Raw genomic sequence first — 144179 nt, 5'->3', positions numbered from 1 at the left:
GTGTCTTTGTCTGTGTGTTATAACAAAAAAGAAAATAGAAAATATGTAGTGGCTTGGTGGGGAGAAAAAAAGAACAAAAGGGTTAAGTGTGTTGTGTCTGTATCCGAAGTTTAAAAAACAAAGGGCAGATATTTCTGATATATTTAAGATGTGTCATATTTTGACCTAAACTTTTACATTCAGAATCCTTGATGCAGTTTTTCTAAGAGTGCAGGTGTTATGATTAAAATAAAAAAAGAAAAGATGAAAAAAGAAGGGAAAACAAGAAAAAGGAAAGAACAAAAAGAGGAATGCTTGCATATTTATTTGCCTGGGTAAATCAGGCTGGCCAGGCTTTCAATCAGGTCTCAGCTCCTGGTCTAGGCTGCCATATTTATAGGAGTTGGGACTTGGCCTCTCTGCCCTACTTTGTCAACGAGTCTTCAAATCACAGTCCCCTGAGCCTTGGGACAGCAGAGAAAGCAGCTGAGCTGCATGCTCTGCTTGTGATGTGAAAAAATAAACCCTTGACCAAAGGCACTGGCAGCAAATTCATTAGTCCCTCCCCTAGCTCTGCGGAGCTGCTGTCAGCTTTGATTAGCTTTTCTGACTGCGAGATTCTCCCGCTCTGTAAACTGTTCCGTCCCCTCAGCCCTCCTTGCTACTACTACAGTTGGCTCCCTTTATTGTTTGATGAGCTGTCACAGCTGGCTGATCAGACTGCCACCCAATCATCTTCCCTTTTACTCAGGCCCCTGACTGACCTTGTTCTGTCTTTGCCTTTCCTGTCCCTCTGATCTTCTGGCAGTTGAATCGCCTGCCCCCGCTGGTTGATCCCACTGCTTGTCTAATCAGCCCATTAGACAGTTTGATTAGCTGCTCCTACCTCTCATCCTGCCAGCTCTTCCTGTGGCTACCAGCTGTGCTCAGGGCCTGCTAGTAACTCACCATCAATTCCTTCTGACCCTCCATTAGTGCTGCTGGGTGATCGACTTAATACTTGTTCTCAATAACTCTCTGATCTACTGTTGCCTCTCTCCACCTTAGTCTTCTGATTAGCCTCTGATGTCTTTCTGTGTTCTATGAAAATTTCTTGCTATTAATTGAACCACTCTGGTATCCTGTGCCGGGCACTTTTTAACCTTTGAGGTTAGATGGCTGTCTTTGGCAAGGGACGTCATTTCAGCGCAGTCAAAGTTCAAGTGCCCACTTCACGGCTCCCCCAAGATGTCAACAGCTGCTGTTGCATCTGACTTAATATCGTGAGCTGTATCCGTGATTCCATCACTCTTCCTGGGGTAGCCTGAATCCTAGCATTTTTTAACTAGGTGTTGAAGTATTTCCTGAGCATAATCTTCCTCCTGACCTTCCCTCTGAGTAATAATTATTTATGGTAGTCCCAGGCCCAGAGTGAAAACCTATTTGAATTCAAAGTCCATAGGTTCACCGTTTACCTGTGCGACCTTAGGCAAGTGACTTAACCTCCCTTTGGGCCTTAATTTCTAAATTATTTCATGTATTCATTCAACTAATGGCTATTGAGTAACTACTACAGATAGTCATTGAGCTTAGAGTCTTCTGTAAACAAGACATTCGAGTTCCCTGAATACCTAGGGTTTACATACAAGAATGAAAGCACTAAACATATGAGAACACAGACAACAGAACTCCAAACGTGGCAAATGTTGTAAGAAAATACAGTACGGTAATGGAATTGAAAAGGATGAGATGGAAGGGTTAATTTAGATGGACTAATTGAAAAAGGGATCTTTGAGAAGACAATATTTGAGCTAGTATCTAAAAGATTAGAGGAAGACAGCCACGTGGGTTACCTAGGGAAAGGATGTAATGGGCAGATATAAACAAATGCAAAGGTCTCAACAAAGTTTTCTGTATCAGAGGGGCACAGAAAAGCCACTGTGTCCAAAACATAGTGAACAACAGAGATTGCTATGAAGTAAAGTCAAAGAAGTAGGCAAGGGCCAGAACATATCAGCCCAGGAATGCTACAGTAAGGAGGCTGGGTTTCATTCTAATTGTAATGGAAGTGTTAGTGGGGATCTAGTCTAAATAAGCACTGTCCAATAAAACTTTATGTTATGATGAAAATGTTCTATATCTGTGCTATCTGATATAGATTCCATTTGACATTCAAAATAGAGACAGTGGGACTTAGGAACTACATATTTTATTATTTGTAATTTTAATAAAAATTAAATTAGTTTTAAATTAAAATTTCTAATCTAATAAATTTTTTTGTTTTGATAATTGAATTTAACCTATTTAATTAAAATCCATAATTTAATAACAATTAAAAATTAATTAAATGGCCAGGTGCAGTGGCTCACACCGGTAACCCCAGAGCTTTAGGAGGCTGAGGTGGGCGGATCACTTCAGGTCAGGAGTTTGGGACCAGCCTGGCCAACACGGTGAAACCCTGTCTCCACTAAAAATACAAAAAGTAGCTGTGCGTGATGGCAGGTGCCTATAATCCCAGCTACTTGGGAGGCTGAGGCAGGAGAATCGCTTGAACCAGGGAGGCAGAGGTTGCTGTGAGCCGAGTTTGTACCACTGTACTACAGCCTGGGAGACTGAGTGAGACTCTGTCTCAAAAAAAAAAATTATAATAAACGGTTAAATATAAATCATACTATGTGCTAGAGATGAGGACTACTCTAGAGAGTTAAGGGTTGCCTTAGGTAAATAATTTTCAATATGTACCTCAGAATACTCTTTGTCCACGGAGGGTCCACCTCAAGGAAGCAATGCGTCAAAGAGAGTTGGATTTATGGCCCCCTGATTTTTTGTTAAACTATAGAAGTTCTACTTTTCTCCTCTTTATTTATTGGGTTTTACAAGAGATTTCATTTAGAAAAGTATAGGCTGCTTAAAAACATTGGAAAGCACTCAACACTGGATTGACAACAGCGGTGCTGTCAGAGTGATATAAATTTAATTAAGAGCTTGATCACTTGCTAACTTACAGAACATAAACAAAATATTTTACTTTATTTTTATTATCTGTAAAAAGAGATACAAATAGTAATACCAATGTTATGGGTCACCTGTGTTGATTAGATGATGTCATCCAGGCAGAGTGCTTAGCAGAATGTGAGACCTATATCATGTGCTCAGCAGATATTAACCTCTACAGTTACTGTTATTCCGAGGTTAATCAGTCCAGAGGGTTTTTGCCCCTAGTCATATATAACTGGAAAGTCAGTTAGCTTGATAATCTACCTATAATATATAATATAATATAATATAGCTAAACCTTACTATTACCTTATTCAAGGTCATACAACTATGAAGGGTGTGAGTTGAGATTTGAATTTACTTTACTGTGATTCTAGCATTAGTGATACTAACCACTGAGCATTCATCTGTAAAATATAACTTCAGAGTTATACCGTAAACATATTCTTTAAATCAATAATTTTTTTTGTTTCTGAGACGGAATTGTTGCCCAGGCTGGAGTGCAATGGCATGATCTCAGCTCACCACAGCCTCTGCCTTCCGGGTTCAAGTGATTCTCCTGCCTCAGCCTCCCGAGTAGCTGGGATTACTGGCATGCAACATCATGCACAGCTAATTTTGTATTTTTAGTTGAGATGGGATTTCACCATGTTGGCCAGGCTTGTCTTGAGCTCCTGACCTCAGATGATCCACCTGCCTCAGCCTCCCAAACTGCTGGGATTACAGGCGTGAGTCACCATGCCTGGCCAAATCAATAAATATTTAATCCAGTAAAGGCAAATTGCAAAGGAAGCATGGTGAATAGTTATGAGAGGATCCTAATAATAATGAGAGGCTACTGCTATTTTAGTAATTTAAGCTCCTTTCAAATGATTGCAAAGAAAAAACTACTCTATGTTATATTCTAGAATTTAGTGCAAAAATGCTCAGCTGGGGCTATGACAGTTGTCTTCAGACAATTCTGATGTTTACCTCCCACTAAGAATCCCTGCTACTCTTGTTGACTGGATAGGTAGCTTACAGGAGCATTCATTTGTTCAATCATACTGTAACTCTATCACATGAATACTATTATTATTTCTATTTTATGTTAAATAAAGATAATACCTTAAAAGGTTAAGCAACCCATTTAAGGTCACATAGCTAGGAAGTATTTGACCTAGCATTTGAATGCAGTGACTGTGTGAGAGAACAAACTCTGGAGCTAAAGAGAGGAGTCAGTGTCTTAACTTATACAATGCAAACATGTATTATCATATGGATTTTAAATAAATTAGTCAAATTCAATTATCAAAAAAAATCTTAACCTGTTAAGTGATTGCAATAATTAAATAGGATCATGTGGTAAAACCCTTTCTGGTATTTTTGAACTGAAATTTCAAATTGCATAGAAGTTACCCTTTCTCTAGAAATAACCAGTTAGTTGGAAAGTGTGCAAAGCAGAGAGTGACAGAATTGATGTATCTCTAAAGCTGATGGAATAGGCAAGCTATTCAATTGGGTCCCTTGTCCTGGACTCTGCTTCTTGGTTTGTAAAGGGCTGATACACTCAGGAGAGAAAACGTCTTACGTATGACCACCCTCAATTGCCAACATAAGCCAAGTTGAGCTTTTATGACTTAAGCAGTTGCATCAATACTATTAATCCCAACAAAAATCTTAACAAATCCAGATTATATAATATACAAAACTCCCCAGCCTTTAACTGGGTTTCTGTTAAGCCCTGACAATTTAGAACACAGAGCACTTAACAAAAAAGGTAATTCATAATAGCTCAAGCTTAAAGACAAAAACTGACACCCTTAAACAAAGCGTTCTTTTTTGATATTTATTTCATGAATATTTGTTGAAGCCCCCAGGTATCAAATAGTTCTGTTAGGTGCTTGAGATACAGAACACAGCAGACGAAGTTCCTATATTCATGAAATGTACATTCCCACAGGTCAGATGAACAGTAAACAAAAAAGTAAAAGTATTACTAATACGTAGTAATGATTAATTCTAGGAAGAAAACTACAGCATTGTAAGTGGTTATATGGTAAGGGTATTTTGGACAGGGGAGTCAGAGAAAGCTGCTCTTAGGAAGTGGCCTTTGCCTGAGGATTTGATGAAGTGAGGAAATTGCCGTATGTACTTCTGGGAGAGGATCTTTCAAGGTATAGGATAGAAAGAGGGTGAAGGAGTTTTAAGGAGGAATGAACTTGGGCATTTGACTGAAAATAAAGAAGCCAGTGTGCCTGGAGCCCAGTGAGCTGGGTGAAGAATAGCAAGAGGACAGCATTGGGGAAAAAGGTGTCCTTCTAAACCATGATGAGGGCTTTAGATTACTGTCTTCTTGGAGGGCTTTGAGTAAGAGGAATGACATGATTAGATTTACATGATGAAAACATTTTGTTGCTAGATGAAAAATAACTGCAAGGAGGCAAATGTGGGAGCAAGGAAATTAGTTAGAAGGTTATTATATTAGGCTTGTCTAAAAAAGAAGATGGTTTGGACTAGAAGGGAGCTGTGACAGTGATGAAAAGTGGTCAGATTTCAGATATATTTTGAAAGTAGTGAACACAGAACTTACTGATGGATTACAAGTGGTTGTGAAAAAAGGGGGAATCTAGAAATAGTTCACTGAATGAATATAGCAAATGAAAACTTACTGAAGAGGCCATTCCAGGGATTACTTTAAACACTTTGCACAGAACATGGAGTTGAACAAATAAAAATTCCTAATAAGTGGTAGGAGTGATTTTTATTTTTATTAGCATTACTTCACAAGTATGTATTAAAACCCAAATAGGTGAATGTGTCAAGTGCTAATCTCTTTCCTATAATAAACACAAATATCAAAAACCAGCTTACCTCATGATGTTCATACAGTGGTTAGCAGCTCTTCTCGTGCTTCTGTGAGTCTTTCTTAACAGTTTACTTTTTGTAGCAAACATCTTACATATTATACCTGTTCCTCTTTAATCTTATTTTTATCCTAGGCTTGTTTCTAAATCCACCATATTCATTATTTCTACTATATTCAAACACTTTTGTTGTTTATGGAAGCTTTGATTTATATAAAGTTATCCTCTGCTCCATTTAATATTCTTTCAACCAATTTGACATATCAATCATGTTACATTAATTCAATAAAATATTATGCATCCATTAAAAAGAATAAAGTAGATTAATATGAGCTAACATCCGTAGATATTTTAAGTTAAAGAAGAGCAAGAGGAAACATAAAATAATAAAATATAAATATGAATACTGTAAAATAAAGAATAAGGCCGGATGAGGTGGCTCATGCCTGAAATCACAGCACTTTGGGAGGCAAAGGTGGGAGGATAGCTTGAGGCCAGGAGATTAAGACCAACCTGGACAACATAGTGAGATCCAATATCCACAAAAAATTATTTTAAATTAGCTGGGTGTGGTGGGCACACTGGTAGTCCCAGATACTCAAGAAGCTGAGGTAGGAGGATCACTTGAGCCCGGGAGTTGGAGACTACAGTGAGCTATGATTGGGCCAGTGCTCTCTAGCCTGTATGACAGAGTGAGACCCTGCCTCAAAAAATTATTTTAAATAATAAAATAAATAAAGAATAATTAATCTAACTTCTATATCTATCAGAAAAGGCTGGATTATGCTTTGGAAATCAACAACCTCAAAATCTCAGTACATTGAAACAATAGTCTAGTTCTTTCTCATGCCTCATATCCATCACAGAGTGCTAGGGAATGCTACACTTTGTTGTACTCACTACAAGGACTAGGGCCTATGGGGCAGGGGATTAAAGAAAACATCCCATTTATTTTCAACTATGTATTTCTCTTTAATTTGACATATACCAAGGAAAACAACATTCAGGAAGTATTTTGCTATTGAAAAATATTTTTCTGGTGTTTTAGACATGAAGTCCTTGCCTATGCCTATGTCCTGAATGGTATTGCCCACGTTTTCTTCTAGGGTTTTTATGGTTTTAGGTCTAATATTTAAGTCTTTAATCCATCTTGACTTAATTTTTGTATAAGGTGTAAGGAAGGGATGCAGTTTCAGCTTTCTACATATGGCTAGCCAGTTTTCCCAGCACCATTTCTTATATAGGGAATCCTTTCCCCATTTCTTGTTTTTGTCACGTTTGTCAAAGATCAGATAGTTGTAGATACGTGGCATTATTTCTGAGAGCTCTGTTCTGTTCCATTGGTCTATATCTCTGTTTTGGTACCAGTACCATGCTGTTTTGGTTACTGTAGCCTTGTAGTATAGTTTGAAGTCAGGTAGCATGATGCCTCCAGCTTTGTTCTTTTGCTTAGGATTGACTTGGCAATGCGGGCTCTTTTTTGGTTCCATATGAAATTTAAAGTAGTTTTTTTCCCAATTCTCTGAAGAAAGTCATTGGTAGTTTGATGGGGATGGCATTGAATCTATAAATTACCTTGGGCAGTATGGCCATTTTCACGATATTGATTCTTCCTACCCATGAGCATGGAATGTTCTTCCATTTGTTTGTATCCTCTTTTATTTCATTGAGCAGTGGTTTGTAGTTCTCCTTGAAGAGGTCCTTCACATCCCTTGTAAGCTGGATTCCTAGGTATTTTATTCTCTTTGAAGCAATTGTGAATGGGAGTTCACTCATAATTTGGCTCTCTGTTTGTCTGTTATTGGTGTATAAGAATGCTTGTGATTTTTGCACATTGATTTTGTATCCTGAGACTTTGCTGAAGTTGCTTATCAGCTTAAGGAGATTTTGGGCTGAGACGATGGGGTTTTCTAGATATACAATCATGTCATCTGCAAACAGGGACAATTTGACTTCCTCTTTTCCTAACTGAATACCCTTTATTTCCTTCTCCTGCCTGATTGCCCTCCCCAGAACTTCCAACACTATGTGGAATAGGAGTGGTGAGAGAGGGCATCCCTGTCTTGTGCCAGTTTTCAAAGGGAATGCTTCCAGTTTTCGCCCATTCAGTATGATATTGCCTGTGGGTTTGTCATAGATAGCTCTTATTATTTTGAGATACGTCCCATCAATACCTAATTTATTGAGAGTTTTTAGCATGAAGGGTTGTTGAATTTTGTCAAAGGCCTTTTCTGCATCTATTGAGATAATCATGTGGTTTTTGTCTTTGGTTCTGTTTATATGCTGGATTATGTTTATTGATTTTCGTATGTTGATCCAGCCTTGCATCCCAGGGATGAAGCCCACTTGATCATGGTGGATAAGCTTTTTGATGTGCTGCTGGATTCGGTTTGCCGGTATTTTATTGAGGATTTTTGCGTCGATGTTCATCAGGGATATTGGTCTAAAATTCTCTTTGTTGGTTGTGTCTCTGCCAGGCTTTGGTATCAGGATGATGTTGGCCTCATAAAATGAGTTAGGGAGGATTCCCTCTTTTTCTGTTGATTGGAATAGTTTCAGAAGGAATGGTACCAGCTGCTCCTTGGACCTCTGGTAGAATTCAGCTGTGAATCCATCTGGTCCTGACTTTTCTTGGTTGATAAGCTATTAATTATTGCCTCAATTTCAGAGCCTGTTAAAAATATGGAACTCTTCACGAATTTGCATGTCATCCTTGCTCAGGGGCCATGCTAATCTTCTCTGTATCGTTCCAAAACAATGGCAACAAAAACCAAAATTGACAAATGGGATCTAATTAAACTAAAGAGCTTCTACACAGCAAAAGAAACCACCATCACAGTGAACAGGCAACCTACAGAATGGGAGAGAATTTTTGCAATCTACTCATCTGACAAAAGGCTGATATCCAGAATCTACAATGAACTCAAACAAACCTACAAGAAAAAAACAAACAACCCCATCAAAAAGTGGGCAAAGGATATGAACAGACACTTCTCAAAAGAAGACATTTATGCAGCCAAAAGACAAATGAAAAAATGCTCATCATCACTGGCCATCAGATAAATGCGAATCAAAACCACAATGAGATACCATCTCACACCAGTTAGAATGGCAATCATTAAAAAGTCAGGAAACAACAGGTGCTGGAGAGGATGTGGAGAAATAGGAACACTTTTACACTGTTGGTGGGACTGTAATCTAGTTCAACCATTGTGGAAGTCAGTGTGGTGATTCCTCAGGGATCTAGAACTAGAAATACCATTTGACCCAGCCATCCCATTACTGGGTATATACCCAAAGGACTATAAATCATGCTGCTATAAAGACACATGCACACATATGTTTACTGCGGCACTATTCACAATAGCAAAGACTTGGAAACAACCCAAATGTCCAACAATGATAGACTGGATTAAGAAAATGTGGCACAAATACACCATGGAATACTATGCAGCTATAAAAATGATGAGTTCATGTCCTTTGTCAGGACATGGATGAAGCTGGAAACCATCATTCTCAGCAAACTACTGCAAGGAGAAAAAACCAAACACCACATGTTCTCACTCATAGGTGGGAATCGAACAATGAGAACACATGGACACAGGAAGGGGAACATCACACACTGGGGCCTGTTGTGGGGTGGGGCAAGGCGGGAGGGATAGTGTTAGGAGATATACCTAATGTTAAATGATGAGTTAATGAGTGCAGCACACCAGCATGGCACACGTATACATAAGTAGCAAACCTGCACGTTGTGCACATGCACCCTAAAACTTAAAGTATAATTAAAAAAAGAAAAATATTTTTCTAAGCATTTAGCAAAGATTATATCTAAAAGTTATATAAAATAAGCTTTTTAAATTACATTTTTGTCTTCTTTACATTTATTTTCTTTATTAAAAATAATAAGGCTAGGCGTGGTGGCTCACGTCTGTAATCCTAGCACTTTGGGAGCTTGGAGCCCAGGAGTTCAAGACCAGCCTGGGCAATATGGCAAAAATAAAAAATACAAAAATTAGCCAGGTGTGGTGGCACACACCTGTAGTCCCAGCTACTCAGCAGGCTGAGGTGGGAGGATCGCTTGAGCTTCGTAGTCAGAGGTTACAGTGGGCCAAGATAGTGACACTGCACTCCATTCTGGACAACTGAGTGAGATCATGTTTCATCTTCATCATCATCATCATCATCATCATCATCATCATCAATCTTTATATTATTTAAAGAGTAATTCAATGGTTTAACATTATGATGAATGTTTGTGGCACATGGGATGTGTATAAGGGCCAAGCCAATTTTTTTTTTTCCCCTATACAAGCTTTACTTTCCCATTGAGTTTTTGAGAAAAAAAGATCGATTGCCTTAATTTTCAAGCAAGCGTCCCTCAAAAAGAAGTTAGAACTTAAAAATAATATTTCTTTTATGGCATCTAACAAAATACTCTTCTCTTCTTCCTCAGCTGCAAAAGGGTCCTAATGTGGCTAATGCTAATATTCATGAAGATGAAAGATACGTTTTTCTAGTCCTTTCTGTTAGTAAAGGATGTATATATTCCATTTCCTGAATATGAGAAGAAAGTTTAGAGATAATAACGTAGTTATTAGCCCTCCTCTCTTAAAGAGTTAATAGAAAAGGAGAGTCAACATATGTAGTGGAATAAATGAATAATAAATCCAATTATTTTTATATATATACATATATGCCATATATGTATATATATAATGATAATTGGATATTTATATTGTATATGTATATATTATATATACATATATGGCATATAGGTATAAATAATAATAATTTGATTTATTAATTCTTTCAGTTCTGTTAGAAAAGGTTCATTTTTAACTCCAGAACACTGCACCCTGCCTATCAGAGAAAGTAGGTCAAATATTCACTTTTGAGGCTATATAGAGATAAAACTGCTAAATATGTAAAACACAGATGGAAAGCTCTCCATGATGCTTTTTCCTTATGATGTTTGGGAGTTGCTGATGACCAAACTCTTTAGAGAAATTACTGGATGCCCAAAGACCTCTGACAAACGCAGGAACCTTGAGAGGAACAGAGTTTGTTGTCTGGGGAATTCTGAAAGCTCTATTAAAATAGGCCTAAAACTGCCATTGGCATAAACAAGGTGTCGCTGGGATTTTCAGTCTTTATTCCTTTTTTTTTTTTCCTGAGTCATCTCAGGTAGACTGGCAAAGGGGTAAAATTTTATCTTTTCAGTACTTTTGACTCTCTCCCTACCTTCCATTTTTTCTTGTTGACTGACTACATATATTGGCTCTCCTTTCTATTAACTTTTTAAGAGAGGAGGGCTAATAACTACATTATTACCTCTAAACTTTCTTCTCATACTCAGAAAATATTGTATATTGCTTATTTTTAAAAAATGTTGAGAATATATTTAACTTACCAAATAAAAGGTGGTTTGATTCCAAATTTACAAATTGAAATTGTTTTGTTATTTTAACATGCCATTCTTCTTAATATAACCCATAAATTGGATTTATTATTCATTTTCAGCAAAATTAAATGACTGGATTCACCCTAGACTACTTAATGTTTCAGGGAAACTGCATTGAGCTCTATGTGCTGCATATTGTTGAACTCAATGCTTGGGGTACAAGGACCAGTAAGATGTAGTTTTACACTTAGAAGAATAATGTTTGAGTAGGGAAGTATAGATAAAGAAGCCAAATGTAAAAAAAAGTGCTACATTGGAAAACAAAGTAGAGTATAATCTTGAAAGTTCAGGGAAAACTTCCTACATATATGAACCTGGAACTGACTGGGTTTTAGAGAACAAAAAGATTTCAGACAAAAAGTATCATCCAGAATTACTGACCATAAATCTTGACATCTAATTATCTCTCCCACACCCACTCGCAGGCATAAATGAATAATCTACATTGAATACCTTTTCAGACATTTTGTCATAATACTTATCATCAATCTTTTCAAAACTTTATTGTTTTCTTTAACTCCTTCTGAATTACATGAGAAACTTTTCAAGGAGAACTACAAACCACTGCTCAATGAAATAAAAGAGGATACAAACAAATGGAACAACATTCCATGCTCATGGGTAGGAAGAATCAATATCGTGAAAATGGCCATACAGCCCAAGATAATTTATAGATTCGATGCCATCCCCATCAAGCTACCAATGACTTTCTTCACAGAATTGGAAAAAACTACTTTAAAGTTCATATGGAACCAAAGAAGAGCCTGCATCGCCAAGTCAATCCTAAGCCAAAAGAACAAAGCTGGAGGCATCATGCTACCTGACTTCAAACTATACTACAAGGCTACAGTAACCAAAACAGCATGGTACTGGTAACAAAACAGAGATATAGATCAATGGAACAGAACAGAGCCCTCAGAAATAATGTCGCATATCTACAACTATCTGATCTTTGACAAACCTGAGAAAAACAAGCAATGGGGAAAGGATTCCCTATTTAATAAATGGTGCTGGGAAAACTGGCTAGCCATATGTAGAAAGCTGAAACTGGATCCCTTCCTTACACCTTATACAAAAATTAAGTCAAGATGGATTAAAGACTTAAATGTTAGACCTAAAACCATAAAAACCCTAGAAGAAAACCTAGGCATTACCATTCAGGACATAGGCATGGGCAAGGACTTCATGTCTAAAACACTAAAAGCAATGGCAACAAAAGCCAAAATTGACAAATGGGATCTAATTAAACTAAAGAGCTCTGCACAGCAAAAGAAACTACCATCAGAGTGAACAGGCAACCTACAAAATGGGAGAAAATTTTCACAACCTACTCATCTGACAAAGGGCTAATATCCAGAATCTACAATGAACTCAAACAAATTTACAAGAAAAAAACAACCCCATCAAAAAGTGGGCAAAGGACATGAACAGACACTTCTCAAAAGAAGACATTTAGGCAGCCAAAAAACACATGAAGAAATGCTCACCATCACTGGCCATCAGATAAATGCGAATCAAAACCACAGTGAGATACCATCTCACACCAGTTAGAATGGCGATCATTAAAAAAGTCAGGAAACAACAGGTGCTGGAGAGGATGTGGAGAAATAGGAACACTTTTACACTGTTGGTGGGACTGTAAACTAGTTCAACCATTGTGGAAGTCAGTGTGGCAATTCCTCAGGGATCTAGAACTAGAAATACCATTTGACCCAGCCATCCCATTACTGGGTATATACCCAAAGGACTATAAATCATGCTGCTATAAAGACACATGCACACGTATGTTTATTGCGGCACTATTCACAATAGCAAAGACTTGGAACCAACCCAAATGTCCAACAATGATAGACTGGATTAAGAAAATGTGGCACATATACACCATGGAATACTATGCAGCCATAAAAAAGGACGAGTTCATGTCCTTTGTAGGGACATGGATGAAATTGGAAATCATCATTCTCAGTAAACTATCGCAAGAACAAAAAACCAAACACCGCATATTCTCCCTCATAGGTGGGAATTGAACAATGAGAACACATGGACACAGGAAGGGGAACATCACATTCTGGGGACTGTTGTGGTGTGGGGGGAGGGGGGAGGGATAGCTTTAGGAGATATACCTAATGCTAAATGACGAGTTAATGGGTGCAGCACACCAGCATGGCACATGTATACATATGTAACTAACCTGCACATTGTACACATGTACCCTAAAACTTAAAGTATAATAATAATAAAATTAAAAAAAGAAACTTTTCAGTACAAAAGCTCTTCAATAAGCCCAGTTTACATTTTTCATTCATATTCCACTGGTGTTTACAAAATGTCTTTTAGAAGCTTGAAACACTTTCAAAGGGACCAGTGGGAAATAGCTGTTTCACATTTGATTTATCATCACCACAAGTTCATTATTAACTCCATAACACTGCACTCTGCCTATTAAAGTAGGTCAAAGATTCACTTTCTACAAGGATATGTAGGGATAAAACTGCTAAATATGTAAAACATAGACTGAAAGCTCTCCATCTTCCCTTTAGTCAAGGCTTCTATGTGATAATGATTATTTGAGGTTGCAAACAGGACACAAGGTTGTGGCAGAAGTAATTCATAGGGATTGGATGGGGCAAATAAATTGGAGGAGTATTTTTTACATATTAGTGTTCTTTTATTTGTCATTCGATCTATTCAACAAATGTTTTTTGATTATCTGTGTGCATATTACCAATATCCAGTCTAGGTGATAGAAATAAAGCATTGAACAAGACAGACAAATTTGTCTTCTTGTGGGATTTGTATTTTAGCCATTTAAAAATTACAGCAAATTAAATTTAAAAAGTAACATGACTTCAGAAGATTAGTATAAAATGATATACATGTAGAGTGGAGAAATTTTTTTTACTGTAATGGCTAGGTAGAATAAATATTTGCTTAAAATTCTGTACAGTATTCACCCCCTTCCTCCTATAGAGGAGCAATTCTGCATTTCATGTGGTTTTAGTGAGAGATTGTACTCCACATTCTAGTCTGGAAGCTAAAAGGATCAGATCCTCTCTTACTTCAGTTTGACAGAGCCAGGGCTCAAAAATGTGAATTAGCTTAGTTAATTAGATATTCCGGTTTGCAATTTTTAATCTTGATCAAAGGATGCAAAGATGTGGTAGGATACCTTTAGGAGTCATTCACTACATCAACTACAGCAATGATGCCCAAACTTTTCCTCTTAGGAAGAAACAGACTGTGTTTTCTGTTCCAAAGCTATTTGACCCAACTTACATCTTTGTTTTCTAAGCCTGCATCTCCAAATTCCCACTAGCTCTGTGAATTCATAGTATTGCTCAAATAGATATCCATCTGTGAAGCAGGTCCACTGTGTACTGGTTACTAACTTGTCTGATTTGGTGAGACAGAACACCCACACACAAAACAAGTTACATGAGGCAGATTTATTATCTAACTGAGAGGCAACAAGTGACAATAAAAGCCTAGGATTCAGGGCATGCCAGTCCCCCAAGGCTCAGGAAAGCTGCCCAGGTTGGATGGAGTCTTGTTTGAATGTACCGCACTTGCACTGCAGCTACAGGACCCTTGAAAGCATCCCACCCTAGGTTTTATACGAGGGGAAGGAAAACATGACCCACTGGACTAAAACATTGAAGAGCAACTTGTTTCTAGGAGGAACTGGAACAGAGCCCTGGCTGTTCTAGTAAGTTTCTCCCTATCTTAGTGTGTCCAGAATTTAATCCTTCTGTTGGGTTCCTGGTCTCCCTGACTTCAAGAATGAAGCTGTGGACCTCGCGGTGAGTTGTTACAGCTCTTAAAGGTGGTGCGTCCAGAGTTATTTGTTCCTCCCAGTGGGTTTGTGATCTCGCTGACTTCAGGAATGAAGCTGCAGACCCCCGTGGTGACTGTTACCGCTCTTAAAGTTGGTAGAGATCCAAAGAGTGAGCAGCAGCAAGATTTATTGTGAAGAGGGAAAGAACAAACCTTCCAAAGCAGGGAAGGGGACCTAAGCGGGTTGCTGCTGCTGGCTGGGGTGGCCAGCTGTTATTCCCTTATTTGTCCCTGCTCATGTCCTGCTGATTGGTCCATTTCACAGAGTGCTGATTGGTGTGTTTACAGTCGTTTAGCTAGACATAGAGCACTGATTGGTGCATTTTTACAGAGTGCTGATTGGTGCATTTACAATCCTATAGTGAGACACAGAGCGCTCATTGGTGCGTTTTTACGGAGTGCTGATTGGTGCATTTACAATCCTTTAGCTAGACACAGAGCACTGATTGGTGCATTTACAATCCTCTAGCTAGACAGAAAAGTTCTCCAAGTCCCCACTTGACCCAGGAAGTCCAGCTGGCCTCACCTCTCATTAAGATGTTACATCCTCAGAACATTCTACAGTTGTACTTAAGAACTACAAACAGGAAAGGGGGAGAAACTGGGTGAGTCTAAGGTCACCCAGAAAACTGTTCTGCAGTTTACCACTGATCCAGATGGCCCCCCTTAGCAAAGCTTGTCCATTTCCTATGCCCAATGACTTCCCCAGATTTGGAGTTGGAGATTGGTCTTGTCAGATTGATGTAACACCTGCACTGACACAATCTCTTTGCAACATCATTGAGCCATCGGCAGTATACATTTCACTAGGCCCAGGAGTATATTTGACTACTATCCATAAGCAAGGTGCTCAGGCCTGCCCAGAGCAGTGACCTAACAGAGGATCCCAGTGATACAGGTAAGAGGTTACTAAAGTTGTCAAAAAAAAGATCCTTCCAGTGATCCCACTGTCTGCAGCCAGTGCACCTGCTTCTGTACCTCCTCTACTTGTGCTTCTACAATAACTGAAGTTTATCTAGGTACAGCAGAAGGTGTTGGCAATTGCATATACTCCTCCAAGTTGGGCTAAATAGATCTAGATCCATTCTGTTGCCTAAAACAATCTTCCCAAGGAAGTTGGGGATGTCTGTTGGGCTGGCAAGGCAGTGGCTGTGGAAGAAGCAATATTTACTATGGTCAGAAATAGGTTTTGCATAATTTTTTCATGAGCACGGACTCCTGTATCTGGTATCAAAGAGCTCACAAAGGGCATAAACCCAGAGCCAGTTAGTAAGCCTGCCAGGCCAGTGGTGCATTTCATTTTCAGGGGTGATATCTAGGAGCACTTCCAGCATGCAGGATCCCACCATTCATCAGGCATGACATTGCTCATCCTATATTTGAGTCACCACTGAACCACTGAACCACCTGCAGAGAAAGATGTAACTTTCAGGTGTACACAGCAACCCTTCTCTCACTTTATTGTTCAGTGACACATTCATGGGTACGAAGGCATTGGAATTCACCAGCCAAGTCTTGAGTTAGTTACATGAACTCGGTTTTCTTAAAATATTGTCCATGAAGCCCCTACGCAGAGGGCTAACAACAGTTCAGTCCTTGTTTTCATTTTCACCACTGGGACACTTCTTGTTCAGGTGATCAAAGGAGCATAAAGTGTCAAAGTGCAAGCCTACCAAAGTTTTCTGTTATAGTTGTGACATTTTGGCATTGAGTCAGTTAAGTTAAAACAGAGCACCTCTGATTCTCTTCCATGTGGTGGGCGCCAAATCCACACTGAAGTGTGTGCTGTGGCATTAGGAATGTGTGTGTAGTTTACCACTGACAGGATGAGAAGTTGCTGCTGTCTGTAACAGAGTAAGGTCTAAGATGGCAAATCTAACCCTTAGTCAGGCTACCCAAGGTGGCTGCTGCCTGGGAGAGCCTAATGAAAGTGTTGTGCTTCCAGGCCTCTGCTGCCACATCGTTGTAAAATAAAACAGATTTATAGATGAGTGCCCTACACTTCACCCCTCTTGGGGTTTTAGGTGTTTCTACTTATTGGATAGGGTTTGGGCTGGGTAGACATAGTATCCAATTTTGTCTGTCCCAGTCCCCAGGTTACCACATCTGCAGGTACTAATTGTCCTTCTTGCTTGAGCCAGAACATTAAAACAGCTCTCCAGTTCAGAAAGGAAAGTCACATCCTGTACCAACAAGACATGTTTGGTAATGCTGCCCACTTGACTGAAGGGTTTAGATTTCCCCAGTGTCCCTAGAGAGTCCTGGCATTCTGGTATTCCTTGGTTCCATCCAATAATCCTGTGGGATCCCATAGAGAGCAGTGACCCAGGAGAGGCATCGTTTTCAGGTTAGACTTAGGGGTCCTGTCTGGGGTATTATGGTGGCCTGAACTGCAAACTGCCCCCCAGGACATGTACTCCAAAGGAAAAAGAAAGAAATAAATGGTTGGGAACACTGAGATTGGGATTTGCAGATGTAGCCTAATCAAGCATCTGACTGGTTACCTCCACCCCGACTGAGGCCATTGTTTCTCAATGGGTGCTGCAGTGTCATGTTTCCCTCACATCACAGTGCAGAGTTTAGTGTCCATGCTGCTCTAGTCAGATGGGGAACCACCCCACTAGCAGGACATCCTAATGCTCTTTCTTCAGTTGCTTTGCAAGTCGGATCACAAGCTCTCTTCCAGGGAGGACATGGTAGGCCTAGCATCCATATGAGTGATACACATTTGTCCTTTCCAGGCAGCAAGTTATTGTCATGGTCCTTGTCCCCATATAGGGGATCCTTTGATAGTCCAATCACTCAGTTGCTGTTCTCTTGACTACATGGCTAGGTTGTAGATAAAGGCCCATACATTGGTGAAAATGTAGCAAGATAGGCTGGTAAGTGGTGGCCTGCGTGGCCATCATTGGTGCATGTAGTTTGACCCTTGGGGCAGAATGTTCATGTTCAGCCTCAGTAAAAATATGGCCATTCACTCACCAGATGGGGGCTGCAGTCCAGTGGACCCTGTCTGCTTTTAGTTTTGTAGGGGCATCAGTGAATCATGCCATACCATCAGTAGGCACAGGAGGAGCCAAAGCATCCCCTGAGGGTCACTTGGTCCATTCTAGAAAGCTAGCCATTTATTCATGGAGCCCACTGCTTCCCTGGAAATCTGGCTGAAGCCAACCTTAAATGTATGCTTTCCATTTGATAAGTGGGCTCTGCTAAGCCTGTCCAATTTTATTGGTGAGGTTTGTAGGCAAACACATAAAAATAGGCAGTTCCTATTGCAGCAATCACATGTGGCATTCTGGCCATAAAACATTCTATTTTTATCAGTGCCCAATAGTAAGCAAGGAGTTGCCATTCAAAAAGGGAGTATATCTGTTGGCTATATCAGGAAACTTATAAAGTGCTAGGGCAGCCCAATGGCAGTTTTCTGTTGCCCCAGATGACAATCAGTGTGCATACAAGTTGCACACTTCTGTAATTGCAATGGGCTAGCAGGCTCTGAAAGTTGCAAAGGCAGTACCTGGGCCACAGCTTTTTGAATGGTTTCTCAGTCCTGCTGTTTCAAAGCCTTTCAGAGTTGATGGCTTTGTTGGCCACTTTGATTATGATGGCCAAAAGAACACTAAGGTGGGGTATGCTGTCTTCAGTACCCAGAGGCCTCTTGGCTGCTGGGCCTCCATGTTACTTAGCTGGTGCCACCAAGACCAATAGTATTTTCTTAACTGTATCTGAATATTCACTTGGCTTCCCATCTAACTGGCCCTGGCATTCAGCCTGTAACAGTCTTAATGTTCTAGAGGTCTTTTTGAGCAGCCCAACTGTAGTGTTACTTTGTGACATGGTGGTTTGTAATATTTTTGTTTATAGCAATTCCTCAGTTAACCAGGTAATGTGCTACTCTCTACTTAGTATGGAATACTACTTTAGCTGAATAACTCATTTGGACTTGGGTAGTTTAGGTGGCAAGCAGGAGTAGATATGCCCCATTGTTATGGCATGAATTTTTAGCTATGAGGGGTCATACCTCTGCAGGTGGCAGTGATGTTCTGCACCACAAATGATCAAAATGTCAATGTCTATAATGCACTGAGTGGGGGAACCATGGTCATTGGTACCTGAAATGCCCCAAAAGGCCTGACCCATAAGCAGATAAGCAACATGGGTGACCTCATTTGTCTCAAAACCTCCTAATGTCATCAGCTTAATGTTTTTCTCTTTTCCCCTTTAATCCTGACAGGAGTAAAGGCCACTGGCCTCCAGTGGGGACCCTATTTCTAACTGCACTATTTGGCCCTATCACTAATTACACCATTAAATTTGAGAAATTTGGGCCTGCAATGTCCTTTTATCAAACAAACACACCAACCAAGCTGCCTAAGACTTGCCTGGCTTTTCCTCATATTTGTCCTTTAGATCACAAGTCTCCATTTCTGTAAAGGCTCAAATTGCACATGTTGGTTCCCTCTCAAATGCCTCAGGGTCCTTATGAGCATTTACTTTTTGAGCCCTCTGGTCCCAGGAATGAGTGACCACATACATGTCTGACAACCAGAGAATTGTATTCTGTGCTTCCCCGTTTCCATATTCCTTTTTCTTTGCCTCAATCCATGCAGCCAATTCATTCACATCCATTGGGAGTGACCTATGTCCCATTTATTGCGCTTCCTTTCCCATAACGCATCCAGCTGCATGTCCAGTCCCTACATCCCCAGGCTGACATTTTTTCTTGGGTCAGGTCCTGGGGGTTATTGTCTTCTCAGCTTCACCAGGAAGCCATGATTCTATCAAGGAGGACACTGCTCACTGCACCATCTTTGTGAAGCAAGGTCACTGTGCACTAGGTACTAACTTGTCTAAGTCTAGTGAGACAGAACACACCCACACATAACAAGTTAATGAAGTTGATTGGACTTATTACAAACAGATTGGCAGCAAGGAACAACAGAGGTTTAGGATTCAGAGCCAGCCAGTCTTCCAAGGCCAAGGGAGGCTGCCATGGTGGATGGCATTTCCTCAGTGTATGTCTCACTTGCACCAGAGCTGAGGAACCTCAGAAACCATCCCAGCCCACGTTTTATAACAGAGAGCAACATGCCATCCTGGGCTAACATGCGAAAGCAGACCCTTTTTCTAGTAGGGACTGGAACAGAGCCTGAGCTGTTCTGGCCAGTTCTTCTCTATTTTAGGATATTGCATTCCCAGCACATTCCACAGTTACTCTTGATATCTACAAATGTGAAAAAGGAGAAAACTGGGTCCATTCAAGATCACTTAGAGAACTGTCCAGCACCACCCTTTTGCATGGAGCTGCCAGAGCTGGTTTCTGTTGCTTGCTGTGCTCATATCTTAACTGTACAGTAGATTTGAGTACTTCAGTGATTAAAAATACATTTCAGCACATTGATTCCTGGTGACTGGAATTACCTACTATTAGTTCTGCTATATTTTCAAATACCTGTATCTCCCTCAAAAACCCTGATATTTAATCCAAATAACTTACTTTTTATCTCTAAGAAGTTATATACCGAGAAAGATAATTTAGATAACAAGAGGTTTTGACATGAAAACTTGAAAATATGTTTTCATTTCCATAGAAGGTCATGATGTAATAATGCCTTTGCTCTTATTTCTATAATCCATAGTTTCAAAAATAGACATTGTGTAGATTTGTCTGAGAATTAACTAGGTTGGTTCTACACCTTCAGCAGTTTTTTAAACTGTTTATGAAGAAAGTGTACATATACATAAACATAAATTTATTTAGGCAACTTGTTGGTATTATATCAGTGGTAAAAACTTTGGAACTTATACTATATCTTATGTAGTATAGTATACATATTTATAATATAGTACATAATGTATTATTATATTATTATATTCTAGATATAATTTATTTACTATAATTATATTATGCTATGTACATTAATATTAAAGTATAAGTTTGTTAAGAACTGTAACTACTAAGTAGCTTATACTCTATAGATAATGGATTAGTTAATTTTCCTTTAATCATATGTAGGTAGCCAGCAATTTTGGTACAACTTTCTGGTAGTCGTTGCTGACAATATGTGCTCTAGAAAATATGCAAAAAATGAAAGACTTGTGCAATGTCTTTGAGGAATTTAAGTGTTTTCCAGTTTTTTCAAAGTCATGGCAAGGGATGTTTCAGAATGAAAGATTACCTTGTATGTGTGTATATGTATATTTAAACAGTATAATTAAAAATATATGTATGTTGCCTTCTGGACTAGCAATCTTTATATTGGAAAATGTTTTTTGACCTTTTATAAAGCAATTGACATATTATGATGTATGATTTAGTTTGAAATAATGCAAAGGGCATTTTCTTGTTCATATTTGACGGAAGAGGGGGGAGTTTTAGAAACAAAGGCATTTTGTGGCATTAAGCAGAAAATCAATATAGTAATTATTCTTTTAGCCAGAATGTTTACCTTATATTTCCTAATTCTTGCTCACTTCCTTTGTGCACTAAGGGAATACAATCACAAACTGAAGATGTGTGGTTCATCTGTAAGGAAATGTGGTCTTACGGTTGTTGATAAATAAGAAAGAAAAAATAACTCAGAGTTACTTATCTGCTAGGTTGGAACAATTATTATCGGGAATACAATGGAAGGGAAGATTGTGGAATTGGGATATTAATGGTGTACCCCATTGGGTTCATTTTGATTAAATCTCAAAGTACTTGATAATTGTTTATCCTTGACTTGTTTGTAATTTAGAAACAATAATGACAGATGAAGAATGCTTATGAGTAACTGATTAAGCAGTGATGGCAGTTGCCAAATCCAGTGAATGTCAAATACGATTCTGTTCTGCTCCATCAAGGGCCTATCATGGATGAAACAAAGTGTTTATTCTGGGAATCGACAATTTGAGTCACCAGTTGGCTGATATAAGATTATCTGTTGACTTTGGCAAATAGGAAAGTTGAATGTTACAATTTGTTATTGATGTTCTTGTTGCAGGAGAACTGTGATCCTCATTGTGTTTTTCTTTAATCAATCTTGGCCCAGTGGTTTGTGCTTTCAGGCACTAAACAAATATTTGTTAAATAAAATCATGAATGTTTAAGGAAATCAATTTCTATTTCCTGAGGACATATCAAGAGGATCTAAGGTAAAAAGAAGACAGATATGTTGGGCAGATGTGAATATAGGAAAATAACCTGGGTATAATGAGATGACAAAAAATAGTATGCAGTTTTATGAGTGTATCCTTGAGTTCTTGAATTGATTAACAGATGAAAACACAGGTTTTTTTGTTGTTGTTGTTTTACTGGTATAGTCTGTCCTACAGCAGACATATGCTTACATGTTTTAGAGAACTAGTGGTAAGAAAAGATGGGTTTGCATAATGGTAAAGGGATCAATTCAACATGAAGAGCTAACTATCCTAAATATATATGCACCCAATACAGGAGCACCCAGATTCATAAAGCAAGTCCTTAGTGACCTACAAAGAGACTTAGACTCCCACACAAAAATAATGGGAGACTTTAACATCTCACTGTCAACATTAGACAGATCAACGAGACAGAAAGTTAACAAGGATATCCAGGAATTGAACTCAGCTCTGCACCAAGCAGACCTAATAGACATCTACAGAACTCTCCACCCCAAATCAACAAAATAGACATTCTTTTCAGCACCACACCACACCTATTCCAAAATTGACCACATAGTTGGAAGTAAACCTCTCCTTAGCAAATGTAAAAGAAAAGAAATTATAACAAACTGTCTCTCAGACCACAGTGCAATCAAACTAGAACTCAGGATTAAGAAACTCACTCAAAACCGCTCAACTATGTGGAAACTGAACAACCTGCTCCTGAATGACTACTGGGTAAATAATGAAATGAAGGCAGAAATAAAGATGTTCTTTGAAACCAACAAGAACAAAGACACAACATACCAGAATCTCTGGGACACATTCAAAGCGGTGTGTAGAGGGAAATTTACAGCACTAAATGCCCACAAGAGAAAGCAGGAAAGATCTAAAATTGACACCCTAACATCACAATTAAAAGAACTAGAAAAGCAAGAGCAAACACATTCAAAAGCTAGCATATTCTCACTCATAGGTGAGAATTGAACAATGAGAACACATGGACACAGGAAGGGGAACATCACACTTCGGGGACTGTTGTGGGGTGGGGGGAGGGGGGAGGGATAGCACTGAGAGATATACCTAATGCTAGATGACGAGTTGGTGGGTGCAGCGCACCAGCATGGCACATGTATACATATGTAACTTACCTGCACATTGCGCACATGTACCATAAAACCTAAAGTATAATAATAATAATAATAATAAAAGAAAAAAAGAAAAAAAAAAAAAAGAAATAACTAAGATCAGAGCAGAACTGAAGGAAATAGAGACACAAAAAAACCTTCAAAAAATTAATGAATCCAAGAGTTGGTTTTCTGAAAAGATCAACAAAATTGATAGACCGCTAGCAAGACTAACAAAGAGGAAAAGAGAGAAGAATCAAATAGACGCAATAAAAAATGATAAAGGGGATATCACCACCGATCCCACAGAAATACAAACTACCATCAGAGAAAACTATAAACACCTCTATGCAAATAAACTAGAAAATCTAGAAGAAATGGATAAATTCTTCGACACGTACATCCTCCCAAGACTAAACCAGGAAGAAGTTGAATCTCTGTATAGACCAATAACGGGCTCTGAAATTGAGGAAATAATCAATAGCTTACCAACCAAAAAAAGTCCAGGACCAGATGGATTGACAGCCGAATTCTACCAGAGGTACAAAGAGGAACTGGTACCATTCCTTCTGAAACTATTCCAATCAATAGAAAAAGAGGGAATCCTCCCTAACTCATTTTATGAGGCCAGCATCATCCTGATACCAAAGCCTGGCAGAGACACAACCAAAAAAGAGAATTTTAGACCAATATCCTTGATGAACATCGATGCAAAAATCCTCAATAAAATACTGGCAAACCGAATCCAGCAGCACATCAAAAAGCTTATCCACCATGATCAAGTGGGCTTCATCCCTGGGATGCAAGGCTGGATCAACATATGAAAATCGATAAATGTAATCCAGCATATAAACAGAACCAAAGACAAAAACCACATGATTATCTCAATAGATGCAGAAAAGGCCTTTGACAAAATTCAACAACCCTTCATGCTAAAAACTCTCAATAAATTAGGTATTGATGGGACGTATCTCAAAATAATAAGAGCTATCTATGACAAACCCACAGGCAATATCATACTGAATGGGCAACAACTGGAAGCATTCCCTTTGAAAATGGGCACAAGACAGGGATGCCCTCTCTCATCCCTCCTATTCAACATAGTGTTGGAAGTTCTGGCCAGGGTAATCAGGCAGGAGAAGGAAATAAAGGGTATTCAAATAGGAAAAGAAGAAGTCAAATTGCCCCGGTTTGCAGATGACATGATTGTATATCTAGAAAACCCCATCGTCTCAGCCCAAAATCTCCTTAAGCTGATAAGCAACTTCAGCAAACTCTCAGGATACAAAATCAGTGTACGAAAATCACAAGCATTCTTATACACCAATAACAGACAAACAGAGAGCCAAATTATGAGTGGACTCCCATTCACAATTGCTTCAAAGAGAATAAAATACCTAGAAATCCAAATTACAAGGGAGGTGAAGGACCTCTTCAAGGAGAACTACAAACCACTGCTCAATGAAATAAAAGAGGATACAAACAAATGGAAGAACATTCCATGCTCATGGGTAGGAAGAATCAATATCGTGAAAATGGCCATACTACCCAAGGTAATTTATAGATTCAATGCCATCCCCATCAAGCTACCAATGACTTTCTTCACAGAATTGGAAAAAACTACTTTAAAGTTCATATGGAACCAAAAAAGAGCTCACATCGCCAAGTCAATCCTAAGCCAAAAGAACAAAGCTGGAGGCATCACGCTACCTGACTTCAAACTGTACTACAAGGCTACAGTAACCAAAACAGCATGGTACTGGTAACAAAACAGAGATATAGATCAATGGAACAGAATAGAGCCCTCAGAAATAACGCCGCATATCTACAACTATCTGATCTTCGACAAACCTGACAAAAACAAGAAATGAGGAAAGGATTCCCTATTTAATAAATGGTGCTGGGAAAACTGGCTAGCCATATGTAGAAAGCTGAAACTGGATCCCTTCCTTACACCTTATACAAAAATTAAGTCAAAATGGATTAAAGACTTAAATGTTAGACCTAAATCCATAAAAACCCTAGAAGAAAACGTGGGCAATACCATTCAGGACATAGGCATGGGCAAGGACTTCATGTTTAAAACACCAAAAGCAATGGCAACAAATGCCAAAATTGACAAATGGGATCTAATGAAACTAAAGAGCTTCTGCACAGCAAAAGAAACTACCATCACAGTGAACAGGGAACCTACAGAATGGGAGAAAATTTTCGCAACCTACTCATCTGACAAAGGGCTAAGATCCAGAATCCACAATGAACTCAAACAAATTTACAAGAAGAAAACAAACAACCCCATCAAAAAGTGGGCAAAGGATATGAACAGACACTTCTCAAAAGAAGACATTTAGGCAGCCAAAAGACACATGAAAAAATGCTCATCATCACTGGCCATCAGAGAATGCAAATCAAAACCACAATGAGATACCATCTCACACCAGTTAGAACAGCGATCATTAAAAAGTCAGGAAACAACAGGTGTTGGAGAGGATGTGGAGAAATAGGAACACTTTTACACCGTTGGTGGGACTGTAAACTAGTTCAACCACTGTGGAAGTCAGTGTGGCGATTCCTCAGGGATCTAGAACTAGAAATACCATTTGACCCAGCCATCCCATTACTGGGTATATACCCAAAGGATTATAAATCATGCTGCTATAAAGATACATGCACACGTATGTTTATAGCAGCACTATTCACAATAGCAAAGACTTGGAACCAACCTAAATGTCCAACAATGATAGACTGGATTAAGAAAATGTGGCACATATACACCATGGAATACTATACAGCCATAAAAAATGATGAGTTCATGTCCTTTATAGGGACATGGATGAAACTGGAAACCATCATTCTTAGCAAACTATCACAAGGAGAAAAAACCAAACAACGCATGTTCTCACTCACAGGTGGGAATTGAACAATGAGAACACATGGACACAGGAAGGGGAACATCACACACCGGGGCCTGTTGTCGGGTGGGGGGAGGGGGGAGGGATAGCATTAGGAGATATACCTAATGCTAAATGATGAGTTAATGGGTGCAGCACACCAACATGGCAAATGTATACATATGTAACAAACCTGCATGTTGTGCACATGTACCCTAAAACTTAAAGTATAATAATAATAAAATTAAAAAAATAAAAATAAAAATATAAAAGAAAGATGGGTTTGTATTCTAGCTCTACTTTGCCCTTTCTGTGGGACATAGAGCCAGTCCTTAAACTCTGTGGTTCTCAGTAATAGTCAATCTTTGGCTTAGTGGATGAAGGAATACATTAAATATTGTATTTATCAAAGGGGTCATGATGCATAAAGAATAGTAAAATCACACAGCTCATGTTGAGGGAGTCTTCAAACAGATTACTTCTGTGAAGTGTCATGCATATACCTAGCATACAGTCTCAAAACATCCTCTTAGCAGCAGAACTATAGAGCACACGCAAGGGACTTCTTGTAATATAGACCAGTCAGGGGGATGTCAAGTCATGATTCTTTTCTCAGAAGTACAAGTCTCTATAAAGAGTCATGTAATCAAGGAAATGTATTCTGGTAACTTTTATTTATTTTTTGGTTTTTTATTTATTTTTTGAGATGGAGTCTTGCTCTGCCACCCAGGCTGTAGTGCAGTAGTGAGACTTTGGCTCACTGCAACCTCCACCTCCTAGGTTCAAGTGATTCTCCTGCCTCAGCCTCTGGAGTAGCTGGGACTACAGGTGTGTGCCACCATGCCCTGCTAATTTATTGTATTTTTAGTAGAGATGAGGTTTCACCATGTTGTCCAGGCTGGTCTCAAACTCCTGATCTCAAGTGATCCTCCCACCTCAGCCTCCCAAAATGCTGGGATTACAGGTACAAGCCACCATGCCTGCCCAAATTTATTTTTCATAAAACAATAACTAGTGGGGAGCATCACCCCATGTATGCTCCTCTGAAAGTAAAATTAAAGATAGTTCAATTTTAGAGAACTGTGTGAGTTCTACACTGTATATATTTTATATAACTGTATATATTGTATATAAGGAATAATTTACATATAATTTGCATGTTAATATTTGCTTTCTCATTTATTCTAGTTCGTATTCAGTAGATATGTACACAAGCAGTACTATACTGGTTGCTTCTGACTGTACAGTGTCTGTTGCTGGTGCATGTACCATACCAGTTGTTAATTTAAAAAATTTTTACACACTTGGGAGTACAAGTACAGGTTTCTTACATGCATATATTGCATAGTGGTGAAGTCTGGGCTTTTGGTGTACTCATCACTCAAATAATGAACCTTGTACCCAATAGATAGTCCTTCTACATTCACCCACTTCTTACTCTGCCATGTTTTATGGTCTCCAAGTGCCCATTATTACATTCTGTATGTCCATCTGTACCCATTGTTTGGCTCCCACTTATAAGTGAGAACATGTGGTATTTGATTTCTGTTTCTGAGTGGTTTCACTTAGGATAATGGCCACCAGTTCCATCTAGGTTGCTGCAAAGGGCATGATCTCATTCTTTTTTATGTCTTAGTAGTATTTCATATATATATCATTATCCAATGACATTCTTTGTCTTTTTCTTGACTGTTCTTGTTTAAAGTCTATTTTATCTGGTACAAGTATATCTACTCCTGCTTGCTTTTGGTTTTCATTTGCATGGAATACATTTTTCCACTTCTTTACTTTCAATCTATATGTTTCTGTGGGTCAGGTGATTTTTCTTGTAAGCAGCATATAGTTGGATCATGGTTTTCTGAAATACATTCTGCCTAACTGTGTCTCTTAAGTGGAGCATTTAGTCCATGTACATTCACAGTTAATATCGATATGTGAGACTTTGTTCCTGTTACATTGTTTATTGTTTTCATGTTGTTTTACATATTATTTTTTCTTTTTCTCTGTCTTTTTGTCTTTGTGCTTTGATGAAATTCTAACATGTTGCCATTTGATTTCTTTGTCTTCTTTCTTTGTGTGATTCTTTTATATGAACTGTGCATTTTGTATTTCAATGTGTTTTGTGATAGTGAATATTGAACTGTGTTTCCATGGTAAAGACCCCTTTGAACATTTCCTATAGGCCTGGCCTAGTGGTGACAAATTCTCTCTGCATTTGTTTGTCCAGGAAATACTTTATGTCTCTTTCATTTATCAACCTTGTTCTGAAAGGATACATAATTATTGGCTGGCAGTTTTTGTTTGTTTGTTTGCTTCTTCTTTTCAACACTATGAATATGCCATCCCATTCTCCTCCGGCCTGTAAAGTTTCTGCTGAAAAGTCTGCTGTTAATCTGATGGATGACTACAGGTTTATAGGTGACTACATGTTTCTCTCTTGGTATTTTTAAAATTATTTCACTTTGACTTTAGACATTCTAAATATAATATGCTGTGGTGAAGTCCTTTTTGCAGTGTATTTTCCTGGGGCTCACTGGGGCTTTTTCTATTGGTGTCTAACTTTCTTGATAGACTTGGGAAGTTTTCATCAATTATTTTCTTACATATGTTTTCTAAAATTTTTGATCTTTTTTTCCCCTCAGGAATACCAATAATTTGTAAGTTTTGTCACTTTATTAATCCCAGATGGCTCAAATACTTTGTTTATTCTTTTTAATTATTTTCTTATTTTTATCTGACTACATTGTTTCAGAAGACCTGTCTTTAAGTTCTGAGATTTTTTTCTTCTGCTTGGTCTAGTCTACTATGGAAGCTTTCAAATGTATTTTGTGTTTCCCTCAATAAACTTTTTATTTCCAGAACTTTTGCTTAATTTGTTAAAGATATCCATCTCTTTGGTAAATATCTCATTCCCATATACTTAATTGATTTTCTCATTTCTTTGTGTTGGTTTTCAGATTTCTCTTGCATCTCATTGAGCTTCTTTAAAAATCAATATTTTGAATTATTTATCTGGTATTTCAAGGAATACTTTTGGGTTGGAATCTGTCGCTGGACAGTTGTTGTGGTCCTTTGGTGGCATCATATTTTTCATGTTTCCTGTGTCCTTCCATTGATATCTGTGCATCTGGCATAGCAGTTGCATGTTCCAGTTGTTTGAAATTGCTTTTGTAGGGGACATTTTTTTTCCTAAGGATATATGTATGTTGTTGATTAAGATATTTGGCTTTGATTTTGAGTGCCTGCATAGTGTGATGTTCATATGACTTCCTCAGTAATACACAGAGTGAGTAATTGCTGTGATATCATCAGTGACTTAGGGTACAGTTATTATTTGTGGCTTTGATGAAGCATAACTGAGAACTTGGGATGCAAACTGAACCAGTCTTTGGGATCCAGTGGTAGCAGCAATGGGGTGAATGTGACTGTTTTTAGGCCCCAGAGCACCTTACACTGACTTCAGTGTTAACAGGTCCTGGAGGGCTGATTTTTGGGTCTCCTGATGGCTTGCTTAGAGTAGACGGAATAGTGAACAAAGCATGTAGGTAGGTTCTAAGGCCCTTGGACAGCTGGAGTGGTGTGGGTGATGGCAGTAGTGGTATTGGAACAACTACTGGGACCCAAGTGGTTTGTGTTGGTGCTGCTGGAGGCTGTGATGGGTTAAGCTAGCTCTCAGTCTTATACTGCCTATCACAGGGTGGTGAGTATTGTCCTAAGAGTGCATAAGAGAATTTAGTCTTCCCTATTCCTCCCCAAGCTGGATGGTGGGTCCAGCTGCAGCTCCTCAAACTTGGCCTGAGGATGGCACATAGTCCAGCATTAAATTCAAAATGGTTCCAACCATGGACTTGTTACCTGGGAAAATGGGGCCCCTGCCAGGCAAGCAGGATTATCAAAAAGCTGTGGGAGCGCAGTGCACTCACATCTCAATCTTACAGTATCCCATTACAGGGCAGTGGGTATTGTCCTAGATATGCATAAAATAGCCTGATTTCCCTATCCCTTCTTGGCCGGAGCAGCTACAGCCGAATCAGCCTGAACTCAGACCAAAGGTGAAGCACAGTCTAGTGTTAAACTCTTAAAATGGCACCTTGGGCCTGGGACCAGATAGTAAATGGCACATTCCAAGCAAACAACATGGTCAAGAAGCTGTAAGAGGTGTAGGCTCTCACATCTCAGTCTCAATAGAAGCTTGCAGCAGGGTGGCAGGAACCCTCCCAGGGGTGTGTGGCAGTGCCTGGTTTCTTTTTGGAGCATCACAGTGGCCACAGCTGTGTCTGAAGATCCCTATACCCAGCCTTTCAAAATGGCTCCCAACTGAGGCTACATACCAGGCTTGAATGCTTGAGGGATTCTATGTGGGTTCCCTTTTTGGAGCAATGTCTCTGTGCAATCTTTAGGCAACTCTATATGTGAGGTTCAGGGGCCTAGTAAGTCAAGGGTTTCTCCCATAGCCAAGACAGTAAAAGCCCATGTCTCAGGCCTCGGGGTTTCTCTCTTTCTGTTTCCCCATGTCCAGGAGCCTCTCTCAGATCTCAGTCAGCTCCTGTGTGGGCAAGCTGCCTCAAACTCTCTCCTTACTTACTTCTTGTGCTTCCCATCTCTTCTCTGGGGAATCCTAATATTATCTCCTAGACATTCTGTTTAAAATATGAGTATCTACTTACTACTCTGGTTTCTCTCCATATAGAAGGCATATGCTACCTGTGTCTAGTCAGCCATCTTGTTGTTAAATATTTTGAATATTATGCCTACTTTCTTCAATCTATTCATTCAACCAGCGTTTATTTGTTAACAACTTACTATGAATAAAGTATAGTTGGCACTAGAATTTTAGTGGTTCCACAAATGAATACCAGACATAGCTGCAGGCCTTACTGAGATAATAATACCATGTGCCAAGATCTTTGCAAAATGTTTATTAGGTTCCTTAACCCTCACAGCCCTTCTGTATGGTACATACAGGGTTTTATTTCAGTTTAATATTGAGAAAACTGAGGCAATAAAATTTAAGAAATTCACCAATGGTAACCCCAGTTTCTGGTTTTCAAAGATTTCCCTATTGCTGAAAATGCCTTCAGTAGGTTATTACTATTACTTCCTATATTATAATAACCTGTCAGTAAATGTTGCATTTTGGAAACTTCTGAATTTAAAATCCAAAAGTTTTACTCCAATTAATTTCTTTCTGGATGTCCTGATAATAGAGGTGTAGGTCTGGGTCCTAGGCTAGGCTGGAGAAAAGTTCCCACTCCCATATGATGGTTCAGGACCTTACTTCTCTCTTGAACTCAGCTCTCTTCACTTTACTGACCTGACCCATTCCCAGAGAGGACCTCTCCCTATTGTCACACAATGGCAGACAGAGGTACCGGGGGAAAATCTTTCCAACTTTAGCTCCAGAGCAAAAAAGGTGGGTACCTTTTCTCGTATTCTTAACAAAGACCCTAGGACTTATCCTGTTGTTGTTTAAACTGTCCTGATTTAAACCCGCATGTGTCCATCCTGATTCACATAAACTGAGACTGTTTGCATGGGGGAGGAGCATCCTCTAATAAAAACTGAGGGGTTTTCTAGAAGCCAGATACCTCCACGTAGGCAAACACAAATGAATGCTACCCAAGGGAACTTGAGGTTCATCTGCCCCCCAGGCTGGCCTCAGAGGATTCCTCCTTTTCCAGAAGATTTCTGTCTGGAAGTCCTGAGTAGCCTCAACACTCAGGAGTGTCTGGATGAGGGAAGTAGAGAGAGAAACACAATCAAAACCTCTGAAACACAAGCGAAGACCACAGGAAGTAATGATGGAACACACAGCACTCTGAGTACATGTCAGAGTACTTGAAGCTGATTTGAAGCTTCCTGCCCAGACTCACTCAGGCATTATGACTGTTGTGCACAACTGGCTTTTCACTCCCTGAGGATTCTCTCTGGCTGCCGGAACCTTCTCTCCCCAGGTCCCTTGAAGGGCCAGAGAGTTAACATCTTGTAGGAGCAGCCCCCAGCCAGTGATCTCTCCTGTTGGATGGCCCTGAGTCACATGTGCCACACTGACTCCCAGCTTTATCCCAGTGGGAACTACTGCTCCTCTACCAGTGCCTCTGGGGTCACCTCCCAAATAAACCACCTGTACTTGAACCCTTTCCTCAGGGTCCTCAAATGCTCACGTGGGCCATGATTGCATAGAATCCAGGCTTATTTTTGCAAAATACTTATCGTTCATTGTCAAATGCTTCTTACATAAGCATAAAAAGTAAGGGAGAAGAAAATGCATGATTACCCTTCTAGAAGTACACAAACCACACGTGTGCACCTACATACATGCACACATATACACACTTAATAATCACAATTATAATTTTTAAAGTTTGCTTATTTTAAATTGAGATATAAAATTGTATGTATTTGTTGTCTGCAACATGAATTTTTTTTTTTTTTTTTTTTTTGAGATGGAATTTCACTCTTGTTGCCCAGGCTGGAGTGCAATGGCGCGATCTTGGCTCTGCTCACTGCAACCTCTGCCTCCTGGGTTCAAATGATTCTCCTGCCTCAGCCTCCCAAGTAGCTGGGATTACAGGCATGTGCGAACACACCCAACTAATTTTGTATTTTTTGTTTTTAATAGAGACAGGGTTTCTCCATGTTGGTCAGGCTGGTCTCGAACTCCCGACCTCAGGTGATCTGCCCTCTTCGGCCTCCCAAAGTGCTGGGATTACAGGTGTGAGCCACCGAGCCCAGCCACAACATGATGTTTTAAGGTGTATATGTACTGTAGAATTGTTAAATCTAGCTAACTAATAAACGTTACTACGTTATGTAGAATCATTTTTTTTGTGTGGTGAGAACACTTAACATGCATTCTCTTAGCACTTTTTAAGAAAATAATATATTGTCATTCACTGTAGTCACAATGCTGTACAACATATCTCATTTCTCATATTTAACTATAAGTATACATCCTTTGACAAACATACCTTCAATCCCTCCTCTTTCCAAACCACTTCAGCCTCTGGCAAACCACCAATGTACTCTCTGCTTCTATGATACCAACTTTTTTAGATTTCACATTGGCATGAGATTATACAGTAATTGTCTTTTTGTATCTGGCATATTTCACTTAACATATTGTAATTCAGGTTCATCCATCTTGTTGCAAATGACAGGATTCTGTTCTTTTCATGGCTAAATAGTATTCCATTGTGTATATACACCACATTTTCTTTATCCTTTCATCCATCAATAGATACTTAGGTTGATTTCGTATCTTGACTATTGTGAATAGTGCTGTGATAAACATGAGAGTGCAGATTTATTTTCAACATAATGATTTTATTTCCTTTGGATAGATACCCAGTAGTGGGGTTGCTGGATCATAAGGTAATTTTATTTTTACTCTTTTGAGGAACTCCATATTGTTTTCCATAATGACTATACTTATTTTCATTTCCACCAGCAGTGTTTTAGAGTTCCCTTTTTTCACATTCTTGTCAACTTTTGCTAGTTTTTGTCTTTTTGATGACAGCCATTATAACGGGAGGTAAGGTAATATTTAATTGCGGTTTTGATTTCCATTTCACCAATGATTAGTGATGTTGAGTATTGTTTTACATACATGTTGGCTATTCGTATATCTTCTTTTGAGAAATATCTATTTAGGTCTTTTGTCCATTTTTAAAACTTGGTTATCTATTTTTGTGCTATTGAAGTGTTTGAGTTTCTTAGATATTTTGGATATTTACCTTTTATGAAATGTAGAGTTTCAAACATTTGATCTCATTCTATAGGTTGTCTCTTCACTCTGCTGATTGTTTTCTTTGCTGTGCAAAGGTTTTTAACTTGATATAATCTCATCTGTCTATTTTTGCTTTTGTTGCCTGTGCTTTTGGGGTAATATCCAGAAAATCATTGCCTAGACCAACATTATAAAGCTTATCCCCTAAGTTTTCTTCTAGCAGTTTCACAGTTTTGGATCTTACATTTAAGTCTTTAACCTATTTTTAGTTAGTTTTTTTTACATGGTGAGAGATAAGGGTTAAATTTTATTTTTCTGCATGTGGATATCCAGTTTTATTTAATGAAGAGTCTGTCCTTTCTCCATTGTGTGTTCTTAGCATGTTTGTTGCAAATCAGTTGGCTGTAAATGCAGTGGCTTATTTCTGGGTTTTCTACTCTGCTCCATTGGTCTATGTATCCACGGGGTGTGCTAGCACCTCCCTCCTGCACGGGGTGTGCTAGCACCTCCCTCCTGCTGTGTCACTCTTATGGTATATTCAATACAGGATATTTTTCTCATTCATGTTTTTTGGGAAGGTGGATTATGTTGGATAAAATTCAAGTTGGGACTGAGCTCTACATCTGGGTTGATCCAAGGCAAGACCAGATTATATGGAGAAGCTGGAGTGCAGAACAGAAAACTTCCTAAGAATGTGAAGATTTAGAAATAAGTAAAAAATTCTTCGAAGACTCCAGTCTTTGAAGACCTTGAAAATTGTGAAGTAAAAGCCAAAAACTCCCAGGAGTAAAGCTAGAACCAGTTAATGTATGACTGTAGGTAGAAGAAATAGAAAGACTTATCAAAGTTTTTAAATTTATATAATTGTATCAGATGAGAGACATTGAGTCATAGCCACTTTCCCAGGTCAACTTTCCCTTCTCAGACACCCTTGGTTCAGGAGTAGACTCCATAGCCAAAGTTCCCAGTTCCTTGGAACAAACCATTAAGGTCACAGAGAACAGGTGATTGCAAAAGATGGTGCTACCCACCCTGGATAGTGTTCTTGCTAAACCACACATGGGGGTGGGGAAGGCCAGACAGCCTTGAGATGTTCTCACTGTGATCCTGGCCATGGGCATGCAGAGGCACATCGCACTGAAAAGAAAGCAAACAACATTTCCAACTTCACACCCAGTGTCAAAGACCAAATCTGGCATAGGGTGACTGAACTGGAGATCTGGAGGGCAGAGGGGGCACACTGAAGCGAAAGGAGAAGGGATCTCCTGAATTTCCATTTCTAGGAAAGAGCCAGCACCCAAATTTAAGCCAAAAAAGTAGAAAAAGAAGACTTCAAATCAGGAGAGCCTCCAGAAGGAGGTGCAGGTTTGGGAACCTCCCTCACCAGAGTGAAGGCAAGCCATCTTCCCAGAACTGAGACCCTGTTGAGAAAGACGTCTCAGTTCCCGCTCCAGAAGGGACAGACTCTTTGAAAATGTAAATCCAGACAAAGGATCAGGCATCTGTTACCACAGAACTGTCGGAGGAGAACAGGGAAATGTCAGCAAGTTCCCCTGAAACAAAGCAGTGTCAGCCTCTGAGCAGAGCCCAGGCCCGATCCAACCAGACTGGACTTGGGATAGTAGGAACACTGAAGGTCACATACTCACAAAAGAGAAAATTAGAAGTCAGGGTAGGCTAGGACCTGTGTTCTGAATTAGTGGGAGGAAAATCTTTGTTCCTGCTTCTCTAGGTGGGAATAGCTGACATAGCACTCAAGGCTTCTTTTCCTTCCTGAAGAATTATTCTGCACTACTATCAGTTATTTATAATTTACAAAACTCTATGATAGCTCTCATAAAAATGGAATTAGATAATCAGAAAGATTTGCTTCAGGCAGTATATAGTTTTCACTGCAGCTCGGATTTTTTCTTGTAGTCTCTCCTCTTATAATAAAAACAAAAGAAAACAAACAAACAAACAAAACCCTCATAGAGCGATGTTTTTATTTGGTCACAAAATAAGGCTACCAGTCTTAGTAGTTTTGACCTGATTATTTACATAAGAGCAGAAAGACTGTAACTTTCTATACAGGCCTTCTTAAGTTGCCTCCCTGGATGTTTTCATAAGGAATCTCAGATTGGACTTTTTATTCCTCTATTGCTGTCCTGAAGCTAGGAAGAACAAGCCCAAGAAATTACCTCCACTAGATTTCACCTGCAAATAGTATAAATTTTGGCAAGTTCTTCTCTTTTCAAGGCCCCCAAAATATGCCATTTCCTGGACTCTCTGGGAAGTGACTTGTGTTACCACCTGTAAGTCTGGATCCTGTAAGCGAGATACCAGGCTACTGTTCCTGGGACAGCTTTGTAAGAAAGGGCTCCATAAATTATCTTAGAAGTGGCCTGGTCAAACCTGAAAAAAAGAGCATCATTTTTGAAGATGACATTCTGGCAAGTCTTGGGTTGCATAACCAACTTTCCAATTGTATCCTGAAAAGAAAGAAGACAAATTTTTCATGAATGTATGCAAATAACTGCACTGCTATGAATAGGAAGGAGACTCAATTAGAGTTTCTGGATTTCTGGATGTCAGAGAAAATTTATCATTTAAAAGTTTTCCCTTAGCTTACCAGTGCAGAGTCTATTAAATGATTAAATTGTTATGATTTACACACAGCACAGTAACAAAGTTTGTATGTTTGTATGTGTGTCTAACAAATAATAAAGGATATTTGAATATATGTCCTATATATATTTACATATATTTTCTTTATATATAAATATATATATTTCCTTTATATATATGTATATTTATATATATATATATAGAGAGAGAATATAGATATGTAATATATATTAAAATGTCAGCAATATGAAAAATAAAGCTATAGTCATCCATCATCAATTTATTCAGTCCCATATAATTAATTCTGGTTCCACTGGGTCTTGGGTTAGTAGTCTCATGAACCTCTCTGCTTTTCAACTGCAGAAAATTCTTACTCAGTACCCCTATATGGTATTAAAGTTGTCTAAGGGATGCCATCAGATATTGGAAGCCTATACTCAAAAATCTAGTTTTCAATGAAACAGTTGTTGGAAATACCTGTTATACCACTTTTTCACAGGGATCTGAGACAGTCCTTCTTTGAGTACCAGAAAAACTCTGGCCTGTAGCTGATTATAGAACATTTGGGGAAAGATTAGAATAAAACAAAACCGATCTGTAGAAGACAGAGATACAAAATGGCTGTAGTGAATTTATTACTGATAATTTTCAAAAGTGAAAAGTCTGATGAGAGTTCATGAAAAGAATAATGCAACTGACAAGGAAATTAGGTTGATGCTGTGTCTTGTGAAATAAAGAAGAAAATAAGGTTAAACCAAAAAAGGTTTTGACAAAATGCCTGTAAGCATAATGATTAAAGATATTTTCCAGGAATACAGTGAATATTTTATTTCATAAAAATGAATAAATAATTTTTATGAAGAAAAATATTTTGAGATGTAACTATAATAATCTTAAAACAATATATTACCATATCCCAAGAATATACCAAGCCCTTAGTAAGAATATATATCAAGCATACATGATACTATCAAGAAGTTTAGTAAGTTTGATGTAAATTCTAATTATCTGCATTTTCAACAAAAGACAAAACAAAACCATCTCCATTGTTAATAATGATGTGCATCATCAAATGTAAAGTATTGGCCTAGATGATGCTAGATCCAAATTAAAGAAATGAGGTTATTCACACCTGTAATCCCAGCACTCTGGGAGGCCAAGGCAGGTGGATCACCTGAGGTCAGGAGTTTGAGACCAGCCTGGCCAATATGGAAAAACCCCAACTCTACCAAAAATACAAAAATTAGTCAGGGATGGAGACAGGCAGGCGCCTGTAATCCCAGCTACTCGGAAGGCTGAGGCATGAGAATCTCTTGAACCCGGGAGGCGGAGGTTGCAGTGAGCCGAGATTGCGCCACTGCATTCCAGCCTAGGGGATAGAATGACACTCTGTCTAAAAAAAAAAGAAAAAGAAAAGAAAAAAGAAATGAGGTTATGGTCATATGAACATTTTAAATAATAACTGAATTTATGACTGATAACACTTTACTGTTGTTGCCTAATATGGTCAGGCCAATCACATGTATATACCCATATATAAATATAGGAAAACTTGGCAGAACTATTGCTTGCTATTTATTTCAGGGTTTCTGAGGTTATGACATATGGAAAGTAAAGGCATTGACTAATAACTGTAGACTTCCCATAAAACATGCCATCTCTGAAGTAGTCATGCTTTGTTTAATGAAAAGGATACACTCTGATATATATATTGTTAGGCAATTTCCTTATTGTGTGAACATCACAGAGTGTACTTACATAGACCTAAATGGTATGTCCTACCACACACGTACATTGTATAGTATATAGTCTATTGCTCGTAAGCTACAAACCTGGATGGTATGTTACTATACTGAGTACTGCAGGCAATTGTAACACATGGTAAGTATTTGTGTTTCTAAACATATCTAGACATGGAAAAGGTATGGTAAAAGTACAGTATTTTATTTTTTTATTTTATTTTATTTTATTTATTTTATTTTTATTTTATTTTATTTTATTTTATTTATTTTATTTTATTTTATTTTATATTTTATTTTATTTTATTTATTTTATTGAGACAGAGTCTCACTCTGTCACCCAGGCTGGAGTGCAGTGGCACAATCTCAGATAACTGCAGCCTCCACCTCCCAGGTTCGAGTGATTCTCCTGCCTCAGCCTCCTGAGTAGCTGGGATTACAGGTGCCCACCACCACACTTGGCTAAGTTTTGTATTTTTAGTAGAGACGGGGTTTCACCATGTTGGCAAGGCTGGTCTCGAACTCCCGACCTCAAGTGATCCAGTCGCCTCAGTGTCCCAAAGCGCTGGGATTACAGGCATGAGCCACTGCGCCCGGCCAAAAGTACAGTATTTTAACCTTATGGAACCACTGTCAAATATGTGGTTCATAATTGACTGAAACGTCATTATGGGGTGCATGACTATAGTTATTTTAATGATAAAAATTTAACCATTGGAAGGCTGAGCAATGTGTTTATTTGACAATTCTTTCAATGAAACTCATAAATCATAATATATCAAATACACTAATTATGCCTAGAGCTTTTCTTTTTATAAGGTGAAAAAATTAAACTGTATGATGTTTCAAGGTACCATAGGGAAATCTCAAAGACAGTTTTAGGTGTAAGAGATATTCTGAAAATTTTATTTTATTCCATTTTATATTAAAGATTTGAACTGGAAAGCCAAAATCAAATCTGTTAGGAAACTTGAAAATTTAGCTCAGAACCATAAATACCTGATAAATGATAATTGACAACACATTTGAAAGGGACAATAAAGTACTTTAAAATAGAAGGTAATGTAATCGTAAATAATCTTAGCTCTTTCATAATTGAAGAGCCAATTATTCTATAATAGATCCAAAGATGCTTCTTTGTAGCATATAAAAATTGGAGAAGGCTGGGCGCGGTGGCTCACGCCTGTAATCCCAACACTTTGGGAGGGCTGAGGCAGGCGGATCACGAGGTCAGGAGTTCAAGACCAGCCTGGCCAACATAGTGAAACCTTGTGTCTACTAAAAATACAAAAAAATTAGCCGGGCGTGGTGGCAGGCACCTGTAATACCAGCTACTCAGGAGGCTGAGGCAGGAGAATCGCTTGCACCCGAGAAGCGGAGGTTGCAGTGAGCAGAGATCGTGCCACTGCACTCCAGCCTGGGCAAGAGTGTGAGACTCCGGCTCAAAAATAAATAAATAAATAAATAAATAATAAATGGAGGAAAAAGTATATAAACCTAAAATGATGCTTAACAATTAATGTCTTAGTATTCTAGTCTTACTAAGAAGTAATAAACATCTAATGATTTTCAATTAATTTAATATTTGTTCAAGGTTTTAACTTACTTAAAGGCTTTAGAAATTATGTTCAAGCTAACGTACTATAAAATATAGTTACTACTGAAATAGTTTGTCAAAATTTATTTAGTTAAAAACAAACTTACATGTTTTATGATCTTAAAACATTAGGAATTATTTAACTCATTTTTATCAGAAAGCATATATACATTTAGAAAAACATACCCATGGATCTGTCTCAAAAAATTAAAAATGGAACTACCACATAATCCAGCACTCTCACTACTGGGTGTGAATTCAGTATGGCAAAGTGAGGTCACTCCCACGTTTATTGCATCACTATTTACAATAGCCAAGATACATAATCAACCCAAGTACCCAAAAATGAATGAATGGATAAAGAAAATGTGGTATATATACACAATTGAATTCCATTTAGCCATAAAACTCATAAAATCTTGTCATTTGAGGCAAACATGGATGGACTTGCAAAATATTATGTTAAATAAGCCAGATGCAGAAAGACAAATGTCTCATGATCTCACTCATACGTGGAATCCCAAAAAAAAAAGTTAATATACTAGAAGCAGAGAATGGAACAGTGGTTTCCAGAGACTGAAGAGAGGAGGGAAGAGGAGAGCATGGGGAGAGTTTAGTCCACAGGCACAAAGTTACAATTAGATACGAGGAATAAATTCTGGTGTTATTTTGCATAGTAGAGTGATGATGGATTAACTGTAAGGTATTGTATATTACCAAGTAGCTACAAGACAGACTTTTGAATGTCTTTAACACAAAGAAATGATAAATGTGTGAGGAGATGGTCATGCTAAATACCTTGAATTGATTATTATACAACATATATATGTATCAAAATATCAACTTGAACTCCATAAATACATAAAATTGTAATGTATCAATTTTTTAAAAAAATGTGTTCAAGAAGTGGTTCCCAAACTAAAGAAAAAAAACAGAATGGTAAAAAAAGCTTGTATTATATTTGACACTGATAGAACTGAGAAGATATGGTTGTTTTATTGAACCAAATTTGTTAACGAATTTGCCAAAGATTTACTTAAATTATGTGAATTTGGATTTTTAAAAAGCTTCTGAATTGGTTTCTTTAAAAATACTTGCTTAATTCAGCACATTTAAAGCATTAGAAATCAAACTTTTTTATTTTCTTAGGAATTTAAAAATATTCCATTTACACAAGTCCTTATGACTCCTATAGAATGAGAATGAGGACACGCTGAAGGGTGTGCTATAATTAGTGTATGTTTTCCATTGAAACATGGATTGCTTTCCTATATTATATTCAGGTAGCACTCAGGTCACTCTCTAGGCATGAGATCAGTTTGACTCAAAGGTAAGTACAAGAAAATTGAGCCCTGGCTAGGGCTAGATCTCTGAATCTCTCGCTCATCACAAGGCAGTTCTTGTTTTAAGTGATTCATGAAAAGAGGTACTTTTTTAAAAACCTGAAAACAGTTGCTTTTCTGAATTTTAGAAAAAGTAGCCAGAATCCATGGATTCAGAGCTAAGTGATCTTTGGGTGAGTTGAAGTCTTTGGAAGGGATTCCTTTGGTAGATACAGTAATGGCTGGAGTAAAGATTAAAAGAAGATTTTTAATAACTGCGGTCTTAATCTGTCTGAGAGGAAACTTTGAACTGAACCATGTCTCCTTTCCCACAGAGCCTCTGCCTCATACCTGGCTTTATGGCATAATTGCAAGCCAAAGAGAAAAATATCCAAAAATAGTGCAGTCAGAAAAGCCCCTAAAGCCCCCTGTTATGCCACTGCCAGTCTTCACATCTAGAGGGGTGGGTAAGGTGGTGTGTCTCATGCTGGCTTCATCCAATAGCTTCATATTGCCTTAGCTCCTGAATGCTGGACCTAGCAAAGAACATTGATTCTAGTAATTAAGTTTCTGCTTAATTCTGGTCTCCGAAATCTTTCCTGTAGCTTAGTTAAGTAATGTTGATGCTCGTCTTCTGTGTTTGAGGCCCTACCATGGTTCCCTGTCTTCTGCTCCAAATCTCTGTGAACTGTATATCTGATTCATCCCATTTCTAATTCCTTTAAAAGCTCAACTTCTTTTTTTTTTTCATTTTTTTAATTATACTTTAAGTTCTAGGGTACATGTGCACAATGTGCAGGTTTGTTACATATGTATACATGTGCCATGCTGGTGTGCTGCACCCATTAACTCCTCATTTACATTAGGTATATCTCCTAATGCTCGACTTCTTTTTATAAACAACAATCATAATGATTGGCTTACCATTATGTTTTCAGGCTTTTCTAATGTATTGTGCTAACAAGTGGTGTTGCTGGGATTCCAGAGTCTGGATTGTTATTATTTTCAGAGACAAGGTCTCTGTCGCCCAGGTTGGAGTGCAGTGGCATGATCATGGCTCACTGCAGCCTCAACTTCCTGGGCTCAAGGGATCTTCCCAACTCAGCCTCCTGAGTAGCTGAGACTACAGGTGCACACCACCACATCCAGCTAATTTTTTTGTAGAGAAGGGTTCTTTCTATATTGGTCAAACTGTTTTAGAATTCCTGGTTTCAAGTGATCCTCCTGCCTTAGCCTCTCAAAACACAGGCATTACAGGCATGAGCCACCATGCCCAATCCCTGAATTCTTAAACACAAAAGTCTGACTATGATATTTTCATTTCCATATTGCCTATTTTATGGGTCAATGAGAGGAAACGCTAGCACATAATGAATTTCTGCTCTGTAGATATTAAATTTTGATAAATCTTTTTCTAGTATATAAATAGTCTTACGACTGTTGACATTTCTATGTTAAAATCCAAAATATTATGAATTAACTGTGAGAAATTATATAACTTTTAATAATTAAGGAATAAGCTAAAGCATGCATGAACATTAGTCTAGCCAAAAAGCACCCTTCAGACAGTCAGAAATTATGTGTGCTTTTGCCTTAACCAGTGAGATATGTTATTTTAGTCACTATGTCAGTTTATTATTAATAATAGTTACCCCAACCAAAATAGATTGGCTAAAAGAATAATGCATTTAATAATTGTACGCAAACAACTTTCCAGATCTCACCTCTAAGTTGTCATAGTGCTGCTTTGCTTTCAAATTGCTATCAACAAATTATGCTTAATGTAATAACTCAAGTTATTAACAATTAACTTGGTTGCTACCTCTTAATGCAATTGCAAGTAAAATTTTCATTCTGTGGGCAAACTGAGTAGGAGACTAATCACTTATTATACTGATAGGTTAGCATTTTCAGTGTTAAATAGTGGCCCACGGGGCTGTGTAATTGTCAAAATAAAAGTAAAACACTGGAAATGAAGGATTGGATTTTTTCCATTAGGGATAAATATTGAAATTTGTAACAACTTAAATGAATAATCAACTGCATACATTTCTATACCTATCTTTCCCAAATTGATAATACAGTATATTATTACTGTTACTGAAAGGGGAAAAGTTCCCTTGTCCCCATCGCAGGGCATTCAATGAGAGTGTGGCTCACTTCTTCAGTGCCCCACTGCTCAAACTTCTAAGAGGGCATACAGACGGGCAGGCTGTGGGGCTCTGACACCACAACAGTGTCTAGGGGTGAATGTTTACAGCTCCTGAAGCCCCAGTGGGCGTGTGTTACAGGGTGCTCTTTTAGTTTGCTGTCTGTAGGCAGCTTGTGTTAACCAGCTCGATTAGACCCTCTACCTTGTCAAAAAGACAGAGGTTTTCTGTATCCTTGGTTCCTGCCCTTGGTGTACCAGAAGAATCAGACCACACTTGGGCTTAGAGAATGAGTGCAAGGTTTTATTGGGTGGAGGTAGCTCCGGGGAAGTCAGAAGGGATGGAATGGGAAGGTGTCCCCCTGGAGTTGGGGTGCTCAGTGGCCTGGGCTCTCCTCCGACTGCCCTAGCCAAACTCTGCTCATTCTGCTTCTGTCAGCCAGTCGGTGGCCTGCCATGGTGCAGGTGCCTATTGGTGCATTGCTCTCAACATTGAGCCACCTGTGTGTCTGCCTGCTAGGATCTCCACGGGTTTTAGAGGCACAGGATGGGGGCGTGGCAGGCCAGGGTGTTCTTGGGAAATGCAACATTTGAGTGCTAAGGCAGGACTGCCTGTTCTCACCTAGGTCCATCAGCACAGGCCCAGGGGGTGGAGCCCTCGCCAGGGACCTGCCCTTCCCTTCCCAGCACCTCCCTGCCCCACTTCTGTATCATTACTGTGGGCTTAAAAAATGGAAAGGTGAGAGTCATAAGAGTTTTGAGTCAGCGTCATTGTGTTATAACTCAGAATAGTAAGTGTGGTTCAAAGTTTCTGTATATAAAGGCCAAGCCAATATTGTAAAAACAAGAAAGATTTAGAAATCTATCACTGACTGTTCAGCTCTATCACAGCCACGCATGAAGCCCAAGCTTATAAACAGAACAGGATTTAGGAGAATATATTAAAAAAACCCATTCTTCTGAGGAAGACAAGCCACAGACAGAGACCCATGGGGGCAAAGTGGTCCAGAATGACTTCGTGACAGGTCATGATAAGATCAGGGATGAGTTCTCTGATGATGAGAGGCACGCTAAGCAAGGGGCACCTCACTGGAAAAAACAATGAGGCAGGACTGAAGGCAACACTTTCTGGAACAAGCAGAAAGCAAGATATACCTAATTCAGATAATATTAGCTTCATAAAACTGAAAAGATTACAGCTTCTGGAGCCAGCAGGCATTGGTTCGGGCTTCTGTTCTGTGTCTTACTAGATCTGAAGAGTTGTGCCAGTGGCCTACCCTAACTGAGCCTCAGTTTTTTCATCTGTAAAATGGTGATATTTATTTGTATGCTTTTCACAGCATTGTTCTCATATTCAATTTAAACATAGCCCTCAATTATTATTATTATTATTTATTTGTAGAGATTTAGAGGGCATAAGGGCAGTTTTGTTACCTGGATATATTGCATAGCGGTGAAGTCTGGGCTTTTGGTGTAGCTATAACCTTAATGGTTTACATTGTACACATTAAAGAATTTCTCACTCCTCATCCCGCTCCCAACTTCCCACCCTTCCGAGTCTCCAATGTCTATTATTTTATACCTTATGTCCATGTGTAGACATTATTCACCTACACGGAGAAGAACTAAGACAGTTATACTCAGAATAAATTTGAACACAGAGAGGCTGGAGGCAAGGAAAATAGGAAAGAATTTATGTTGGTGTGAGGGCAGTGAGAATAGATAGGAATAGGCAGCTATATGAGATGTGGCAAAGAACAGATTATATCTTATCTTCAAGTACTATATACCATAGATAACTTACCATTTGCCATGAGCAATTGGAACAGAAAATAAAAGTTCCATTAATAGTATAATGAATAATAAAATGGTCGTGTAAACATACAAATGAATATTATATAATAGTGAGAATTAAAAAACCCCAGCTATCACTACTTGGAACAACAGGAGCATGTATCACAAGCATCATGGTCAATGAAAGAAGCCAGACACAAAACAGCATATGATCTACAAGCCATTCCTATAAATTACAACAACAGATATGGCAATACCAGCAAGGATAAAATATTAAAGAATGTCTTCTGTGAAAATCCATCAAGCTTACATGTATATTTTTGTACATATCTCCATTTTTGCTATACTTCAATGGTTAATTTTTCCTTTGGAAAAACTACCATTTATGGAATTCTTTCTTTATGACAGATGTCCTCACTACTTCAAATACATGATCTTTTGAATGCCTTCAACAAACTTCAGATTAGGTTCAGGTATTAACCCCATTTTTTATTGAAACAACTGACAACTTAACTTAATGATCCTAAACAAAATAATACAGCTGTTTTGCAACAGATCTGTGATTCCAGTTTCAGTTTGTATGACTGTGAATCCTATGTGCTTAGCCACTGTACTGCATTGCTACAGTTCAAAATGCCTCTGAAGAGTACTGCAAAAATTTAGATTAATTGTTAATGCCCTCCAAAGGTGTTTTGTGTTTGAAATAATGGAAGGGTATGAATCAATAAATATCCCCATAGTGAGACCCCTAAGAACTTCAGTAAAACAAAGACCAAGTGTGTTGTCCTTGGCTCTGTGATTGCAAGCAGAACCTATAGTTAAGTCTTCAGGATGCCTGAATCCTGGGTTGGAAGATTAAAGAATAATCACCTTAACTAACCCAAGTAAAAACAGAAAAATAATTTTACTGTGTGAGTTTTCTAAAATATGATTTTAATAAATATTGCATGAATATCTATGATCTGTATGCATAGCTTTCAAGAAACATACTGTGGGATCTACTTTTAAGATAAATTTACAGCAAGTTCATGTGCACTGACAAATTATATTTTTCTTTAGAGATGCACTTTTATTTTGCAAGTTTCCAGCAATTTCATATTATAATGAAACCTTTACTTTCTTGGCTGATGGCATTCTCATTAATCATTGTTTATCCTCCTAACCTATTCTTCTTTTCATATGATTGAAATAAATGCTTGAATGATTAGTTCTTTCCTTCAATTTACATACACAAAGGGAAGAAAAGCTTTGTATATAAACCTTTTGCTAATCTTTTCCTTGGCACTGTGGTTAGCACCCCATGAATGTCTTATCAAATACAATTTAGGAAAATAAAAAAGGACAAAGAGAGACCCTCTTGCCCCAAGAGAGGTTTTTACTATATTGTCTGTTACAACATGGTAAACGAATGTAGCATCTTTTTATTTCTAAGTCCGATTTATAGGGCTGTCAATGACTAAGAGTGATTTTGCTTTTGAGGACAGATATTCTAAAGACTAAACAGTTTAGCATTGTATTTGGTAAATATTTTGAGCCTTGTAATTCTCCCACAGTAGCATGTAAGCTTATAATTCTCTCGTTTTTTTAAGGAAAACATTTTTCACTTCATCAGTATTCTTTTCTCTCTACCTTCTTTTGTATGCCAAAAATGTAAGTGTTTATATATGTAAATTTGATGTTATGCCTTAAATTTACTGTTATATTTCATAAAGAAGTAGCAATTGGTAATTAGCAAAAACAATACAGTGTTAATGAGTTATAATTTAATTTTGAAAGTCAGCTGTGGGATATCTAAATTCTATTTTAGCATAAGTCTTTGAACCTCCCCACAAAGGCCCAAAAAACATTTATGCACAAAAAAGGGCAAAGAAAAATAAAGCTGCCTTATATTTTTAGCTGGATATTTGCTAGGTTTAAGGAAAAATAAATTGTATGGATGATTATATTTACCTGAAACTTTCCTCCATTATGCAGATCCATTGTGATACGCTTTTCAGGTTAAGCCTACTAGAATTAGAGTAAAGGGACTCAAAAAGATATAAAGCAAGGCCAAATATTTTCTCTTGTATGAAACTTGTTAATTTTTCCAAAAAAAAATTATTGAACAAGTATTATGTGCCTGGCACCTTCCTAAGTATGGGGATTCACTAGGGAATAGAATAGATGTGCTCCTTCCCCACAAGGATTCATGTTTTATTGGTGAAGGAGAGGACCTTAAATAGACCAAGAAATACATAAATATAATCATCTCAGATTGTGAGAGCAGTCATGTAGAAGATGATAGTAAGATAGAGAATGATGGAATGAGAGAGAGGACAACTAAGGTTTTAATTAGGTTGTTTCTTAGGTAATTTGTTCAGAGAAAAGTACTCTGAAGAGGTGACATTTAAAATAAGTGCTGAACATTAAGAGGGAGCAGAATATTCCAGGAAGAGCTGATCAACTGAGGATCAAGATTTCAAAGGAAAGAAAGGCCAGTGTGGATATTCAATAGAACAGAATCTGCTCAGTGGTGCCCTTTAGGGAGTTTGGTTGCATTCTGAATATAATGTAAGGTTTCTGATATAAAAATGATTGGATCTGATTTATGTTTTTGAAAAGGTGCTGGGTGCTGTATGGAGAATATATCTGTTAAGTGGGTGGAATGGTGATAAAACAAAATTAGAAAAAGTTGCAGAAATCATCCTTATGAGATATAAATGAAATAGGTGGAATTGCACTCTCTCTTAACATAATTTGGAAAATATTCCAATTAATTGATATTTTGATTAATTGGGAAATTACATGTATTTTAAATAAAGTTATTTCTCTTTTAGTAAAATCCACAAGAGCAAAATTGTACTTAACATTATACAGCTATATCTCAAAGATATTATGGACTCAGTTCCAGACTATCAGAGTAAACTGAATACTGGAATAAGCAAGTCACATGAACTCTTTGGTTTTCCAGTGCATGTAGAAGAAATGCTTACACTATACTGCAGTCTGTTAAGTGTGCAATAGCGTTACATATATGTGTGTATATATATTTAAAGTATATACCTTAATTTAAAAGATCTTTGCTGTTGAAGATTACTATTTATCATCTGAGCCTTCAGGGAGTTGTAATTGTTTTGCTGGTGGATGGTCTTGCCTCCATGAGTGCTCACTGATCAGGGTGGTAGCTGCTGAAGGCTGGGGTGGCTGTGGCAATTTCTTAAAATAGGACAACAGTAAGGCTTGCCACATCTCTTGACTCCTCCTTTCATGAAAGATTTCTCTGTAGTATGCAATGCTGTTTGGTAGCATTTTACCCACAGTATAACTTCTTTCAAAATTGGAGTCACTCCTCTCAAACCATGTCGCTGCTCTATTAACTAAGTTTATGGCATATTCTAATTCCTTTGTTATCATTTCAACCATATTGACGGCATCTTCACCGGGAGTAGATTCCATCTCAAGAAACCACTTTCTTTGTTCATCCATGAGAAATACCTCCTTATCTATTAAGGTTTTATAACGAGATTGCAATTCCATCACATCTTCAAGCCACACTTCTAATTTTAGTTCTCCTCCTATTTCCACCACATCTGCAGTGACTTTCCCCCCACTAAAGTCTTGAACTCCTCTAAGTCATTCATGACAGTTGGTATCAACTTCTTCCAAACTTCTGTTAATGTTGATATTTTGACCTCCTCCCCTGAATCATGAATGTTCTTAATGACATCTAGAATGATGAATCTTTTCCAGAAGGTTTTCAATTTATTTTACCCAGATCCATTACAGAATGTGTTACTTAAATCATAAGACTCAAAAACCAAAATTACTACTTGATTCATGGGCTGCAGATTGGATGATGTTCTAGGAGCACCACCCCCCGAAAAAAAAAAAACACCATAAACCTTCTTGTACATCTCCGTCAGATATTTTTGGTTACCCTTTTCATTATCAATCACCAGTAATATTTTGAAACAAGTCATTTGTTCTGAGCAGTAGGCTTTGACAGTGAGCATAAAAGATATGGTAGTGCCTGCTGTAAACACATGTGCTATTATTCAGGCTTTGTTGTGCTATTTATAAAGCACAGTTGGAGTAATGTCAGCATAATTCTTAAGGGCCCTAATATTTTCAGAGTGTTATATGAGTAGTATATTGGCTTCAATTTAAAGTAACCAGCCACATTAGCTTCTAACAAGAGAGTTAGCCTGTCCTTAGAATCTTTGAAACCAGGAATTGACTTCTCCTCTTTAGCTATGAAAGTCCTAGATGGCATCTTCTTCTAATAGAAGGCAATTTTGTCACCATTTTAAGTCTGTTGTTTAGTGTAGTCACCTTCGTCAATTATTTCAGCAAAATATTCTCGGTAATTTGCTGTAGCTTCTTTCTACATCAGTATTTGTTGCTTCATCTTGCACTTTTATGTTATGGAGATGGCACCTTTCCTTAAACCTCTTTAACGAGGCTCTGCTAACTTCAAATTATTCTTCTCCAGTTTTCTTGCCTCTCTCAGCCTTCACAGAATTGAAGAGAGTTAGGCTCTTGCTCTAGATTAGCTGTAGTTTTTAAGGAAATGTGTCTGGTTTAATCTTCTATCCAGTCCACTCAAACTTTCTCCGTATCAGATATAAGGCCGTTTCACTTTCTTATCATTTGTATGTTCATTGGAGTAGCATCTTTAATTTTCTTCAATAACGTTTCATTGCACTCACAACTTGACTAACTGTTGGGCTGATGAGGTCTAGCCTTCAGCCTGTCTCAGTTTTCCACATGCCTTCCTCACTAAGCTTAATCATTTTCTAGCTTTTGATTTAGAGAACGGGACATGCAACTCTTTCTTTTACTTGAATACTTAAAGGCGATTGTGTGGTTACTAATTGGCCTGTTTTCAATATTGTTGTGTCTCAGGGAACAGGGACACCCAAAGAAAGGGACAGAGATGGGAGAACAGCCTTAGTGGACGAGTCAGAACACACACAATATGTATTGATTCAGTTTGTCTTCTGGCCAAGCATGGTTGCTCATTCCAGTAATCTCAGCTATTCTGGGGGCTGAGGCAGGAGGATGGCTTGAGCCCAGGAGTTTGAGGCTGTAGTGCTCTGCGATCATGCCAGTGAATAGCCACTGTATTCCAGCCTGGGCAACATAGTTAAAGACCATACTGAAAAAAAAAAAAAAAAAAAAAAGAAAAAGAAAAAAGAGAGAGAATTGTTTGCCTTTTTATATGGGCATGGTCAGTTGCACCCTCAATTACAACGGTAATATCAAAGATCACTGAGCACAGATTATCACAACAGATATAATGGTAATGTAAAAGTATGAAATATTGCAAAATTGCAAGAATTACTAAAATATGAAGCAGAGACACAAAGTCAGCACAAGCTGTTGGGAAAATTGTAATGATAGACTTTCTCAATGCAGGGTCACCACAAACCTTGAATTTGGAAAAAAAACACAGTATCTGTGAAGTACAGTAAAGTGAGGTATAATAAACTGAGGTATTCCTGTAAGCAGCTGTTGATGGGTCAAAAGTTACCTTAAAATCTTATGTAGTTAAATTGCTTGTATAAATCAGGAAGAAAAAAATCAGTGTTAAAAAAATGTGAGTAGTTTGAATGAGAGTAAAATTATGTTAAAGAAAGCCAGTGAGGCCTTGCTATTTGAGCACAGGGATACTTTGAATAAAATGTTTTCTGTTTATCAGATATGCAAACTAAATAACTTTATAATATCCTTTCTGCATCTCATAGTAAATGAAAAAGTCAAAGCAAATGCTTATGTTATCTAGTTGATGAAAAATGCCTGTTAAACAAGGATGTTTATTTGTGTATAGTAAGCTCTTATAATGTGCCAGGCCCTGTACTAAGTATATCAGCATGACCTCATGAAATTTTCTGAACAATTTTATGAAAAAAATATTATTTCTGGCCGGACGTGGTGCACTCCAGCCTGGCAACAGAGTGAGACTCCATCTTAAAAAAAAAAAAGAAAAAAATATATTATTTCTTCATTTTAGGAATGAGGAAGCTAAAACTTAGAAATTCAAAATAAGTTGCCTACATTCACATAATGTGCAGGTGGCAGACATAACTTTCATCCCAGACAAAACAATTGAAGACAACAAATTCTATTAAAAGAAAGCTTTAAATTAAAATGATATCAATAATCATCAGTAATTGAATGTCTTTTCTGGAATTCATACCTTGCTATCAAAATGTTGTAATTCTAGTAATTTCTTTTGCTAGCTTGAAGGAAAATAAAACAAGAATTGATTGGGATTATAATCCAGTGACTATGAAAGTAATGGGGCTGGCCATGGTGGCTCACACCTGTAATCTTGGCACTTGGGGAGGCTGAGGCAGGAGGATTGCTTGAGCCCAGGAGTTTGAGACCAGCCTGGACAACATACCAAGACCTCATCTCTAGAAAAAAAATAAAAAATAAAAATAAATGAAAAGCAAAAAGAGCCATTAGAAGAGTAAACAGTAAAGATAGAGATAAAATATAAGATTTTATTCCAAGTGTTTCCATCTTGGGAAGTAAATTCAAATGTGCTAGAGCTGTACTGCTCAGTTTGGTAGCCACCAGCCACATGTGGGCACTGGACACTCGAAATTTAATTAATCCAAATTGACATATACTGAAAGCTTAAAACACACACTGGATTTCAAAGACTTCATACCAAAAATGCAAATATCTTATTAATAAATGATATTGATTATATATTGAAATGATAATATGTTGATTACTGGACCAGATAAAAGATATTACCAAATTAATTTTACCTACTTTGGTTTACTTTATTTAATGTGTCTACTAAAAATTGATCAATGACATACGTTGCACACATTTGTGGTTGGCATTATGTTGCTGTAGGATGGTGCTTGTCTAGGGGATTTTCTCTGTTCCGTCCGGAGCCTGAGTACCTGATAATATCAACAGAAAATTGTTTTCTGTTATCTTTTCGCAGAAGAGATATTTAATAGATGAGCTTAAAAAGAAAAGAGTTTTATGAGTTCCAAGGGATTGATTCTTATTTCCTGTATTTCCCACGGGCCTAAGTAAATTGTGTTTAAGTAATATCACGAGTTAAAAGTGAATTGTATAAACATGAGTTTTACGGTGTTTAAAGGTGAATGAATAGCTTCCATTTTCACTTCAGTGTCCAAGATCACACAATAAAAAGCATAATTCTAAGGTAAGAAGAGTTTTTAAGCTTAAAATTCATTTTGCTGAGAAGGATAGAATTGAGAGCTTGAAACGCTAAGGGGGTGGGGGAACAAAAACAAAAAATGATAGATTGCCTTTCTCAGAACATTGCCAAATTAGAAATTTGATCTCATTTCTCTTAGCAATTGTACGCAAACTTGATGAAACAGTGTTCATTCTACTACGTGACATCTACATGACGTAACATATTATTTATTATTCATTGATCAAATCGACACATTGGTGCCATTACCTTTCTTAGTGAACCTACACATAAGAAAAAAAATGAGGTAAGGTTTTAGTTCCTGTCTCTGCTTCAGGAACTTGATGTTTAATTTCCAACAGTGAGGATTACTGAGTTTCAGTCACATTAAAATTTAACAGTGCTTATTCAACATGCCTCATTTCTTCTCCAGATCAGTTTAGGGTAGGTTTGCCTTGGAGAACAACATGCGGAGTTTTTGGAAGTGACAAATACACTGTTGAGGGACATTAATCACATGGAATTTAAAAGACATTTGCTTCTGGCCTTAAAGTCTTTGGTCTGGAACAAATGGCAGTCAAAATCATTCAGTCTGAAGTGTTGGAAAATGATCAGAAGTTTGAGTGAGTGACCAAGCATCTGTTGTATGTGAATCTGTCTGTGCATGTCATTAAGAAAAAGAGCCTTTAAAAAATTTCTGTCAGACTTACACTTGAATACAGTCTACCATTTCAAAGGGGGGTTTTTAATCAGTGAGAATGAAACACTTTGAAGGAATTAGACAATTCGTAAACCTTAATGAATAAAGTTTAACTTTCCTTTCCCAGTTCCCTTGACTACACAGACCCCAGTTTTAGATCTGTAGTCCATATTTGGTAATATAAATCTCAGAAATAAAAATGACAATTACAGAACTGGTTCATTCCAGCTCCTTTAAACTTTTAGATCATCAGAAAGTTAATCAAATGCTAACCATGAAATAAGAGGTATCCTACTCTTGGAACTTGGTAGGAATAGGTACTTTCAAGGTATTTCATTAGTAAAAAGAACACAGTTGGGGTTGGCACAGAGAAACACACACATTTGATATGTTTTTGTAATTATTCATGCCAAAACCCTGTTGCTATAACCTATTATGACTCAGTCTGATTATGACTCTTACAGAGTGTAAGATAGGATTTTTATTCATTATTAATATGTGGAATATTTAAAAGAAAAGAGAAAGAAATCATAATTTGGAGATTAGCAAAGATTTTTTTCTTTAGACAAAAGTGCTATCTCAAAAAATTTTAAAACAAAAAATTAGACCAGGTTGTCTTTATAAATATTATTAAGAAACACCATTAACAATAGCTCAAGATTTGAAAACAACCCAAGTGTCCATTAATAGACAAATGGATAAAGAACATGTGGTATAGATACACAACTGAGTACTATTCAGCCATAAAATAATGAGATTCTGGCATTTACAACATGGATGAAACTGGAGGTAATTATGTTAAATGAAATAAGCCAGGCACAGAAAGACAAATTTTTCATGTTCTCACTTATTTGTGGAAGCTGAAAATTAAAACAGTTGAACTCATCGAGATAGAAAGTGGAACAATAGTTATCAGAGGCTGGAAAGGTTAGTGAGGTTGGGGGTAGTAGAGATGGTTAATGGATACAAAAATATACCTAGGCAGAATGAACACGATCTAGTATTTGACAGCACAACAGGCTGTCTACAGTCAATGATAATTTATTGTCCATTTAAAAATAACTAAGAGTTTAATTGGATTATTTGTAATACAAAGAAAGGATAAATACCTGAGGAGACAGATACCCCCATTTACCCTGATGTTAGTTATTATTATGCAAGCCTGTATCAAAATATATCATGTACCCCATAAATATGAACACTTACTATGCACCCACACAAAAAAATTGTAACATAAAATTTACAATAAGAAAAAAAGAAATACCATTACAGAGGGAAAAAGGCCAAACTGTTGGCTGAGAGAATATGGTTACAACCCATGCATTACACAAAGGACTTGCATACAGAATATATTTTTAAAATCTTAAAAATAAAAAAACCTAAAAATCAATATGAAAAAGGGAAATAATCTCATAGAATTATCTCCCTTCAATTATTTTGGAGATAATAATTCAAAGTAATCTTCCATTTTTTAAATTATTTTGAATAGGGATTTCACAAAAGAGTATATTCAAATGACCAGTAAATATACAGGAAATTATTTAACTATACTAGCTTTCTGATCAGAGAAACACAAATTACAATGACAAGAAATATCACAACATAGCACTAGAAGAACAAAAATGTAAAAGAAAGAACAAATACCAACTGATTGGATGAATTAGAAAACTCAAATATTCATATATTGCTATTTGGGTCATAAAATTATAAACTATTTGAGAAATGCTTCTTCAGTACTACTAAATCTAAACATGTGCCTAACATCTAACCCATAAATTTGACTCCTAGATATATGCTCAATGAGATACACACATATGTGCACCAACAGAAAAGAGTGATCACAACACTAATATTTATAACAACTGGATAACTAAAAGTGATCTAGATATATTACTAAGCAAAATGCATAAGTAAATGATAGGGTGTAGATATACTGTGGTATTATACAGCTATGAGAAAAATACACTATTACTAGATAAAGCAACATGATTTAATCTTATAAGAAATAGATGAAGTGGAAAATATCAATCACAAAAGAAAACATAAAATGTGGTTTCAGTCATATAAGGGTATAGATTAAATTTGATACACATATGGGAAAAATAGGTATTGGTACAAAAAATCAATTGTAGATGGATTCTGAATCAAATTATAAAATGTTTCTCAAAGGAAACACAGCAGAATATTTTTATTACCTGGAGGTAGACAAATATTTCTTAAATAGTATGCCAAAAGTCACTAATTATAAAGCTAAAAATGTAATTTAATTATATTAAATAAAAAAATTCTGCTAATTGAGAGACATAATTAAGAGAGTGAAAAATTATGACACACAGTGGGAGAAAATATGTGCAATACTTGTGTGCAAGGAAGGACATACTTGGAATGAATGTCTATATATATATATTTTTTTCTATAATCAATAACAAGGAGGTAAACAATCTAATAGAATATCTGGACAGACTTGACAGACATTTCATAAAAGAGGCTATCCAAATAGACAATAAACATATGAAAATGTGCTCAACAGCATTAGTCACCAGGAAATGCAAATAAAACCACAAGGAGATACCGCTATATATTCACCAGAATTGCTAAAATAAAAAAAGACTAGCAACACGAAGCACTGGTAGGAATGTGGAGCAATAGGAATTCTCACTCACTGATGGTGGGAGTGTAAATTAGTAAAATTAATACAACTATTCTGAAATATTTTCTTAAATGCAGCATATATGCAGTTTATGACACCACAGTTCTACTCCTAGCTATGTTCCCAGCAGCAATAATTTTTCATAGTGTTGGAAACAACCCTAATATCCATCGAGAGTATTATGTATGTAAATTGTGATAAATACATACAGAAAATCTTGTATAATAATGAGAATTAATGAAATGTATCTATACAGTATAGTATGATGAAAATCATAGCACAGTTTGTTGGGTGTGATTCCATTAACTCAACATTTCAAATCAGGCAAACTTAACCTATGATGTTAGAAGTCAGGTAAGCTATTATTTTTGGGATAGGCTTTGTGATTAGGATGGCATGGAGGGGACAGCTGGGCTGTGGTAATATTTAATTTTTCAATCTAGATACTTGCTTCACAGATGTGTTCTCTTTGTGAAAATTCATCAGCCTGTGCACTTTTATTATAGTCCATGTTTTATTACGCATGTCACGCTTCAATAAAAATGTACTTGAAATGTATAAAACATTCAGTAATTGAAGGCAACTTTTAAATATAAGAAGTGATGGATCAAATATGAATTTATGTTTCAAAATGCAAAATAAAGAAAATAATGTTCATGATGAGAGAGACTATGGATGTGTGGGAACATGAGTTACATGGAAATCTGTACCTTCTGCTCAATTTTGCTAAACCTTCTCTAAAAAATAAGGCCTATTACAAATAACAAATGAAGTGATAAATGTGGGAATACAAGCACATTTAAAAATTATGGCTAAGATTAGTGTCACTAGGGTTTTATGACCTCATTTACCCACAGAAAGTCATTTCTGTAATTATGGCTTGCTTGCATTTCCTTCTGTGATTCCATCAATATCAATACTGATTTAATAAGGACTTTATTTGTCCCAGACGCAGATTATAAAATGAGGTTAACTTATACATTCCAGTTGTCTACCCTCCCCAAAACAGCAATTGCCTGCTGGTCAGTTATATATGGGTGTCCAGGAGCCTCAGTTCCTCTCAGCACGGAACTCTTAAGGTGGCTTCCTCTTCTTAGGATGGGTGAGGTACAAGGGTGAGCACCCTGAAAGAGAACCTACTAGAAAATATATCACTTTGTTTTAAAATGTACAGAATGTCACTTCTTCATTACTCTATTGCTCAAGGTAGTCATAAAGACCCATCTAGGCTCCAGCAAAGGGGATTTGGTGCCATTTACTGATGGGAGAAGTGGCAGGGTTTTGGAAGAGCCTGTGAGGCAGGCGGTTTACTGCAGTGGTTTTTGGAAAATACCATTTGCCACAGGTTTGCCTATAAGGCTCTCTACTATCACCTCCTGCCCATTTCCTCAACTCTTCATCAACTCCGTAGCCATAATGCCCTTCCTTCTGTTTCTATAACTTGTCAAAATCAGTTTAATCTCAGGGCCTTTGTAGATGCTGATTGTAATACTTTTTTCAGAGAGGAAAGAGTAGAATGCTTTGTCCCAGATCTTGGACATTCTTTATGTCATCCGTCTTATTTTCTTAATAGATCTTTCAAACTGCAATACAAAATATCGATTCCCTTGTGTAATAGCTGCTTAACTGTGAGAAAACTACCCTGCTTTTTGTATCATTATTATAACACAAAATATTATGTTATGCATTATTATTTCCTCAGTGCTTAGAATGGTACCTATATATAGTTGGTATCTAATAAGCATTGTTTTAAAATGAAAACTAAATGACCAATAAATGAGAAATAGTGCTCACCCACAAGAAACTCGAAGCATGATGAACACGGCAGTTCCATAAATAAACACTTGTAATAGAATGAGTCCTATAATGTATTTATGAACTAAAATCTAGGAAGTCATAGAGAATAGGTAAAATGATTCTTCAGAGGGTAAGTAGAAGAGCTGGTGAGAATTCCCACAAAAATAAATATTTGGGTCTTCAAGGGCGAATAGGCTGAGATAGGAAAACAAATATTTATCATTTTTAGATCCACTGATAAAATCATGATAAATTTTAACATCCCTGTTGTTTCTTAAAATTATTCATTTATTTCAGTTGTATTCTTTAGAAAAGTCTTTAAATACTAACTTTGATCCAGATGTATGTGAGTACGATGAGGTGTAATGTAATAATAGGCTCAACTAAAACAAGTCTGGATTCATATGATAAATCAGATGTAGGCCAACCATAGCCTGAAGACAAAATCATGGTTCCTGCCTGTTTTTAAAAAAGTTTTATTAAGACATAATTGCACCCATTCATTTACATATTGTTTAAGACTGCTTTGTTGTTACAACTGCGGAGCTCAGTAGTTGTGGCAAAGACTGGATGGCCCATAAATTCTGAAATATTTATTATCTGGCACTTTAAGGAAAAGTTGCCAACCCCACTGTCAAATGAATGATTGCATGGGCTTATAGTGAATAGGTTCTGGAGAACTGACTTTCAGTAGAGAAAATACTCCATTTAACCAACTATGCCATTACACCCAGTATCTCCTGAATATCCATGTGTCTTAGTCCTGTTCTGTACACACAATGCCATAGAATAAAAAAGCTTACAGAACAATCTCAGACCAAACTTATGATCTTAGCATCACATAAGATAAACTAATTTAATAAGTTGATACCAGATACTGTATTTAGCAATAATGAATTAGAATTTTCAATCATGATTCCTCTCTATTGCCAGTTTCTCATCTCATTGCTACCACCCTAGAGCCTAGACCAAGGCACTATCAATTCTTACTTTTTTAGGACAATACAAAGTTTTTGGATCTCCTAACTACCCTTCCAATCCAATCTCCATATAGCAACCCCCAGAATACTCTTTTTAGTACACAAATTTCATCACATTAGGCCTTCAACTAAAGCCTGCCAAAGCTTCCTAAAATTTTGAATAAATCTAATTTTTACTCTCAAAGTTATGAACAATCCAACTAATCTTTAGCCCTCTGTTCCATCTTGACTCCTCTTCCCTACTACTGTCTTGTAACCACATTAACTCTTTCTCCATTCCTTGAAAAACATATGTGTGGGAATTAAAAAAGTCGATCTCATGGAAGTAGAGAGTAGCATGGTGGCTACTGGAGCATGGAAAAGTTGGGGGATATGGTGGACGAAGAAAAGTTGGTTAATGGTTACAAATATTATACTCATTATAGTATGCAGGTATCAAAATATCGCATATATACCCAAAATATGCACAACTATATCAATAAAGTACCAAAAAAAGAAAAGTTAAATTTTTTAATGATGCAACAAAGTTTAGATGTAACCTATTTCTTCTGCCTGGAATATTCTTTGAACACAACTGCCACAGTTGCTGGCTCCACCTCACCCTTTCTGTCTTCCCTTAAATGTTACTTCCTCACAGAAAACTTTCCAATCTCCTTTAATATCTCTGATTTCTATCTTCTGTTACACTGAAATGTTCATTTCTTACAAAACCCTACTCATAATATATATTTGTCTCTTTAATTTTATTGTCTGTCTACTAAATGATTAGCTTTATAAGGAAAGTGGCTGTCTGCTTTACTTATCATTGTATTCTCAAAGTGTAGTACAGATTATGGAATATAATACTCATTCAGTGGATGATTGAGTAAATAAATAAATATATATATATATAGATGGGGTAAATATCTACATGACAGCTATTAAAGATAACATATCTAGGAATATGGAAATGCTCAAATACACATTCACCACCTATTTATAATAGTAAAATAAATTAGTGACTTTTTCATTTAGGGCATATTATTAAACAAATGGGAGTCAGAGTAAATTAAAGCAGTTTTTTTTAGTTAAGTAGTTTCTTTCTTGATTTTTATTTTATTTTTTGCATTGGCACATAAAATTGTATGTATTTACCATGTACAACATGATGTTTTGAAGTATATATACATTGTGGAATGACTAAATCTAGCTAATTAACATATGTATTACCTCACATAGTTAATATCTTTGTGGGAAGAACACTTTACATTCCATTTAACGAATAAAATAGTGATTTAACTGTATCAGTCACTTCATAAAAAGAGACTTTCATAATTTTAGGTTATTCCTATTACTATCTTTTATACATATCCATTAAAGAAATACTAATTTTACAACTATTGTCTCTAGGATTTGTGCTAGACTTTGGAGATATGAAGATGATTGAATCAAGGTCTTTAACTGAGATGTTCATAATAATATCACAGAAAAGAAGACATAAAAAGATCATATACAAATAAATACAATACAATGTGGTAACAGGTATGTACAATTAGAGTACTACTATAACTTATTGACAAATGCTGCCAATTATGCCATAAATAATCAGAAAAGTCATACCCATGCATGCTACATTTAAGAAGGAACTTAAAATATGAGTCAGAGTTTGGTGGATTAAGTAGGAGGTGGGTAGAGAAAACAATACATGCAAAACCAAGATGGCCGTAAAGAAAATGTTATGGGCAGCTAAATAATAGTGTACCCTGAGTTCATCCAAGATATTGAGTAAGGCTAATTTAAGTTTACAGCTACACTAGGAAGAGCTTTATACAAGATACAAAGAAGTTTGGGTAACTTTCTCAACCTCTCAGAAAGAAGTTTAGGAGACAGATCTATGTTTTCACACATCATGAAGACTAAGGATGAATTGATTATGGAGAGGCTACTGGGGAACAGTTAATTCAGATAGATATTATATTATAAGGAACTGAATTAGGTTTGTAGCAGAGATAACAGGAAAGAGGAAATAAAATAAATTTGTTCATTTAGGAGGTAGTATTGACAAGATTTATTCATTAATAAGAATGTGGATTGCAGCATAATAAACAGTCAAGACCCAAGATGAGCATACTTTCTGTAAAGGGTCAAATGGTAAATATTTTAGGCTTTATGGACTTCCTGTTGCATCTACACACCTCTGCCATTGTAACACCAAAGAAGTCATAGACAGCAAGCACAGAAATGAATGTGGCTGTGTACTAATACAAACTTCCAAAAAAAAAAAAAAAAAAAAAAGACAGCAAGCTGGATTTAACTTGTGGGAGTGCTTGCAGACTCCTGGTCTAAACCATGTTTCAGGTTTTGATCTTCAGTAATTTACTGGACAATAATTATTAACTTATGAATTTCATTGATTTACTAGTCTTGTGGATATTTGTGTAGAATTCTTGAGGTTCAAAATTTCAAGATTCAAAGAAGATAATTTTGGAAAACATCATTTTCTGGATCCCTAATGTGGTTAATTTTGTACATTATGTGCATGTGCCCTGACAATTACTCTTATGAAAATAAATCTATTTCTATTTTTATTATCTACAAGTAGTACTTTACAAGAAGCAGATGAGTAATATTTATGTGCCTTAATAAAATTAAGAAATTTGCAATTAAAGAGATATACTATGAAGCACAACACATTTACAGTTATTTATATCTTCCTGAAAGTGGGCTCCAAGGGCATTACTTTCACACAGATCATCTAGCAATATATTAAGAAAAATGTGTACAACTATGAATGTCATATAGTTCCAGGGACCCAAACACATGGTATCTATATAGTCAATTAATTTTTAAGTAGCCCACCTTGGTCCATAAATTACTAGAAAAATCTTGCGAAGGAGAAAGATTTTGCAAGATCACTATTTCAAATAAATTTAAAATCTCTCTCTTCCAAAGTATAAAGACCAAAGACTCCGAAAAGAGATGTCTGTTCTGGTTCTTCTGAAACAGAATTGAAATTTCTGTCAGAGTCTCATATAGTTTAATTTTTATCTTAAGTCTAAGAAAAATAAAGAGGACATTATAAGCATTAGCCATCTTTACTTTTCTCTCAATAAAGTAACAGATGATATCACATTCAAACTAAATTCATGGTAAAGGCAAAACCAATAAGCTATTGATCTTATTTTGTACCTCAAAAATTAACAGAGATTAATACCTGCATATTACACTGAGGTGCATTTTTTCACATGGTATATTTTTTCTGTTTAACTAAATGAAAAGTTGTAGGTTTTAGCAAGAGCCAGTGCTAGATTCTATACCCATTAGCTCAATTGAGTAGAACCTAGTGCGATGGTTCAGTACCTAGGGCTTTACTCAGCTGTAGAGTCATTTTCTATTTCACTGCTCTTAGCAATTTATTGCACCAACAAATAAACCTTGTTCTCAATCTGAGATGCCACAGCAAGCACCTGTATTACCTTTTAGTAAAAGCCAAATTTGTAATGGTGTCTCTATGACAAAGTTGGTACCAAATTTTTTATGTATACAAAGTCTCTCTCTTTTTTTTTTTTTTTTTTTTTTTACTTCCATAGGGATTTTACAAAAGTCTCTGTGTTTATGAGCTTTAAGATGTCTAACACAGGTTCTGGCACCTAATATGTGCTCAATAAATAGTTTCGGAATAAATGAATGAATGAATAAAATTGTCATCTTTCATTTTTTTCCATTTTATGATCAGTTATCCTATATTTTAGTTTGTAGATGTAGATACCCCAATCATGGATCTTCTTTACTTTGGGTGCTTAATTAGAGTCCTCAACTATGGTTTAAACTCTCATAGATTTTAATCTAAACTATTTATTATTGATAGTTTTGTGCACCATTGTTCTTTTTTTCCCTTTCTTGTAGATCTCAGTGTCCATAACTTTAAAAATGGTATAAATTATATTGTTTAAAAATTGCAAGAAGAAAACTGTTGCAAACATTTGCAGTCACATGACCTGAAAGGACCTTTGAAGATACAATTTTGGAATCTTAGTCTCCATTTTGAATATATACTTTTGCTGTTATAACCAGTAGAAGAGAATTTCCAGCAACTTATAAATTATTATTTTTCCAGGTGACTGAGCATTGAAAGAACTTTACTCATAAATGGGTTGTCAACACTAGCATGGAGTGTTTTAGGCAGCAGTAAGTTCACCATTCTTGGGTATTTAAACAGAAGATGGATGAACATCTGAAAGGGATCCCGTAATGAGGTTTTGGCATTGCTCAACAGATTAACTTTTAAAACTCTTCCATCTTTGATCTTTTTTACATTCCAACTTCAACGTAAAACTTTCTTGAAGCCAAGAAGTATTAATTTTAAAATGGAAAAAACACCATATTTATTTGTGTTACTTATTTATATCACATGAATATACTTTCAGATATGTGGATATTCAATACTGTCTACAGTTTGTAACATAGTAAAAAAGTATCATCTTTAATAAGTCAAATATTTTGCTTAAAAGTATATGTAATTTTTTCTATGAAATGTTGGTAAACTGTTGATCTCACAATAGTTTTAATATTCTAATGTCAGGTTTCAAATGAATTTGATTTTTAAGAAATGTATTTTCACCTTTACTTTAATATAGTTATTTTCTTCTTTTATGTAATTAGAAGTAGAACTATCAAAGAACATTTAAAATTAAATTAGAGAGTTTTTCAACTTGACTGTTAAATATTACTGCTACCTCTCCACTGTACTTAGACCTGCACTTTGTGTTAAGAAAAACATTTTAACAAATTTAAAAAATAAACAAGTGATCTTGTGGACTTCACCATACATCTTTATGTTTCATGATATATGTATGAGTACAGGAACCACTCATTTTTTTTTCAATGAGGCATTATTTTCAATGAAATCTCTAAGAGCAAATGGCTATTACTGTCATTAAGAAGAGAAATATACAGGAAGGGGAACATCGCACACCGGGGCCTGTTGTGGGGTGGGGGGAGGGGGGAGGGATAGCATTAGGAGATACACCTAATGTTAAATGACGAGTTAATGGGTGCAGCACACCAACATGGCACATGTATACATATGTAACTAACCTGCACATTGTGCACATGTACCCTAAAACTTCAAGTATAATAAAAAAAAAAAGAATTTAAAAAAATAAAAAATAAAGAAGAGAAATACAGGAAAACCAATATAAATTTAACTTTTTCTGGAGTAAAGCTCTTAGACTGTTATTTTAAGATTTAGGCTTTTTTTTTTATTCTGACCTATTGGATTTAGTATGTCAATACTCTATTGCTTCTTTATTATAATTTCCACATTGGAAACAGGCTGTGTAAAGAAAACATGAGCCACATTTTAATTAGTAAATATTACTAAATCTTTCTCTTCCTACTATCTTAAAAAAGGTATTTCAGCCAAGTGACAATACATCAAGATATAATCCTATATCTCACATTTCACATATAGTTTGATATTGTTTTTACAGTCTCTACCTTTGGCTACAAAGGAGGAGCATTGCCTACCTACTGAAGAGTCAGAGTCTAGAGATGTTTCTGTCATCTTGACTTCAGAATATCAGTGTCTTTAATATTCAGTGGAGTGCTTAACAATTACCAGGTGCTATTCTAGGCACTGAGGACACAGCAATAAACAACCCTGACCAGATTCTCTGCTCCTTGTAGTTTTTATTATAGTGTGGGGTTGGGGGTGAGAGGTAGCATTGATGGCAGCAAACAGATAATAAACACACACACAATCAATCATACTGACACAGATACAGATCAAGTAGCTATAATTACTTAACGTTTGATAAGAAAGTGGTGGAGTAGGGGGATCTCTGATCTAAGGCAGGGTAATCAAAAAAGATTTCTCTGCAAAGAAAATTTATATGGAGATCTTGTGGTAGATTGAGTTATTGGCTGGCACAGTTCTTTAACCCTCTATGTATCCACATCCTTTTTCACATAACGGTGCTGTTTCTACCACAAGGGAGGGGTATACCACCCCCTGCTTTTTGACTTTGGGCTCAGTGATATGACTTGCTTTGGACAATGGAATGTTTGCAGAGGTGGAGAAAACAAAGTCTTGAAACTTACATGTGCAGAGCGGTATATCGATTTGTGCCTCTATCATCTGCAGAAGAAGCACTCCTTATGAGAAGTTGTAGCCCCTTACCAGGAGCCAGAGAATACAAATATAGGAACAACTCACAGTAAGAAGCCCAGTCCTTCAGGATCACAGCTTGGAACACAGACCCCCAGCTAAGCCCAGTCTAGCTCATCAGTCTGTCAGCTAATACATACAATTATGAATAACAATAAAATAATGTTGTTTAAGCCTCTGAGTAGTTTGTTATTCACCACATATTTTTGTATTGATCTGAAGGAAATGGGAGAGAAGCTTGCAGATATTTAGTGAGTAATGCCCCAGGCAGAATTAGCAGCAACAGCAAACATCCTAAGGAGTATGTGTTGTGTTCTTCTAGCAAGAGGATTGTGGCTGTAGTAAAGTGAGCAGCGGGTTATTATTATTGTTTTGGTTATTATTACGATTGTCAATGTCCTCCAGTCAAAGATAGTCAAGAACACACCTGAATAGGCTGGGTCTGTTATTCATTGCATGAAGAACAAATACACACCATGGGGAACCATGGAGAACCATGGAGTATTTCAGTAAGAGGGTGTTTAAATGAAACTATTGAAGGATTTGAGCTTCGGTTGGGTTACTGGGGGAAAGTCTAAAGAAGTGGGGTTCTCTCTAGATTACATGCATCTAGAAAGTGAGGGCAATTCTGTGGTTGGCTATCTCAATAAATATTAACTATAACAACAGGAGATTAGAATAAAAGCACAATTCCAATGATTAAAGAAGTAGCAGTCATTTATTTATCTGTGGGTTCCACATGGACATAGTTTTTGACTGTGCTTAGACAAAATTATAAAATGGATTTATTTTATCTAATCTTATCACAACCTCAGAGTAATCTCATCTGAGGTTGTTATTCTGTGAGATGGCTTATGTCTATCAAGAGAATAACATGGTCTAACATGAGTCTCAGGTCGATTTCTGAATGTCTGTAGATGGTCATTTTTCTCTCCTTCAAGACACTGTCGTGATCAGCGATATCCTCGGGATCTCAACTCCAGTCACGTAGGACACTTTTCCATAACATTTTTTAATGTAGCAATAGTTGTGTACTATCCCCATGGTTAAATACGAAGGGATCTAGCAGTTACACACACACACACACACACACACACACACACACACAAGCTATAAGATGGCCTTATCAGTTTTATAGTTATTTAAAATATCCATGTATCAAAGAAAGAACATAGCTGACAACAAAAGTTATATTTCATTGTGTCCTGTAAACTTTCACTAAAATCAAGGTGTAGGCAATCTACTCTGTTCCAGGTACTGAGTATTTAGTGAGTAAAATCAGTCCCCCGCCCTTATGGGATCCAGAATCTGTGTATACATGTAAGCAAATTATTTACTGCCCTGTAAATGCAAAACAAGTATCAATGTTGTTTCAAAGTAAATCAATTTACAAAGAACATGATACATAAAAATAATGCATCACTACCATTTTTAAAAATTTATGTTATTAAAAGAGCATCAAATATGGATTGACTGAGCAATGTAAACCAAAAATTAGTCAGACAAATAACAGTAAAAATCAATTTTTCAGTATCACAGTAGTCAGTAGCTGTGGAAAAAACATACAATCCAAAATGCAGTCTGATTTTTAAATTAAACTGAATGATCAGAATCAAGCCTATAGGTGGAAATACATGGGCTGTTTTGCTAAAGTGCTAATTGAAATCTGACTGTTTCTTTCCGAGTAGCCATCCAATTGTTCCCTTTAACTCTTATAAATTTAGAGAACACAATGTTCTTCCAGTCACAAAAGTATTCTTATGCAAAATTCATCAATTTGGATTTTATTGTGCCCCAATTTTAGTTAGCTGTAACAAAACTAATAAAAGCTAGGACTTATTAAATGATTTATAATAACAAGAATATCAGTATGTTGGGTAAATGTGATTTCCAGGAGCTAAAACACTAGATTGCTTCAGATTTCAAACACAATTATCTGTTTAAAAACCACTAGCTTCTCTCTTCGGCTTCATCCAGTAAATAATACATTTCAATAACATACCCTCTTCTCTATAGAAAGGCAATGCAAATATTGCTCCAGTTTATATTTATTTCCACTAAGAAGTGAAAGACTTAATCAGATGGGCTGTGACAGGAATAATAATTAGGACTCAGCTTTTAAATAATTTGCTTTGGAAAACTATATGTCATCAGAAAACGGAAAGTAAATTTCTATGTATTTTCCACTTGCCAGCTTGACTATATGATAGAGATGGTATTATCAAAGTTTAGAAAAGGGCATAAAGTAAGATATTCCCCTGCCGTGTTGTAAGTCTATGAAGAGATGCTAAAATCCAATGGCTGGAAGCTTCTTTAAAGGATTCATTACGCCTAGAGGTCAAAAAAAGGAGTCTGTGGACTGGGTCCATGCTATATGACCTTCCCCCATCTCCCTCTCTCCTGTTCTTCCTTCCTTCCTTCAATAACTGTCAAACATTTCAAATTAACCTTTTGACATGAAACTCTAGATTCTTGGCTACTCTTGAAGAATGGAAATGTCTCTTGCACCTGGACTGTGTTTCTGCATGGCTGCTGTCAGCAAAGATAGACTGGGAGCAGGTCTTTCTAGGCTTGATATCTTTGCTCATTTATGTTCCTTCCTAGTTTCTTCTGGCTTGCAGTTTGTGATGTCTGATTAAGTCTAACACCTTGCCTCCAACAACTAAATTATTTAAGAGAGATACATGGTTCCTTCACCTTCCCCACCATCCTTTCCTCGGAGTCTTGAAGTTCCACATACTATGTAGAATATATCTTTCTTTTGTTAATTTCAGTACATTTTCTCCAAATATGATTAACATGACTATGGATAATACCATGTAAGTCATAATATCCTTTCTGAGTTAAAGACAGATGCTCAGTCACATAATTCCTTTTTAACGTTCCTGTGCTACTTGTTCTCTTTCCTTTCAATGCAGGTAATGACTTCATTCTCTAATGGCTATGGAGTTTAGTAAAATAAAAGTGAGTAAGAAATTTATTACCATTCATCTAAGAGAATCATTTATTTTAATTCCAACCCCTGAAAATTCAGCAAGAGAGTGCAGGGGAGTCATTATTCACATGGCAAAGTAAAAACCAGTGCCATAACATTTATATTCTGGCTGCTATGACTACCACTACTAAGGGCCCTGCAAATCAAAACAGGGTCAGAAAGTAGCAAGAGGGTTTCATGTCCACAGAAAAATTCAAGTGTTTAAAAAGTTCAAGAAAACCATCAAAATGATAATCATATCAGAAGATGTGGTTAAACAATGCTGGGGTTGCTTTCTTAATATTTTAATAACATGGATTCAATTGTTTCCCCTAATCCAAAGAGAACATTCCAAGACCCTCACTAGATGCCTGAAACCAAGGATGGTACCAAACCCTATATATATATGTTTCTCAGACAAACCCACTTATAATAAAGTTTGAAGTGTGACAGCAAAACCAGCAAATTTTTTTTTCTTCTTCACAATTTCATGGATAAAAGATTTGTCCTATGAATCTTAGCAACCTCAGTATACATTTTTTTCTTTCCCATTAAGTCAAGAACTTTCACCTTTTCACTTAAAGGAAGCACTTTATGGCTTCTCTTTGGCATATCCAAATTGCCAGCATCATTACTCTTGTCATCATTATACTCTTTGGAGCCATTACTAAGTAAAATAAAAGTTACTTGAAAGCAAGCTGTGATGCAGTGACATTTGATCTGATAACCAAGAAGTTTCTTAAGTGACTAATAGGCAGGTAGTGTATACAGCATGAAGACTCTAGAGAAAGGGATGATTCACATCCCAGGCAGAATGGAATGGTGCAGTGTTGGATTTGATGCCCTAGTCAGAACGGCGTGCAATTTAAAACAAGAAAATTAGGGATCCAGTCTCATTATTTCGCATATGGCTAGCCAGTCATCCCCACATAAATTACTGAATAGGGAGTCTTTTCTTCATTGCTTATTTTTGTCAAACTTGTCAAAGATCAGATGACTGTAGGTGTGTGGCTTTATTTCTGGCTTTTCTATTCTGTTGCACTGGTACCTACATTTTGCCATATCCAAAAATCAACTCAAGATGGACTAAATATTTAAATGTAAGACCTCTAACTATAAGAGTCCTAGAAGAAAACCTAGGAAACACCTTTCTGGACATCAGCCTTGGGAAAGAATTTATGACTAAGTCCTCAAAAGGAAATGCAACTAAAACAAAAATTGACAAGTGGGACCTAATTCAACTAAAGTGCTTCAGCATAACAAAAGAAGCTATCACCAGAGTAAACAGTCAACCTATATAATGGGAGAAAATATTTGCAGACTATGCATCTAGTAAAGGTCCACTATCCACAATCCATAACAAATTTAACTAAACAACCAAAAACAAATAACCCTATTAAAAAGCAGGCAAAGGACATGAACAAACGCTTCTTCTCAAAACAATAAATGTGGCCAAGAAACATATGAAAAAATGTTCAAAATCACTAATCATCAGAGAAATGCAAATCAAAGCCACAATAAGATACCATCGCACACCAGTCAGAATGGCTATGATAAAAGGTCAAACATTAGCATATGCTGTGAACTCTGGGTGCAAGGGAATGCTTATGCACTGTTGGTGGGAGTGTAAGTTTGTTCAACAACTTTGTAAAGCAGTTTGGAGATTTCTCAAAAAACTTAGAGCTGCCATTCAACCCAGCAATCCCATTACTGGATATATATCCAAAATAATATAAATCATTATACCAAAAAGACACATGAACTCACATATGTATCACAGGACCATTCACAATAGCAAAGACATAGAATCAACCCAGATGCCCATCCATAATAGAATGGATAAAGAAAATGTGGTACATATACAGCATGAAATACTATGCAGCCAGTAAAAAGAGTGAATGCTTGTCCTGTGGAGCAACATGGATGCAGCTGGAGGCCATTATCCTAAGCAAATTAATACAGGAGCAGGGAACCATACTGCATGTTCTCACTTATGAGTGGGAGCTAAACATTGAGTACGTATGTTGATAAAGACGGTAACAATAGAAACTTGGGACTACTAGAGCAGGAGGGTATGAAGGGGACCAAGGGTTGAAAAACTAACTATTGGGTATTACGCTTACTACCTGGGTGATGGGATCAATCATACCCCAAACCTCAGTGTCATGAAATATACCCATGTAACAAACCTGCACATATACCCCGTTAATCTAAAATAAACTTTGAAAGTATATTTTTAAAAATTAAAAAAAAGATGTATTATACATTTCTGGAATTTTTCATTTAATATTTTTGAACCATAGTTGCTCAGAAGTAATTGAAACCATAGAACACAAAACCATAGATAAGAGGGAACTAGTGTATAACATATTTATAATTTCTAAATAAAATTTTAAAAGTAATGTGTTTCTGTGTGTAAAGAGTTACATTATTCTTACTTTAGAATTAGTATTGTTCCAGCAATCACTGTCCCATGTTTTTGATCCTGAAAGAAAATTATTCAAACATTAGATTTACTTTTGCCTGAGACAGTCCACAGTGCTTCTAAATAATATTTGCATATTGCTTTTCCATGGTTTATCCAGTTTAGCAATGCCTCTCCCACTGTAGAAGATTAGTATTTAAATCCTTTACTTGCCATCTCCATCTCCACCACACATAAATTTACTTCTATTTCTCCACTTTAATATTTCAGTTACATCATGAGTTTGTTTAGATCAACCATGCTAAATTTGTTAAAATATTTATATTGTGCTTTTTATATGTTAAGTATTCGGTAAGAACTTTACAAATACTTATTCATTTAATCCTCAAAGCATTATTTCCTGATCATAGAAGCAGGTATTATTATTTATTTATTTATTTATTTTTTGAGACAGAATCTCACACTGTTGCCCTGGCTGGAGTGCAGTGGCGTGATCTCTCTCACTGCAAGCTCCACCTCCCAGGTTCAAGCCCTTCTCCTGCCTCAGCCTCCGGAGTAGCTGGGACTACAGGCGCCTGCCACCACACCCAGCTAATTTTTTTGTATTTTTTAGTAGAGACAGGGTTTCACCATGTTAGCCAGGATGGTCTCGATCTCGTGATCCACCCGGAAGGTGGGTATTATTTTTATGCACATTTTGTAGAAATAAAACTGAAGCAGACAGGAGGTAAGTAATTTGGTGAAGTTCTGTTAGTAACCTGTAGATTTGACGTTCAGTCTCAAGAAATTTGGCTCCAAACCCTATGTTTTTAACTGCTATGTTATATTGTCTCTCAATTTTCAGTGTTTATATTATGATTTGATAACCAATAAACAGCTTGTCTCTGTCAGACCATTTAATATATTAGAATTTTTTTGAATTTAATAATATATATTAGTTACAGTGGTTCTGTTTATGCTCTATTTTTCTATTTCTTTTTGTCTGCCTTTCATGTTAGATGCTTTCTTGAGATGTCTGGTAATCCTGATTCATATTTAAGAGCAGGGACACCATAACATGCATTGAAATTTCTGCACGTATGTAAGATGTTTGTCAACTGTCATCTTTACTGTACGGTAGTTTGAATGGGTTCCTTAGAGAACCTCCAATGTCAATAGCTTTCTGGATTACTTTTATATATGTGTGTGGAGTAGGATGATAATCCTTGGCAAAGAGGCTTCCAATCTCCTGCATAAGTGGCAGCATATCCCCCTCTAGGGACTCCCAGGCTTCTGCTGGAGAGTGGAAGAACTGACACATTGTTGCATCAATATGGTCATGGGATTTGGCACTCAGATTACTTCATAAACAGATTTTTTGTTTTGTTTTGTTTTTTGAGAGGGAGTCTCACTGTGTTGCCAGTCTGGAGTGCAGTAGTGCGATCTCAGCTCACTGTCACCTCCGCCTCCCAGGTTCAAGCAATTCTCCTGCCTCAGCCTCCCAAGTAGCTGGGACTACACGCATGTGCCACTATGCTGAGCTAATTTTTGTATTTTTACCATGTTGGTGAGGATGGTCTCAATCTCTTGACCTCGTGATCCACCTGCCTTGGCCTCCCAAAGTGCTGGGATTACAGGCTTGAACCATTGCACCCTGCCCATAAACAGAATTTTAAATAATCCTCTTGTTTATAAACCCCATTACCTGATGCACCCAATTAATACACCATTTGAATATTTTGTGAAAGTAATCTCTGAATGACTTTCCTAATTCCAGCTTAAGATTCATTTTCTTAAACTACCACACAGTCACCAGTCGATTAATTTTTACCTTACTGTTTTCTCATATTCTACACAGTTATTGAGGATATGTACCTTTGTGCACAGCCATGTTGTATCATTTTAGTAAAGTTTTAAGAAACAGAAAAGATAAATGGCATGTTCACTATGTCAAATTTAATCAGGAATCATTTTTTTTCTTCTCAGAAAGATTTGTGGGCAATGTCATGAAAATTTAATTTCAAGTATGGAGCTATATGCCATATAAAAACAATCACTGTTTGACTACAAAAATCATTCTATAAGATCCACTTCTGAATTCTACTGGAAGAACACAGCTCAGCCTTTGCCATTTATGCATAAGAAACTGGTCAAATTAACAAAGAAAGCACACTGCCTGTCAATCTGGCAAGTGGCCATTTCAAAAATAAATTGTACCAAATTTCTATTTAATAGCCACACAGTAAAGTATTTTGGGAGGATGTGTTAGCAGTGAGAGTCATCAATAAAACAAAAATACATGATGTATTTAGTTGGTCAGCTTTTTCTGAATTGAGTGTAATGTCACTGTAAAAATATATAGAGAGAATGCCTGGCACAGTGGCTCATGCCTGTAATCCCAGCACTTTGGGAGGTGGACCACAAGGTCATGAGATCGAGACCATCCTGGCTAACATGGTGAAACCCCGTCTCTACTAAAAATACAAAAAATTAGCCGGGCGTGGTGGCGGGCACCTGTAGTCCCAGCTACTCAGGAGCTGAGGCAGGAGAATGGCATGAACCCGAGAGGCAGAGCTTGCAGTGAGCTGAGATGGAGCCACTGCACTTCAGCCTGGGTGACAGAGGGAGACTCCGTCTCAAAAAAAAAAAAAAGAAAAGAAAAGAAAAAAAATATATATAGAGAGAGAGAGATAGAAAGGTCAGTAATTTGCTACTTGCTCAAGAATCATGTATGTCCAAAAGTATGACCTTTATTGTGTTTTGTATTTGATAAAAAATAAAGAGAGGGGGAGTTTCATGATTTCCAAAGAGATAAATCAAGATAAATCAAGCAGTGTTTTATTATCTTTATTTATTCTCTAACCTTTAGATTAGTTAACTTTGAATATACTTTGGCATGCTTGAAAATGGGGGTTTCTAATTTTTCCTTGTTCTGGTAAAAAAATCATCTTTGTGCCTTTTCCCTTACCTATTAATATGAAACACAGTTATTTAAGAGCATGGATTGTGGTGGAATGAACATAGGATTTAGGGCCCCTCTACCACACATTGTACTGTTCATGTATTGATCTCTTAAAGGCTTGGTGTTTTCATGTGGCAGTGGGTCACATAATTCTGCGATTCACATGTGGACGGCGTATTTCTTTTCTCCTAATCTTACAATGAGAGTTTAATTATACAGCCCATGTGCTTAACATAGTACTCAGAATATAGTAAATATGTAATAACTGTTTAACATTTATTATTGTCATTATCTAATTCAACTGGCTAATAAGATGTCCTTAATTTAAATAATAAAAGCAAGGTCTTGATTTGTCTTCTTTTGAAAAAATGTATGTTTTTTGGTATTACAGTAGTAAATAATTTTACTCTTCATAAAAAGATTACGTAGATAGGCTTGTATCTCCCCGGTCCAGTTAATGTTTCAGAAGTGGTTAAATCAGGATCAAGCCTCTAGCAAACTATTCCTGAGCCCTGGGAAGAAAGATGAACTTTTCTGTAGCCAAATGTATTTAAATATTTGGTTTTGGTTATTATAATATAAACTTAAGTGTCATCACTGAGAGTAAACATACAGTGCAAAGTTAATAGAAAAAATATAATACACCTCACACATTATTTTGACATTTAAAAACTACAACCCAGACTGTTAGCTCAGTTGGTTCCAGCATAGTGATGATAAAAACTACACCCTTATTTATTTGTTAAGGCACAATGACCAACACCCAGATCACAACATAACAATGAATAGAGAGTTGCTTGAATATTTAGAACACAAATTATAACCAGCTGGCAGTGATGATCTATGGTATAGCCTGTTTTGTCATTTCTCACAGGCTTTTTACAGATAGGCTCAATTTTTTCACAGCCATATATATCTTAATATGACTTAATATTGGGAAGTTGCTTTAGTCCAAATTCCCAGAAGGAACCAAGATCTGCCCTATATTTTGAACTATGTCTCTCACATTTAATTAACAACTGGACATGGACTCAAGAAAGAAAATCACCATTTGGTAGGGCCTCGTAAGAGACATTAACATGAAATAGAAAAAGTGCTGGAGATGGATTATATTTTTCCACCTATGTGAAACTTTGAGAAAGTTATTTCATATTCCTAAGCCTCAGATGTCTTCATCTGTAAATCAAAAAAAAAAAAAAAGTTGGCCTGCCACATCGAGCTATTATGGGGTAAAAAGATACGATGAACTAGGGCTAAAATAATATCGATCCCTACACATCCCTCAGCTAATCTTTACATTTTCTTCACCAGATATGCATTATCTAGACAAGGCCTACTGGGACGAGTGAAACATACGTATGCTCATCTCTACCTTCTCCACAGGGATGCCAAATCTTTAAAAAATGGCATGGGAAGTCTTTCTTCTAAATCGCATCTAATCATCAGTCACTCCAACCATTCATCTATCCACCCATCCATCCATCTATCCATCAATTATTTGTCTATAGATATCTATTTAGCATGAAATTTATACTATAAATATCCTAGGTTCTTCCATAGAAAAATAAATAACAATATTAACAATAGCATTTTTGTTATATTTTCAGTATTCTCAGAACCTGTGCTGAGTATGTTATATGAATTTTTCATTTAACTTTCACTATGTTCCAATGAGGTACATATTATTATCTTTCTTCATTTTACAACTGCAAGACTTAATCCTTCCCAGAAAGAAAATTGTAATCGGAAACACAACAAACGTTTACATTAATACCAATAATAAAAGATAATACTAATATATAGGTAAAAGAGAACTCATTGAAATTTTATGGTAAGTTAGAGTAGAAAGAAGTTGCATTTATTTTTTCCAATATGAATTTCTGATCTTAAGAAAGTTAGAGTACTTTTAAAAATCAATAGTGAAAATATGGTCACTATAATTTAATGTTTCTGCAATTATTTAGAAGTTATATCTATGTTATGATGTTGCCAAGATCACAATTATAAATGATACAGACCTAAGAACAACTTTCAGTCATTCAGATTGCACAGTGTTTGAAGTCTATACTCTTAGAAATTCATCAAGGACCAGAAAAACTGCACGTTTTAATTAGTTAAACTTATATTTCAGGGAAAACAAGTTTATTCAATTTCTGAAACAGAACAAACCATGACTAATAATATCTAAAGTATTCTTTTGGAGAGACTAGCTATAACTACAGTAGATCTTACAAAAGTTTGTGAAAATAATCTTATTTACCCAGATTCAATAAGATATTATTTTCAAAGTTTAGGACAAAAAGAAATTGAAGATGCAGAAAATGCAACAAAATGTAATTGCCTTCAAATACCTAAGACTTTTAAGGAAATAATATTGTGCTTCATAATTGTCAAATATATTTTTCATTCAAAACTTTTCCTATTAGAGTTCATAGGAAGGAGAGCTCACTGTGAACAGTACAAATAATAAGATAAAGGATGTGAACTAAATTGGAAGGAAAGGTCAGGCTAAGATGTAGCAAAAAAGAGGGAGTGGCATAAACAAAAACTGGAAAACCTAAGCAAATGCCTGACAGGAGAGGATGTTTGACATTTATTTATTCATTTATGTAATCATTCCACAAAATTACATCAAGGATAAACTGCATACCGAGCATGCTGATGTATTCTAAAGATAGAAATGCAGAAATGAATACGACACTGTCTCTGGTCCCAAGATTCTTGGTTTTAAAGGGAAAGTCAATGTGTATGTACACAAATGACCAAATGCATATTGTATATGATGGAGGTGTCACAAAGAAAGATATAAGAGAGAAAGGGGCTAGAGAGTGATGCGCGGCAGTGGGAGCTCAGTGGAGCATGGCAGTTTGGATAGGCTGGTTAACAATATCTGCTTTGTCAAGGAGATATTTGAATTGAGACCAAAAGGAATTGAAGAAGTGAAGAAAGACACAATTAGATATTTAAAGAAAGAGTATTCCAGGTAAAAATAAAAGTAAGTGCAAATATTATAAGGTGGAAGTATATTGGGCATATCGAGGGAGGCGGAAATGGCTGGTGTGGTTAGAGCAGAATGAGACAGAACAGGATGTGAGACAAGGCCTGTGAACCATGTCAAAGACATTTACTTATTTGTTTTTCCCCTGACTGGCAAAATAATCTTCTAGAGGCTTGTCTGCAGAAGAATGACATGACCTGGCTTACAATATTAAAAGAATCACTTTGGTTACCCTATAGATTTAAATAGGAAGACAGGGTAAGCATGATGGGGAAACAGCGTGAAGGCAGAGTGAAGAATGAAGGACCACCTTGCCGTGAACTGAGTGGATTTGAGATAGCAGACACAAATTGAAACATTAGTGGAGGTCAAATTTTAAAAGACATTAAATATCACGGCAAATATTTTTCTACTTTATTTTGTAGGCAACTTATTAAAAGTTAATGCTGAAGTATGTAATCATATACAAAGGAAGCTGAAGCGACAAGTTTGAGGAGTTTACTGAAATAGAGATCATCTGGGCTGCTGTGTCAGGGAAAGCTTGCTTCATGGATAGCTTATCACACAGGGATTATCCAGACCTTGGATTGTATCTGGCTTCTTGAGCAGCCTTGTTACTATCACCCACAGTACCCCCTGGTCATCCAAGAGAAAGAAAGATGAGTCTTGGCCAAATTGTGGAACGCAGCCGGCCTCGCTGCTGGGAAGAGCTGCTCTACCATTAATCTTTTGGACTAGGCATATGCAGAGAATGGATGGGCTCAGAGCCCAAGGACAGCTATTCTGAAGATAGCTGAAGCAGAACACTACAGACAAGAAAAGCCAGAGATGTATTTTGGTCATTCACTGACATTCAGTGAAACTGGCTGAGCCCTAGCTGTAAAATTCTGAGAAATGGTGGCATCTCCAGGTGAAGTGGGGTAGCAGATAGAAAGGAGGCTGTTCTTAATCTAAGGATAGGACAAAATCAGAGCTAAAGAGGCAGAATTATTAGTAAGACTAGAAGTTAAATTGTCCCCGATACCAGAACCTTCTTGCCTCCAGTAGCTATGTCCCTCTAGGTCCCCTGCACAGAGACACACACATGACGGAAGCAAGAAAATAAAGTTTAATTTGGAAATCTTATAATATTTTATCAATGAAATGGTGTTCTCCATGTCATGGGAGTCAGGTAATATCTCAGCTGGGCCCAGGGAAGGAAATTTTACACAGATTATATGAGACCAAATGGTATAATTTCCTCTTTCCCTCTGATTTTCCTCTGTACCTCTGATTTTTATCACTGCAACACATTAAAGTGGTTGCTTCTTTATAATTAATATCAGACCTTACATGAAATCAGGCCTCAGTTACATTCACTTCCTAATATTTCTTAACTGACTATATACATATATATATGTTTTGTTTTTCTTTTGTTTTTTTTTTTTGAGACAGAGTCTCGCTCTGTCACCCAGGCTGGAGTGCATTGGCACGATCTTGGCTCACTGCAACCTCCATCTCCCGGGCTCAAGCAATTCTCCTGCCTCAGCCTCCTGAGTAGCTGGGATTAGAGGTGTCTGCCACCACACCTGCCTAATTTTTGTATTTTTAGTAGAGACTGGGTTTCACCATGTTGGCCGGGCTGGTCTCAAACTCCTGACCTCAGGTAATCCGCCCTCCTCAGCCTCCCAAAGTGCTGGGATTACAGGCATGGGCCACCTGGCCTGGCCAATTGACAATATTTTATTTTTCTGTGGTATTAGAATAACCATTATTCTTCATGTAGACTTACAGAACATTAGAGATAGAAGACACCTTGACATTACAATATATGCATTGACAGGGAGGAGAGAAGAAAAAAGAATCAAAATCTATTTGACATCTGTAACAGTTACATTACAATCTTTTAATGGTAGGAGTTATTCCCATTTTACATAAGGAAGAGAGAAAAATCAAAGAAACTAAATAACTTATCCAAAACCACATGGAATTTAAGCAATGGCTTCATTATCCATAAAGCTCATACTCCTTCCCTTCCTTCCTCCCTTCTTTCTTTCCTTTCTTCCTTCCTGCCTTCCTTTCATTTAACCATTTATTCAACCAATATTTATCAATACTCTGCTTTGTAGCAGCCATGATAAGCATTGGTGATACAATAATGAATGGTTCATGTCTTCAAGCAGCACAAAATGTATATTTTAGTTGTCCTTTTTCTCTCTGTATCCCCTTGTATATTTGGTGCTGCAAAAAGAAAAGAACAAAATTCTAAGAAGAGTCTATCAAGAGAAATTTACAAGAGGAAGACATTTATTCTAAGACTCAAATGTTGAGTAAAGGATATTAAGAGAAACATAGTATAAAGCTGTTTCAGGCTGGGCGTGGTGATTCATGCCTGTAATCCCAGCACTTTGGGAGGCCGAGGTGGGTGAATCACCTGAGGTCGGGAGTTCGAGACCAGCCTGATCAACATGGAGAAACCCTGTCTGTACTAAAAATACAAAAAATTAGCCAGGCGTGGTGGCGTATGCCTGTAATCCAGGCTACTCAGGCTGAGTGAGGAGAATCGCTTGAACCCGGGAGGCGAAGGCTGCAGTGAGCCAAGATCGCGCCATTGCACTCCAGCCTGGGAAGCAAGAGCAAAACTCCATCTCAAAAAAAAAAGCTGTTTCAGACAGTGGAGACAGCATATGTGAAGCTCTGTACACAAGAGAGATAACAACTGTAGTGGATGCCACAATGAATCACTGACTTTGTTCTTTGAAGATGAAGGAAAATATTTATTCCCCCTAGTTGCTGGAAGTGCTGCCAGCAGACAGACCTTAGCTGACAGCTGTCTTTGAGAAGTGCTTTGACTCAAGAGAACAACTGTGCTCAAGGTCATATCGATTGCCTAGAGAAGTCTGCATCCAAAGACTGGTCAACTTGGAAGTATAGAGAGCTAACAGCTTCTCTCCAACTCAAGGCAATGCTGAAGGACTACCTCAGTTTTGGAGCTCCCATGTGATTGACTAAAGTCTTTGCTGACTTTGTATCACAGTTCAATATTTCTCTCTGTCTAATCCTGCCTCCTTCCCTTACCTGCCATAAGTATTAATCCCCAAAGTTCTCCTAAGCATCCCCTCTGAACACTAGCCTCCATCTCAAAGTCTGCTTTATAAAGAACACAATTGGCAACAAGTGGCAAAATGGTTTTGTAAAAATTAAATATGACCACTATGCTGGAAGTAGCTAAGATGGGATATGGTTAAAATAGAAAAGGAATGTAAGAAATACAGCCAGAGAAGTGTGCAGGGTTCTGGTCTTAAAGAATCATGTTGACTGCAATCTCTCAAAGAACAAAGCCCACAACAACTGACCTCAAACAGGAGCTCTTCGCAACCTGACAGAAAGCATCTCTATCATACTTATCACACATCCTTGTCATGCATAGCACTTATCAAAGCCACTATTTTATAGCTGGTAATTGGTAGTTTACCCGGCTGTGAACTCAGAGAGCAGAATATGAATCTGTCTTGTACACCACTGCAGCCCTCAGGGCTTAGCACTGGCCATGCAGAATGAGTTCAGTATACATTTGTTGAATCGCTAAATGAATGTTAGCCATCACCCAACCAAGGGCAGCAAATAATTTTGAAAAGAACTCCCTTTTGCCAAGGATGTGGGACTCCTCTCATGGACATATAAAACATGTGACCCATCAAGACCTATTGCTATCTTATGTCTGCATTAATGTAATCAAATTCCACTTTGCTAGTGAGCATGCCCTTGTCAAATCCATTGTGTGACTACATTTTTCATTTGTATCCTGAGAGGCGCTGAATAATTACGTTATTAGGAATTTATAAAAGCTGGAAATTTGTCTGTTGAAGGTCCTGGGTGGATGAAGTGCATCAATGATTTGAGAACCTATGTCAGGCTATAATATTTCATTAAAACAGCTTTAAATTCATGGTGCTCTAGTTTTTTTCACTTAATAGAAATAATAGAAATAGTGGGCTATAAATTCTCTGCTCCTGTTAGAAGGTGAAAATTTTCTCCTGAAAGCTTCACCCCAGCTCTTAATTGCAGACAAGATGAACCTGAGAATTCTAAAAATTGTTTGTTCTTAAGCTCTGTAGAGCTCATCATTGAAAATGTGGGTCTCGTAGACATGTGACTGTTTAATAAAAGTAATTCCTGTAAAGCAGGCACTTGGAGCATCTGGAATGGGCAGATGATCATCCCCACATTGTGAGTTTATAAGAAAGAAAAAGCTGCCAAAAATCAGACAAGCTGTAGGAATCCTAGCTCAAAAGGAGTTTCTCTCTTTATGAAATTATTTAGGTATTTTTCTGTTGTATTAAAGCAGATTCCTCAAATATCCTATCAGCTGGATTGTTGAGTTTTTATTGAATGGATTTTTGAGAAATTAAAATAACAAAGAATTTGCAAAGCCACTGAAGATATTTTTCCATGATATTGTACAAGAAACTTTGTGAATTTACTGTGAGAGGATTGAGAATAAGATGAAGAACCAAAAATGGTATACAAAAGTGTGAATAATTGTGAAGGATATAAGATTACACTACTTGCAAACTTACAAGGTAGCCTCCCACACTTTTATGGAGGCTGGCAGAAGACACAATACTCCTGGGTGAGAGACAAAAGACTATTATTACTCATGGCACAGCAGGCAGTGTGGGCTTCATATTTGCATCAGTTCCCTTTGCCTCTACCTCCCTGGTCCCATGAGTGTGATGCAGGGGAGGACTGCTGAGGAATCTCAAGTTTAGGGAGCCTCAATCTTATAAGAGAGCTACTAGAAAACCTTTCCAACTTTTACCCTAAAGAAAGACATTTTTTTTTTTTTTTTTCTTTTTGTGGGTGAGTCTCGCTCTGTCGCCCAGGCTGGAGTGCAGTGGCGCCATCTTGGCTCACTGCAACCTCCGTCTCCGGGTTTCAAACGATTCTCCTGCCTCAGCCTCTTAAGTGCCTGGAAATACAAGGGCCCACCACAACGCCCGGCTAATTTTTGTATTTTAGTAGAGATGGGGTTTCACCATGTGGACCAGGCTGGCCTCAAACTCCAGATCTCAAGTGATCCACCTGCCTCAGCCTCCCAAAGTGCTGGGATTACAGACGTGAGCCATCACGCCCGGCAGACATCATTTTTTTAATCCAGGCCTAAAAATAAATCTTCTCTCTGCCATACAAGAATATGCTTTCTGTATTTACCAAGGCTGTTTGCTATCCAAATAGCTTTCAAAGTGTAGTCTGGAACAGAAGCTGTCAATGTTTCTTCACAAAAACTGCAAAAATCCAAGAGACACAAGACATCTCTCCCAACAAAAGGGCTATAAGATTGAGTGCCTTTTTTTTAAAGATAAATACATTATCTTTTTCTATAGCTTATATGTTATATACAAGATTTTCTACTTTGTATTGCAAGAAAGACATGAAATACAAAATATTGAAAACCAGGGAGACAATGATCTGATAAGAGGAATATAAGTAAAATTCAAGTGATCTAAGTTCCATTATTTCCACCACTACCCTTAGTAGTGAAAGAATTATCACTTCAATTTAGTGAACACTTATTACGTACTTGGTAAGCATTTATAGACATTACTTAATACAACAATCATAAGAAATGCAATATGGTATTTTATCTGTATTTAAAATAATCAATGAATTAAATTAAGTTCAAAGATTAAATATACCATTGATATTCTATGAATCCTTTTCAAGGCCTCAACCTATTTAACTTACCACAAGAAACAAGATAGATGACAAACTCCTATGATATAGGGATAACAGGTTGCTGTGAAGGTAATAAAAATGTAATGACGATTTGCATTGCTCAAGCTATAAAGCTTCCCACCCTCTCCCACTCAAGAAAGGATATCAGAAAGTGACTTTCTTATGAAAACCATTTTGAATCCACTCTAATTACATTATTCCCAAACTTCTTACTTTATAAGAAGCAGAAAATTATCTCTGGCACACATTAAAACTGAATATGATATGTCAGTGAGTTGTAACTCCATAATTAAGACCCTCCCCTGATGTATATGGAGATATGAATTATAATAACATAGAACCATTAATATGTAGATACATATATGGTTGTAATTATTTGATATGCACACTTAATTTCATAGCCCTCTCATGAGGGAGTGTGGAGTGTGTAAGGCTAGTCTTTGATTTAATTTTGGGGAAGGGATGTGGAAAGGAGGATGAGTAACAAATTTCCAGAAGGGAAAGCTTCCTATTGATGTCAATGCAAACATGCAAACATACCAGATAGCCCTTCTTCATGCCTTTCTTCTTTCCTTCCCTTCCTCTCTTCAATCCTCTTTCCTCCCTTTCATTCCTAGGATTATTATTAAGACAGAATTAGTCTTAAAGCCATTCGTTGGAGCAGAGGAGGGTGTTGGAACTGACCAGAGGAAAGAGTCTATCTGTATAGAAGTTTTGCACAGCTTGGGGTTTAGAGTCTGACTGGAGTAAGGAGGCCATCCAGCCAGTCACAGGCAGTGGTAATGATTGGTGATTAGTCATACACAGGGTGGTTGACTAAATCAATATACGCATTAGGGATAATGGGAGCTGGGCTTCTCATTGATGGAGGACAGAATTACAGATGGTAAAGGGAAAAGTAGAAGAGATATGGTGGTATTTATTTGAAATTGGAGGTATAAGTATTAATTAGTAGTTTAGATAGATGAATGGACATAATAAGGAATGGAATATTTAAATTATTTGAAAGTTCTTTTGCATAAAATCAATAAAAACACTAATGGATAATTCATGATTTTTATAGTGGAAAAACCCGGTACACAGTACCTTTGTGATGCAATCAAATTGTACATTATCAAGGACAAGACAAACTGAATTTTCATGTTACCCAATATGTTGCAATGCAAAGAACACAGTATTACTTTGTCCTATGGAGGTAGACCTAATTCTATTGAAGAGGGAACATTACATAGACTGAATTGCAGAGAAAGTCTACAAAATAACTGCCCCGTAATCTCTAAATGTGACAAATTCATAAAAGTCAATGAAAGATTGAAGAACTAAAGAGACCTAACAAAAGTTCGTGCATGGTTCTAAACTGAATATTGTGCCAGTAAAGTTATTATTGCGGCAGCATCAAAATTTGAATGAGATTCAAAGATTAGGTGGTAGTAATGTAATATATTAGTGTTAATTTCCTGAGGTTGGTGGTTATATTGAAGTTAAATAGGAAGATATCCTTGTTTGTAGTTAATACACACTAAAAAATGATGGGGGTGGTAGGGTATTATGTTAACAACTTGCTCTTAAGTTGTTCAGGGAAAAAAGTGTATCCCATATTTGCTTACAACTTTTCTGTATACTTAACGTGTCTTCTAAATACAAATAAATTAATAACTAAATAAGTAGATGTCAGAGATATTATTTTTCAACTAAGTACTAACAATAAGAAGTATCTAAAGGGGACCTAGATAAAGGGAAACTTCAACTGTCAGGCACAATAGAGAATATGTTTGGGCCTAAGTACTTTTCAAGGGCCTAGGAAAATATCTAAGACCTAGAGAACAAACAAAATCATCAACTTGAAATTTAAACCACAAGATGAAAATTAATAAATATTTCAATCAACATATTATGTTAGCCTCATTAACTGCCACAGTTAATATTTATAAAATTTTCATTATGTTTGAAAGCATCTTGCAGGTTCAATTTCTCACAGTGAAAGATTTCTCAAGCTTGTGAAATAATTGCTTAAAATGTCAGTCAACCATAAATAAAACACATTTCTCAGTTCTTAATTATTTTTAAAGGTAAAATAACAAAATATTTTCAAATCTTTAGAACAAAACATATATTTAATGTAGGATGGAGATATATTTTAACAGATTTCATATGGCAATGAGAGGGTTCTACAAAAGTACTTAAAAATGATTTCCCGGTTAGAAGATAGCTCAATACGCATTAATCAGTCAGTGCAACTCTAAATCAAGAAGGAAAATTCTAACACCTATCTTTGAAGAATCTGACAAAGCGTAACAAAATTTGGATTTTTAGAATGAACAACCTGTCTTTTTAAAGGACATCCCTTCCAAGTGATTCAGGTGACCACCCGATAAATACAACACACTTCCTTAGCTTCCTACTTCCCTATCAGCCCTCACAATTTTCAATTCCCTTTAGCCAAAGATCACCAGGAACAGACTTGTGCTTGAACAGGTGGTTTTATTTTTTATTGCTTCAAGGAGGAACACACCATAGGGAACCATAAGGTATCTAAGCAAGACAGGTTAGAAAAATCTGTTTAAGAATTTGGGTTTTGATTAGGTAATTTGGAGAGGTGTCTAAGGAAGCAGGGGTTTGCTCTACATTTGTTCTGTCAAAATGGGGGCAATTCTAAAATTGAATATTTTAATATACCCCATTGACAGGAAGGGGAGATCAGTAAGATAATAAAGTTTAATTGGTAAAAAAGCAGCAATCCTTCATTTTGGCTGAGAGTGGAAGATACTTGCTGTTATGTGAAGTGTTATGTGATGTGCCTAGATATTGTTTTTGAATCAGTTTATAATGATCTCAGAATGACTTCTTGATGTTTTATGAGTTTTTTTACGGTGAGCGGGAGAGAAACATCGTCTAGCTGGGATTGTCAGGCCCACTTGTCATAACTTTGGAGGCTAGCTGTGAGCATTACACAGTTCCCAGATGTCAGTGGCTACTTTTTTTACAATTCTTGGCAGGATCTTTCTGTTTCAAGAGTAAGTAATTTGCAGCAGAAGCTTCTAGCCTCTTCCCTTCTCATTGCCCATCTTAATTATTACTTCTGCTTTTGTTTGCATTTTGGAAATAATTGTAATGCATAGGACAAGAGCATAGGTTCTGTAGGGGTTTGGTTGCCTTGATTGAAGATGAAGATGTCCCTTCTTGATTTGTAAACTTGGGCAAGTTATTTCACAAGCCTATGCAGGTTCTTCATCTATAAAATGGAATTAATAACTTCACAATCAACATTATGTACGTAAAATGTTTACCATATTGTCTGATAGAGTGATCATTCAATAAAACTTTTGTTATAATCATTCTTCATGGAGACTAGTAATTATAGCCACACTAACTTCTTCATTATGTGGCAAATTTGTCAATGTCCCGGTAAAACCCCTGATCTAACCTTACCTTTGTCATTCAAGAAATATTTATTAAGTTCCTATTGTTTGGTTTACTGGGTTTATGGCTTTGAACTCTTAGGGACCTTACGTTCCAATGGAATAGATGGATAATAGGCAAAACAACATGACAAAATTAGACATGACAAAAAGATGTTTGTTCAATAATGAAAATAAAATAGAATGCCTATTGTGACTGTTATAGGATGATTGTTTGGGAAATTCTTTTACAAGGAGGTGAACATTTAAACAGAAGTGGGATAATTTGAAGAAACCAGCTCTATGTCTATCTGGGGAAAGAGCCTATCAGACAGAGGGAACAACTGGTGTACAGGATTTAAGGCAACAAAGAGTTGGCCTGTTCAACAATCTCCCACGATGCTGCCATTTGGTCTTGCATAACAATGGAATTAAAACTAGTCACAAAGAGACTTGAACATTGGAATTGAAATCATAGCAAAAGTAATAATGGGATATTTACCCCATTTTAAGGTTTCATCACTTGTTGTACATGACACTGTTGATTTAGTAACAACTATTCTGAAAAAAAGTAAAATCATTACTACACACTCATTTATAAGATTCCACTCAAAGAATCATCAAATATGAGGGAGACAATATCTTTGAACCAATAAATCCTACCGTTTATTGAGTTCCTTTTACTGTGTGCAAGTCAGTGGGTAATATGCTTCACTACTATTACTTAATCCTCAGAACACAACAGGAAATAAATACACACTCTTACTATCTTTATTTATAGATGAAGAAATTGATTCCAGAAAGTTAAATGACCCAGGGTCATACTAAGTGACAAACACTGAATACTAGGTATTGTATGATCTCAGTCTTTGCCCTGAAACACTGTGTGATCAAAGCAAGGTCACCCTCCCTGAGCCTCAGTGTGCCATCTGTAGAATGAGTCATTTTAAGCAGACATGAAGTCCCTCCAACTTTAATGTCTATTAACATCTAAAGAATAATAATTGTTCGAATTTAACCAACAACTCTGTCTAGAAAAATTCATTAGTATTTGCTTCTGACTGTCATTTTTATAAATCAGTTATTCTCAACACTTAGCAGTTCTCAAACTTGAATGTGCATCAGAATAAGATAAGTTGGAAAGCTTGATTCAGTAGATATGGTGTTAGACCTGAGAATTTCTGTTTCTTCCAAGGTCCCACTTCATGTTTATGTTGCTATTCTGATGACAATAATTTGAGAAGTGCTGTGATAAATACAGGTCAAACAAACTAGGTGAAATATTTGTGTTTCATTTAAAAAAAATGATAAATAGCATACAGATTTGCTATGTGAATGACTGGTTTGGAATTGGGATTGGGAATTTATTTCATTTTTGGTTTTTTGAAACCACTTTATTGAGATAAAACTGACATATAAAAAACTGTACACATTTAATATACACACATATTGATGAGTTTGGGGATAAGTATATACCCATCCTTACCACCACTAATAACAACTTAAAAATTTCCTTTACCTCCTCCTACTCCTTTTATAGTTATTTTTGTTTTGTTTATTTTGATTGTTTGGGTAAGAGTTAACATACCCACATACCCACTTAGCAATTTTAAATATATGATAAAGTATTATTAGCTGTAGGTAGTATGATGTATCGCCAGAACTTATTTATCTTGTATAACTGAAAATTAGTACCCTTAAAACATCACCTCTTGGCCGGGCAGTGGCTCACGCCTGTAATCCCAGCACTTTGGGAAGCCGAGGCAGGCGGATCACCTGAGGTCAGGAGTTTGAGACCAGCCTGGCCAACATGGCAAAACCCTGTCTCTACTAAAAATGCAAAAGTTAGCCGGGCTTGGTGGCAGATGCTTGTAATCCCAGCTACTTGGGAGGCAGAAGCCCTTGAACCGGGGAGGCGGGGGTTGCAGTGAGCCAAGATTGTGCCATTGCACATTGCACTCCAGCCTGGGTGACAGAGCAAGACTCCTTAAAAAAAAACAAAAAACAACAAAAAAAAAACACCTCTCCATTTTTCCTTCTTGGCAGCTCCTGGCAACCACTATCCTACTGCCTGTTTCCATGAATTTAACTACTTTTGATTCCACATATAATTTAGAACATGCAGTATTTTTCTGGCTTATTTCACTTAATGTCCTCCAGGTCTATTTGTGTTGTAAATAGCAGGATTTCCTTCTCTTTTGAGGCTGAATAATATTCTAATATACATACATACCACAATTTCTATATTCATTCATCTCTTGATAGATTCATCTGTTATTTCCATATTCTAGTTTTTATAAATAATGCTACAGTGAGGCACAGACAAGGTGGCTCATGCCCGTAATCCTAGCACTATGGAAGGCCGAGGTGGACAGATCACTTGAGGCCAGGAATTCGAGATCAGCCTGGCCAACAAAATGAAACCCCATCTCTACTAAAACTACAAAAATTAGCTGGGTGTGGTGGCATCCACCTGTGATCCCAGTACTTGGGAGCCTGAGGCAGGAGAATCACTTGAACCTCCGCCGGAGGCAGAGATTGCAGTGAGTCAAGATTATACCACTGGTAGATGTTAGGGGGAGCCAAGATGGCCAAATAGGAACAGCTCCGGTCCACAGCTCCCAGCGTGAGTCACAGAAGACGGGTGATTTCTGCATTTCCATCAGAGGTACCGGGTTCATCTCACTAGGGAGTGCCAGACAGTGGGCGCAGGTCAGTGGGTGCACGCACCGTGTGCGAGCTGAAGAAGGGCGAGGCATTGCCTCACTCGGGAAGCACAAGGGGTCAGGGAGTTCCCTTTCCTAGTTAAAGAAAGGGGTGACAGATGGCACCTGGAAAATCGGGTCACTCCCACCCGAATACTGTGCTTTTCCGACGGGCTTAAAAAACAGGCACCAGGAGATTATATCCCGCACCTGGCTCAGAGGGTCCTACGCCCACGGAGTCTCCCTGATTGCTAGCACAGCAGTCTGAGATCAAACTGCAAGGCGACAGCAAGGCTGGGGGAGGGGCACCCGCCATTGCCCAGGCTTGCTTAGGTAAACAAAGCAGCCAGGAAGCCCCAACTGGGTGGAGCCCACCACAGCTCAAGGAGGCCTGCCTGCCTCTGTAGGCTCCACCTCTGGGGGCAGGGCACAGACAAACAAAAACACAGCAGTAACTTCTGCAGACTTAAATGTCCCTGTCTGACAGCTTTGAAGAGAGCAGTGGTTCTCCCAGCACCCAGCTGGAGATCTGAGAACGGGCAGACTGCCTCCTCAAGTGGGTCCCTGACCCCTGACCCCCGAGCAGCCTAACTGGGAGGCACCCCCCAGTAGGGGCAGACTGACACCTCACACGGCCGGCTACTCCAACAGACCTGCAGCTGAGGGTCCTGTCTGTTAGAAGGAAAACTAACAAACAGAAAGGACATCCACACCAAAAACCCATCTGTACATCACCATCATCAAAGACCAAAAGTAGATAAAACCACAAAGATGGGGAAAAAACAGAGCAGAAAAACTGGAAACTCTAAAAAGCAGAGTGCCTCTCCTCCTCCAAAGGAACGCAGTTCCTCACCAGCAATGGAACAAAGCTGGATGGAGAATGACTTTGACGAGCTGAGAGAAGAAGGCTTCAGACGATCAAATTACTCCGAGCTACGGGAGGATATTCAAACCAAAGGCAAAGAAGTTGAAAACTTTGAAAAAAATTTAGAATAATGTATAACTACAATAACCAATACAGACAAGTGCTTAAAGGAGCTGATGGAGCTGAAAACCAAGGCTCGAGAACTACGTGAAGAATGCAGAAGCCTCAGGAGCCAATGTGATCAACTGGAAGAAAGGGTATCAGCAATGGAAGATGAATCAAATGAAACGAGAAGGGAAGTTTAGAGAAAAAAGAATAAAAAGAAATGAGCAAAGCCTCCAAGAAATATGGGACTATATGAAAAGACCAAATCTACATCTGATTGGTGTACCTGAAAGTGACGGGGAGAATGGAACCAAGTTGCAAAACACTCTGCAGGATATTATCCAGGAGAATTTCCCCAATCTAGCAAGGCAGGCCAACATTCAGATTCAGGAAATACAGAGAACGCCACAAAGATACTCCTCGAGAAGAGCAACTCCAAGACACATAATTGTAAGAATCACCAAAGTTGAAATGAAGGAAAAAATGTTAAGGGCAGCCAGAGAGAAAGGTCGCGTTACCCTCAAAGGGAAGCCCATCAGACTAACAGCGGATCTCTTGGCAGAAACTCTACAAGCCAGAAGAGAGTGGGGGCCAATATTCAACATTCTTAAAGAAAAGAGTTTTCAACCCAGAATTTCATATCCAGACAAACTAAGCTTCATAAGTGAAGGAGAAATAAAATACTTTACAAACAACCAAATGCTGAGAGATTTTGTCACCACCAGGCCTGCCCGAAAAGAGCTCCTGAAGGAAGCACTAAACATGGAAAGGCACAACCGGTACCAGCCGCTGCAAAATCATGCCAAAATGTAAAGACCATCGAGACTAGGAAGAAACTGCATCAACTAACCAGCAAAATAACCAGCTAACATCATAATGACAGGATCAAATTCACATATAACAATATTAACTTTAAATGTAAATGGACTAAATGCTCCAATTAAAAGACACAGACTGGCAAATTGGATAAACAGTCAAGACCCATCAGTGTGCTGTATTCAGGAAACCCATCTCACGTGCAGAGACACACATAGGCTCAAAATAAAAGGATGGCGGAAGATCTACCAAGCAAACGGAAAGCAAAAAAAGGCAGGGGTTGCAATCCTAGTCTCTGATAAAACAGATTTTAAACCAACGAAGATCAAAAGAGACAAAGAAGGCCATTACATAATGGTAAAGGGATCAATTCAACAAGAAGAGCTAACTATCCTAAATATATATGCACCCAATACAGGAGCACCCAGATTCATAAAGCAAGTCCTGAGTGACCTACAAAGAGACTTAGACTCCCACATATCAATAAGGGGAGACTTTACCACCCCACTGTCAACGTTAGACAGATCAACGAGACAGAAAGTCAACAAGGATACCCAGGAATTGAACTCAGCTCTGCACCAAGCGGACCTAATAGACATCTACAGAACTCTCCACCCCAAATCAACAGAATATACATCTTTTTCAGCACCACACCACACCTATTCCAAAATTGACCACATAGTTGGAAGTAAAGCACTCCTCAGCAAATGTAAAAGAACAGAAATTATAACAAACTACCTCTCAGATCACAGTGCAATCAAACTGGAACTCAGGATTAAGAATCTCACTCAAAACCGCTCAACTACATGGAAACTGAACAACCTGCTCCTGAATGACTACTGGGTGCATAAAGAAATGAAGGCAGAAATAAAGATGTTCTTTGAAACCAACGAGAACCAAGACACAACATACCAGAATCTCTGGGACGCATTCAAAGCAGTGTGTAGAGGGAAATTTATAGCACTAAATGCCCACAAGAGAAAGCAGGAAAGATCCAAAATTGACACCCTAACATCACAATTAAAAGAACTAGAAAAGCAAGAGTAAACACATTCAAAAGCTAGCAGAAGGCAAGAAATAACTAAGATCAGAGCAGAACTGAAGGAAATAGAGACACAAAAAATCCTTCAAAAAATTAATGAATCCAGGAGCTGGTTTTTTGAAAGGATCAACAAAATTGATAGACCGCTAGCAAGACTAATAAAGAAAAAAAGAGAGAAGAATCAAATAGATGCAATAAAAAATGACAAAGGGGATATCACCACCGATCCCACAGAAATACAAACTACCATCAGAGAATACTACAAACACCTCTACGCAAATAAACTAGAAAATCTAGAAGAAATGGACAAATTCCTCGACACAGACACTCTCCCAAGACTAAACCAGGAAGAAGTTGAATCTCTGAATAGACCAATAACAGGAGCTGAAATTGTGGCAATAATCAATAGCTTACCAACCAAAAAGAGTCCAGGACCAGATGGATTCACAGCCGAATTCTACCAGAGGTACAAGGAGGAACTGGTACCATTCCTTCTGAAACTATTCCAATCAATAGAAAAAGACGGAATCCTCCCTAACTCATTTTATGAGGCCAGCATCATCCTGATACCAAAGCCGGGCAGAAACACAACAAAAAAAGAGAATTTTAGACCAATATCCTTGATGAACATTGATGCAAAAATCCTCAATAAAATACTGGCAAACAGAATCCAGCAGCACATCAAAAAGCTTATCCACCATGATCAAGTGGGCTTCATCCCTGGGATGCAAGGCTGGTTCAATATATGCAAATCAATAAATGTAATCCAGCATATAAATAGAACCAAAGTCAAAAACCACATGATTATCTCAATAGATGCAGAAAAGGCCTTTGACAAAATTCAACAACCCTTCATGCTAAAAACTCTCAATAAATTAGATATTGATGGGACGTATCTCAAAATAATAAGAGCTATCTATGACAAACCCACAGCCAATATCATACTGAATGGGCAAAAACTGGAAGCATTCCCTTTGAAAACTGGCACAAGACAGGGATGCCCTCTCTCACCACTCCTATTCAACATAGTGTTGGAAGTTCTGGCCAGGGCACTTAGGCAGGAGAAGGAAATAATGGATATTCAATTAGGAAAAGAGGAAGTCAAATTGTCCCTCTTTGCAGACGACATGATTGTATATCTAGAAAACCCCATCGTCTCAGCCCAAAATCTCCTTAAGCTGATAAGCAATTTCAGCAAAGTCTCAGGATACAAAATCAATGTACAAAAATCACAAGCATTCTTATACACCAACAACAGACAAACAGAGAGCCAAATCATGAGTGAACTCCCATTCACAATTGCTTCAAAGAGAATAAAATACCTAGAAATCCAAATTACAAGGGATGTGAAGGACCTCTTCAGGGAGAACTAGAAACCACTTCTCAAGGAAATAAAAGAGGATACAAACAAATGGAAGAACATTCCATGCTCATGGGTAGGAAGAATCAATATCGTGAAAATGGCCATACTACCCAAGGTAATTTATAGATTCAATGCCATCCCCATCAAGCTACCAATGACTTTCTTCACAGAATTGGAAAAAACTACTTTAAAGTTCATATGGAACCAAAAAAGAGCCTGCATCGCCAAGTCAATCCTAAGCCAAAAGAACAAAGTTGGAGGCATCACGCTACCTGACTTCAAACTATACTACAAGGCTACAGTAACCAAAACAGCATGGTACTGGTATCAAAACAGAGATATAGATCAATGGAACAGAATAGAGCCCTCAGAAATAACGCCGCATACCTACAACTATCTGATCTTTGACAAACCTGAGAAAAACAAGCAATGGGGAAAGGATTCTCTATTTAATAAATGGTGCTGGGAAAACTGGCTAGCCATATGTAGAAAGCTGAAACTGGATCCCTTCCTTACACCTTATACAAAAATCAATTCAAGATAGATTAAAGACTTAAACATTAGACCTAAAACCATAAAAACCCTAGAAGAAAACCTAGGCATTACCATTCAGGACATAGGCATAGGCAAGGACTTCATGTCTAAAACACCAAAAGAAATGGCAACAAAAGCCAAAATTGACAAATGGAATCTAGTGAAACTAAAGAGCTTCTGCACAGCAAAAGAAACTACCATCAGAGTGAACAGGCAGCCTACAAAATGGGAGAAAATTTTCGCAACCTACTCATCTGACAAAGGGCTAAGATCCAGAATCTACAATGAACTCAAACAAATTTACAAGAAAAAAACAAAGAACCCCATCAAAAAGTGGGCAAAGGACATGAACAGACTCTTCTCAAAAAGAAGACATTTATGCTGTCAAAAAACACTTGAAAAAATGCTCACCATCACTGGCCATCAGAGAAATGCAAATCAAAACCACAATTAGATACCATCTCACACCATTTAGAACGGTAATCATTAAAAAGTCAGGAAACAACAGGTGCTGGAGAGGATGTGGAGAAATAGGAACACTTTTACACTGTTGGTGGGACTGTAAACTAGTTCAACCATTGTGGAAGTCAGTGTGGCGATTCCTCAGGGATCTAGAACTAGAAATACCATTTGACCCAGCCATCCCATTACTGGGTATACGCCCAAAGGACTATAAATCATGCTGCTATAAAGACACATGCACACATATGTTTATTGCGGCACTATTCACAATAGCAAAGACTTGGAACCAACCCAAATGTCCAACAATGATGGACTGGATTAAGAAAATGTGGCACATATACACCATGGAATACTATGCAGCCATAAAAAATGATGAGCTCATGTCCTTTGTAGGGACATGGATGAAATTGGAAATCATCATTCTCAGTAAACTATCGCAAGGACAAAAAACCAAACACCGCATGTTCTCACTCATAGGTGGGAATCGAACAATGAGAACTCATGGACACAGGAAGGGGAACATCACACTCTGGGGACTGTTGTAGGGTGGGGGGAGGGGGGAGGGATAGCATTGGCAGATATACCTAATGCTAGATGACGAGTTAGTGGGTGCAGCGCCCCAGCATGGCACATGTATACATATGTAACTAACCTGCACATTGTGCACATGTACCCTAAAACTTAAAGTATAATAATAATAAAAAAAAAGATCATACCACTGCATTCCAGCCTGGGCAACACTGTGAAACTCCAGCTCAATTATAAGAATAAGAATGAGAATAAGAATAAGGAATAAAAATATACTGCTACAATGAACATAGGAATGCAGATATATCTTCGGGATCCTAATGTCAATTCCTTTGGTTATATATCCAGAAATGGGATTACTGGATTATATTGTAGATCTACTAATTTTGTGTGGAAGCTTCAAACTGTTTTTTGTAATTAGTGCACCAAGTTACATTCCCACCAACAGTAACAAGGGTTTCCTTTTCTCCCACATCCTTGCCAACATTTTATATATATATATATAGTTTCATAACAATAGCCATTATTTTATATATAAAATATATATATATTTTATATATATATATATATAAAGAATTTTTTGTATTTTTACTGGAGACGGGGTTTCACTGTGTTAGCCAGGATGGTCTCGCTCTCTTGACCTCGTGATCCACCAGCCTCGGCCTCCCAAAATGCTGGGATTACAGGCGCGAGCCACCGCATCCGGCCCTGTTTCCTTTTTTGAGTCACATCCAAAAAAACATTGCCAATGTCAAGGAACATTTTTCCTGTGGTTACTTCTATGAGTTTTGTGGTTTCAGTTCTAATGTTTAAGTATTTAAATCATTTTGATTTGATTTTTGTATATGGTATTAGATAAGGGTTCAATTTTTTTCTTTTTCTTTTTTTTTTGCCTGTGGCCATCCAGTTTTCATATTACCATTTATTTAACAGATTTTTCTTTCCCCATTGTATGTTCTTAGTACCCTTGTAAAAACCTTATATGCATAGGTCATATTTATTTATTTCTGGGCTCTCTATTCTAATGTATTGGTCTATCTGTTTTTTTTCTTTAATGTTTGTACCATACACTTTTGATTACTATAGCTTTGTAACATAATTTGAAATCAGGAAAGATGATAATATCATTGGAATACTGATAGCAATTGCACTGAATCTGGAGACTGTTTTGTGTCATATAGAAATTTTAACAATAAAAATTCTTCTAATCTATGAACATGAAATATCTTTTTGTTAATTTGTGCCTACTTCAATTTCTTTATTGATGTTTTGTAGTTTTCAGTGTACATGACTTTCACCTCCCTGGTTAAATTTATGCCTAAGTATTTTAAATTTTTTGATGCTATTGTAAATGAGATTGTTTTCCTGATTTTTTTTCAGTTTGTTGTTTGTGTATAAAACTGCAACTAATTTTTGTGTGTTGATTTTATATCTTGCAACTTTCCTCAATTTGTTTACTAGTTCTAATATTTTTTGGAAGAATCTTTATGTTTTCTACATATAATATTATGTCATAAACAGAGATAATTTTCTTTCTTTCTTTCTAATCTGAATGCTTTTTATTTCTTTCTCTTGCCTAAGTGCTAGACTTTTTGTTATAGGTCCTAATGGCTAGATAAGATTTCCAGTACTATGCTTAATAGGAATTACGGGAGTGGGAACCTAAATTTATTCCTAATCTTAGAGAAAATGCTTTCAGCTTTTGACCATTGAATATGATGTTAGCTGTGGGCTTGCCATATATAAATATATATGTATATATACATATACATACACACACACACACACACACACACACACACACACACAGAGACAAGTTCTTGCTATGTTGCCCAGGCTTGTTTTGAATTCCTGGCCTCAAGAAATCCTCCTGTCTCAGCCTCCCAAAGGTCTACAATTATAGGCATAAGCCACCACACTCAGCCACATTTTTTTCTCTACCTAAGAGTTTTAATCATGAATGGACATTTAATTTTGTCTAGTGTTTTTTCTGCTTCTTTTAGATGACCATGATTTCTATACTTAATTCTGTTAATGTGGTGTGTATTTATTGATTTGCATATGTTGAACCATCCTTATCCCACAAGTAACTCATACTTGATTATGGTATGATTCTTTTCATTCACTATTGAATTTGGTATGGTAGTATTTTGTTGATGATTTTTACATCAATGGCTACTGGCAATTTTGGCATGTATTTCTTTTCTTGTGGTGTCCTTATTTGGCTTTCCTGTAACAATAATATTGGTCTAATAAGGTAAGTTTGAAATATCCTCTCTTCTTTAATGTTTTGGAAGAGTTTGAGAAGGTTGGCATTAGCCTTCTGTAAATGTTTGGTAAAATTCCCTAGTTAAGTCATCTTTTTCTGGGCTTTGCTGGGGTGTTTTGATTACTAACTTAATCTTCTTCTTTATGATAGGTTGGTTCAGATTTTCTATTTCTTCATTGTTCAGTCTTGCTAGGTGTGTGTTCTAGGTGTTTATCCATTTCTTCTAGGTAATCCAACTTATTGGCGTACAATTATTCATAGTATCCTCTTATGATTCTTTTTATTTCTATAGTATCAGTTGTAATGCCTCCTCTTTCATTTTTAATTATATTTATCTAATTCTTCTGTCTTTTTTCTTAGCCTAGTTAGAGGTTTGTCAATTTTGTTTAATTTTTAAAGAACCTAATTCTTAATTTTGTTGATTTTTTTTTATTGTTTCTCTATCTCTATTTTATTTGTATCTGTTCTAGTATTTATCATTTTCTTCAATATGCACACTTTGGGCTGAATTTGTTCTTTTTCTAGTTCCTTGAAGTACAATGGTAGATTATTTATTAGAGATACTTATTTTTTTAATGTAGGCATTTATTGCTATAAAATTCCATCAAATAACTGCATTTGCCACATTCCATAGCTTTGGTATACTTTGTTTTCATTTTTGTTTGTCTCAAGATAGTTTTTGATTCCTCCTTTGATTTCTTCTTTGACACATTGATTGGTCAGAACTGTCTTGTTTAATTTCCACGTAATTGTGAGTTTTTTTAAGATTACCCATGATCTTGATTTCTAGTTTCATACTATCATAGTCAGAAAAAAAAACTTGATAAAATTTCAATCTTATTAAATTTGTTAAAAGTTCTTTTGTGTCCTAATATATGATCTATACTGGAAAATATTCCATGTGGCCCTAAGAAAAGGATGATTTTTTTTTGAAGTTTAATGGAGTGTTCTTTATGTCTGTTAGGTTCATTTGGTCTAAAGTATAGTTCAAATTTGATGTTTTCTTATTGATTTTCTGTCTGGATGATCTATCCATTTTTAAAAGTGGGGACTGAAGTTCCCAACTATTACCATATAACTTTAAATTTTTCCTTTCAAATATGTTAATTTTTGCTTTATATATTTAAATACACCAATGTTTGGTGTGCATATATTACTATTGTTACAACCTTTTGAAGAGTTAACTCCGTAGTCATTATATAATGGCCTTGTCTCTTTTAGTATTTTTGACGTGTAGTTTATTTTGCTTGACATAAATATAGCTACTTTGTTTTCTTTTGGTTTTCATTTGCATGGAGTATCTTTTTCCATTCTTTACACTTTTAGCTTCTGTGTCTCATAGGGTGAAGTGAGTTTCTTCTAAGCAGCATATAGTTGGGTTTCAATATTTAATCCATTCACCATTCAGTTACCTTTTCTTTTTTCTTTTTTTTTTCTAGATGGAGTCTCATTCTGTCACCAGGCTGGAGTGCAATGACATGATCTCAGCTTGGCTCACTGCAACCTTCAACTCCTGGGTTCAAATGATTCTCCTGCCTCAGCCTCCAGAGTAGCTGGGACTGCAGAGACATGCCACCACACCCAGCTAATTTTTGTATTTTTTAGTAGAGACAGGGTTTCACCATGTTGGCCAGGATGGTCTCTATCTCTTGACCTTATGATCTGCCTGCCTTGGGCTCCCAAAGTGTTGAGATTACAGGCATGAGCCACAGTGCCCAGCCTACGTTTACTTTTGATTGGATAATTTAATATATTTACATTTAAAGTAATTATTGATAGGTAAGAAATAGAGCCTATATATTGCCATTTTGTTCATTGCCATTTTTTTCATTGCTTTCTGTTTTGTGTTTCTTTTGTTCTTTTCTTTCTTACTGACTTATTTTATGATTTGATGATTTTTTTTGTAGTGGTATGCTTTGATTTATTTCTTTATATTTTGTGTATCTACTTCAAGTTTTCTCTATGATTATCTTGAAGCTTATATAAATGTCACTTTTTTATTTATACAAGTGTATTTTAGTCTGATGACAACAAAATTTTGATCACATACAACAGCTCCCTGATTGTCTGATTGTCTGTAACTTTACTTCCTCCCTCATGTATTATGTTATTGATGTCACAATTTACATATTTTTATATTCATATCCATTAACACATTGTTGTTACCATAGTTGTTTTAAACACTTTTGTCTTTCAATCTTATATTAGAGTTAAGCTTAAAATACACACCATCATTAAAACACTATAACATTATTAATTTTACTATATAGTTACCTTTACCAGTGAGCTTTTAACCTTAATATGTTTTCATGGTGCTGATTTGAGTCTTTTCATTTCAGCTTGAAGAACTCAGCATTTTTTACATATGCTAGATCTAGTGCTGATGAACTCCCTCTTCTTCTTTTGTCTGAAAAAGTCCATATCTTTCTCCTTTATTTCTAAGGGACAACTTCACAATGTATAACATTCTTGGTTGGCTTTTTTTTTTCCTTTAGCACTTTGGATATATTATCCTACTCTGCTATCCTGCTAGGTTTCTGTTGAAATCTGCTGATAATTTTATGTAGGTTCCTTTATATTTGATAAGTAACTTTTCTCTTGCTATTTTCAACATTCTCTTTGTTGTTGATCTCTGATAATTTTATTACAATGTGTCTCAATGAAGTCCTCTTTATCTTTAACCTATTTGGAGTTCCTTAAGCATCATGAGTGTTCATGAAGGGATGCTCATTTCCTTCTTCAGATTTGGAAGACTTTCTGTCTTATTTCTTTAAATAAGCTTTCTGTCCCATCTTTCTCTGCTTCTTCTGGGACTCCTTCTGTGTATATTGGTTTAAATCATTGTTTCCCATGAGTCATATAGGCTTTCTTCATTCTTTTTCATTCTTTTTCTTTTTTTTCCCCTCTGACTATATAATTTCAAATGATCTGTCTTTGAATTTATTGACTCTTTTTTTCGTTTGATTGATTCTGCTCTTGTGTCTCTCTATTGAACTTTTTACTTCAAACACTAAATTCTTCAATACATAATTCCTGGGTTTTAAAATAATGATTTATATCCTTTATTGACTTTGCCATTTTGTTCATGCATTGTCCTCTTGATATTGTGAATTGCTATCTCTGTTCTTTTGGAGCTCACTGAACTTCTTTATAAAGATTGTTTTGAATTGTCAGGCAATTCATAGATGTCTGTTTGTCTGGGGTAAGTCACTAGAGCTTGATTTTGTTTCTTTGGTGTTATTATAACTCCTTGACTCTTCATGTTCCTCTAAGTCTTGCATTGCTGTTTTTGCACTTGAGGAAGCAGTTCCTTTCTCTAGTCTTTACTGACTAGCTTTGAAGAGAAAGACCTTCACCAGTCAACCTGCTTAGAGATGTTAGCGGCCTCCAAGGCCTTTACTATGAATGTTCCTGCTCCGCTTGTCTTGTTACATTTGAGTGGGAAAATCTGAGGATTATGTGTCTTCTCTTGATCCTGCAAAGCCAGGATGGTTCTTAGACCCTCTAATTTACTTTTCTAGGACAGTGCCTTGAAACATTCACCATAGTTTGCCCTCTCCCAAAACCAACAGGGTAAAGCTAGCTGCTAAGATCTGTACCTGCTGTTGAGATCCATGTACTGCCTACAAAAGCTCATGTGGGGCATTGATAGAAACACATGGGGTGCCATCCATGCAGGGGTGGGTGAGCAAGTACATAGAGTGCTGGAGGCATGTGGTGGCTGGTTGAGAGGGTTCCTCAGGCGAGTCATATTGCAGGGGTTGTGGGTGGGCCACTTGGGGGAATCCAGTAGCAGGTTAGCAGGATTTGCAGCTGGCTCTCGAGAACTGCCTAATGGTTGCTATATGCTCCCTTGCCATTCCCCTGCTTTTTGCTGTCCCCAGATGATTTAGTTGTGCTGACCCCTCAGTGCTCTGGTGGGATGAAACAGAAGCAGGCCTCCTGGGCAGTGTCCCACAAGACTGGGGAAGCCTAATGCTTACTTTTCTCCCACTTTCCCCCATGTGAGAAATTGCAGGCTGAGGGGGCCTCTCTTGGCATTGAGCTGTGCTACTTTGGAGAAGGGGTAATGCACATAATGTGAAACTGCTCTATTATCGTCTTTAGTGTGTCTACTCATAGTTTTTTTTTTTTTTTTTTTTTTTTGGTCTCACTGGGATACTACACTCTGGCTAGACTCTGCGGCTCCCACGAATGTACTCTTGTCTATGGTGTTTGCCAAATGTGTGTGTCTGTTGGTGGATGGGAGATGAAACTTCCTATTCTACCATCTTGTTAACATTATTTTCTGGAAACTGGTTTTTGTAACACCTAGAATGCCCCTTCTCCTGGTGTTATTTTAAAATTTAAAATAATTTTATTACACCTTAAATGTTTGAGCAATGTTTTTTTTCAGCACAGAATATGTATCCATATTTATCCTTCACCCAGCATTCAGAGTGATCTTTTAAAAAATACATGTAGGTTTTATGTAGCTGTTGTATTTTAAAATGTTTATTGGCTTCTGATTGTCTTTTGAATAGGGATACAAATTTCTTAACGTGCCTTATATAGCTCAGTATATTTTGAGATGATCACCCTTGCTCACCAAGTTTCAGCTGCAAAGGAATTCCTTCAATTTGCAGAGTCCTTTGTCTCCTTGCAGAGACATCTTCACGAAGTCAGTCCTTTGGTTGGCCCACAAAGCTCCCTTCCTTTACCCCAATTCATTTTTGCCTAGCAAGTTCTTATTGATTCCCCACTTAAGTGTTTTAATATTTCTCCCTTAGAGAATGATTTCTTTTTTCTGACAACTGCTCCTTGCTATCAGTAGGTTATTTAAAAAAAAAAAAAAAAAAAGGAAGATAAAAAAAGAAAGAAAAAAACACATGCTTCCCCAAAGGATATAAAGCATCTGTAATTAACTATCTCATTGAATTGTTTGTTTAACAGCTGATCCCTCCTCTAGTAAGTTCCTCAAGTTCCTCAAGGATAATCAACATGTCTCCATCACTCAGTGTTGAAACCCCAGTGCCTACCACAATTCCTGGCACACAGTTGGCACAAAAATTTATATTTGTTGCAAGAATGAATGGATGAATGAGCACATGAACAAAGGTACAAACTACACATTATATGAACAAATAAAAATTACAGGAAAATTACTTTTGGGCTTAATAGAAGGTATAGGCTTAATATTATAAATATTTTTGCTATGCTAATATTTGTGGATTTATATTTTAATACATTAGTTCGATTGAATTTTGGAATAACTTCTAGAGTTGTTGAACAATTGAGATAAGACCAGTGTCCACATATACTTGTTCTATAAATTGGAATGTTCTTTATTCTTCTCCCTGGGGTAGGGTGACATAACAAAGGCATGTTCTCTAGTTCTGGCAAGGCTGCTGCATCTATAGAGACTCCCTGATTAAAATTCTGTCTCTTTACTAAACAGAAAAAGATGACTCAGAACACTTGGGGATCTGAAAGTGATCCCCAACATGAATTTCAAATTTCTACTGTTAGAATGGAGAAAAGCAAGTGAGATTGTAAACAGTTCCTTCTTCTATGGACCTCCCCTATGTCTTTTTGTGAACCAGTAGATGAGGACAATGAATAATGAAAATGTTTACTTGCATAAACATGTACATATGTGTTTCTTGTTGTTAGAGACAAAATACATCTTAGAGAATATAGAGAGGTCTGTGCCTTAGGCAATGTTGCCTGGACATAACTAACCTAATTTTCTAGTAAATCTTGGCATCTGTAACATTTATGATATAATCTACAATATTCTTTTCAGATCAGTTGGATGCCACTAAACATTGCTGATTTAGACTTGGTAAATAAAATGAACACAATGTGAAAGTGAAAGGTCTCTGGTTACTACTGATGATTAAAAGAGTCTAAGACATTCTTGTTAAAAGGTGAAAATCAAATATCAGGAGGTGGTGTTGGCATATCTTATTACTCAAAAGGGCAAAATCTGCTTCTTTTCTCAAACTTGGCTGAGGCAGTTACCCTGATCTCATTAGAGTTAACAAAATGCCAAATACTCGAATCTGTTTGTTATTTGAGTTCTTCTATTCTTCTAGATTTCAATATAAAATATAACCTGAGTCCAAAGCCCTATTTTCCACCTTAACGCACTCTACTCTATTCTAGCCCTTAGCTTGATCTCAGAGCAAAAATAACTTGCTGAAAGCGGTCATTCTTGATCACTCTATATCGAAGAAGTTCCTCCTTCACCAGTATTTTCTATTTTTCTATTTCAATAACTTATATGTAGGGTATGTATCACAATTTCTTTATCATTTATCTTTTTATTTCTTTTAAAAAATATTTACTGATAGTTCTTAAGTGTCAAAAGGATAGAGACCATGTTCACCGTTTTTTCTTCCTTTTTATTTCTGCAATTCCTAGAAGAGTACTATGCATAGAGTAAATGCTCAAGAAACATCCAATGAATGATCTGATTGAATTGTTTATTTCTTCAATAATTTGAGTGTATGTTATCTAACTGAATGAATATATATTAATTATTACTCATGTTAAGCAGACAGACAACTCAGGCTAAAAGAAAATGCATGACTTGTCCATATTTGTTCAGCTAGTGAAGAACAGAGGTAGAATTTGAACTTAGGACTTCTTTTTTCCACATCACTATTCTAAAAGCATTTTTCTTACTGTTCCCAGTATCCTGGGAAAAAGAAAGGATAGGAAACTAATATTTCTGAACCTTCTGCTAGTATTCACCCATATTATCTCACTTGCTATATATTTTTTTGTTGTTTTTTGAGACAGAATCTCGCTCTGTTACCCAGGCTGGAGTGCTGTGGCATGACCTCGGCTCACTGCAACCTCCACCTCCCGGGTTCAAGCGATTCTCCTGACTCAGCCTCCTGAGTAGCTGGGACTACAGGTGTGCACCACCACATCGGGCTAATTTTTGTATTTTTAGTACAGATGGAGTTTCATCATGTTGGTCAGGCTGGTCTGAAACGCCTGACCTTGTGATCCGACTGCCTCACCCTCCCAATCACTTGCTATTTTTAACAGTCCTGTGAGGAAGGTATCGCTTATTGCTACTGTCTTTTTCTACATACATGTCCTTTCATCTTTGCTGAGCAACACATTAGATTTTGGAGTTTTAAAGCACTCATACATATTCTGTTTCTCATTTGATAAGCTCTGGGTTTGACACTCATTTTCTCTATTTTTCAAAAGTTAAACCAGTGGTTATAATATATAGTTAGACTTAAAATATTTTTATGTGAGTAAAAGGGGCTATTAGATGGTAAATCTCCAAGGTTAAATGGTGAATTTGGCACTTGAACGTCAGCTTCCAAAGCCCATCTATTTTTTTTTTTAGCCATACTGTAGAACAATGTACTTTCTCCTTCTCATTAAAATTGATCTCAAAATAACCCACCAATTTCACCACATAGTTTGCTCCTATAATTTTCTTGTAGAATCTTATGTAGCCAAACATTTTTTCTTGCAATAATTCTTAACCAGACAGAACCTCTGTACACCATCTAGGAAGAGATAAACCCACATGAACACATTTTGCCTTAGATATTTAAATACTTATAAAATCTATTTTCTCTAAGATGACATAAAACACTCTTTGGCTGATTAAAATGTACAAATGAGTATTAATATTCCACCATTTTTAATATTTATTTATTGAATATTTATAAATTTCCAGATAGTTTACTAAGTGTTGGAGATAGAATGATAAATGATATCAACATGGACCCACCCTTTAAATACAGTTAATATTTTAGAGGAAAGACAGATGTAATTAAATTCTTATGAGCACTGCAAAGAGATATAGAGGTTACCAAAATTTATATGGCAAGGAAAAGTGACCCTTCTTGGGGAATCAGGACAACTTTATAAGCTATTCATTGCATACATCTGGGGGTGGGGGAGAAAATGGAAATTGGAAGAAGAGAAGGGAGTTGTCAAGGTGACATGATGATTCTGGCTTGCAAAACTGAATACAGATGGCTGTGCCATTTACTTAACTGGGTAACACTGGAAGAATGCCAGGTTAGTATAATAAAACAGAGATGATCACAAGAGGAGACATGTACATGTTGAGTTTGGGATGTAGATATCTCCAGAAGTCCTGGAGATGTATACTCTAGAGCTTAAAGAAGTGGCCTGGGATATGTAAATATAGAGGTATTCAATATTAGGTGATGAATGATGAAGAACTCACCTAAGGATAGAACACTAAGTAACTACATTAGAAGTCTTAAGACTAATCTTTGAGGAACTCTAGTATCTAAAATCCAGATGGCGGCAAAGGATCCAGGAAAAGAAATTGAAGTAAATAGACAGAGAGGTGGGAGGATGAACATGAAAGGATGGCATTATGAAGCCAGAGGAATAAGTACCGAGAGGTCAAGAAAATGAAAAATAAAATATGATGAAGTGTTCCTTAGTGATCTTATCTAGGGACATTGTGGCTTATTGACAGAAGATAAAAGACAAGTTGCAATAGGTTGTTGAGTGAGTGGCAAGTAAAGGAAAGAAGAAGATGCTGAGACTCCAGAGTTCCAGAATTCAAATGGAGCAGCTGGCTTTAGATAGGAGGAAATACATTTTCTTTTTTACTGAAGGAAAAGTTGAGGAGAGATTTGATACATTTTCAGTAATTTGTAAACATGGCAGCAAAAAGTAAGGGATATTTCTGTTTGACGGTTTCTATTTTCTCTGTATAAGAATATGTGGTATTCTAAGAGTGATGGGGCATTATCAGTTAGCTATTGCTGAGTAACAAACAACCAACCTCAAATCTTAAGGGCTCAAATTGGCAGCCACTTATTACTTCTCCTGCATTTGTGGATGGCAAGGCAGTTCAGTGTATCTGGACTAGGTTCCATTGATTTGGGGCTGGGCTTGCTGCCTGTAGTGAACTGCCAGGTAAATTATGAGCTGGTTGACCTAGAATGACTTCAGCTGAGACCATGCACTTCCCCTGCAAGTTTCCTATAGTCCTACAGCAAGTTCGATAAAGCTTGTTCTAATACTAGTGGCAGTATTCCAGAAAAGAAAACAGTTATGGACTGAATGTTTGTGTCACCCCTAAATTCATATATTAAAGCCCCCTAACCATTATTGTGACTGTATTTAGAGATAAAACTTTTAAGGAAGTAACTAAGATTAAATGAGATCATAAGAGTGGGGCTTTGATCAGACAGAACTAACATCTTTAGAAAAAGAGATACCAGAGAGCTATCTGTTTCTTTCATTCTCTCTGTTATGTGAAGACACCATGAGACGGGGGCTATCAGCAAACTGGAAGAGGTTCTCCATCAGAACCTGACCATGATATGCTCTGATCTTAAACTTCCACCCTCCAGAACTGTGAGAAAATAAATTTCTGGCATTTAAGCCACCCTGTCTACATTATTTTGTTATGGAGCCAGAACAGGTGAACGTAGAAACAAACAAAAAATACATGTCCTTTATTAAGCTTCTGCTCGCATCAAGTATGCTATTACCTCATTGGCAAAAGCAGGTAGCACATCCACACTCAGATTCCAAGTGGGAAAGAACCCCAAAGTTATAAGGAGGGCATTCACTAAAGCTAGTTATGCAACAAATACAACAGTGAGGGGAAAGTGGTTATGACTATTTGGGAAGAATGAACAATGTTTGTTTGCTGTGCATTATATAAAATTGATTGACAAGATAAACATATTAGTCATTTTAGTCTGTGATGAAGGCCTGGTTTCAATTAGTAATCACGAAGTTGGAGTCATACTAATCAACTTTGTCTTATGACTTTTTTCCCCAAGAATGCTAGGGTCCCAGATGTGTTAGTCAGCTTGGGCTACCATGACAAAGTAGCATAGACTAGGTGGCTTAAAAAACCAGAAACTTATTTTTTCTCAGACTTCTGGAGGCTGAAGTCTGAGAGCAGGGCTTTCTTCCTGGCTTACAGAGAGCTGATTCTCACTATGTACTTATGTAGCCTTTCCTTGGTATATATAAACCATGGTCTTCTATATAATAAAGAGACTCCTCTCTCTTCCTCTTCTTATAAAGCCACCAATCATGTAGAATTAGGACCCCATCCTTATCAAATCATTTAACCTGAATTACTCCCTACAGGTTCTATCTTTATGTACAGTCACAGAAGATGCTAGCTTTCAAAATACAAATTTTGTAGAGATCATTCGGTTTATAGCACTAGGCTACAGAAGTGAGAAGATGGCATTGTTTTTTCTTTATAAAGGTTTTGCCAGATGATAATGAAAATACTGAGGATCAGTGGAATCTGTTATTGGTTAGAGATGATTTAAAGTACAATCTGAAAATGGAGGGTAAATGAAGAGGAAGAAGGTGATGGAGAGGGAGATGGAGAGTAAGAAAACAGTTGCCGCTAGATTGGAAATGCAATTGCATAAAATAGCAGTGGTGAAACAATCAAGCTGAAAATATGTCAGTTAAGCAACTAGAATTAATTATTTGGGATATAGAGTAGTTTTAGGTATGGCAAGATTCAGAGTGTATTCATGGACATGGATCATGGAGGAGGTTAAGAAAATCTCATTGCAGAGGAGGATTAAACAGAACTGAGAGGGCAAGTGTGTTGTAAATGTTGCCCATGTGTGTTGATGTCTTCGAATCCAATGGCAGGGACTTGGGGGAAGGAAGCCCATGCAAAACAGTGGAATTTTCCATAAATGAAAAGATTGACTCAGAAAGATGTGAATGACACCAACTAGGACATTTCCCTCCCTTTAATGTTTCTGGATAATCACCCGTTAAATGCACACATTGGGCTTTAAAATTTTATTTATGGGAATAATCACCTTACAATTTGCAACGTGAAGCTCTTCCAGTAACAGGAGTAATTGTTTTGTTTTCTGAAGCACTCAAAGAAATGAGATAGGTCAGTTTTTCTACATTTAGATAATCAGCCAAAGGAAAGGCCAAGACTGAGGTTATGTGACATGCTATTCTATTTGTTTTTCTAGCTTTTTAGCTGACAGATGGCTCTTCGATTTCTTCTCCCCTCCAAGCTTCTGCTTTGCTAAGTCAATCTTCCATTCTCACGTCTCTGAGATCTGGAGGGGCTCAGATGCCTGAGTTATTTTTCTGTGTGTTTATATAGCACATCTCATTGTAGTCTTTTTGGAGAAGGTTAACAATCTTCAAGAAAGATGCCATCAGTCTTCTTCCCAGATGAAAAATGCTAAATACAGGAACAGCCAAGAATGATGGTAAAATTCCTTGAACAGACGTTATCCTACACCCACTCTACCTTTCTTTACATGTTTTTCACTTGGAAATAACAGAACTTACTTTTAAGATGCATGGTTTCTGATAGGCCTTTCAAAATATTTTACTTCCTTTTATTTTATTCTCTGTAGTTGCACATAGAAGACATACGATCTGGGGTTTTAAGTACAACATACAAGTTTCCTTCTTCATTTGGTAAGCCTTTCTGATATCCCCTAGGAGAAATTGGCTTACTTCCTCCCAATCAATACAATAATAATTAATAGTACCGCTATAAAAACAACACATTCATATGCTTATCTTCTCAATTTTTTTTTTTTTTTTTTTTTTTGGAAACAGTCTCACTCTGTCACTTAGGCTGAAGAGCAGTGGCGCTATCTCGGCTCACTGCAACCTCGGCCTCCCAGATTCAAGTGATTCTTCTGCCTCAGCCTCCTGAGTACCTGAGATTTCAGGCACCTGTCACCATGCCCAGCTAATTTTTGTATTTTTAGTAGAGATGCTGTTTCACCATATTGACCAGGCAGGTCTCAATCTCCTGACTTCATGATCCACCCACCTCAGCCTCCCAAAGTGCTGGGATTACAGGAGTGAGCCACCGTGCCCAGCCAATTTTTTTTTTTTTTTTTTTTTTTTGAGGTGGAGTCTCACTCTATCACCCAGACTAGAATGCAATGGTGTGATCTCGGCTCACTGCAACCTCTGCCTCTGGGGTTCAAGCAGTTCTCCTGCCTCAGCCTCCCAAGTACCTGGTCCTACAGTCATGCACCACCACATCTGGCTAATTTTTGTATTTTTAGTAGAGACGGTCTCACTATGTTGGCCAGGCTGGTCTTGAACTCCTGACCTCAGGTGACCTGCCTGCTTCAGCCTCCCGAAGTGCTGGAATTACAGGCATGAGCCACCATGCCTGGCCATCTTCTTAATTTTGAAATGACCCACACTTAGCACAAGGCTTGACAATTAATAATAGCCAGCATGAATGTTATTTGCCAAGAACTAGCTAAATACTTTACTATTGTTCATTTATTTAACTCTTCTAAAGAAACACATGATAGTAGAAACTGTTCCGCTGAATAAAGTTAGGGGAAATAATTCGTGGCAGAGGGACTGTTTGTAAAGAAAGCCTCAAGTCAAAAGAGTTTGGCATCCTTAAAGATATTAGAAGTCCATTATGTCTTGGACTGCAGACAGTTAATTAAAGACTGAATGATGGAGAACAACCTCAACTGGCAGTCAGGAGTCAGATTGTAGAAGATCATATGTCACTTTAGGATATGGAATTTTATATTAAGCAGAATGGAAAGTCATTCAGAGTTTCAGTAAATAATTACCAACTAAGTGTTGAGTGAAGAGAATATTAGTAATATTCATAATATTATATGAAGTATATCATAAGAGATTTCAGTATCTGCAGGCTACCATTGGTTTTTAAATACATGTCTCTACCCAGCTGTCTTAACATAAAACACATATTATTCTGTGGCCCTTATGTACTAAATATGATATGATAAAGACTGGGGAAATTTGTAAAGGAAAGCAACCAAGGCTGCCTTGAAGACAGGTCTCTCTCCTGCTTTCTCTGATTTCCTGCTGAGATCCAACAGAAAAGCTCAACCCATAGGGCAGTGAGAGGGGAAAGCAGCTCTGATGTGATCCTTACAGATCAACCTCCTGGGGCAGAGTAGGATGGAGAAGAATGGGTCAGGACAGAAGAACAGTGAGAGCTTGAGGTGAATGTTAAATTTGTGCTCTAGGCACCTAACTTTACCCTTGCCCTAGCTCTGGATTGAGAGTGAATCTGATTTTTATTTACTTGTAGCCAGAAATATCCTCACTAGTGGAAGGTATTTAGAACACCTGGATTTGAATAGTTTACAGTTGTTTGTCTTTAGCTAACTTGCTTTATCTTCTCTAAACCATACTGCCCTCATCTATAAAATGTGTTTGCCTTAAAGGTTCATATGAAACAGTTAGATAAAACGCTTAACACACTAGCATTGTAATGCCAAGAAAATATAGTTGCCCCTCTGTGTTCTTGGAGGATTTGTTGTTCCAGGGCCCCTGCAGATACCAAAATGTATAGATGTCCAAGTTCCTTATATAAAATGGCATGCTATTTGCATATAACCTATAAACACCCTCCCATATACTTTAAGTCATCTCTAATTGCTTATAATACCCAATACAATGTAAATGCTATGTAAAAAGTTGTTACATTATATTGTTTTTATTTGTACTATTTTTCATTATTGTATTGTTACTCTTCATTGTTTTTTTTTTTCTTAAATATTTTGGATTGGCAGTTGGGTGGATGCAGAACCCTCCGATGTGGAAACTGCAGGTGCAGGGGACCAGTTATAGTAGAGCATAATTATTATGCTGATGATGGATTGGAATTAGATTAAGTTTCTACTCAGAGTTGCTTGTCTTTGTCTTCGTTGAAGCTTTATGTCTTTCCAAGAAGTGCAGGTCATTGGATTTTAAGCCACACAACAGGTAAACAGAGGTACTTTGAGACTGGAGAGCATGGGTGTTCATAAATAATATCTTGGAATATAACATGCCTAGTTTAGTTCAAGATGCATTGAGGTGGTATTCTAGTTACTCTGGGTGAGTCAAAGAATATGAACCTATTCTCTGCCGACAAGGAGCCTGCTGACAAATTTTAAACGTTAAGAAAAATATGTATTAATGGGAAGTAAAGCTATGTTTCAGAATTTATTTAAATTTTTCTTTGAAGTTTTTTTTCACAGTGCCTAAAGGAGCAGGGTTAAAGCATAAAATGACTCATCTCAACCTGTACCAAAATTGGAGTCAAGATTTGTAACATTTTTTCAAATGAATACAATTTCGGGGCTATATTAATACATAATGTAAAATGCAATCTATAAAATACTTTTTGAAGAGCGATTAAATTCTATACTGTAAGACATGAAAATCCTACAAGCTGTCATAGTTCTTTGGCATCAGAGAAAAATACATGACACTCAAGTTAGCTGAGAGTGCACAGTTGCTGGAGAATAGATTATATTACCATGGCAACCTGATTTGAGATTCACAAGGTATGTTTTAACCTAGGCTCCTGACTTAGGAATGAATACAAGCAAATCATTAGATAACTAAATTGCTGAAACAGCACGTGAGAAGTACATTTAAGTAAAAATCTCTCTCGAATCTAAATTATCATCTGTCTATGATGAATCAGAATAATACCAGCTTGCATTCAGCAGTGATTTCTATTTCAAGCTGTTCTATGTAAAGGTTTGGTTCTTTGCTTTCATCTAGATCTATAATATATATATTTTTGAAATTGTTACTTAATTGCATACAATGTGACCAAATAGAGAGTTCCCTTATCTATAAAATGAAAGGGTTGGAATAGATGGTGTTTCAACTTCGTAATTAATGAGGCTAATGAGATGGATGCTGTTGGTTTGTGATCCCAGCAGTGGTTTTGTGGGGCCTCTTAAATTCTTCCTCAATAGTCTTAAAATGCTTTTTTCTCTCAGTTATTTGCAATGTGCTTAGGCATGGAACAATTTAGAGACAAATGTGAGATACCTGTTCAAATTACCTGAAGCTAAAAAAAGGACAATTATTGGAAACATGCAAACATTAGCACATGAACTTCACGGCAAGAAAATGCTCCCATGTCTTAATAATGGCTGGAATTATAATTGAAAAGTTATTGGCAACTTTGCAGCTTCTCTCTCTCGTCATCATTATCATCATCATCATCATCATCACTTCTCTACTTTTCTTTCTACATTTGCTTTATTATTTTTTCTCTGGTGCCAACTTTCTTTGCTGTATATGCATATGGGCCCAACATGGCCACCCCACACTCAGATCTACATTATACTCTAGTTTAGGTACTTAGTAGACATGGTCTAGGACCATGATTTCCAAAATATTTCCTCATGAGATCCAGAGCTATGTATTCTTGTGATATACCAGATAGACACAGGTAAAAAGAAAAGAGTTCAGTACAGATGCAACCATCCGTAAAGCATCCTTAAACCATCCAAAAACAAAGATATATGTTTATGTATATATATGTGAGTGTGTGTGTGTGTGTGTAGGCATGTACACACATACATATCCTCCTGTATTCACTAAAATAATATTTAAATTATTTAACTCCTTACACATTTTAAGTTGTCAACTGAGATTTTTCATCACAAGTTTAGTAGTTTCAAAAGATGTTTTCTGGCTAATTGTTTATGCTGTATTGGCTTTTAATACATACCCTCCCCAATATGTTTGGCCATCATGCAATCCACTGAGTGACCAAATAGAACAAAAGACAGAGGAAAGAGTAATTTACTCATTTTTCTTCCTGTCTCACTGCTTGGGCTGGGACCTCTCATCGCATCTTCTCCTGCCTTCAGGCTGAATTCTACCACTGGCTTTCTTGACTCTCCAGCTTTCAGATGACAGTTTTTGGGACTTCTCAGCCTCCATAATTGCATAAGCCAATTCATACTAATGATGTATAAATAGACCAATATCTATCTATCTATCTGTCTATCTATCTATCTATCTATCTATCTATCTATCTATCTATAAATACAATATACATGTATTCCATTGGCTCTGTTTCTCTGGAGAACTCTGACTAATACTAATGACAGATGAATGGATGGGTAGGTAGGTAGATAATGAACAGACACATAGATGGCCAAAGGCAGGAGCCTCTGGAGTAAAATTTCTATACTTTTCACTAACATTCTGACTTTTTTGTTTGTTCTCTTGGCTCTCTTTCTTAGCAACGATGGACTTTGACATTTCCCTTTCTTTGGTGCTTGAATTAATCAGACCAAAGGACAATGAAATCTGAAAGATTCATTGCAGGCAGGAAAATGCTATTCTTCATTTAGAGCATGGAGAAAAAACCAATTTAAAAGGGAGGGAATAGTTATGGAAAATTAGAAGACAATACACTTTTTTCAGCAATATCACCTTTAGGAAAGACTACATGCAGAAGCTGAGTATCTGGAGGTAAATTTCCCTAAAACCATGCATGACTGTATAAACCCTGGAAAGCCTGCATGTGGATAACCTCATCATGCAACTTGCTCAGTTTGAAGACTGAATTCTGGACTCTGTCAGTGCTTCATATAATATGGTCTATGGAAGAAATGTTCTGGAAACATGTGGGATACTTATTTTGAAAAACAAAAAAGATATTGTAGACCCAGCTCCAAATCTGATGGTGAACTCTGGAGGTGTGGCCACAGAATTAGGCTTAAAGCTCTCCAGGTGATTATGATACATATGACCTTCTAGATCATTCTTTTGGAAACACTGCTCTAGTCCAAACAACAACAAAGAAGCAATGAAAGGGAACTTTAATATAAAGATATATATATACATATATATATATATAAAGAACTTTAATATAAACAACAAAAGAGCAATAAAAGAGAACTTTAATAATTTCCCTACCTCTCAACTTACGTAAAAGGAGATCAAGTTCATAACTCCTAGCAATATTTCTCAAATCTCCAATTCTTTCTCCCCAACTCTATCACGCCCAACATTCCCCCTGCCATTGCCCTCCAAAAAGCAAACCAACCAGCCAAACATCCCCCACTCCACCCTCCAACTCCTGATTATGTGGATTGACCTCACAAAGTCCTTCTCCTTCTCTCACTTCTTCCTACCATTTTTATCTCCAATTCTGTGCTAGGTCATCACAAAAATGCACTAGAATAATGAGATCAAATACAAATTTGCTGCTGTGGGCAGAAGACAGGCAGATGCTTTGATGCAGAGAATGTGGAATTTGATGCCCTTCTCCTGGCTCCTGTACTCTCATTGACTGGAGAAAAGCCTCATGAAAGAGGTGTTCCAGGGAGTCTGCATGATATGTACAAAAAATAATAATATATGCTAAGTCATAGGCTTACTATACCTTACTTACTGCCTTCCACACTCACACATAGCTCCATGAACTTGTGAGAGAGGTTTTTGGTGCTACACAAGCCCCATGGCTTGGGTTTCTCTCACTTTGATCAGAGCAATGTGCACAGAGAAATAATTTTTTAAAACTCACTTTAAAAAAAAATGAGTTCATCTATATGTGAACTGGCAGATATACCTTCTGAAGAATAAAATAGAAGGAAAAGTTACAGCAGGCTGAGTTCTCTGGAAATGTGTGCAGAAATGTGTGGGCTGCAAGAGCTTTATCAGGGTCAAAACTGGTGAAAGAAATGGGAGATAGAAGGATTGGATAAAGGGAGAAATTTCATTGCCATGCAGGATTGACAAAGCCTCGGCCTACCCTGATGGGACCTCTGGGTGTATATGGATGGACAGTTTCCCCATTTTGGCTGAAATTGCCAGGTCCTTATATCCTCATTTCTCTCAGTCACAGAAGTGGGCCTCCCTGGGAAAGAAATGACCTGGCTTGGTCTCCACAGCTAAGGCAGACCCTCTGAATGGGCTCACTGCTAAAGACTGCCTGCTGACCACACTCCCCTCAACTTGGGAGCCTCTATGAAGGGGAATGTAGGTCATGCCTTTCTAAGTCTATCTTGGAAATGAGAAGTGAAATAAAGAAAGAAGGAGAAGGAAAAGTAACAGTGGTTTTGAAAATGAAAAGATAGAAGGAGCTTTCTTTGGAAAGGGGCATGAGAAGTGGAAAAAAATAGCTATTATGCTAGAATGGCTTCAGGGAGATAGATGGTGAAACAAAATTCTAGGGTATTCTGTGCTTTATTCAATTAAGTCTCCTATCAGCATTTTTTAAAGAGAATCATTGTATATAGAATAATTGTGTCTCCCAATATTCATATGTTAAAACACTAAAACAAACCCCACCAAATGTGACAGTATTAGAAGTAGGAACTTTTGGAGATAATTAGGATTAGATTGGGTTATGAGGGCAGAGCCATTGTGAATAAAATTACTGCCCTTGTAAGAGTCATGAGACAGCTTGCTTCCCCCTTCTACTCTCTGCCACGTAAGGATAGGATGAGAAATTGGAAGTCTACAACCCGTAAGAGGGCTTTCACCTGACCATACTGGCACACTGATCTTGGACTTCCAGCCTCCAGGACAGATATTTAAGAAATAAATAGCTGTTGTTCATAAGCCACCCACTCTGTGATAGTTTTGTTGTAGCAGCCTGAGCTAAGATAAGACTTAAGTAAACATTTCAATTCCTTTTTCGTTCTTGTTCTGTCTGCAATACTGGGAATAGGCTGAATTCAAGTTTTCTGTGAGTAACAAAAGGATTGTCATTCCCTTGTTTAAAATGCTTCTGTGACTTTCCATGATCCTCGAGATACAAACTTCCCAAAATGACAAACAAGACCTTGTCTTTAGTGGACTCTACTCTCCTCTCTTCACCCTTCCTCTTATAGAAGGGTACATTCAAGCTACATCATAAATACCTAGCTGGTGTGTACCCATCCTTCTAACTTTTCACACATACCTTTTCCTCTGTTTGAATCACTTCTCTTTACTTAGCTTCCTTTTCCCTCAAGTTTCAACTGAAACACTACTTTCTCAGAAAGCCTTCCATAATGCCAACACCACAATTGTACTCTCTGTCACAACTATATTTTTCTTTCAAAACATTCATAGTACTCCAAATTATTAATTTATCTTAATTTCTATATTCCCTAAGAGGCTGAAAATTTGATGAGGATAAGGAAGCATCTGTTTTGTTCATCATTGCATCTCAGTGCTTCATGTGGGAAAGGAAGGTTTTAATGGTGGAGTTAGTTATCAGTGATAAGCAACTGATCATGGTAGAGAATTCTAAAATGGGCAGCTGTGATACTGAAAACAGAATTAAATTATTGGTGGTATCTACAGATTTGGAATAAGAGTAATTACCATTATAACAATGATAATAATAGTAAACACATCAATTATACAGCATTCCATGCACAGATCTAGGTGTTCTAGATACATTATTTTGTTTCTTGCAATAATGTGATGCAATAATATGAGATGGGAATCATCATATCTACATTTTTCAATTGCAGGAACTAAAGAACAGAGAGGCTCAATAACTTCTCCAGTGTCACACACTTTGCAAGTATTAGAGCCAAAGATATGACCTCAGGCAGTATGGTTCCCAAAGCAACACTCTCAATATTCAATTCTGTCACTTTAATATTTGAGTTTGACATTGATAATAATAGAAGTGGGTCTTTATTAGGATTTTTTTAAAATTAAAAAAGTAGAGAGTATGTAGTTCTATAATTTTCCTGGTGAAAAGTTAACTCCCTCCTCCATCCACTCTTATATCAGATGAATGGGCACCTACCAGGTACTCTGATCAGTTGTTAGCTGTTTCTGCCTACTTTCTGTTAGCTATTTAGCTGAGGGAATCTACAGAAAGTATGGATGATTTAACATGGTCTTTTGAGGTTACATAATAAAACAGTAAAACAATTAAAGGCATGGACTATAGAAGAGTTGGACTTGGGTGAAACTATCACCTACTTCGGAGCAAAAAGCTTTTGAATCTATTTCCACATTTGTAAAAGGAGACATTCCTCATATCTTACTTAAAAGGATATAGGAAGGACAAATAAGCATAGTATTTGCTACAGAATAAATAAATGACAGAGAGAAAAAGTCCATTTTATTTCTTCACCCTCATCCCAACTTTTTCCATGCTACCTGTTGTATCAACTTATAACTTCTTTATAAACCAATAGTAGCAGTTTAGTTTATGTACAGTCAGATAATAAAAGTTGAACAAAATTTATCCAATGGATTATCACTAAGATTTTACTGGCTTATGTTCAAGGTTATAATAACTATGCATTGCATTTGCTAATACTTTTATGCCCAAGGCAAATGTAATTAAGGTTATCATAATCCTGTTTGTACATTCATACTTGATTGCATGTTAATGTGTGTAATTTTGAATTATACCAGTTCCTAATGGGTTTTAAAAATATTTTAGTATTTTTGTGCCATGAGTCCTTTATTGTTTTCTCAGATCTAATCTAGTCTAAGGGCAACCATTTTCTCCCATCAGCACCCATAGCATACACTGCTAATCATCAAAGTTTTCTTTCCAACTGAGCCTTGACAGATCCTTCAAATCCTTCTCAAACAGCCAAACAACTGATCAGAGTTGGCCTGGGAAACATTTGTCATTCCAGGAATGAGAAATCAGAAAAGTGACGTTAGTGAGAGCTAAAGAAAAAGGGAGGGTTAGTAAAGTTTTATGAAAAAGGACTTGAATTATAAAGGCTTGAAAATGCTTGGACCTAATTCATTTCATTGCACACTCCCTAAAAGATGTCTATTACTTCCTGTACCTCCACCCAGTGCTCTTCTGGCCCTAGCTAAACCTGGGATCATTAGATATCTCTTCCATTCTAATAGCTCTAAGAGACACCATCAGTAAAGTATTTATCTGCTTCCGTTGGCTACAGTCCGTTTCTAGTAGCTCAAATAAGAATTTTAAAAGATGCTATTCTTGTTTCTAAATTTTCCTCCGGAAGGATCAAACTAATTTACATTTCCATCAATTGTATATGAATGTGTTAAGGTAGTATTCTGAAGAAAATAGCGAAGATATCCAAAAGGCAAATGGGAAATGGCAATGTTTTCATTTGAATTTGCTTGATCAGAAACAACATTTTCTCTTTTTTCATTAAAGCAAACTGATCTTGGCTTGCAGTTAATATCACAGTAAATAAATGACACCTCTACCTCAAAGTTAGAGAGTTCATTTTTCATGGGGTTATAATTCCTTTAGCAAACACAAATATCTTGATTGTGTTCTGTGAAATTTTTCTTTATAACAGTATGCTCAGATCTCCTTTGGAGTTGCTTTGAAACTTGTCCAATCTTGCCAGAAAGTGATCATCAACTAGATGTTTCTGTGAATAAACATCCAATTTACTGCAATGATTTGCAGATATAATTGTGCCTGTCTCCGTATCTGTCTTTATTCAATTGCATATAGCAGCAACTAATATATGAGTGTAAAAATAGCTATGTATATATTATTTTGAATGGTAATTAGAAAGCAAATCACCTGTAAAGCTGATGGAAAGATTGTTAGGCTCTACCGAGCTTGAAAATTCTCATTTATGCTTAGTGTTAAATTTAAATGTAAAAAAACACAAAAGGATTAGCCAAAAAATATATACAGGCAGTGAGCTATGAAGATGATGTGGTCACTGACACTGAAACTGGTGACAAATGTTAAGAGTAGATTAAAGTATTTCCTTCCTTGGGAATGAAGACAGAGAAGGAAACCTGTAATTAAAGCATTTGTATTGTGGGTAGAGGAGTCTCTAGCAGCAACGGACCTTACAAAGTATACAAGTTGACTGATTCAGATCAAAACAGAACAAATGCTGTTCAATAAAGGGAATGTTTTTAGAATTACGAGAACTAGGTAAGTTCTCATGATTGTTGGTAGAAATCAGTACATCAGTTTGAAATGTTGACAATATTCAGACAGAGGAGTGTACTTCCATTTCAACTAACAAATTTGAGTTTCAGAATCAACTATCCTCTGAGATCATTCCGTTAGAAATATCACATTCTAGATAGCCAGAGTGGAACAGAAAATTTATGGTGAATGATCATATGCAAATTTCTAAAGGGAAAAGACACTCAAAAACCATTTCTTCCCCTTTCATATCACTATGCATACATAAATCAACTCCAACAAAACCCAGAAAATATTTATCGAACATTTATTAAGTGCAAGGCACTGTACAAGAGACTGGAGATATAGTTGTAAACAAGAGGCTCAAACTGGCTTTCCTCTCTAGAAGAGAGACATGTAATGTATTTGTGTGTGTGTACATGTATGTGTGTATAATATTATTTCAGCAAGTTATATGAGCCACAAAGACTGTTAGAACATGACAGAAGGTAGATGAGACCAGTTGAAAAATCATGGTCAGGAATAAGCTTTCTAAAGGTAACATTTGAGTACATTCTTGAATGAATTCAGGAAATTAGCGAAGATTTCCTTGCCAAGGAACAACAAATAAAAATGCTCAGGTGTGGGAATAAACTTGACATGTTTGAAGATGAACATGGAGGTCTACATTTCTAAAGTTAAGTGGGAGAAGGGGAGAATAGTAGGTGATGATGGAAGGGAATTATGTAGGAGAAGAACATGTAGGGTCTTGTAGAGCATGATATTGAGTTTGAATGGTATTTATTTAATGAATGGAGTTTGACAGTGAGCCATTTGAGTCCTTTGATCCTAGAGTCATGATCAGCCATTTCCTTGTTTTCTATGTTTTCCCCATTAGATAGAAGAGTCTGCAAGATTTTGGTGGTATTTGCCTTATTCACTGTTTATATTCCTGGTATCTAGCATTGTGTGTATGTAAAGCATTAAGCATACATTAAGCAGCTGTAGAATGTAACTGGATATAAATCTGGTTCCAAAATATTAGCAAAACTTCATGTTTTAGCTACACTTGGCAAAAATGAAGAGAACATACTGAGGTAATTAGAACTTAGAATCAAATACATATATATTTTAGCTAAATAGGTGATTGGGACAGTACTCTCGTTCCCCACTTGGGCATGAGTCTTTTTTTTTTTCTATTTTCATAAGGAAAATAAAGGAATATGTAAATGCTATTACTTCAGGCAGTGCCTTTGTAGACCAAACTTTGTCCTTCAAACACAGTGCTCACGTTAATTACAATAGACCAGCAGGGAATATTAGGGGCTTAAGAAACTCTGTAGGTTGACATCACCAAAATGCATCAAATTGAATATTTGGCATATTTCTCTTTGTGATAACTGAATCATCTCAGCTTTTATTTAAGACAGCACATTAAATACAGAGTAAAAGGGCTTTGGCTCTCTTTGTAGTTTTTAGGCAAATATTAATCTAGGTTTTCCCAGCAAATATAGAGGATTTTTTATTAATCAAAATGAAACTATGTTAAATAGTAAATTCTATTTACATGGTTGTGTGCTAAAGGTTGGGGAAACTTTTATTATGATTTTGAAATATTACCTCTGCCTGGAAATTTCCTAACTCTTTCCCTAATTTTTATCCTAATAAAGTCATATATATTCTTTAAAACCTACACCCAGATTAAATATATATATTGATATGACCACACTGGGCAAAATTAATTACCCAATTTTTATGTCCTCACTACCTTTCATTCATAAACTTGTCATGTTTTTCTGAATTCATCAGATCACAAGTCCATCACCTCCACTTTGTTGAGAGCATCCCTAGAGAATGGATTCAAATTCATCTTCTCCATCTCCTCAAATTTTAGCAAAGTCTGGCATTTGATGAGCTCTTGTAAAAGACTAAATAAAACAATACACATTGATATACTATTATATATTTTCTAGATTGGGGCTCAGGGTTTCCAATTACCCTGGAAGCAGCACACACTATCAGTTTGATGTTCAAAGATAATTTACAGTTTATCTCTGGAGATAAAATGAACATAGTTTAGAGAGGAGCAAACAAGTCAGTGTTTATTACAGAACTAGTTTTTTATGCTGAACATATTGGCTGATCAAGTTCTGGAAGCCAAAGATAAATGTTTTTTATAAGAGATTATATGAGGTGCAGTGGCTTGTGCCTATAATCCCAGCCACTCAAGAGCCTGATTCAGGAAGATTGCTTGAGGCAAGGAGCTTAAGATGAGCTTGGGCAACATAGCAAGAAAAAATAAATAATAGAAAAAAAAAAAGAAAAGAAGAGATCATACAGACGAGTCCATTAAAGAATGAGAGGGTGGGATGCCTGGTGAATGTGAGTGCCAAAGAAAACTAGCTTTAACTAGACCCATGGCCATAATTTATAATCTACAGGACTGGAACAGTAATGCCAAATAACATTTTTAATTTTATTTAGTGACAGGAAGAAAATAACCAAACTCCTTAATCTGGGGATGTTACCTTTATACTCACGAAGTGAACTTCATTTGGAGTAGAGGCTCCATATGATTAGATGGGGAAATTTTTAAAGAAAGTTTGAATTAATCATTCATGGAAGACAGAAAGACGAAAAGTGATTTTCACAGATTTTTTTCACAGTTTTTTCTTTTTCTTTTTTCTCTCCGTTACCATTTTTTTCTACCTCTTCTTCTCTGTCCCTTCTAACTCTTCACCCAGCTTGCTTTTTTTTTCCTAAAAAGTGCTGATTGGAGGAAAAAATATATAAAAATATATAAAAGCTGAATATTGATCTTAATTGTCTACATGACAGATTCATATCAAATAACTCCAATAAAAAATCTAATATTCCCTTGAAATAGTGGTAAATTTGATTCAGAGCACGCTATAGAACAAACTGGTAAATGAAAAAAAAATTTGAGGAAAATTTTTTTGAAAAAATTTAATTTTAATTTTTTAGATATCCGAGAGCTTTGACTTACTTTCACTTTACTCATGTGTCATAAATTGCATTGCCTTTTTGCCTCTGACTCTGCTCCAGTACAAGGCTTAGCTGGCAATTGTAAAGAAGCAAGGAGAAGATTCTGATTTCTGCAGAAATGGCAAGTGGTCAAGGAGAAAGTGTAAGTCAGTACTGTAGCCATGACATGTCAGTGTGGATTCGTGGGGTGCACTGTTCATGGCCAGATGAATATGTGCACGCTGAAGACTGGCCCTGAGGAGGGGCTGACGTCAATGCAGCATCTGCCCTTCTGCAGCATGCTGGGCCCTTTTATTACTGAAATAGCTTCACAGAGTGGCCGGGGCTGGCCGGAGATACAGCAGCAGCTGTGTTTTTTTCCTCCTTCCCTAAGACCACAAACGACTGCATTTACAAGAAGGGTCTGCATGGAAAAACAGATTTCTCCTTTTTTTTTTCCCCCACTGAGCTACAAACATCTCCACAAGGAGGTGGGGAAACTTACTCCATGATCTAGAGCATCCTCAAAGACTTGCTGAATTTAAAAGTATTGATTTAGAACTTTAGTACATGAAACTCTAAAAGGGTGTTGTGGGAGGCTCTTGGAATTTGATCTTCCTTTTCATGATTCTTGACATATTAGTGAGAGTCGCCACCATCCAAGACAACGTTATATAAAAAGTACAGCACCTAGGACCGAAAAGCTTTTGAAGGGCTTCTGAAAACATTTGAAATTGTACATAAAATTTACATATCCATATATAAACCCAGAAAAATTAAAATTATAATGATTTAGTTAATTCCCCATGAATTATTTTATTACTAACCAATTGCTCAATGCAAATCTTATATAAATGTAAAAATCAAAGCATAGATTTAACCTAATAACGTTAAAATTGTAAGAAAAAATTAATAACGGAATTTATAAGAACTCAATTATAAAAATTAGAGAATTCCACTTCGTTATAATTACTTATGATATTCAATAGGTTTGTAAGTATTTTGTAATATGCCTAATACAATATAGGGTAAGGATACCCAAAGTGGAAATGCATGGACCAAGAGGGCACCAGAATGGTCCTAAGGTCCCACAGAAATACTTATGAGTTCTTTCTCCTTACTACACCATTCATCTATTTACTTCTTTCTATTACCATGCCACTAGAGTCCCTTCACTACTGTTTATCATCTAAATTCACTTCAATTTTCTAATAATGGTTCTTCCTACCTCCAACAACTGTGCCAACTCTTTTAGATCATCCCCACTGCAGCTTAGTGTAATCCACCATATTCTGACCCTGTTCTTCCTTCCAAAGAGCTCCCAGTGTGGTACGGTTTGGCAGTGTCCCGAAACTTATCTTGAATTGCCCACAATCCCCACTTGTCATGGGAGGGATAATTTAATCATGGGGGCAATCACTCTCATGATGTTCTCATGGTAGTGAATGAGTTCTCATGAGATCTGATGATTTTATAAGGGGCATTTCCCCCTTTTGCTCAGCACTTCTCCTTGCTGCCACAATGTGAATAAGGGCATGTTTGCTTCCCTTTCCACTATGATTGTAAGTTTCCTGAGGCCTCCCCAGCCATGCTGAACTGTGAGTCAATTAAACCTCTTTTCTTTATGAACTACCCATCTCAGGTATGTCTTTATTAGCAGCATGAAAATGGACTAATACAGTAAATTGGTACAAGTGGGGTGCTGGAGTAAAGATACCTGAAAATGTGGAAGTAACATTGGAACTGTGTAACAGGCAGAGGTTGGATAAGTTTGGAGGGCTCTGAATAATACAGAAAAATGTGGGAAAGTTTGGAACCTTTAAAAGACTTGGAGAGTTCAGAAGGCAGGAAGATGTGGGAAAGTTTGGAACTTCCTAGAGACTTGTTGAATTGCTTTGCCCAAAATGCTGATAATGATATGGACAATGAAGTCCAGGCTGAGATGGTCTCAGAGATAAGGAACTTGTTGGGAAACTGGAATAATAGTGATTCTTGCTATGATTTAGCAAATGGACTGGCAGAATATTGCCCCTGCCCTAGAAATCTGTGGAACTTTGAACTGGAGAGAGATGATTTAGGGTATCTGGCAGGAGAAATTTCTAAGCAGCAAAGCATTTAAGAGGAAGCAGATCATAAAAGTTTGAAAAATTTCCAGCCTGATGATGTAAAAGAAAATAAAAAACCCATTTTTGGGGGAGAAATTCAAGCCTGATGCAGAAACTTGCATAAGTAATGAGGAGTCGAATGTGAATCATGAAGACAATGGGGAAAATGTCTCCAGGGCATGTAAAAAACCTTCAAGGTATCCCCTTCTATCAAAGGCCCAGAGGCATTGGAGGGAAAAATGGTTTCATGGGCTGGGCCCAAGGGCCTACCTGCTACATGCATCTTTGGGTCATGCATCTTTGGGCCCTGTGTCCCAGCTGCTTCAGCTCCAGCCATGGCTAAAATGGGTCAATATACAGCTCAGGCCATTGCTTCAGACAGTGCAAGCCCCAAGCCTTGGCAGCTTACATGTGGTTTTGGGCCTGCAGGTGCACAGAACTCAAGAATTGAGGTTTGGGAACGTCTGCCTAGATTTCAGAGGATGTATAGAAATGCCTGGATGTCCAGATAGAAGATTGCTGCAGGGGTGGAGCCCTCATGGAGAACCTCTGCTAGGGCAGTGCAGAAGGGAAATGTGGAGTCAGACCCCCCAAACAGAGCCACTCCACTGTGGCACTGCCTAGTGGAGCTGTAAGAACTGTCCCAACTGTCCTCCAGACCCCAGAATGGGAGATTCACTGACAGCTTGTATTCTACATCTGGAAAAGCCACAGACACTCAATGCCAGTCCATGAAAGCAGCCAGGATAGGAGCTTTATCCTGCAAAACCACAGGGATGAAGCTGCTCAAGGCCATTGCAGCCCATCTTTTGCATCAGCATGACCTGAATTTGAGGCAGGGAGTCAAAGAAGATCATTATGGAACTTTAAGGTATAATGGCAGACCTATTGGATTTCAGACTTTCATGGGGTCTGTAGCCCCTTTGTTTTGGCCAATTTCTCCCATATAGGATGGCTGTATTTACCCAATGACTGTAGTCCCATTTTATCTATGAAGTAACTAACTTACTTTTTATTTCACAGGCTCACGGGTGGAAGGGACTTGCCTTGTCTCAGATGAGACTTTGAACTTGGACTTCAGAGTTAATGCTGGAATGAGTTAAGACTTTGTGGGACTGTGGGAAGAGCATGATCATGTTTTGAAATGGGAGGACATGAGATTTGGGAGGGGTCAGGGGTGGAATGATATGGTTTGGCTGTGTCTCCACCCAAATATCATCTTGAATTTTAGTTCCCATAATCCCCACATGATGTGGGAGGGAGCCAGTTGGGGGTAGTTTAATCATGGGGGTGGTTACGCTCATGCTGTTCTCATGATAGTGAGTGTGTTCTCACAAGATCTGATGATTTTATAAGGGCCTTTTCCCTCTTTTGCTTGGCACTTCTCCTTGCTATTTCCATGAGAAATAGGATGTGTTTGCTTCTCCTTCTGCCCCAGTTGTTAGTTTCCTGGGGCCCAGCCATGCTGAACTGTGAGTCAATTAAGCCTCTCTCCTTTATAAGTAACTCATTCTTAGGTATGTCTTTATTAGCAGTGTGAGAATGGACTAATACACAGTGCTTTCAGAGTAAAATCCTACCTTTAAATGTGATGAAAAATAGCCTCCAGGTTTTGGCCCAAGCTAAGCAACCTCCTACAACTCATCTTTCTCAATCCCAACTATTGTCTTCTCTTCCCTTTCCCATGCATAAACGCTTTATCTTTTAATCATTTTGAACTTTTCGTAGTTCCTTAAGTAATCAATACTTTAGTCTCCTTTGGATTTTTGTGGATGTCATTCTTTTTACTGGAAACTTTTTCAGATTCCTTACTTCCACACTGCAGAGTCGGTATTACTGCCTCATCATTAAGGTCTTAATTTATACATAACTTATTCTGTTCCCCCAAATAAACTGCTTGGTGGGTTTATCAGCTCTCAAAGTTCTTTACCCTCCTCTCCTTGAGCCCTCCCCTCTTCAGCCATAACACTTTTCTGATTCTTCTAAATGTTATACTCAGACCTCTTCTCTATCATTCTTTCACACTGTTTTCCTCTTTGGAAATTCCTAGCTTATTCTTATACTATTCAACTCCTAAAATCTCTAATTCATACCACCTCCAAGAAGATTTTTCAGGTTACTCTTCTTCTCTGTGATTTTCTACTCAGAGTACATGATATATACTCAGAGTAAATTTTATACTCAGAGTACATGACATATATTATCTGTTTAACTTATTCAACATTTACCATACACTTCTCTGAAATGTCACTGATGTCATTTTCAGATATCATTATTCAGTTCTGGTAATAACAGTTCTGGTATAAAAAGAACTACTTTGAGAGCAAAACATATATATATATGCATATATATATTTATTGTTGAATGAATATGAGTGACAAATGGGAAGGAAATATTTTAATTTCCAGCAGAGAGAACAAATTATGACAAATTATTTTTTAAAACATTATCAGAAATTTCAAAAGAATTATGAATCTTTAATAAATGTGGTTTAGAGACATCAGTTTGGGGACTTGTCATGAATTATTTTTTAATATAATTTTAACTTTTATTTTAGATTTATGGGATACATGTGCAGGTTTGTTACATGAGTATATTGCGTGATGCTGAGGTTTGGGTATGATTGGACCCTTCATGCAGGAAGTGAGCATAATACCTAACAGTTTTTCAAACCCAGATGCCCTCCCTTTTTCCCTCCTTTAGTAGTCCCCAGTGTCTATTGCTGCCATCTTTATATCCATGAGTACCCATTGTTTAGCCCTCACTTATAAGTGAGGACATGTGGTATTTGGTTTTCTGTCCCTCTGTTAATTTGCTTAGGATAATGACCTCCAACTGCATCCATGTTTCAGCAAATGATATGATTTGTTTTCTTTTCTGGTTGCATAGTATTTCATAGTATACACGTACCATATTTTATTTATCTAATTCACCATCGATAGGCACGTTGGTTGATTCCATGTCTTTGTTATTGTAAATTGTCCTGCACTGAACACATAAGTGCATGTGTCTTTTTGGAAGAACAATTGATTTTCTTTTGGATATATATATAGTAGTGTGATTAAGGGGTCAAATGTTAGTTCTGCATTAAGTTCTTTTAGAAATTGCCAAAATGCTTTTTATAATGGCTGAATTAATTTACACTTTCAACAACAGTGTGTAAGTGTTCCCTATTCTCTGCAGGCTCATCAGTAACTATTTTTTGACTTATTTTATATCTATATATATTTTTATATATAGATATTTTTCACACTAGCCATTCTGACTGGTGTGAAATAATATCTCTCTGTAATTTTAATTTGCATGTCTCTGATGATAATGATGTGGAGCATTTGTCATATATTTGTTTGCTGCTTGTATGTCTTCTTTTGAAAAGTGTCTGTTTATGTCCTTTGCCCATTTTTTTAATGGGGTTGTTTTTCATTTGTTGGATTAAGTTACTCATAGATTCTGGATGTTAGAACTTTATCACATGAATAGTTTCCAAATATTTTCTTCCATTACATAGGCTATTTACTCTATTCCTTCTTGTTGCTATGCAGAAGCTCTTTGGTTTAAATAAGTCTCATTTGTCAATTTTCTTTTTTGTTGCAGTTGCTTCTGAGGACTTAGTCGTAAATTCTTTCCAAGACTAGTGTCTAAAATGTTGGTCTCCTGGATTTTCTCCTAGGATTCTTATATTTAGAATTCTTACATTTAAATATTTAATCCATCTAGAGTTACTTTTTGTATATAGTGAAAGGTAGGGGTCCAGTTACATTCTTCTGCATATGACTAGCCAGTTATCGCAGCATCATTTAGTCCTTTCCCCATTGCTTGGTTTTATCAACTTTGTTGGCTATAGGCATGTGGCTTTATTTCTCAGTTCTCTGTTCTGCTCCATTTTTCTATGTGTCTGTTTTTGTACCAGCACCATGATGTTTTGTTTATTGTAGCCTTATAGTATAGTTTGAAATCAAGTAATGTGACACTTCCAGCTTTTTCTTTTTGCTTAAAATTGCTTTGACTACACTTTGGGAGGCTAAGGTGGGTGGATCATGAGGTCAGGAGATTGAGACCCTCCTGGCCAACATGATGAAACCCTGTTTCTACTAAAAATACAAAAATTACTGGATATGGTGGTGCATGCCAGTAATCCCAGCTACCCAGGAGGCTGAGGCAGGAGAATTGCTTGAACCAGGAAGTTGGAGGTTGCAGTGAGCTGAGATTACGCCACTGCACTCCAGCCTGATGACAGAGTGAGACTCCATCTCCAAAAAGAAAAAAAAATGCTTTGATCACTCAGCCTCTTTTTCATTACATATGAATTTTAAAATAATTATTTCTAATTCTGTGAAAAATGACATTGGTAGTTTGATAGGAATAGCACTGAATGTGTAGACTGCATTTCCATTTGTTTGTGTCATCTGTGATTTCTTTCAGCAGTGTTTTGTAGTTCTACAAATTCTATGATTTTAGTAATAGTAGTACATAGTATTATGTAGTAATTCTATGATTTTTGTACATTGATTTTGTATCTTGAAACTGTCATTTATCAGTTCCAGGAGCCTTTGGCCATAGTCTTTAAGATTTTCTAGGTATGGAATCATATCATCAGCAAAGACGGATAGTTTGATTTTATCTTTCCCTATTTAGATGCCTTTTACCTCTTACACTTGTCTAATTGCTCTGGCTAGGATTTCCTGCTATGATTTATTGACTAAAACAAAATTGACTTTTGTGGGAATCTTATTAGGGAAAATTATCATACAAAACAAGTCAGTGCCCTGTGCTTGTCTCTGTATTCTCTTAGTTTGCACATAGCTTTGGTTAGTTTAGACTCCTTATATCCAAAATTAAGTGAATTAACATAATAAAACGTCTGCTGATAAATTATCCAATTTGCCAGTGTTTTATCATCGAACACAGTATTGTGGTAATTGCCACCTGTTTTGTATTTTTCATTCAGTAAAATACTGTTGAAACTTTCAGTCTTCGTATTTGTGAAGATGGTAAATAGTACACTACTATATTAAACAAACCAAATAGAATACTTTAAAAAGCAGTTAATTAGCATCATCTTGACAGGACAGAACACAGTAAATTCAGACATTGGAATTACATGTGTTAAAATCAATTCCTTTGGGTTAATACTTAAAAATATTTTAAGAAATAATGAAAGAGGCCGGGCGCGGTGGCTCACGTCTGTAATCCCAGCACTTTGGGAGGCCGAGGCGGGCAGATCACGAGGTCAGAAGATCGAGACCATCCTGGCTAACACGGTGAAACCCCGTCTCTACTAAAAATACAAAAAAAAAAAAAATTAGCCGGGCGTGGTGGCGGGCACCTTTAGTCCCAGCTACTCTGGAGGCTGAGGCAGGAGAATGACGTGAACCTGGGAGGCGGAGCTTGCAGTGAGCCGAGATCGCGCCACTGCACTCCAGCCTGGGTGACAGTGCGAGACTCCGTCTCAAAAAACAAAAAACAAAAACAAAAAACAAAACAAAACAAAAAAACAAAAAAAAAGAAATAGTGAAAGAACAAGTTAAGATTTGAGAGAGAAATCACAAAAGTCTGTTGTCACTCATAATATGCCAGCCTGAGGTTGTATTTCCAATGTTTCTTAAAGCAAAAAGAAAACACAAGCAGCAAGAAACAGAAAACGGAAACAAAACCATAAAATGGGAAATAGCTCAACACGTTTTGGTTTCTTTGATTTTTGATGTTTTGTTTTGTCTTTACTGCATAAAAAATAGTTGCATGCCTGAATTGTTCATACTGCTGCCAATTTTGTTGATACTATGCATTGTAGTTTTTCAAATCCTCACAATCAGCTTACTGGAGCCTTATCTAAGTGTAGTGGCAGACATAAATAGTTGTCCACCAAATATTCATACTTAATTCCACACATAATATGCAGCTGGGATTGGGCTGTGCCTGGCTAGCTAGGAGTTACATTTCCCATCCTTCCCCGCGTCTAGATGGGACTAATTCTTGCCTAAGGAATGTACGCTACTGCTATGTGTTTCACTTGAACAAAATGTTGGTTAATAAAATGAAACATGCCCTCTCTATACCCTTGCTCATACCCCATCTAATTGCCAGATACAAAAGATCCTAAGTTCCTAGAGAGAGTGAACCTGTAAGATGGAAGAACTCTAGGCTCCCGAATTACCAAATGGAGACTGGCCAGGAGCATCTGCACAGAAGTTATGTGAGCAGGAAATATACTTGTATGTATAAATTACTCAAATGTGGCAGCATATATCTTAAAGAAACTAGAACTACCTTGTGGTTATTAACACTAGTTTGAAGATTTTGAGTGTCCCCTGATAGCCAGAGTGAAATTATTTTTCTTTGTCAACAGGAAAGTATGATTACATACTAGAAAGAAGTTGTACTAACCACCACAGTTCTAGAGGTAGCATTATTTTAAATCACTTTTTCAATCATCAATCTAAGCTAAAATGTTTTGGCCTTGGATATATTACCAGCAGTTTATTGCCAACATGCGGAGAATAGAACAGAGTCAGGGGATGAGGAGTACCAGCCAATGACATTGCTTAAATTCCAAGATCCAGTTGTACCTAATGATAACTACAAATTCTTACATTCTCTTCCTCCTCCTCTCTGTTTCCCTGTTATTCTTCCTTTTCTTCTTCCTCTTATTTCCTAAGCTGGTTTGAGTAAAGCCAACTAACTTAAAGTATGCCAGGATATATGAAGACCTATAAATCAGGTAAAGGAGTTTAGCTTAGTTACAATTAGGCATGGAAAGCAAAACTCATTGCCACTTTAAAAAGAGGAATATTTAAATATACAATTAGGCCACTCAAGGAAATACCTATTATATATGAAGTCATCTTAGTAAAATATCCCAGCAAAAGTTTTGGAATTAGCAGAATGAACTTTTTATAAAAGTTGTTGAAGCATAGCAGTGCTTCACAGCAATACTTAGACTTATTAATAGTTACATAACACTGTATGCATGCTTTAATTAAAAGGTGAGTAAAATATAAGTGCTGAGGCATTTGTTTCATAAAATATAAATGAGTTACAGTCAAAAGCTTCTTTCATTCTTTTCCATTTTTTTAATGACCTACATATTATAAACCAAAAATATATTCCTCTTAGAACCTAAGCCTAATGGACAAAGTTTGACGAATTTATGTGGCATTTTACAGCTAACTTTTAATTATGACTCAAGCAGCAGTCATGAAAGATTGAAGACTAACGTATACAGCCTTAAGCCATACCATAATAGGTTCTTACAGAAAAAGCCAAACTTTGCTCAAAGAATCATGATGAATAACATTTCACACAAATTCAAACAGAAGAAAGCAAAAGCAAAACACTAATACCTTGAATGTGGCTGATGCCAAACTTTCTGTCATGGTAAATCACAGGCAGAAATCTGAGTAGCATGGGCACAGATTTTCCTAGCTAACTGAGTCTCGTCCTCCTGCTTCATAGAAAGCACTGATTTACCGAATTTTCAAGATGGTTTATTCAAAACCTATTTCAGATATAATTATCATCAAAGTCAGTACTTTAGGTATAAAGTCTATTGTATACAAACAATATTCACATGAGGGATTACAGACTGCTACATTTGGAACATTTACCTTATTGGTAAATTTCACTGGAACCACCTCAGCATTCAAATGTGATTTGAAGAACACCTTATTAAAGGCTCAGTCTTTAAGGAATCTTCCCCACCTCCATCCTTCAGCCTTGACAATGACTTTTCTCTATACTTATTTCCTAATTTTGACTTTGGTTCTAGTTTGTCTGTGTTCATATTCTTGAACTTTAGCTAGCAGAATAATCTTTGTAAGTCCAGGTACCCTCATGAGGTAGCCATTGGTTGTGCCATAGTCCACACTGAACACCTTTCCTCATCCCTGACTTATGGAACATTAATCCAGGCTCACAGTTTTCAAGGAGGAGCATTTGAGCAATTCCAGATGACTCTTAGATACAGAAACCAAACCAAAACTGGATTAGGTAACAAAGAAGAATCAGTGGCTTGCATATCTTAACAACACAAAGGAAGGTAGCATGGTTTTCCAGCAATGCCAGATACATGATCTCAGATGGCACTACCAGAACTCATTTACTTTATGTTTTATGACTTTCCTCCATTTTGGATGTACTTGGTCAATCTATTCCCACATGGAACACTCCAATACAGTATGGCTTATATGCAATCCTCTGAGCAGTCAGTCAGCATAAAAGAGTTTCAGAAGTAACAAATAATAGTTAACAGTTCCAGAAAAATGCAAGGATTGAGTTTCACTGTACTGGCTGACTTGAGCCATGTTCTCATCACACTGTGGCTAGAAGGGAGAACCTGCTGATTGGCCAGCACTGGCTCACATACTCATAATCAGAGCCAGAGTATTGACAATGAGAAATTAGTGGTTCCAAAAATTAAGGTCAGTGTGCTTTTATCAAAAGAAGGAAAAATGGATGAGGAGCAGGCAAGCAAATCAAAACAAAACTAATCAAATGTACTTTATGTATCCACTGTAATAGTATAAGGGCACACCTAACTACTCCTGTAATCAAAGAATTATTTCTTTTCAAAATGCTATACATGATCCCATCTAGAAATTGCAGCAACTGCAATGATTACAAATGGTAATAATTTGTGGAGCTCTATATCACATACAACATTTTCCTACCTGCAGTCTCTACGAACCTGGGATGATTAATCAAGATCTAAGTGTGTCTCTAAAGGGAAAATGATGATTGTATAGCTAATCCCATGAGAAGCATTTCTAGTTTCAATAGCCCAAGTAATCACAGTGTCATTTTCCCAAAATCAAAGAGCCTATCCATCAATAGTGAGCTGAAGCCAAACTCTTCCTGGGAGACTAAATGCAGGAAAGGAATTGATTTTGTTGGGTTTCCCATTAACATTAATTACTACTCTTTGATGTGACTCAAATGCTTCTTGACAAGGATATGATCTACTTGTGGCAAGAAACCATTCATATTCAACTGTAATTAAGCTTGTTTTTCTCTGAGCTGTATATACAGTGGTTACAAAAGTCCAGTCACACTACTTGAAAATGTGTCACCTGACTCATAGGGACAGATATTGATATGGAATAATACTTTATATTATTTATTTTTTATTGAGAAGACATTTGATAAACAATGCATAATTTAAGAACACTGAATGGCTTTTAATGGAATAAAGTTAGGACACTATCAAATGAGTGTCTTGGACCACTGTGATAGGATATGAAACAAACTAATGGGTACATAATATATAGTTTCAAAAGATCAGGGACCTTTGCTTTTTATCTATACTTATGATAACAATGCCTGGTAAATAATAGGCACTCAAAAATATTGGTGAACAAATAGATTACAGGGTAAAATAAAAGTAAAATTTTGAAGCAGTTCCAATTCTAAAACATATTGAATCTTGAGAAAAATTCAATTCCATCTACAATGAGAAAAAAAAGTAAATTAAATAGGTCATATAGCTAGAAGATCAATGAACTGAATCTGGCTATGTTTGATTCCAGAGTCCACTCTATAGTTTTAATTCATTTTTTGTTTGTTTTTATGTTTGAGGAGCATGAATTCTGCAGATAAACTGCAAGTTTAAAATGTAGGATCCTCAATTCACTATCAGTGTGACTTTGAGAAGGCAGTTGCTTAAATTCCTTGTTTAAATTTCAACATCTGGTAACTGGAAATAGTATGATGATTAAATACACTATTTTAAAAATGATTATAAGAGTGCTTTACCGGCAGAAAATTCTACATATTTTTGGTTAAGTAAGTTTCAAAAACAACTGTATTTTTCAGAATAGAAAACACAAAACAGCCAGTATTCTAAAAACAATTAATTTTATCAAACATCACCCATATGTATTTTAGTAGATTTTACTCTAAATTAATGAGAAAGATAGAAATACATAAAATATTTTATGATCCTCAAAGATCACACTGATCTATAACATAGCAGAAGTGTTAGAGGGCCTTAAAAGACATGGGCACATCTGGTCATGAATTGCTGCTCCCAATGGTAATTTATTTCAGTTACTGAAGAACTTCTTGGTATAGTTATTTACCTTCTTTGCATAATCTTAATTCAAATATAGTTCTCCACCATATTTCTTTGACATTGATGGTTACCTGATCAATTTTATCTGATTATTTGAGCCTTCTGTTCTGACGCTTATCCTCATCTTACCTTCTGTACTTCACTCACAGGCCGGCCTTACCCTGATATCAAAACCAGACAGGGACACAAGAAAAAGAGAAAGACAAGAAAAAGAGGAAGCCAATATCCCTAATGAAAAGAGATGCAAAAATATTTAACAAAATATTAAAAAACTGAGACAGGTGTGGTGGCTCATGCCTGTAATCCCAGCACTTTGGGAGGCAAGGCGGGTGGATCATCTAAGGTCAGGAGTTTGAGATCAGCCAGGCCAACATGGCAAAACCTCATCTCTACTAAAAATACAAAAAATAACCAGGAATGGTGGCGCATGCCTATAGTTCCAGCTCCTTGGGAGCCTGAGACAGAAGAATTGCTTGAACTGGGAGGCGGAGGTTGCAGTAAGCTGAGATCGCGCCAACTGCACTTCAGCCTGGATTACAGAGCCAGATTCTGTCTCAAAAAAAAAAAAGTAATAACAAAATGAATTCAACAACCCATTAAAAAGATTCACCATGAGGAACTGAAATTCATTGCAAGGAGGCGTCAACATACGCAAATCAATAAATGTGACAAATCAGATCAACAGAATCAAGATTAAAAACCATAATAGCTTTTCAATAGATGCTTAAAAAGCATTCAATAGGGCCAGGCATGGTGGCTCATGCTTGTAATCCCAGCACTTGGGAGGCCAAGGTGGGCAGATGACCTGAGGTCAGGAGTTCAAGACCAGCCTGACCAACATGGAGAACCCCATCTCTACTAAAAATAAATAAATAAATAAATACAAAATTAGCCAGGCATGGCAGAACATGTCTGTAATCCCAGCTACTTGGGAGGCTGAGGCAGGAGAATCGATTGAACCTGGGAGGGGGAGTTTGCGGTGAGCCGAGATGGCACCATTGCACTCCAGCCTGGGCAACAAGAGCGAAACTCCGTCTCAAAAAAATTGAAAGCTTTTTGACTAAGATTTGAAACTTCCACCACTTCTATTCAAAATAGTACTGGAAATCCTAGCCAGAGCAATCTGGCAAGATAAATAAATAAAAGCCATACGAATTCAAATTAAAGAAGTCAAATTATCGTTGCTTGCAAAGAACATGCTCTTATAGTTAGAAAAACCTAAATACTCTACCAAAATACTCAGAATTAATAAATTAATTTAATAAAGTTGCAGGATACAAAATCAACATACAAACTCAGTAGCATTCACATATGTTAACAGTGATCAACCTGCAAAAGAAATTAAGAAAGCAATCCCATTTACAACACCTACAAAAAACAAAAAACAAACAAACAAAAAACTTTGGAAAAAATTTAACCAAAATGTGAAAGATCTCTGCAAGGAAAGCTATAAAACACTGAGGAAAGAAATTGAAGAGCATACACAAAAAATGAAAAGATATCCCATGCTCATGGATTAAAAGAATTAACTTGTTAAAATTTCCATACTACTCGAACAAATCTACAGATTCAGTGTAATCCCCATCAAAATTTCAATGATTTTCTTCACAGAAAAAAAACCCTAATATTTGTACAGAGACACAAAAGTCCTTTAATAGTTAATCTCAAACAAAAAGAATATAGCTGGAGGGATCATACTACTTGATTTCAAATTTTACTACAAAGCTATAGTATTCAAATCAGCATGGTATTTGCATAAAAATAGACATATTGACCAATGGAACAGGATAGAGAATCAAGAAATAAATCCACCCACTTATAGTCAACTTATCTTTGACAAGCCACCAATAATATACATTGGGAAAATAACAGCATGTTTAATAAATGGTGCTGGGAAGACTGGACATCCACATGAAGAAGAATGAAACTATATCCCCATCTTTCACCACATGCAAAAAACCAACCCAAAATGGATTAAAGACTTAAATATAAGACATGAAAGATAAATATAAGACATAAAAGAAAACATTGGGGAAACACTTTAGGACATTGATCTGAGCAAAGATGATTTGGGTAAGACCTCAAAAGCGCAGGCAACAAAAACAAAAATAGACAAATGTGATTACATTAAGTTAAAAAGCTTCTGCTTTTTAAGGAAACAATTAATGAAGTGAAGAGCAACCTAAAGAATGTGAACACTATTTGCAAACTGTTCATCCAACAACAATATATTAGGAAAATATAAGAAGTTCAAATAACTCAATAGAAAACAAAGAAATAATCCAATTAAAAATGGGCACAAGGGCTGGGCATGGTGGCTCACTCCTGTAATACCAGCGCTTTGGGAGGCTGAGGCAGCTGGATCACAAGGTCAGGAGTTCAAGACCAGCCTGGCCAAAATGGTGAAATCCCATCTCTACTAAAAATACAAAAAATTACCTGGGTGTGGTGGCAGGTGCCTGTAAGGCAGCTACTCGGGAGGCTGAGGCAGAGAATTGCTTGAACCTGGGAGGTAGAGGTTGCAGTGAGCAGAGATCATGCCACTGTACTCCAGCCTGGACAACAGAGCCAGACTCCTTAAAAAAAAAAAAAGGCACAAGAATTGAATAGACATTTATCAAATGAAGACATATAAATGGCTGACCGGTATGTGAAAAAATGCTCAACATCACTAATCATCAGTGAAATACAAATCAAAGCCACAATGAAATATTATCTCACTTCAGTAGAATGGCTATTATCAAAAAGATGAAAAAACAACAAATGCTGTCGAGGATGCAGATAAAGGAGAACGCTCATATGTAAATTAGTATAGCCAGTATGAAAAGCAGCATGGAGGTTCTTCAAAAACTACAATTAGAACTACCATATAATTTGGATATTTGTCCCCTCAAAATCTCATGTTGAAATTGATCCCTGAATTTTGGAGGTAGGGCCTAATGTAAGGTGTTTGGGTCACAGGTGTGGATTACTCATGAAGGGCTTATAACATTGTAGTGGTAATAAGCGTGTTCCATTAGTTCACACAAGAGCCGGTTGTTTAAAGGAGTGTGGTACCCTTCTCTCTCGCTCTCTTGCTCCCTCTTTCGCCATGTGACATGACTGCTCCTATTCTACCTTCTTCCATGAGTAAAAGCTTTCTGAAGCCTCACCAGAAGCTGGGCAGATGTGGATGCCATGCCTGTACAGCCTGCAAAACCGTGAGGCAAATAAACCTCTTTTCTTTATAAATTACCCAGTCTCAGGTATTCCTTATAGCAATGCAAAACAGACTAAGATACATATGATACAACAATCCTATTGCTGGGTATTTACACAAAATAAAGGAAATCAGTGTTGTGAAAAGATATCTACACTTCTATGTTTATTGCAGCACTATTCACAATAACCAAGATATGGAGCCAAAACACATGTCCATCGGCAGATGAATGGATAAAGAAAATGTGGTATATAAATGCAACAGAATATTATTTGCCCGTATAAAATAATCAAATCCTGTTATTTGCATAAACAAGGATGAAACTGAAGGTCATTATGTTAAGAGAAATAAGCCAGGCACAGTAAGATAAATATGGCATGTTCTCTCACTCATGTGGAAGCTAAAAAAGTGGATCTCATGGAGGTAGAGAGTAAAATGGTGTTTACTAGAGGCCTGGAAGGGAAGGGGGTTTGAGGGCAGGGAATGAAAAGAAGTTGGTTAAAAGGTACAAACATGTAGTTAGAAGGAATAAGTTCAAGTATCATAGTACATTAGGGAAATTATAGTTAACAATAATGTATTGTATATTTCAAATTACAAAAGAAGAGAAGAATTTCAATGTTCCCAACACAAAGAAAGATAAACATTTGAGGTGAAGGATATCCTAAATACTATTATTTGATCATTATTATCCATCGTATACAGGTATCAAAATATCACAAGTGCCCCCAAAATATATACAACAATTATATATCAATAAAATTAAAAATACTCTACTCACATTTTTCAACTCCTCTGCTTAGTCACTTGCTCCATCTCATCTTTATTATGCCAAACAATTTAGATTTATAGCCTTTATTTGGCATTGGAGTCTCCCTTGTGTTTCTGAAGATTGATTAAGGTGCTCACCTGGGAAAAAGACAACGTGAATCTTGAATCTCACACTTTATCCCTGCAGGAAATTCGGCATTTCAGTCTTTCTTTAAATACCCCCTCACTAACATCTATAAATAAAAGACATTTAATTTGCCACTGATATGAACTATACCACCTACTCCCCACCTACCCCCTACCCCCTACACACATATCTTACATGGAAGATTCCACTTTAAGTAAACAAGTTCCACTATTTTGGAAATGTATGTTTTTAGAGGGGAAGAAGAAGGAGATATTTCTTCGATAATTCTGTGCTGAGAGATTGAAATAAGGGTTACCTGCTGCCTAGCATCCTACCTGCCAGTAGTTCTAGAACTACAAAAAATTCTAGAACTGTGCTTTCTAATATGGCAGACACGAATCACACATGGCCATTTTAATTAATGAAATTAGAAGAAAATTTAAAGTTCAAGTCTTCAGTCTCACTGCCCAATTACATTTATTCTTTACCCACGTGTGGCCAGTGACTAACATATTTGTTGCTGCAGCTTATAAAACACTTCTATTACTGCAGAAAGTTCTATTAAACAATCTTCAAAAGGATACGATTGTTGGAATTTTCAAATAGATGTTTTGAAGAGTTCAATCTTGCCCTGTAATTTCTATAAGACCTTGCATATGGAGATCACTCAAAAATTTTCAAAAGACAGACAAGCAGTTAACAAACATGAAAAATGCTCAACATCACTAAGCATCAGAGAAATGCAAATTAAAACCGCAATGAAATTCCATCTTACACCAGTCAGAATGGCTATCATTAACAATAATTTTTAATAATACTAATTCTGACTGTATATAAAAGTCAGAAAACAACAGGCTCTTCATAAAACTTATTTTATAAAGAGATCATATATAAAAAGTCAAAAAACAACAGAAGTTGTTGAGGCTGCAGAGAAAAAGGAATGCTTATATGCTGTTAGTGGAAATATAAATTAGTACAATCTTTAGGGAAAACAGTATGGAGATTTCTCAAAGCACTAAAAATAGAACTATCATTTAATTCAGCAATCCCACTACTGGGAAATATCCAAAAGAAAGAATTTATTATATCAATAAGATACCTGTACTGGTATGTTTATTGCAGTACTATTCACGACAGGAAAGATATAGAGTCAACCTGTGTCCATCAACAGAGGATTAGATAAAATGCAATATAGATATACCACGGAATACTACTCAGCCATAAAAAAAGAAAGAAATCATGTCCTTTGCAGCAACATGGATGGAACTAGAGGCCATTATCTTAAGTGAAATATTTCAGAAACAGAGAGTCAAATGCCACATGTGCTGCCTTATAAGTGGGAGCTAAACAGTGAGTACACATGGACACATAGATTAGAATAATGGACACTGGAGTCTGCAAAACATGGGGAGGTGGGAGGGGGTGAGGGTTAAAAAGTTACTTATTGAATACAATGTTCATGATTCGGGTGGTGGGTACAGTAAAAGCCCACAGTTCACCACTACACAACATATACATGTAAGAAACCTGCACTTGATAATCTCTTGGGAGCTCTATGGCCCTGCTCACCACCTAAGAAACCCGAATACTTATCCAGGTCACCCTAGGGGAAGCTACACTACCACAGCTGATGCTGTCTTGAAAACACCACCTCCTGGCTGGGGGCCAAACAAGACAAATCTAGCACACTAAACAAAACTACAATGAAGGACCCTCACAGAGTCCACTTCACTCTCCTGTTATCTCCACTAGAGCAGGTGTTGGTATCCACAGCTGAGAGACCTGAAGATGGATCACAACACAGGACTCTTTGCAGATACTCCCTAGTACCAGATTGGAGCCTGGTAGCTCCACTGGGTGGCTAGACCCAGAAAATAAATAACAATCACTGCAGTTTGGCTCTCAGGAAGCCACATCCCAAGAGAAAAGGGAGAGCACCACATCAAGGGAGCATCCTGCAAGACAAAGAATATGAACAACGGCACTTAAGTCCAGATCTTCCCTCTGATATAGTCTACCCAAATGAGAAGGAACCAGAAAAACAATTTGGTAATATGACAAAACAAGGTTCTTTAACACCCCCAAAACCACACTAGATCACCAGCAATGGACCCAAACCAAGAAGAAATCTCTGAGTTGCCAGAAAAAGAATTCAGAATGTTGATTATTAAGCTATTCAAACAGGCACCACGGAAAGGTGAATACCAATATAAAGAAATTTAAAAAAAAAATGGTACAGGAAGTGGATGGAAAAATCTCCAGAGAAATAGATAACATAAATAAAAAGTAATCACAACTTCTGAAAATGAAGAACACACTTAGAGAAATGCAAAATACCTTGAAAAATCTCAGCAATAGAATTGAACAAGGAGAAGAAAGAACTTCTCTTGAAGTTCTTTGAGTTTGAAGACAAAGCTTTTGAATTAACCCTATCCAACAAAGACAGATAAAAAAATAATTTAAAAAATGAAAAAAGCCTCCAAGAAGCTTGGGATTATGTTAAATGACCAAACCTAAGAATAATTGGTGTTCCTGAGGAAGAAGAGAAATCTAAAATTTTGGAAAGCATATTCGAGGGAATAATTGAGGAAAACTTCCCTGGCCTTGCTAAAGACCTAGACATCTAAATACAAGAAGCTCAAAGAACACCTGGAAAATTCATCACAAAAAGATAATCCCTCAGGTACATTGTCATCAGGTTATCTAAATTTAAGAGGAAGCAAAGAATCTTAAAAGCTATGAGGCAGGCCGGGCATGGTGGCTCATGTCTGTAATCCCAGCACTTTGGGAGGCCGAGGTGGGTGGATCACGAGGTCAGGAGATCGAGACCATCCTGGTTAACACTGTGAAACCCCGTCTCTACTGAAAATACAAAAAATCAGCTGGGCGTGGTGGTGGGCGCCTGTAGTCCCAGCTACTTGGGAGGGTGAGGCAGGAGAATGGCGTGAACCCAGGAGGCGGAGCTTGCAGTGAGCTGAGATCGTGCCACTGCACTCCAGCCTGGGCGACAGAGTGAGACTCCGTCTCAAAAAAAATAATAAATAAAAAAAAATAAAGCTATGAGGCAAATACATCAGGTAAACTATAAAGGAAAACCTAACAGATAAACAGCAGATTTCTCATCAGAAACTCTGCAAGCTAGAAGAGATTACGGTCCTATCCTTAGCCCTCTTAAACAAAACAATTACCAGCCAAGAATTTCATATCTGGTGAAACTAAGCATCGTGAATGAAGAAAATATACAGTCTTTTTCAGGCAAATGCTGAGAGAATTTGCCACCACCAAGCCAGCAATACAAGAACTGCTGAATGGAACTCTATATCTTGAAACAAACCCTTGGAATATACCAAAATAGAACCATCTTAAAACATAAATCTCACAGGGCCTATAAAATAATAACACAATGGGAAAAAAGGGTATTCAGGCAAAACTAGAATGTTGAATAGAATAGTACCTCACTTCTCAATATTAACAATGAATGTAAATGGCCTAAATGCTTCACTTAAAAGATACGGAATGGCAAAATGGAAAAGAATTCACCAACCAAAAATCTGCTGTCTTCCGGAGATTCACCTAACACATAAGGACTCACATAAACTTAAGGTAAAGGACTGGAAAAAGATATTCCACGCAAATGGACACCAAAAGTGAGCAGGAGTAGCTATTCTTATATCAGACAAAACAGACTTTAAAGCAACAACACTTAAAAAAGGCAAAGAGGGACATTATATAATAATAAAAGGGCCAGTCCAACAGGAAACTATCACAATCCTAAATATGTATGCACCTAACACTGGAGTTCCAAAATTTATGAAGCAATTATCACTAGACCCGAAAAATGAGATAGACAGCAACACAATAATAATGGGGGACTTCAATACTCCACTGACAGCACTAGACAGGTCATCAAGACAAAAAGTCAACAAAGAAACAATAGACACCAACTATACCCTAGAACAAATGGACTTAATACATTCTATTAATCAGCATATGAAACATTCTCCAATATAGAACATATTATAGGTCACAAAAACAAGCCTCAATACATTTAAGAACATTGAAATTATATCAAGTACTCTCTCACACCACAGTGGAATAAAATTGAAAATAGACTCCAAAAAGATGCTCAAAACCATGTAAATACATGGAAATTAAATGAACTGCTCCTGCATGATGGTTGGGTCAACAATTAAGATGAAAATTTTAAAAATTATTTGAACTGAATTACAGTGACACAAACTATCAAAACGTATGGGATACAGCAAAAGGAGTGCTAAGAGGAAAGTTGACAGCATTGAATGCCTACATAATAAATTCTGAAAGAGCACAAATAGACAATCTAAGATCATGCCTCAAGGAACTAGAGAAATAAGAAAATACCAAATCCAAACCCAACAACAAAAAAAGAAATAGCAAAGATTGAAACAACAACAAAAGATAAATGAAACTGAAAGCTGGTTTTTTGAAAAGATATACAAAATTGATAGACCATTAGTGAGATTAACCAAGAAAAGAAGAGAGAAGATCCAAATAAAAAATGAAACTGTAGATATTACAATTAATCCTACAGGAATATGAAAGATAATTCAAGGCCACTGTGAACACCTTATGCACATAAACTAGAAAACCTAGAAGAGATAGATAAATTCCTGGAAATATAATCATAAATTAAACCAGGAAAAAATAGAAACTCTGAGCAGACCAATAACAACCAGCCAGATTGAAACAGAAATTAAAAAATATTGCCCACAAAAAAAAATTCCAGGACTAGATGGATTCACAGCTGAATTCTAACAAACTTTCAAAGAAGAATTGGTACCAACCTATTGGAACACTATTCCAAATGTTAGAGAAGGAGGGAATCCTCCCTAAATCATTCTATGAAGCCAGTATCACACTAATACCCAAACATAACAAAGGAAAGGAAAGAAAAGGAAACGACATAACAAAAAAAGAAAATTACAGACCAATATCCCTGATCAACATAGATGTGAAAATCCTCAACAAAATCTAGCTAATTGAAACCAAAAGCATATGAAAAAGATAATTCACAATGATCAAGAGGGTTTCATATCAGGGATGTAGGGATGATTTAGCAAGTCAATAAATGTGATACACCACATAAACAGAATTGAAACAAAAATCACATGATCCTTTTAATAGATGCAGAAAAAGCATTTGACAAAATCCAGTATTCCTTTGTGACTAAAACCCTCAGCAAAATCAGCATAGAAGGAACATGCCATAAGGTAATAAAACAAACCCATAACCAACATAATACTGAATGGAGAAAAGTTAAAATCATTCCCCTTGAGAAGTGGAACAATGCAAGGATGCCCATTTTCACCACTTCTATTCAACATAGTACTGGAAGTCCTAGCCAGAGCAATCAGACACAAGAAAGAAATAAAAGGCATCCAAATTGGCAAACAGGAAGTCAGACTGTCTATGCTCACGAATATATGATCATACCTAGAAAGCCCTAATGACTCCCCAAAAAGCTCCTGGAACTAACAAATGAATTCAGTAAAGTTTCAGGATACAAAATTAATGTACACAAATCAGTAATACTGCTATATACCAACAATAACCAAGCTGAGAATCAAATCACAAAGTCAGCCCCTTTTACAATAGCTGCAAAAAAATAAAAATAAAAACATAAAACTTAGGAATATACCTAACCAAGGACATGAAAGACCTCTACAAGGAAAACTATAAAACACTGCTGAAAGAAATCACAGATGACACACACACACACACACAAAAACAGAAACACATCCCATGCCCATGGATGGCAGAATCAACATTGTGAAAATGACCAGACAGCCAAAAGCAATCTACGACTTCAATGCAATCCCCATCAAAATACCACCATCATTCTTCACAGAACCAGAAAAAAAAAATACTAAAATTTATATGGAACCAAAAAAGAGCCCGCATAGCTAAAGCAAGACTAAGCAAAAATAACAAATCTGGAAGCATCACATTACCCAACTTCAAACTATACTACTACCAAAAAAGAGCCCACATAGCTAAAGCTAGACTAAGCAAAAAGAAAAGAAAAATCTGGAAGCATCACATTACCTGATTTCAAGTTACACTATAAGGTCATAGTCACCAAAACAGCATGGTACTAGTATGAAAATAGGCACATAGACCAATAGAACAGAACAAAGAACCCAGACATAAATGCAAATATAGCCAATTGATATTTGACAAAGCAAACAAAAACATAAAGTGGGGAAAGAACACCCTATTCAACAAATGGTGCTGGGATAATTGGCAAGCCATATGTGGAAGAATGAAACTGGACCCTCATCTCTCACCTTATACAAAAATAAACTGAAAATGCATCAAAGACTTAAATCTAAGACCCAAAATCATAAAAATCATAGAGGATAACATCAGAAAAAAACTCTTCTAGACATTGGCTTATGCAAAGACTTTATGACCAAGAACCCAAAAGCAAATGCAAAATAAACAAATAAATAAAGATGAATAGATGGGACTTAATTAAGCTAAAAAGCTTCTGCACAGTAGTAATCAAAACAGACAACCCATGGAGTGGGAGAAGGTTTTCACAAATTAAGCAACTGACAAAGCATTAATATCCAAGGACCTACAAGAAACTCAAACAAATCAGCAAGTATAAAACAAACAATCCCATCAAGTGGGCTAGGGAAATGAATAGAAAATTATCAAAGGAAGATATACAAATGCACAACAAACATATGAAGGAAAGCTCACCATCCCTATTTATCAGGGAAATGCAAATCAAAACCACAATGTGATACCACATTACTCCTACAAGAATGGCCATAATCAAAAAAATTAAAAAATAATAGATGTTGGCATAAATGTGGGGAAAAGGGAACACTTTTACACTGCTGATGAGAATGTAAACTAGTACAACCACTATGAAAAACAGTGTGGAGATTCCTTAAAGAACTAAAAGGAGATCTACCAGTTGATCCAGCAAACCCACTACTGGGCATCTACCCAGAAGCAAAGAAGTTATTATATGAAAAAGTCACTTGCACATGCATGTTTATAGCAGCATAATTCTCAACTGAAAATATATGGAATCAGCCCAAATGCCCACAAATCACTGAGTGGATAAAGAAAATATGGCATATACATACCATGGCATACTATTAAGCCACGAAAAATAACAAAATAATGGCATTCACAGCAACCTGGATAGAATTGGGGACCATTATTCTAAGTGAAGTAACTCAGGAATGGAAATCCAAATATCATATATTCTCACTCATACATGGGAGCACTCCTACATGGTGCAGGGTGCACCTAAATCTCAGAAATCACCATTAAAGAACTTATCCGTGTAACAAAACACCACCTGTTCCCCAAAAACCTATTGAAATAAAAATTAAAAGAAAAACCTGCACATGTACCTCCTAAACATATAAACTTAAACTGCATTTTTTTAAAAAGTGAATATTTAGAAAACCCCACAGTCTCAGTCCAAAATCTCCTTAAGCTGGTAAGCAACTTTAGCAAAGTCTCAGGATACAAAGTAAATGTGCAAAA

General features: G+C 36.9%; 1 long non-coding RNA gene and 1 other non-coding gene across 3 annotated transcripts; both read right to left on the bottom strand.

Annotated features, from left to right (window-relative positions):
* Positions 1-8477: 8477 nt before the first annotated feature.
* LOC112133532 (U6 spliceosomal RNA) lies at positions 8478-8580 on the bottom strand. Its single transcript, XR_002915179.1, has one exon. It is a non-coding gene; the product is annotated as a U6 spliceosomal RNA (small nuclear RNA).
* A 24165-nt stretch (positions 8581-32745) lies between these two features.
* On the bottom strand, positions 32746-136974 carry LOC129059606 (uncharacterized). 2 transcript variants are annotated; one of them, XR_008525609.1, is made up of 8 exons: positions 136824-136971; positions 136512-136639; positions 134971-135107; positions 82219-82291; positions 81688-81739; positions 51995-52081; positions 48222-50316; positions 32746-36442 (listed from the first exon to the last, which is right to left on the bottom strand). It is a non-coding gene; the product is annotated as an uncharacterized LOC129059606 (long non-coding RNA). The 2 variants fall into 2 exon arrangements; XR_008525608.2 differs by lacking the exon at positions 134971-135107 and having other exon boundaries at positions 136824-136974.
* Positions 136975-144179: the final 7205 nt, after the last annotated feature.

The sequence above is a fragment of the Pongo abelii genome, chromosome 4 (assembly GCF_028885655.2).
Source record: "Pongo abelii isolate AG06213 chromosome 4, NHGRI_mPonAbe1-v2.0_pri, whole genome shotgun sequence".
Taxonomy (NCBI): Eukaryota; Metazoa; Chordata; class Mammalia; order Primates; family Hominidae; genus Pongo; species Pongo abelii.
Note: the sequence above shows the minus strand (reverse complement) of the source record. Positions and strands in the feature narration are given on the sequence as shown.